Genomic DNA, 144,179 nt, shown 5'->3' with positions numbered 1-144,179 from the left:
CGAGCAGTGATAGGGTTGACCAATAAATAAGCCTGTTACATTGCTACGAACATAGAATCAAATGCTGGGTTTAGAGTCGACACAAACTTCTACTTTCTAAGGGAATGACTAATTTACATTGACATTTGAATAACCTTATGAAAAATCAAACAAAACACTCAATTTATACAACAGGTGTGTAATTGCCATCATCTAAATCTGCCTAAATCTAAAGAATGCAGAGGCTGGTCTTGGTGGCAAAAATGTACAAATATCACGTCCTATACTATGTCACCAATGCAAGTGTAAACAAATCCTCAAGTGTAATCACTAGGACATTTGTTTGTGTATCTGAGACCTCGGTCTGGTTGTGAAGCGGATTCTCTCTCCGGCCGAGCCGGTTGTGAATGATGAGTCATCCAAAGTAGGCCTTTGATATTCCACATAGCACTCCATTTAAAACTCACTGAGACTTGTGCTGCTGCGAGGTCACACACACACACACACACACACACACACACGTAGACTCACACACAGACAAACCCTCACACTTATCGATCAAAGTTGGAGGTGCAGCCGCTATTTTCATTCATCCGGCGTCTCCCCTGGCTCCTGCTATCGATTCCATTTCACCGGGTGTTTAATTCACAGCCAGAGTATACGCCTGCCACAGCCTCCGCTTCCAACACCACTCTCAATGTTTATCGACCATATAGTACCACTGCGACCGCACTCAGTGCCTGTATTTTCACTGTGGCCGTTTTATTGCCACGCTCATAACCTTTCAATATTCATGCTTTTGTTTTTAATGCCGCGTAGTGAATAACCTTTATCTTCTAAGGGTAATTTTTCAATGAGAATTTACAGTGAATGCACTTTTTGGACCTGAAGAGGATTTCTTCTTGCAAAGTTTGTTCATGTAAAGAAATCCTTGCAAACTCCAGCTGAAGGCTATTGCACACATGTAATACAATTTACAACACAGGAATCGTGACGGCACTCAAAAGGTAAAGCTGTGTGTATATTGATGTGTAAAATGTCCGTGTGCGAGTGTGTGTGTGCGAGTGTGTGTGTGCGTGTGCGTGTGTGTGTGTGTGTGTGTCTGTGTGTGTGTGTGTGAGACAGAGAAAGCTTTGTAAGTCATCCTGAAATCATGTGCAGCTTATTTCCTCCTTATCCTGTATGACTGAGAAGTCTTGTGATTATAGTCGCTTGTTATGGTTCCTCTATCTCTCTCTCTCTCTCTCCTTTTTTTTATTTCCCTGTTACATGGGAAAATAATCTAAAAGAACTACAAGGACAAGGCCTGTAAGTAAAGAGAAACGACAGTATCACTCTCTCGGCAGCTTGTTGCCTTAGAGACCAGCAGAGAGCAAGAGATAAATCTGTGAAATCTTCTGATCATCTCTGTATATATATATATATATATATGTGTGTGTGTGTGTGTGTGTGTGTGTGTGTGTGTGTGTGTGTGTGTGTGTGTGTGTGTGTGTGTGTGTGTGTGTGTGTGTGTGAGTGTGTGTGTCAGACTTTGTCCTACAGGAAGTGGTTGGTCAGCTGCTTCTCTGAGTTGAGGATCTGCAGCTTCATCAGTGAGTACGAACAGAGTTTAGATTCTCAGCAGACGTTTCCTCTGATACACGATATTATTCATATTAATGATGTAAATGCAGTTATTTACTCTACATTTTACTCAACTACCTAAACCTCTGTACATTTACTGTACTTATACTATCTGTACTTGTACTATCTGTACTTATACTATCTGTACTTAAAGCGGACTTAATCAATAGTTTTCTTGTAAAAATGTATGAAGTGACAAAGTGTTGTGTTGTTCAGGTACTCTGTTCACCACCTGTTCAGGTACTCTGTACACTACCTGTTCAGGTACTCTGTTCACTACCTGTTCGGGTACTCTGTACTCTACCTGTTTGGGTACTCTGTACACTACGTGTTCAGGTACTCTGTACACTACCTGCTCAGGTACTCTGTTCTCTACATGTTCAGGTACTCTGTTCACTACCTGTTCAGGTACTCTGTTCACTACCTGCTCAGGTACTCTGTTCTCTACCTGTTCGGGTACTCTGTTCTCTACCTGTTCAGGTACTCTGTAAACTACCTGTTCAGGTACTCTGTTCACTACCTGTTCAGGTACTCTGTTCACTACCTGCTCAGGTACTCTGTTCACTACCTGTTCAGGTACTCTGTTCACTACCTGCTCAGGTACTCTGTTCTCTACCTGTTCGGGTACTCTGTTCTCTACCTGTTCAGGTACTCTGTTCACTACCTGTTCAGGTACTCTGTTCACTACCTGCTCAGGTACTCTGTTCTCTACCTGTTCGGGTACTCTGTACACTACGTGTTCAGGTACTCTGTACACTACCTGCTCAGGTACTCTGTTCTCTACCTGTTCAGGTACTCTGTAAACTACCTGTTCAGGTACTCTGTACTCTACCTGTTCGGGTACTCTGTACACTACGTGTTCAGGTACTCTGTACACTACCTGCTCAGGTACTCTGTTCTCTACCTGTTCAGGTACTCTGTACACTACGTGTTCAGGTACTCTGTACACTACCTGCTCAGGTACTCTGTTCTCTACCTGTTCAGGTACTCTGTAAACTACCTGTTCAGGTACTCTGTACTCTACCTGTTCGGGTACTCTGTACACTACGTGTTCAGGTACTCTGTACACTACCTGCTCAGGTACTCTGTTCTCTACCTGTTCAGGTACTCTGTAAACTACCTGTTCAGGTACTCTGTACTCTACCTGCTCAGGTACTCTGTTCTCTACATGTTCAGGTACTCTGTTCACTACCTGTTCAGGTACTCTGTTCACTACCTGCTCAGGTACTCTGTTCTCTACCTGTTCAGGTACTCTGTTCTCTACCTGTTCAGGTACTCTGTTCTCTACCTGTACATTAAAATGTCATTACAAGTCAATGTATTATCAATAATAATCTGATATCTGATGTTTTCCATAAAACAGCAGGAGATCTTAATCTCAGTTTAAATCTATTGATTGCTCCTCCCACTGCAAACATTCATCATGAAGTCTTCATCACCACCTTCATCATCATCATCATCAATAACATTTACCTCAGTGACGGCTGCACCAGATATTCAGCTCCTCCTCCTCTTCTGTCTCTGAGAAGTCCAGATCTTCAAGCAGAGTTTCTAAAAGGTGAAAAGGTGACTCAAAACTACCTCAACAAGACTCAAAACTACCTCAACGAGACTCTAAACTACCTCAACAAGACTCAAAACTACCTCAACGAGACTCTAAACTACCTCAACAAGGCTCAAAACTACCTCAACGAGACTCAAAACGTTCCTCAACGAGACTCAAAACTACCTCAACGAAACTCAAAACTTCCTCAACGAGACTCACAACTACCTCAACGTAGGGTTGTCACGATACCAAAATGATGGCTTCGATACGATACCTGCCATAAGTATCATGATACCCGATACTTACGAAACGATACCAGAATTCGATACAATACCACAAATACAATACGATACTGGTATATTTATCTATAATAGTAATAAATAAAACATCTGTATGGTTCCCTTTTTTACCAGCTTGTTCCTGCCCAGCTTTTTGAACACTTAACAAATGGCATTAATATTAGTATTAGCCTACAGCAAGATATTAATGAAAACTACATGGTGCCATCATAGCACCCGATCAGTACAGATGAACTCAGCCACTGCTCTGTTTAACCTCTTCGCATCTTTTGAGCCTCTCTCATATTTCCGCTGGCTTTCAAACACAGCTGGAAGGGAACTCTGTCTCTGTGTTGCTGCTGACTCTGCTGGCATCTGTTTGACTGTCTGTGGGAGTGGGTGGATAAACAATGCTTAATTTACTTGCATAGTGAGTTTAATATTCACAGAGAAGTCACATGATGGGGGGGGGGGGGGGGAATTTAAGATGGTCTCTGGTGTCGGATGTGAATGTTCTTGAACTTTCTGTCGACTCGAGGATGGATTAATGAACAGGTCTACGGGACTAATGGGTCAACTACAAAGAGACCAAAGACAACTACAAAGAGTTGTAGGAGACTCTTTCCATGATATCAATGTGAGAGAAGGTCATAAAAACAACACAGCTATCGGGACATGGGGGGGAACTAGCTTGGCGATGATGTGTGGATGCGTTGGTGGACTTTAAGGTTGCTAATTCGAGAAAAGGTTTTTCCCACATTTGTCGCACCAGTACGGTTTCTCTCCAGTGTGAACACGTTGGTGGACAGTAAAGTTACTCTGCGAAGCAAAACCTTTCCCGCATTGGTCACACCAGTATGGTTTCTCTCCGGTGTGAACATGTTGGTGTTTTATGAAGTTTGCTGGGGATGCGAAAGATTTCTCACATTGGTTACAACGGTATGGTTTCTCTCCGGTGTGAATATGCCGGTGGACCTTTAACTCGGATGACTTTGTGAAAGCTTTCCCACATTGGTCACAGATGTGAGGTTTCTCTCCTGTGTGAATGCGTTGATGGAGTTTCAGGCCGCATGAACGATTGAAAGCTTTCCCACACTGGTCACAGCTGTGACGTTTCTCTCCAGTGTAAATACGTTGATGGATTGTTAGCTTACTCTTACACAGGAAAGCTTTCCCACACTGGTCACAGCTGTAAGGTTTCTCTCCAGTGTGAATGCGTTGATGGATTGTTAGCTCACTCTTACACGGGAACCCTTTCCCACATTGGTCACAGATGTGAGGTCCGCTGTCAATCTGTGCAAATCCAGAAATTGTGGAGGATCCTCCCCATTTATATAGCAACAGACAGACAGACATAAGAACACACTTAGTCACTTAATCAAAACTACACCAGCGTTCATTTGTTCTTTCCCCTCTGCTCTTCTCCCTGTACACCAACAGCTGCACCTCCAGTCACCAGTCCGTCAAGCTCCTGAAGTTCGCGGATGACACCACCCTCATTGGACTCATCTCTGGTGGATGAGTCCGCCTACAGGTGGGAGACTGACCATCTGGTGACCTGGTGCGGCCTGAACAACTTGGAGCTCAATGCTCGAAAGACAGTGGAGATGGTTGTGGATGTCCGGAAGAATGCAGCCCCACCTGCCCCTATCACCCTGTGTGACTCCCCCTATCACCCTGTGTGACTCCCCCGTCGACGCGGTGGAGTCCTTCCGCTTCCTGGGCTTCCCATGACCCCATCCCCCAGCCCCCCCTGGGGGATGGGGGGGCTGGGGTCCCCTCCCCACCACAATGACGTCTCTCTCCAGCATGTTTAAAAGACAGAACCCCCGCAAACCAGCCGGCAAGGACTCTGTCTCCCCCCCCACCTGAAGCATTATGCTGATCAGCTGTCTCCAGTGTTCACAGACATCAAACATACCAGCTTCAAGGCCTCCATGGAGACCACCTACCAGCTTCAACACCTCCATGGAGACCACCTACCAGCTTCAACACCTCCACCATCACCCCCGTCCACAAAGAACAAGGATCATAGGACTTCATGACTACAGACCCGTCACCCTGACCTCTGTCCCACCTCAAAACCCTCACCGACTAACCCTAACCCTAACCCGACTTCCTGTTTCCTCACAGGCCACATTATTTAATGTTAATAACTTTACCTGTTGCCTTGGTGACTCTTGGTACCGCCGTCCATCTCAGAGTTTCTTAAACCTGCTTTATGTCCTGATCCTGGTCCTGGTCCTGGTTCTTGTCCTGGTCCTGGTCCTGGTCTCTTGGGTCCAGCAGGTCTCCTCTCTTACTGCTCTCCTGGACTCACGCTGGAATAACTTGTCCATTCAAGTCTCGCGGAGTCTCCGTGTTCCCGCCGTCACTCCCTCTGAACTGACCCTCCGGTAAGCCCCGCCCCCTTAGTTACTGTTGCTACGGCCGGCGGTAAGTTGTGAAACAAAATGGCTGCTTGACTTCAGCTTCTGTGCAGAAACCAAGATGGAGGTCTTTGTTTATCTGACTTTATAACTTTAAGTTGTGAATGTTGTTATTATTTATTATTATTATTATTACTAATATGATGTTATATAAACGTCATCTCCTCTCTGACGGAGCTCTGACTCCTTATATGGTACGAACACGTGACCACGTGACACAGGGGCGTGGTCTGTAAGGCTCTGGGTGTGTGTGTGTGTGTGTGTGTGTGTGTGTGTGTGTGTGTGAGAGTACAGAGAAGGGGGTCGGCTTCTGACACACAGCAGAGGAAAATTCCCACATAACTTCTCTCCCTGCTCGCTCTGCCCTGTGTTTTCTCGAACAAATTGTTACATCAATGCTGAAAATCAGATCCAATTATTACAAATTAGAGAGCGGCACTGTCTTTTTCTCGCGTGCATGCCCCCACTTCTGAATCGATATCCGACAGACACTCTTGCTGAACAATAGATCGTGTCTTCGTCTCACTGGGATGAAAAGAAACCACAGTGTTAAACGAGGCCCAACATGTTATCTTCAGAGGGCGTTAATTAGACAGAGAGTCGGTCTGAGGCAGGAGAGAGGAGGCGGCTGGAGGAGGCAAAAGACTGAAAAAGGTTGAGTAACAGGACAGTAACGTTTTGGTGCAGCATGTGTACAAATCGAGCAAGACCATACTTGAATCTGTGACTGGATTTTAAAAAGCATTTACAAGTAAATCGAAATAGTATGGCCCTAATCTGGCTTCTTCTTTGTGTGATCGCTTTTTATTAGCATAGGAAATCCCTGAACCTACCTAACTAACTATTGAAAATAGTGTGGCAGTGTAGACAACCCCTGGTTTTCCTGTTCTTTACTCTGACAACTAAAAATCCCAAAAGGAAGGAACTTTTAATCTCAATGAAATGATCATTAATATCAAACAAGTCTAGGTACAGTGTCTCATGACCTTTAAAGTGTGTGTTTTCAGTTACAGTATGAAGGTGCTGTTGGCTGGCTGCAGTCACATAACAAGTCAGAGGCCAGTCACCAAGAAAAATAAATCTAGAACTATTACACTGGATTCTGAACTTTTTCTCTCTTTTAGCATATTAGCTGGAGTGACCTGTGACACATGCTGTGAAAAAGACATAATCCTCTTCTAACAGGAATAAATGAATGTTTGTCCACAAGCCTGAAATGTGTTAAAGTTAAACTTAAAATGGTATGTTGCTGTCCGACCAAGCACCTTGAAAAATAATGCACCCCTCATTAATCATGCAGATCCAGCAATATTGTTGTAATTCAGATTGTGCATTAACTGATTGAAAAAGTAAATGGTGTGGGGAATGGTGTGTTAATTGACCACAACTTTAACGGACATCTGACCTAATTAGTTGTGACGCTGCTGGTTGCAAAACCTTTAAATAATCTTGAAACAAAAAAAAAAAAATGTCACTCTGCCAGAGTGATTGAAAACACCTGGGTGTGCAATTTTCAACATAAAATCACATTCAGACAAAGGTCAGTAAAGCTATGGTTTATTCATAAGTGCATGTTGAAAACTGGATTCTCATTATATTCCATATATTATGTACATGTTTGTATATATTTATATATAAATGCATTTATTCCATAATTACAAATATTACAAATATTGAACAGTGGAATTCAGATTTAATATAAAACCATTTAATGGAACAATAGACTATTGTTGCTTCAAGGAGTCGTTCTTTGAAACACACGTTTGGCATAATATTTTGAATGTGTTGCCATGGAAATGAGTGGAAGCCTACCTCCGTGATGAAAAGTGAGGTCATTCTACACACCTTTAAGTGCACTTATAAATACAATATGCAGTGAATACATCTATTGAAGACATTAAATAAAATGGTTTAGAAAAGGCACTTTAATTATCAATATAATCCGCTATACATTACTGAGCTGGCAGATGAGGTAAGACAAGAAAAGACAGTGCCATAAAAATGACCAAACAAAATGAAATGAAACCAAATCAGAAGAAACCATAGCGAATAATACAGCTGTAGTGTTATCAGGACTGAGATTGAATTTCAATATCTGGAGGAAAACGATAGATAAATGTGCTTTCCGCCTGTTTATTCGACCAGAATGACGTGTGAAAAACTAGGGAGGGCTGAGGAGAGAGAAACAAGCAGAGACAAACTCAGACACAGAGTGGGGCAAGAGAAGGAGGGAGAGAGATAACAACTAGAGATTACCTCTATGGACCCTTTTACAGATATACTGTGATTTGCTGCAATCTTTTTGTGCATGTGTTCATTAACTGTGTCAAGACTTGAAGTCGTCCAGAAGGTGACTTTGCCTTTGACAAGCGCACACAGCTGCAGCCATCTCTATTCCTCTCTTTCTGTCTTCATTTCTTGAGCCAGCTGCCTGTCTGTCATCCTCTAAGCACCCATCCCCCAACCCCCCCATCCGAGCTACAAGACTGGGAAAGAGTTGGCACCAGTAAATGCTTCCTAAAAACAAAAAAACAGCCAAAGCACTTCTCCCTCAGTCTCCTGCTCACAGACAAACTCAACGTTGTGTGTAATGAGATACAAAAGGACATCCAGCTGTCGAGGGCTGTTACTGGGACCTGAAGCAGGAGGAGCATGTCCCGCCTTTGTCGTTCTCTAACCGGGGGGTGATGGTGTCCGGGACTTCTGATTGGAGCATGTCATTCTCACTGGCAATGATGTGTTTCACCAAGCAGTTAGCCGCTTCATCGATGTTGATGTTTTCCTGAACGAGAGGAAAAAGTAGAAGGAACAAATAGAAGGAGAGATGGTGGGCAAGAAAAGAGAGGAGGAGGCAAGAGAAATTGATAAATGCAAACATTTTTATAAAAGGAATAAAACAAGTGCTGCTAAAAAAAACAACCTGTGCGAGCAGGTGAGTGAACCGAATGGACCGTGACTAGACTGAGTGGACGGATGAGGCACCAGCCAGCAGCCATGTTGTGAGAAGGTACTTTTACATAAATATCTTCCCTGCTGCTGCCAGTGGTCTCTGTAGTTCAGGCAGTGACAAATGACAATACAACCTCATCCCTCATTTACATACGAACACAATGCGATGAGTGATCAAACAAGTAGAGTACAATGTGTTGAATCTCAACAACAATAGCATGAATAGTTAGGTATTTCTGATGTATGTCGACATGTAACAATCTTAATGCCTTTGCAGACAATAATATGAACACAACACGATTACACTCTCACAGTAGCAAAGACGCTACTGTCAAATAAAAATATTAATATGTTAAATCTACGCAGGCACTTGCAAACTGGAGAGATACATATTCAAACCCAAATTGAACATAATGATTCATTAATCAGCAATCTGCAGCTCACAAATATAAAGCATGAGGTGCTGAATAATGTGAAAGAGTGTGTTTTCTGCCACAGCTGAGTAGCTTTGATTTGATGTTATCTTGACAGAATGAAAGTGGTGTAAACTAAATACAGTTGATGGAACGTTTTAAATAAACAGTGCAACAACAGTATGATTTTTGTCTGACATAAATAAATGCCTGAAGTGCAGCTCATTCTATTCTACTCTCCATATTGTAAATTTAAATTAGGTACAACTTTACACAGTCATTTTGCATTTTTTTCCCCATGTTTGTTATTTTTCATTCTGCCATTATGAAAGGTTATTTTTGGTGAATTTTGCCTTAATTGGGTACAGACAGGAAGCAGGGTGCAGAGGAGGACATGAATTGCAACAACGGGTCTGGAACCAGTTGCAATTATATAATTACAAAATGTGGCTACCAGGATAATCATTTATGAAGTCATTACAGTATGTGATGCAGTAGCAGTAGAAATACTGAATATTCAAAGGATCTAACATTGTGCTCAGTAGGATGTGACCTCCTGCGGTCTGCAGCAGCTCCCTGTGCCATGTCGTGATCTATCATACTTACTGTTAGATCTGCTACAAAAGATTCTTCCAAAGCAAAATATAACACAACAAAAACACCTGCTCTGCACTCTGCCAACTTCACTCAATTCCCTGTGCATTATTGTGCATGCAGAACATGTGCAGGCGTACAGACTCTATACACTCATTCAGCTAAAAAAAAATTAACTTTTCTTGGGCAAGATGCATGTCGTGAAATATTTATGGTCTACTGCTATTTATATTTATGATTACAAATAGGATGACTTGGCAGGTTTTTATGAAAACAAACACAAAACAAAATGCCTGTACGGGCTTCAGACTCTACAGTTAACACTGCAACCAGTAGAATCTTTCACATTCCAGCTCACACTCTGTGACCATCTACAACTTGAACAAATGTCACATGACTGGTGGCGGTGCTTTTAAGTAAAGCCTCTCAATTCAAACCTAGAATTACCATGTATGCCTCCACCAATGAGTCATGTTGCAGTTTACATCCGTGTCTGTGTGTGAGCATTTGCGTGAAATTCATGATTCATAAAAAGCATATGAATTCATAAGTTGTGGCCAAAAACACGTTTTGACCAATTCTATTAATTTCAACCTTAAGTGCAGGAGGATGTTTGTGCCAAATTTAAAGAAATTCGCTCAAGGTGTTTCCAAACATCCAGAGAATGGGACTTAAAGAAACAAAACAAAACAAGAGTAAGTCAATTCATACTTTTATATACAGCACTGTAATTGAGAGTGTTTCCACGTTGGTCAAATTTGACTGCACTGTTTGTACAGTACATACAAATTCAGTACTGTAACAGTTTGTGAGTGAGTGTGTGTGTGTGTGTGTGCGCACGTCTCGGTCTATTTTCCTCCCTTAACACCCAGCTGTGAGATTCCTTCTCTTCATTAGCTGCTATCAGAGCTTGTGTTGGTGTCTCGGTGACTTAGTGTGTGGGTGGGTGAATCCTCAGCTCATCTCACCATCAGGATTCACTCACCACATTATTTCATTCCTGTCTGCATCAATAAGTAATTATACTGCACTATAGTTTATCAAAGTTTTTAAGTTTAAGAGTTTCATATTTGTGTTTCATAATGTATAATTTCTGTGTACTTTTTTGCTCAGTAAAATAATTGTAAAAGTTACAGCAACAAGCTTACATAAATACTTTGTAACATTGAGTGTAGTGAAATGTGTTTTTTAACTAATCTTGTAAAAACAAGCCTCCTGTTAAAGGATTTCTTCACATCCTGAATGTGCCTCTGTGGTAGCGTCCCCACAGGGTGATCGGGTGCTGGGTCTGATATAGTCAAGCTGGTAGGGAGTCAGATGCTTCTCAAGGACATTTGAACAGGAAGGACACGCCTGCTTGAGCCTAAGAGCTCCTGTTGAAAGCTACTCTGTCTATCCACAGCACCACAATGCTATCGCTATGTCACTGCTTTGTATTTATATGTGTGTGTCCCATCTTTCTCACCTTAGCGGACGTCTCGTACCATCCCACAAAGCCGTTCTCCTGGCAGAACTGCTCCATCTTTATTCCATTATTGGTCAGTACGTCCCGGCCCTCGTCGCATTTATTAGCCAAAAGCACAGTGGCAACAGGTTTCCCATTGGCAAGTGTCAGTTTGGAATCCAAGTCCTCCTTCCATTTGGTGATGGCCTCAAAGGAGGCGGGCCTTGTGACGTCAAACACAATAAAGGCGCCCATGGCCTCGCGGTAGTACACGCGGGTCATGTTGCCAAACCTCTCCTGACCTAGAAAACACACACGGGCAAGGACACAGACGTATAGACACACAAATAAAATGATTAGCATTTTGGTGTAAAGGTGCAGGAACATGTTGTACTTTCTTGAAGCACATCTTGTTATTTTGCACCCCTTTATAGTGGCGATGAGCCACATGCTGGCACCGAAAAAGCTGCAAGTGATGCTGTGTCACCTCAGCAGCAAACAGACACAGAGGCATGAATCATCCGATTAACTCATTTTATCACACTCACGTCTCATGTGTGCTACCGTGCAAGCATTCCCGACATACCTCACCCACTCTCTCAACCACAAACACGTATACACACAAAATGACATGCATGTTTTTACTGGTAAAAGTGCTGCAGAAAGAGAGAGATAAGATGGAGACACGGATAGAGGCATGATTGGAGGAGGAGAGAGGAGTCTTTGGTGTTAGTGTATGTGTGAGTGTGTGTGTGCGTGCTTGCCTGTGAACTGTAGAAATTCCTGAGGATTCGATAAGCTCTGTAGGAATGTTGTACCCACACTGATTTTTCCCATCCATAACGTTTGCTAGAGCACCATCAGTACCAAACATTGTCACACTGTGGACTGAACCTAAAACCTCAGCTGATCCTTCCCAAAGCAGGTTGCATCGTAGTGAAGAAGAAAGGGGTTGATATTCATTTTCATGCTACTGTGATGAGGCCCAAAGGAACATTTGCTGTTCACCTGCTCTCCTGCACAGGTGGATCAGAGCGCGGGGCCAGCTGCACAACAGCTGGGATGAGGTCTCGTTCAAGGACATGCCAGAAGGGCAGAAACTTGTATCAAATATAAATGATGAAAATACTTAAAATATTGGTTTGAAACTCAAGTATGTCTCTCTCAAATTAAATATTAAGGACTAAATATGCAATACTTTAAGTTCGGAAAAAAAATGTTATAAATTTAACAGTTAAAATCTCTACACCCACACCCAGTGTGTGGGTGTAGAGACTGAATGCTGATTGGTGCATAGGTTTACATGACCGTTTACATGACCGCACCTTTTTGAAACTGAGTCTTTCCAACCTCAAACTGAAAGAAGGAACACAGAAATGTATCCTGTAAAATTACCAAAACTGGTTAATTTAACAGTAACTAAGTGGCAGAAAAGTGTGTGCCAGTAAGAAGCTGAATAGAGGGGTAGGTATTGAAGGCCTTTAAGGTTATCTAATGTCAGGATTGTCAATGGCTTCTGCAGCCACTGACTTCCACAGCTCAACATGTATATCGATGTGATTTCAAAAAGGCTGAACAATGTATAAAGCCGCTCTAATAAGCCCTAAACCAGCTTCACATCTTCATGCTATGTCTGTGCAACTATAGCCACGTCACTCTGTCAGCCCTGGACATAGAACAGTTGATGCTATCATTTGTCTTAGGAAATGCACGTGATTTATTGCATCCGCAAACTTCAGCGCATCATCAAATCCCCAAACAAGCCAACGGCAGTGCTGGGTAAAGTAAGATGCCAGGTGCAAACTTCTTTCAGGACATTTAATGTACATATTTGCTTTGAAACCAGTGTGTTTAGTTGACATAATCTTGTCCTTTCTATGATCCTAGCTAAATGGAGAAGCCATATGATAATATAATGGACGGACTATGCCGAACTAAGATGAACAATTCAGGCGTTCCCACCTCTTGGCTTCCATTACTTTAGGGCGAGTACGTAGGGAGCACATACAGTACCGACCTATAGCAGTTTTCACAGAGGGAGACACTCATCCTTAGCTCACAATAAAAGCTTTTCTGTATACAAGAGCTTGGGCCTCAAATCTCCCTCACATGAGTTTGAGACACATGACTGCTTGTGCTTACTGGAGAGGGCGCACAGGAGGGGAGAGAGCAGCAGGTCAGAGGATTCTTCTAAACCTCAGCCGACACTCACGTGAGATGAGACTGCTGTGGCCTTTAGGTTTGTTTGGCTTCATTATGTCTGTGTTCCCCCAAAGACAATCAAAGCATTTAAATACTGAGATTAGAACTTCTCCTTTTCACAGAAGATATTCTCTACTTTATCGAAAGGACTGCTCTGCTCTCCAGGTCTGGGTGGGTCATATCTGAACCCCAATAAATACAAACATACATAGTACAAAAAAAAACGAATCAAAATATTTACGAAGAAGATTGAGTGAAGAAAGTCACTTCTTCTTCAGCAGATTGCAGAGAAGAAGTGAGTGGCCACTGGGGGCGCAGCAGATTTACTGTTATGTATTGAATACATGTAAATATGTACGTATGAACGAATGAATTCATGAGTTAACCAAGTTATTAAGACAACTTATTTGCTACCACGACACAGCCCCATAGAATGAAACAGATTTAACTTTGTTTTGTGCATGAAAGGTCTCAAATATCGTGTAAATGAATATCAATAAAATATATAATAATATTCATGATGCTATATGTGATTTAGGCACCATGGTTAGAGAAAGTTTCATAACTTCTCTAGATTTCTTTTTTTGTGTGTGTGTGTGTGTGTGTGTGTGTGTAATTAAAGAGAAGCATGTAAATGCAGAAATGTAGTTGCCAAATGATTTGAAGTGAGTAATGCCAACAGGTCAGCTGGTACACATGAGTGAGGAATATTAACCCTGGATAACTCCAACTGTGCCGACATGGTCTCATGCTCCTTCCCTGCATGCTTGTCATTTTATCACTAACCTCAAACCATCGGTGGATCTAAAATACACATTTTCTTTACAATATAGTAATCAAGTTTCCATCCTCCATATTTGACTTGAAGCAACTTGTTGCCTTTCCTGAATAAAAACATCTCTATTTTTCACTTGAGCAGCCAACCTCTGATAAATATTTCATATTGTTTGGAAAGTTTTGTCTCTTATCTAAAATGGCATTCATTGAGGATGGAAAAGGTGATTTTCATAACCACCACTTTATGTAATTGTTTAGCAGATTAATTCAATCAAGTGACGTTCAGAAAAGGGGAAAAAACAATTATAAACATTTCCCTCAGGACTATAGCTGGTCACAATGAATTTCAAAATGTAGCCTTAAGCTAATTTCACTAAAGAGACTATTTACCATCGACCGAGTGGATTTATTAAACTGCCAATATAATCTGTCTACCAAAGTGTATTCCATTTTCAGCTTCATCTAAAAAACAAACCAAAATAAAGGTTTTTGAAAAAATATTGACAAATACACCATGATCCATGTATTATCGAGCAGTAAGTCATATATAAAAATATATATTTTAAAGATATTAAATAAGCTGTTATTCATTCGTGCGTAAAAGTTGGACTGTACCTGCAATGTCCCACAGCTGTAGGCGCACCGTCTCCTGGTCCCAGTTGAGGACTTTCAGTGCGAAGTCCACCCCGATGGTGGCTCGGTAGTTGGGGCTGAAGTTGTGATGGACATACCGCTTGATGATGCTGGTCTTGCCGACCCCGAGGTCCCCTATCACAAGAATCTTATAGAGATGCTCCTTATTGTAGTTGTTCTGCATGGCGACCGAGGAGGGCGAGAGCTGAGCATGAATCCACCGTAATGGAGAGGGCCGGGGGATGACAGGAGAGAAGCAGCACAGGACAGCGCGGAGAGGACCGACGAGAGTTGGGAAAGAGTCGAGTGGCGGAGAGAAGGGGGAGGTGAGGTACGCCCTGGTTCAGAGGGGGAAGTGGAGCAGAGACGTCTAGACCTTGTGACGCACGCGGGGGAGCTGCCTGGGAGTATTTTAAAACATCCAAACCGGAGGGGATAAGCTCTTTTAGTATTAAGTAAGCAGTGGAAGACCTTTTTAGATTAAAATACAGTAGCATTTAATGGAAATGCTCAAGCAAAAGTGCCTCAAAAATGTACTTAATTATAGTTGAATAAACGTCCTTAGTTACTTTCCATCAGTGGAAGTCAGAAAATTAAACATTCACCCACTTGAAAGAGGGTTGTGCCAGTAAATCAAGCCCACAACAAGTTTGCCTTCAGGATCTTCTGCCAGATAAGTTGTTTTTAATTCAAACCATGATCTTTCCTAAACCTAACCGAGTTAGTTTGTTACCTAAAACCTCAGATTTCTGTTAAAGCCCTGAAGGCAGGTTCCTCCCGTTTGAGTAAATCACCCATTTGTTTGAATCATTCCTTCGACCCCTTATGCAGTCGAGTTATACCGGTTCACTTTCTTGTAACCTCGTTTTGTTTTTGTGCGTATAGTCGAGTCTTTGCTTGAGCAAAACAAAAACCCAGATGACCCACCTTAACCAGAGATAACCGCCATCCCAGAAAGACCGATTTAAATTTGTGTTCCATCTTTTTCACACACATCTTGAAATGCTTTCATTCGGTTGAAAAGAATAAGAGGCGCTACAGTGAGTTTCATCCCTTTATTGATTAAGAATTCCCTTTAAAAGCTCCACAGGGAGCGTCATACAAAGTGCTTCACAGAAAAACATGGCAGTCACGGTTTCAATTTGATGCAAAGACAGAATATATTACAACTCCCTGCTGTTGCTTCCCTGAGACAAAGAACCAAGGCCCTGCCCCCGGCACAAACACGTCACATTCTGTACGGATGCATTTTGATCCAGAATTTGAGTCGGCAGCTACAGCGTGAATTCAAATCATTCATAGGCAGCTAATCAGTGATTGTTGAAATCCAGAAACAGTTCAAAATGTAAGCAACATTGTAGGCCGACATGCTGAATGCATGTCATCAAAAGAGCAACCCATTCCTCTCCTCCTCGGTTTACAGCCTCTACAGTTTGGGGATGGGGCTGGCTGTGACGGCGATGCTCTCGATGGCACACTCGTCGCTGCCCCGGCGGATTCGGAAATAGCCGTCCTCGCCCCAGCCTGCGCTCCAGCTGTTCTTGACAATCCAGTACTTCTGTCCGGTCTTGTGGCAGCGGCCGTAGCCCACCAACAGCACGGCATGGTTGGTCAGCTCGAAGGGATTGAAGGAGTCTGCGAGGCCTGTGTGGTGGTAGATGCCCTCCTTATAGTGCATGAAGTCGGGGTAGACCTGAGGAAGGACAGGGATGCGTTACTTTGAATTTATCACATCGAATGCAAGCTGTACCCATGAAGCAGGAGGGTCTTAAACTCTAAACTGCATCGAGAGAGCAACAACCTCAATTGTTGCGTGAACACAGACTGTAAAGGGATAGCAGGTAGGAAACCAGTGAGCAGCTGTTGTACCTCAAAGGCCACTCCCATCGGTCCATTCTTGACCAGTTCCAACATCATGGCATTCTCACTGCAGCCGCCATAAAATCCACCGACGTAGCTGTATTCCGCGGCGTACATGCGGCCGCAGTTTTGAGGAACGCCGCACGGAGAGTCCTTAGCAGTGTACGGAAAGCACGACTCGTCCACAATGCCGAAATCCTGTACATACTTGCCAATCAGGTAAGGGAAGCCACCGTCGCAACCTTAAAGACGAGAGATGACGGTTAAATCTGGTTTATTCAACAGGTCGGAAATCGTTATCATTAAACGAAATAAAAGGATTTGAGGTTTTCTGGACTTTCTAACGAGGTGAAATTGTGTTCCAAGATGGAAAAACTAACTGATATGGTCTGGAAACAAGATTTTACCTTGAGAGTATTCAGAACAGGAGACCACTTGTTGGGGGCTGAGGATGGGAGTCTCGCTGTTGTTGGTGAGGATTCGAACCCGAGCTTCCAACATTCCCATAGAGGCAAAGGAGTAGCAGCTTCCACACGACGCTGAAATAAAACAGAGTTACAACTAGAACCTTGAGAAGCTGTACAAGTCAACTGTTCTAGATTGCATATTCTGTCCTCATGCATGTAAATTAAATTGACAGAACATTGGAAGCAATTTCAATAGAAGGCAATGCTGCAACACCACTACATAATTACCATAATGTCAACTCTGACATTGTCAAGCAAAGCTATCTTCAGATACTGTAGGTGCACCTGCACATGCAATCTGCTTCAACACCCCTGAAATAAAACCCTGATTAATCATGAAGCACATTTGTTCAATACTACATTACATCCGTTGATTTAATGTAAAGTGGAGAGGTAAAGTTCCTGCCCCAGTACACTCATCTGCATTAGTTGTAATGCATAATAATGAGCAAGGCACAGAGACACTGGTTACCATTAATAGTGTGAGGCACCAGGTTCTTAATAAAATGCTCTGCGGAAACAAATTAGGTCAGAGAAGAGAGGCGGTGGTTTAATGTAGTAATGATTCAAGTCAGGGTGACAGAACAGTTTTCATTTGGGTCCAAAACTTAACATCTCCTAAGAGCAATATGGTGCTACAACTATTTAAATTAAAGATCTGTGCTAGTGGGAACACTTTGCCGTCTTATAATGTAGGATTTAATCAGTTTCAGAGATAAGAAGTTTGTCATGTTGGACCCACAGCTCACTTAAGTCAGAGCTCTCTCTCTCTCAGGACGTCTGCAACCAACAGGGACTCTTAAAGGGAAGATGCAGATGTAACTGGCTTGGTAGGAAATAGTCACACCCAATTTTTTCTGACTGAAAACACTGAAGCAAAAATAAACCCTGCAGCACTGCACAGTGGCTTAGAGGGCTTCCATTGAAACTCTGCAGCCCTCTCCAGATCCTTAAACCCAGCCCTACAGAGGCCCTCTCAGACACTCAAACTACTCAGCACGCATAATCTCTCCACTCACACTCTCTCTCTCTCTCTCGCTCTCTCTCGCTCGCTCACACACACACACACAGGGCTGTGCAGAGACACAGGAGGAGAACAGGAAGGAGAACCGGGCCTGCCAAGAAGGAAGCAACGTAGCCGGCGCGCTGCTGTTCAGTGTCTGCCCTTACAGACTCCTCCTGCAAGTCCTTTGAATCATATTGTTTAAATATCTAATACCATGTGTGCACAGGACCGCAATCAAACGTCACCTTGGTTTCGCACAGGGCTGACGAAGTTAACGCCGTTAACGTTCCTCCAATCCCAGTGCTCAGGTAGCGCAGATGCCACCTTGACGTCGTAAGCCTTCACAGGCATTGGGCGAACACGCCTAAAGTAAAAAAAATAAAATAAATCACATTTGAATCACAAGGGAATTTTCTGTAAGACATTTTGCAATGACAATTTACAGAAAACCTAATACTATAGAAATAAATTGCATGTAGCTCCACCTTAAGTAAGGTAGATCCGTTTGCGCAAGTACCATTTGAAGGTTTTAACTGCCGAGAGAAGTTCAAGCAGATGTCGATTGTGCTGGCCTCCCTTCTCTTGTTGGTTCAAGTATGTGTTGATTTTGCACAGATTGATTGATGGTGCAAAAGGTAGCCAACAGACTTTGGTAATGCACCAATAGGCTGGAGGCCAAACGCCGTAAAAGCCAGAAGAAGAGGACTTTGGAGCCGGTCACACACACATTTCACTAGAAACTTACGGATGCCGTTTATAAAAGCAGTTTCATAAACCTTCTAACCTAATGAACAGGACAGAGCCGAGCAGGACACATGGAGAAAATGTATTTAGGAGCACAAACGACTCATTTCTGTGCATTCATACGTTTTAAAGTGAGAGACTCCTGCACCTCGTTTTTGGTAGTTTCACATTATTTCCAGTTTGTATTGTTCCAACCAGCGTTTAACGTTCCGTTTTAATTTGAATACGTTTAAAAATACTTTGGCAAAATATACAATGATACGTTCATGCCAATAAAGCCATTTAAATTGAAGAGTATGGGAAATAAGTAAATACTCACACAGGGATACGGGAGGTGGGGCCTCCTGATCGGTAGTGCAGCTCCTGCAGAGTGTACGTCTCGTGCTCTGGGTAGGGAGAAGCCTTCCAGGACTTCTGAACAGAGTTGATGGCCTCAATGAAGTCCATGTTGTGTTTGTACAGCTGGTGGAGCAGCCTGGAGGGTGAATGAGGACATGCGTGAGGTTGCTTTTTAATTAAAAAAAAATAAAAAATAAAAAAGGGGGGCTCGTCTGCCACACAAACGGAAGTAAAGGGTTTGTGTCGACTTTAAGACACTCTTGCATACTCTAAAAGAGTGAGTTCTTCTCATTATGCAAATACTAGTTTAATCAATGTTTAGGAGGAAGCTGGGTGAAAGTTGAAAAGACTAAATATTTGATTACTTTTATGATGCAAATGCATTTAAAAAAATATATTAAAATTGTAAATAAAAATGTGACCGTTTTGGTGGGTCGCTCAGACAACACCGTGGATACAAATAATTAAATCAATAAATTAAATCACTCTGGTGCCGAGAGAAAAGAGGTTTTGTTCAGATATACTTTATGGTTTAAATTACAATAAACTGTAACTTGACTATAACCTGGTTTAAAGCGAACTGGAACCAAAGAGAGAGAAGAAGCTTTATGTTGCTATAAACTCAGTTATTTTTGTCACGCCTGTTCACCAATGATTGTGCTTCAAACATCAGATTTCTCAGCCGTCAGGCCATTTGCAAAGATTACCGCGGGTGAGTGAGGCTAACTCCGTTCACATCAGAGGATGGAGGGAGGAAATGAAAGTGTAGATTAAATCAGAAGTCAAAACTGCACAGTACACTGAAAGCACGGATCATCAACACCGCCTGCACCCAGAGTCGGCGAACAAACAGTCTCTCTCCGCCCCCACCCCCCCCATGTACCACTGATGTCTCGCTTGTTAGCTTGCGTTTGTCCACTTTACAGGAGCCATCATCATGTACGTACCTGCTGCTGAAGAATGGTTTGTAATCTATTCGGGGTGGTACCGATTTCACTTTCTTCCCCACGAAACAGGCCCAGTTGCGTCCCAGGACATCATGGACCCACCCTGGCAGGGTCTGGTCACAGAGGCTGGTCACCTTACGGCCATCGTCGGTGTACTGAGAGTGTAGTGAGGCAATCAGATGAGGGCTTGTAATCCAATACAATTTAGCCAAGTAGTTTTATGCAAATACAAAAACACTCAGGATTAATCAAAGCAATCGAGTATTCCATATAAAGCTAGATATTTCCAGTACATTATTCAGACAATCATTGGCTTATAAATGTGAAGTCTCTCCTTTCTTGTCATATTGCTACATTAAGATGAATCAAGTTTAGGAAATAGGGAAGTTGAACTAGACGTGGATGAACCACAACATGGGATAGAAGACAGACAGGCTCTGACTCTTCCCCTTGTCTCAGTGTCATGTGAGCGACGTAAAATAACACATGACTGAAAGACTAAACTTGAGTATAGCCGCAGTCAAATGGGGCATTATTCCCACTCATTTTAGCCTGGCCTAGGTGACCTGCAGATATGCAAGTATGGGATATGAACTAGCCTGCTGAAAACTTTTTCACCCACCCAGCAAATGTGTAGTTTATGCAGGATTACCATGACTAAATACTGAAATCATGCCTCATTTAAACTAAATCGTGTACATGCCCGTCATACCTTGAAGAAGGCGAACCACTTGTACCCATTAAGGACCACTTCAAAGCCCTGGTTGTAGATGAGGGTGAAGAAGCCGGTGTTGCCCAGCTCATCTGTGGCTACAGACAGCTTCTCCAGGTTCACAGTCAGCGAGCTCTCGCCTGTAGCTGAGGAGGAACACAAAATGTACACGAGTTCACCTGCAGGGACTAATTCAACCTGTAGATTCAAGTTCCAATCATCAGGCCTCAACGATGTGGGAGTAGTGAGGCCTAATGAAAGCATCACTCCTTGTTTAATAAAAACATTAATTTAATGTCAAAGTTGATGCAGATTCGTACAGGATATGAAGGGTTGGGATTATTTTACATTCATTGTATTGTAATGTAAGAGAGAGCTCGCTTATTGCTAGTTTTCATCTGCAGGTCACACTTAAAACACATTGTTACCACCACCAGCAGTAAATACTCTAACACACACACACACACTATGTCAGCAACAAGAGTATTAAAAACTGGTAACGTTAATTAAAAGAAAGACAAATTAGTTCACAATGCAGGTGGTTCAAACCAAACTTCGTCACAAAAAGGAGGAAGCGATGATTGAATCGCCCTAAAGAAGTCACCTGATTTCCAAAATTGCGAAACTACTTCTTCCATCACGTCTAACGAGTCCTAACAGAGTGACTTGTTTAATGGGGTTTTTTTTTTACCTTCAGCGGAGCAGTTGATGGACTTGTCGCGGCCTCCTTTGGACACCTGAAACACCCATGTCCCCTGCAGGTCCTCAAACGTGCAGTTGGCCGGTGTGTCACCCACAGACCCTTCAACCCAAAGCAGGAACACGCACACGAGCACTCCGTTCAGCCTCATCGTCACACACACACAGCTCAGCTTAAACACACAAAGTAACTGCTACCAGATCGTCGTCTAATTAGAGTTCGACCCTGATTGTTTTTTCCTGCGCCACCTGTCCCACGTGAACTTCTCTGTTACTCCCCACAAGTCCTCTGCCTGCCAATATATGCAAACTTTTTACAAAGATACACAGTTCAACTTCTACGGTCAAGATGAAGCCGTTACGCCCAATAGCACAACGCGCATGCGCACACGTAGCTAGCAATGTAGCCGGCTAGTTAACGTTAAGTTAAAGCTCACATAATGTTGACTACTTTTGGGTATTATCAAGAGTATTTCCAACACATCTGCTTATGTATATTATGTGTACACGTGTATGCTCTTATATATACTTTATCGTGACTTTATCACTCTTCCGGTCTGTCATACAAAGATACGTAGGTTTTCAGCGAACAAGGAACAACGCAGCAGTACTTCTCTCGTCGTTTGACTGCCCTTCGCTTTTTTGGTTTCGTTTTTCCTTGTCATGTGATGACCCAGCAGCTGTGGGCATGCGCAGTAGACGCGAGAAAGAGCTGAGTCAATTTGGCGCTGAGGGGAGTCATCAGGAGAGCACATTCATGTGGGGGAGGCATTGGAAATAAAACAGAAAAACGTAGGTGTTGCTTGTGTGACCTCATCCTATGTAATTAAAAACATATGTGATTAAAAAAATGCTGTTTGTGTGTGGTTGTTTTAGCATTGCTGCTATTTATTTATCATATTTTTAGTTGAAAAGGATTAGCAAAAACTGAAATAAGAAAAATCTTAAAATTACACCATAACTATATCTTTTAATGTTAGAAAAATAAATACATATAAAAAACTAATAGTGTGACTATATTTATCTCGTTTATTTATTGTTACACTAATATGCGTTCTTTAATATCTATGCTTGAGAGTACGTTCTGGGTATGACTTTTGTATCTGTGGTCACATAGTCTACTGTATGCATGTTTTAAAAAAAAAGCACAGCCATTATTATTAATTATTCAGTTTAGGTGTGCCAGTTTCAAGGCCCACTGGCATGGCTAACTCCAGCATCCAAAGTGTGTCAATTCATTAGTATTGGCTGATTGGGCATTTGCAGAATGCTTCACGATGATTGGCTCATTGACAGCTGCGTGGCTATTAACATCAAGTCGTATTCATGCAGGTGTGCAGCGTGGATCTTGATTCTCACTGTTACTTTGATGATCACGCTCATGCCAACGCCGTTTTTTCTGCCACAGCTCCCTCGTCCACCCAAACCTCCTGCTTACTCCAGCTTATCTGCTCTTTTGTATTGTTGATTTAGCTAAAGCGTATTGTTCATGCTTATGGGGGGGATTGGCTCTCTGAACCATAATCCTCAGATTCTTTATAGGAGCTCCCTCAGCACAGCCCTTTCCACCAAACGGTGTTACTGTTTGCTTTAAATTGTCAATTTCTTAATGTGTGTCCGACTGAAATTGCAGTTGTGCGACACTTCACCTGTCAGTAATGAGGCAAAATGATCCGAAATATCAATTCACTGCAAGAGTAATCTACTAAGTGTCTATGGAGACATTAATGAATGAGTAAACCAGATCGTGATTTCGCACAAGTACAAGTTTGTTATCTTAACTATTCATATAACTTCATGATCTACCATTTTATGACTAACACACTCAGCTATATGGTTTGCAGTTTGGTTAAAACGACCTTTATCAGTGATCTGGTCATGTACCAACACTGAAACATCAACAGGGTATATAAATGTGATGCCTTGTGTGATGAGCCAGAAAGACCAAATGACATCACATCAGGAGCGGCAGCAGATTGCCCTACAGAGAGGCTCACCCAGAGGTGATCTGAAGTCGAACCAAAGAAGTGGAACATATTGAGCCCTAAAAGTAACCGCTTCCAATATGGTTAGTGTAAATAGGTCAATAAGGTCTTGTTGATATGTCTTTCTGTCTTTGACTCTGCTGTTCAGCTCTTGTTTGACGCTTTATAATCTTGTTTATAACGTTGTGGTATTCTAATAATCCCTGTAGAGGAATTCTCCTTTCATTTGTTACCTGAGGGAGATTAGAGTCAGCTTGCCTGTTTGCATGTGTGTGTGTGTGTGTGTGTGTGTGTGTGTGTGTGTGTGTGTGTGTGTGCGTGCATGTGTCACTGCATCCTGATAGGTCTGTAGTTAAAGGGGTTAAAGAGCTTTATTTTTTCCGGCGGGTTTTTAAGGGAAGTGCTGGAGGCTTTGATCACCATAGTAACCATGACATAGACTGACTCATCTCCTTGACAGACCATAATAAGTACTCATCTGAAGAAGGGACTGAAGAGGTATTAGTCATGCAGTCTCATTAGTGCCATTACACTGTATTTGTGTGGAAGTGTGTGTATGTGTGCATTAGTTTGCACATGTGCATGTTATGTCTACATGACTGTGTGACTGTGTGTGTGTGTGTGTGTGTGTGTGTGTGGGTGTGTGTGTGTGTGTGTGTGTCTATATGCAATAACGCAAAAGAGAGGAAGAGGGAGACGGAGGGGTGGTGTTGTGAATGTTAACAGCCTGAACCCACTGAGCTGCCTCGAAGAGTGACTCATTGAAACTCGTGTTTCAATCTTGATATTGTTCTCGCTTCCACTGGCAGGAAATTAAAACTCAAGTGACTTTCAGTTCTGCTATAGTGGCTCCCACAGATTTGTTCCCTGCTTGCATGGCTTCCTCACTCTCCCTCTTCATCACACGTCCTCTTCTTCTGTCGTGCCTTTTTGGTTTCTCTCCTCCCCATACTTCCGACTTGTGTTATATAATTTCTTATACCTGTCTCCTTAACACATACGCGCACACACACATGCTCGGGATCTGCGTCACTGTACACACTAACAGACATCATGTGACACAGAGCCTGTCCGTGAACCTGTTTATACGCCTATTCAATTATTTTCTGGATTTTTCTTGACGTCTGCTAATATCTTGTTTTGTCCAAAACAAAGATAATGCGTTTATAAAAGGCAGCAATCGTATTTGGGAAACTTGAACAACAGAATATTCAGTATTTTTGCTTGAAAGACATATTGTTTGAGCTCTAGACTGCATGCAGGTACCTGTGTATTTACAAGTGTACAGTATGTGTGTGATCACCTGTATTTTCCTTCTTTGTATTCTCCGCACAGTCCCTCACTCCCGACCACATAAAAAAGCCCCTTCCTTGAAACGGCAGCAGCCATTGGAGCCTGATCAATCCTGTCTTTTGGTTTAGACTATTTATGCAAATGAAATGCAAACGTCGTATAAATTACAGACATTTATGCAAATGTGATGATACAAGTAATTTATGTAACCGTTTTCTCCGGTCCTCAGCTCAGACTGGTTGAGTCATATATGAAGCCGTTATTAAACACCTGTTGAACATCTGTGACTAAACTGCTTTAATTATTTTTTTAACATGCTGTTTGAAAGCCATTAGACTCCCCATGTCGCTTACCTTAAGACTTTAGCTGTTCAATCATGTTCTAGTTCCACTCGATGGGAGAGAACACATCTTGCTTTTTCTTTGCTTTACCCACATTGATCAGCTGGAAAAACAATGCTTGAGCAGCGTTTCATTAGGTCGGAGGTGTGGGTGGAGCCACTCCATCACAGAGTGGGGTTGGCCACTCGGGCCTTGTGGTGTTAATGTTACATCCTTCACATTTAAATTAAGCCCTCTACGGTCAGTTACCTCAGCCATACGCCAACACCTACACACAACAGAACCGTGCGCTGCAGAAGGAAATATCTTCACCTTCCTCATACTTATGTGTTGAACATGCCCACACATGCATGCTATACACGCAGCAAATATACATGTCCACGCACACACGCGTGCACAGTCTGACTCTCAGTGCTAACCACATGCTACCATGACTCCCCTTACCCACACACTTCTTATAAATAGAGCCCACAGCATGCCATTTACATGGGAACAAATAACACTGATTACAGTAACTTCCGTGGGACGCTGTAAGAGTGTAGAGAAGAAAATTAGGGGATTTAGGAGCACTGGTAAAAAAATCATATCTAACATCCTCAGATATATTTTTAAGGCAACAGAAGGATCTTTACGTTCCTTTTAATATCACGCGCATTCGGGGTGTTATACACTTGAGACATGAAGCATTTACGGATGACCTTTGTGTATGTCCACGTGGCAAATCACTGATTGCGTTTGAAGGAATAGTTCGACATTGAAATGCGCTTCCTTTATCTTGTACCGTTATCGTAATGTTTCAACATCCTTCCACGGCAACCCATGATGCTCTTAGCAGATTATTTATTTCTTCCGGGTTAATTTATTGTCTTTCACTGAATTCTTCTCCAGTTTTCACTTAAGAAAAGTAAGCTTAACGATGCACAACCTCATTCATTCGTCTGGAAACTGGAAAAAGGTTAATATAGCAAGTGTAGAAAGCATTAAATCAATTCACAATTCAATAAAGACAAACACACACACACGAGCATCCCACAGGAGACGACCAAAATGTTGATGCGGTCATACTCGACTAAACCCGTCAATGACTGAGCAGAGCTGATGAATGTGTTTGTGAACATATTACATGTGCTGCCCAAATTGCCTCCATTGTCATAACAAACCAATTTGTACCTGTTTTCCTTTCAAGTGTTCCTCTTTTTTTTGTATTCCTGTCGTTTCCTCACTGCCTTTTCATCCTTTCCATTTATTTGAATAGTAGGTCATTTGCAACAATTTGGAGATTTCATCTCGGAGAGAGCAATTTCTGCCCTGAGAGCTGGAGAAAGAGAAGAATGGTGACAGAGGGAAATAAAAGAGGGTAAAGTGGGGAGACCAAGACATGATAGGGAAAGAGAATGAAAGATGGCAGGGTAATTTCATTGTCTTTGACCTGCATGCCTTCAGTTAAATGAAACGTTTTTGGGGCCTGATTCATAGCGGCGCTGTCACTGGAACACTGAAGGAGATGGAGGAGGAAGCAAATATCACAGGAGCCGTCGAGTTGTGGTCTACCAGCTTCCACTGACTGCGCTCAACATGTAGGTCAGAGACTCACAGACTGTCGAGTTCATTTATTGTGGGCGATAAAACTGGGACTTTGTCCAAATGCTGGATGGAATAAAAACCTATGGAGACTGGAAACGTAAGCCGTGAACATCTTTTCTTTCTCCAGACCGGAACCATGAGGTCTAAAGCTTCAGTTCCGCTGATTGTTTTCTAACTTTTGAACAGTGATTTCTGCAACAATTATTCATGTTTATGTAATTGAATGATGCTGTGTGAAAAGACTGCATGGATCCATGCATGCATCATTGTTGCAGGATATCTGCTAATATTTTTTATACATGTATTATGCATTCTCTGTTCAATAGCTTATATTATTATCTGTCATGTGAAGTTAAAAACACGGGAGTGAACAGAGTTTTGAAGTTTATAAAGATGAGTTAGACAACAAAAATCCTCACTATGTTTACTACTTAATTGCACTGTAAGCCATGTTAATGTTGCAGTTAATTAATTAATATTCTAAAATAATGTTTGATACATATACAGTATTTGTACATAGATTGGTTTAGTTTTGATCAATATAGAGATTAACTGACAAAATGTTTTTGACCAAAGACTAAAAGTGACCATAGTCAAAGATTGGTTGGCTGCATGTTCTGTATGTTGTATCTTAGTACACAAGGTTTGCATTTAAATTGACTTTTTTTTATTAAATAATGACTAAAACGATAGCAAAGAAAAGGAGGCCAATCATAGTTATCATTTTTTTAATAATGATTTCAATAATGATTCAAAGGTACTTTGTAGTACACTTACACAAAGATTTATCAACGGCAAAATATGAATCAAAAAGCAAAACCCCTTCTTTTTCTCCGCCCCACACCATATCCCATCTCCTGTCTGATTCCACAGCACTGCTGCACGGTGGTCACACCGACTGGAGGGTCCCAGTATTGTTACGTCACATCCCAGTAAGAAAAAACATGAAGAGAACCATGTCATCATGAAGAGCTAGTAAGTTAGAACAAATGAATGCCCTGTGACCGCTTTTGTTCCATTTGAAGAAGGCTACTCTCGCTCTTTCCTGGTGCTCAGTGTGTGGGCGTTTGACTGCAGTGAGTCAAACGATGGTGAATTTTATAAATCCACCTGTTAATGCCAAAGTGCTGTGGCAGCACGGTGTTTCTGCAGAGAGGAGAAGTGCTCGACAAAAGATGTAATTCATGTGTTCCCTTTCCCCAACGCAGTTACAAAATCACAGAGTTGCTTCCTGGTATGTGGATGTGCGGCGAGCTGCAGCTGAATGCTCGTCTACATTCTAGTGCTCACTGTTTCTCCTTTTACACAGGCTTCTGGAGGCTTGTGGTTCTCCTCAAATCCCATGAATGCGTCAGCAATCCCAGCCTTGTAATGTTCATATATTGAATATATATGAATATGTTTATGGATAGGTGGTACCCACAATTGTGCCAGAGTTTACGTTTCTGGGGAATTTCATTTGGCTAGTCTTTTAATCTTACAATGTTAAATGTGCTTTTTATTGCTCCAAGACAACTAAAAGAATTAGATAAAACACATCCACAAAGGATATGTGCAAGCAAATCCTTGCTCCGGGCTCTTCCAAAAAAAGCTTCCTACTCCTCATTTCTTGTGTCTTCTCTGATAAACAAAAACACTGTGATATTAAAAACACAGGGAGCGTCTTGTTAACACTGCCCACTCTCCGTTCTCTTTACTGTTCCCAATGGCCACAGAGAGAGAGGTGCCTTCACAGGCCTCGCTGAGGGCCAATTTGGAGTGAGGAGACAAAGATTCATTAATTGGGAGATGAGACGAACTCTGTTTGGCCAGAACTGCTCTTGTTCTCGCTGCCAGGTCTGTTGGGAGCCTCCAAAAAGCCTGCGAACGAGGCCCCAGTGTCAGCGACAAAACAGTGTGGAATGCATTTTGGATCTTAATTACCAGAAACCTTTGCTGGAGTTAAACATCTTATCTCTTTTTGCAATGGCTGAGGCCAGCCTAAAGCTTATTTGTGGGCAAAAGCAGTGATCGAACATAAAATCTGCCTTAAGAAGTTGTCTACACCCCTCCCCCCCCCCCCCCCCACACCCGTCATCAACCTCCACTACGAAGCCACTTTGAAACACTCTGTATCCTCCAGCTAGAGCCACACAGAATATTCTCACATTTCACAGAGCTGAGTGAAAATATTAAATAGAGAATCAAATAATAATAATAATAATACCTTCCATTATAACACAAATATAAAGCGTCATATTACATTCTACAGTTCTGAACATCAGAGAGCAAAACAAAACAACAAAGCGATAAAAAACATGGTTATTAACAGTGACTCACTATTAATGCCCATGCGGGTGGATAAACACAACAGGGCTTCCTCTAAAAGATGATGAATTAAAGCTCTTTGTTACATTTACAAGATTATGGCAATATTTAACAGCTTAAGAAAAACATTTTGAATTTGAAATTCCCACCACAGAAGGTCATGTTTGTGTATCCAGTTTAATCAAATTACCGTCGTGTTTATCCACCCCTGACTAAAAAAATGTAGAAGCACTTGATAAGAAGATGAGAGGAAGTTGGCACAGAGTGGAGAAGCTTATGTTAACAATGTTAAAAATGATAAAAGACCACCTCAGTCCGGGGATACTCTGGAATTCAAGCCCGACTTCGCTGATATTGTTAAATAAATAAATCGTAAACATTTATCATCATTATCATTTCAGTAATAGTCGTTTTCTGCCTGGAGTGAATAAATACTTATAAATGAATTTAGAAAAATAAATTACATTCTACATACTCATTATAGGGAATTCAGCTAATTCCACTTCCCTTTAATTACGTTTACGGTAACCCCATGATCATTTGTCTTTTTATTGATAAACCTGGACTGTAAAGCGATTAAAATACAACGCAGCGTCCTAATTAAAATGCAGATGAGCTGCCTTTTTTGAGAATAAGAGAAATTTGTTTTCGGCTCAGATCATTCAACCTCAGTGTTCCTGAAAAACACAAATGTCATCTCTAAACATTATCATCTCGATCATCTCAAGTGAGCAGTAGGAATGTGAACGTACTTATTGATATCTCTAACACTCTACTGAAAATGTAATCTCATCAGAATTTAAAGCAGGGGGTATTATTGGGGATTTTGTTTGTGTTTGTGTCCACAGCAGTAATCCAAACAAGATGATCTATGAAAAACATAAAAAGCACGCAGCAGAAAACCATGTTCTCTGACTTTTCATTTATTCTTTGATTCCCCATCATGCCCTGCAAGGGTACCGCTGTGTTATGTGGTGTAATAATCACAGCTCAGTTTGGTTTAATTCTCTTCTCAAAAGAAACATGAGTTTAACTAAATATATTTCACAAACCATCAATACACAATACTGTAAATTCTGCAACTTGCCTGCTCTGTATGCAAAACAAAATGCCCTTAAGACACACACAGATCTGCTTAATACGTTATTCCACTTTGCCATTATTCCTGAAGCCCAATAAATACATCTACAAACTCCTCTCTTACTTCTAATCAATATAATACATAATTCAAACCTAATTTCTTATCAGGAATCTCCTTCTCCCGTCTACTATATAATCTACACTGAACTAAAATCATTTCACTCCATTGGCTGAGGAAACAACCGCGTATTTAAACACACATGCTCTTTACTCAGTTATAAAAAGCAACATTCAAATAAGCAGCTTTGGACAAACTTACAAAAATACTGTTGATGGTTTTTAAGACGTCTAGCTGTCAGCCCCGGGGACACAAGGTTCATTAAACCAGCTGCAGCAAAAGTGGATTCATCCAATAAAGAGTGTGCCAATCTCATATATTCTCTTACCCTTTGTTTTCATGAAGCATTTACCCGTAGGGATGTGTATCGTTAGGATGTGATCCATACTGCTCATCGATTTATTTTAATTAGTGTGCAAAAAGAGAAAAACAAAGAACAGAATTAACATAAATGTGGAAGGATTTACTGCTTGGCTGGTTGATCTCAGCCTCAATGTATACAAGAATTTCAATACCCAGCCCCACTCGACACCTCCCAAAGTGTGCGTAAGGCCAACACTTTTCCTTTTCCACACAAGCATCTTGTGATTTACCAATTTCATTCACATTGTTAAAAAGGCAGGGAAACTATTTGTGATATCTACCAAATTACACCCACAAAGGTGTTGATCATGAGGCATTATTGATAACAATTATGTGAGAGCCTTTGACGGTGGACTGACAAAACAAACGTCTCCCAGCCTGCCCTGAAAGCCTATTCAACCGTATGTTTTTGTGGCGTTTACACAGTAAACACAGCTCTGTTTTCATGTTTTCAGCATCAAATCAAACAAATAATCGGGCAGGGCAGTGGGAGAGGCTGCTCAATCACAGCAGTGCCAGTTGGATTGAATAAGCCTCGTCAGTCTCTCTCATCAGTACATCACCAATCTGCCTACAGATTCAAATAGCAATCCAAAACTAAATTATAATGCACCCCGAAGCCAAGGCTCGTTTAAAATGCAGTTTAGCGCGAGAGGGAAACATGATTACGTATATCTGGCTCCGAACCAGGACTGGTTTCATATTTTCATTCACAAAGTATAAAATAAATGACCTTGTGTCTTTTTTTGCTCCGATCAGCAGATGAGCATGTCTGGATTAAAAGCATTTTTGAGCGCAGGGATTATCAATCCAATTCTTTAGAGTGCATTCACGAAAATAACAGCATTTTGGGTAGAAATCATCAGGAGATCATCTTCCTGGCGAGCATAAGATTTTACTCACCACGAGCATCAGCATGTTTCGGCTAGAATATGGGGGGGAAAAAATGTCTTTTGCTGAGCTTTTTCTGATCCTCGAGGTAAAATGTGGAGCAATGTTATTTAGTGCAGAAAAACAAAATGTCTTGTCTGCATTAGCACTGCAGCTCGTTTCTTTCATTTCCATACAGAGACGATCGCCACGTATTCGTCATGGAAAATGTTAGAAAGTTCACCAGGTGTAAAAATCCTCAGACAGCTCAAGAGATTGGATTCAAATGCGAGAGGACCTGAAATTGTACTTTGTCAAAATGCTACATGACAGATTCATCTTTCTCTCCCTGTGAGTTTATGTGGAGCTTACAAGTCAACATCTGCTTTATTTCTTTACCCCAAATATATGAGACCAGGATTCTCCGCTACTTCAACCTGCAAATACCATAATAAGCCTGCTGTACTCTTATGATCTACATCCATTTTAATGACAACTTGATTATTAAAATGAGATGCTGTCACAGAACTGAGCCCTTAAAGCGAATAAGAGAGCATTAGATGTGAACACCGATCCTGTCTTTTTCTGCAGAGGTAGCACACAACTGTCGAGCCTCACCCAGGGGGGGCTGATAACACGCAGCTGAAGTGCTGAAGCAAGCTCCCTGTTACACTCTCAGCATGTTTTTAACGTCGGCGGTGACAGCAACGCACAAAACAACTCCTCCCCGATAACATCTCGGCAATAGCACTGGCTCATTTTCTGACAACAGGTCAGGGCCTCCATTATTCAATTTAGATGAGTAGATGTAGCGGTAATGATGCACAGACAGCACGTTGGAGACAGGAACCAATTATGTCAACAATTAAACAGTTCTCGTTGCATGCTTTTTTTCTGTGTACATTTTCTACCAGGAACGTTAAGATCAGAGACTGAACCGGGGATACATTGCAGAAGAAGTGGGGGGGGGGGGGGGGGGAAGTGGAACTACAAGCCCAAAGTAAGACGATAACACTGCAAAAATAGGGAATCGCACCTTCTTTGTTACTAGAAATTACAAAATGTATCCCTCATGACATAAAGAAAGATGTCAACTTGTCCAGCTGCCATCTTCCTTGCTGAATTGTTCACCAGAAATTACAGCAGGATGAAAAAAAAAAAAAAAATCCAAAACATTGTTTCAGATGTGCACCTTGTATACGTATGGATAATATTGCTTTAACACTGGAAAATATGGAATATTTATATAGAAAATATCCAAAACAATAGAAACAGTTTTACATTTACATTTTGTTACTTTTTTATGAAACCACTTATTTACCCACGAGCTATAAACTAGACCCTCCCCATCCCCTTTGGCACAATAATCATATTAATATTCATTGTTATTATATCGTAGAATTACAAGACATTTGAATAGGAATGGTCACTCACACATTCAGAGTAGTAACACAGTTTCTGTAGTCGTAACACATATTGGTACTGTATGATGTCATAACATAGTTCAAAAACATCTCTTTTTTTTCATTTTTTTTTCACCTTTGTTGATATGTAAATAAATTGACTTTCATCTGAAACAAAACAGAACGGTCTTTGCATGCCCTTGTTATTTACAGAATCCCTTTGTCTGCGTTTCTTCTTGCTGGCTACTGTAGAGCAGAGATACTACACTCACAAGGAGAAATCAGACCATGGACTGCATCTGCATCAGTCAGCAGAAAACATGGAGATCAAGATGGACAATAACACACAGGAAACATAATGAAGTACTGATTTTTGTTGCAATACCAACAGTCCAATTATCTTGAATCGAGTCAGATTAACTAATCCATGTCTTCGCTGGAGATAACATTCCTTGTATAAAATGTCTAAAAACGACTCTTGTTAGTTCTTTGCTATGCTGAGGGCTTTTCCTCTGTGGAGGGAGCTGTCACAAGGCCAGGGCCCCATTTCTCAAAAGCATCTTAGTGAAGGCATTTCACTCTGTTTTTGGCACATGTAAGTACAATATATTCCATTTAAAGGCAAACATTTTAACCAGAATCTTAAATGGTAAAATTAGATATTTCAGGTTTTGCAGTCTTTTGCAAGTTTTGTTCTGTTTACTCATCTGCACAGACATTTATGATTGGAATATTGCATTTGCAATGATATACTACTATTGTTATAATACCTTTTAGATCAAATATGATTACCACTCCTAACATTTTTCCAAATCTAGGAAGTCTGACATTTGGGATTGGTCTCGTGAGGCCAGTTCTTACTTTAAAGCAGCAGATTGACATTTTAGCAGCTCACTGATTGGCTTTCGTGCTGCGAATGAGACGAGAAGATCGACACCACTCTCATTGTCTGTTCGTTCAGTATGAACTTCTTTTGTTGTTCTGCCCACTCTTTGTCTGAAAAGAGTGGAGAAGTTCAAAAAGGTATCTTCACCTGTGCAACAGGTGACCCTGCGATAAACTCTCCCAGCTTGAATCCATCAATCTGTGCCCACTAACATAAGAGATGGTGGTAATGCGGATTAATCCCATTCAAAGCACTGTCTTTGATGAAGCAGACACTTGTGTCCCGCCGACACATTGTACAGAGAACATGTCATGACTGGGATCCAGCTGAGCCTTACATTACGCTTTGTCAAATGTCACACACTAACAATACGCTTTGAGGTCAGATTTCTGCCAATAATCCATCTGAACAAGATTTAACGACTAAGATGTTTGAGGAAAAACATGCTCTGGTCTTGTCAATCCCTACTCCCCCTCTTTCTCGAGTCATGGACAGAGTGGTACAAAAGGTTTTGGTCCCAACTGCTTCAGGAATCATGTAGAAAATATACATTCAAACTTCTGAAGAAAACTAACTGGAAGAGTAGAAAATACTGAAATACTGGCAGGATAAAAGAAAGCAGCGAGAGACAGACAGACTGACAAAAAGAAAGCTATGTAGAGGGGAAAGATTGTGGAGCTGAATAAATGGAAAAGGATGCTTTTGTGAGAAAGTTCTTCAGAGTAACATACAGTCTGGTATGTTAACGCAATGCACTTTTGTCAGAAGCATGACGGATTTCATCACCAAAGAAAAATCCAGAACCTCTCTTATATTTACAGTGTTTTCCCTTACATTGTATTTGTCTGTGTGTGCTCACTCCTATGTGTGTGTATGTGTGTGTGTGTGTATCAGCAAATATATATATATATATACGTATATGTGTGTGCCCTTGATAGCCTTTGTTAAGTCCATACAGGCTTAAGGAGTCTTACCCCAACAATACTCTTCAATGTCATGTTGCCATACATCTCAGTAACTAAGATACAGTAAAAACATACTCACACACACGCACGCATCAAACACACACACACACACAATCTCTAATTAGTTGATAGCCATGTTACCTTAAGGCCACTACCCAAACCTAAATGACACGTAGCTCTAGACCTTCGAGAATGATTTGTGACTTTACAGACACCAAAACATTGCAAAGTCATAGTGGCCCCTTTTTGCAGTTCTTCACGCCCCACTTGAGAGAAACTGCACTAGGATCTCACTGCAAACATGTAAACACAAACACAGCAGACTGTCACAGCTTGATGTCTTCACCGACCAGCCCTCAACGACTCCTTTGCTTCAGGTTTTTACTCCACGTAGGGACGAATGGATTTCATCTTTCCATCCTCCCGTACTCTTCACTCATATTCACCGTGTTGTTTTTGAGCGCTCCCCTTCACATCTGCAATTTCTTTACGCGTCTTCTCTGCCTCACAGTGAGGATGAACTCTGGCTGTAGTTTCCGAGTGTCAGTCTGCTGTACCTTGGCGAAGGGGGAGAGGGGGGAGGATGGGATGGGACTGGGGGGAGACACAGATCTGTCTCTGAGATAACTGAGCCACTACTAGATGCCAGGGAGTCGCGGAAAGGCGAGGGCGGAGTCAAAGCAATAAGCTCCTCTTCCAACTCTCCCCTCCTCAGAGGGGAGTTGTTGAGGCAGGTGATCAGGCCACCTCGCATGGGGGAGAGAGACGGGGAGGTCTGGGCGTGAGGAGGCGGCAGGGGGTAAGGTGAATGAGGGATCGGGTGAACGAGACAGCCACTCCGGCCCCCCATGCTGGACTCGACAGGTGGGAGGGGCTGGACGTCGGCGTAGGTTGTGAGGGTCGGGGCCATCTGGACTTCACGGGGCAGCAGGTACGGGTCGGCGGGGTGAGGAGATGGAGGCGTGTGTTTGTGCGTGTGCGAGTGCGTCGGAGAGGGGTACAGCATCATGCTGTTGAGCTCGCTGATGTTGGCGGTGAAGCGGTTCACCACGCAGCTGATCTGATCCATCAGTGAACTCTGACCCGGTCCCGGGTGATCGTCCACAATAACCAAACGGCCGTCACTCCCCATGACGAGAGAGCCGCTGCTGGCAGGACCGCAACTGCTGCCGCTGCCGCTGCCGCCGCTGCAAATGCTGCTCGGGTAGTTTGGAATACCGGTCATCATCGGGGGCTCCTCCCCGACACCCGCCCCTAGCCTCTGGCTGACCGTACTGATCGGCGAGGGCGTCTGCGGCCGGTATGTGATGGAGTAGCGCTCCTCGGCTTCAGAGAGATCATACAGGGTCTTGTCTGAGTCGGGATGAATGGACAGTGAGGACATGGAGGGAAGGGAGGGCAGAGGGATATGTGGAGGCAGGTCCCCCCCTCCACAGTAACGCTCCTCCGAAGTTTTGGAGAAGGGCTTGATGACCGCAGTCTGATTGTTCTCCTTCCTCTTGATGTGGAAGGACAGCCGTTGCCACAGGTGGTTGCCACGTGAGCCGCTGCGCTCTGTCTGCGCCCAAGACACTGATTTACCGTTGGAGCTGGAGAGCCGGGAGGAAGTGGAAGGAAAAGAGAGAAAAGAAAGAGGGGGTTGTTCATAAAGCATGGAGGTGGATTCACCACCTTCAGTTAATTTGTAGTTTATTGATTTTTTTTTTTGTCAGGAAAAATGTCTGATTAGAGATAAAATGTGAAGGTTCACACGTTTATTCCATTTTCTTCAGCAAAAAGTGAATTTTTTTTAGTTGAATCAGTGTTTAACGTTTTGTTTAGGTTCGGGCGTTAGTTTAACAACAGCATGTCTAAATGACAAAAGGAGCATTGAACATTATATTTTAAACATTTCTTACATTTCTCTTGTCTGGCAACTGAATGTGGGTATTATATGCATACTCAGCAGTAATTACTTTCTTTCAAATAAAATATACAGTTTTTCTTTGATATTCTAGTCAGAGGACTTGTTTTTGTGTCACATCATATGACATCCCAAACATAGATGTGGAATTCCTTACTAACTTAATTAAGTTATATTATTGTCATTAGGAACTTGTAGTTTTTAAATTTTACTTTAATACTTGTTTTCCCAATAAATGTAAATTTAGTGTGTTGTTCATTATTGTTCTTCATTATTCTTAATCGAAAATCTAAAGGCACCTGTTAGTAATTAGTTAGTATTATGAGTGAAAACACTGTCACGATTCAATTTGGATGAAGGTAAAAAATCTTCACTGCAATAAAACCAATCAAGACAAAAACATTACATCAACTGTGGCTGCTCCATTTTAGTCGTTATTTATTATCCTACATGAACAATGACATTTAATAGATACAAACATATTTAATTGGGGCCTTGACTCAACCAAAGATCAATTGGACTACAAAAGGCCTTAAGAGTAATTCCATTACAGTTAACTTCTCCTTCTATTTTTTCCAGACAATATGTACTTCATTTGTCTTTGTCGGGTTCTCTCTTCCTCTCTCTATCTTACAATTTTCTCCACTTTCCTCTGCTTCACATCAGTCACAGCACTGTCCCCTGCCTCCCCCCACTTTCCTTCCTCTCATCCCTTTGTCAGGTTAATTAGTGTGATTAATCTATAGTGGAACTTCTGATTAAACCTCACACGACCGTGGCTGGGGGTGAAAAGAACTCAAATCACCCTGGGGACACACACACACACACACACACACACACACACACACACACACACACACACACACACACACACACACACACACACACACACACACACACACACACACACACACACACACACACACACACAGAGAGATCCATATGCTGCACATCGACTTTCACCTACACAGTGCTGTAATCTACTCATTTGATCCCATAAGAGTCTCTGACAGAAGGCTTTGGAGTAACACATGTTGCACCTACTTAAGGAGTGCTTTACTGATCTTATACACCCAGTTCTAAAGCTGATTTTAATGTCTTCATTAGCGCAAACATTTGGTTCAAACATCAGTCAAATATTTCTTCTTTTTATACTTTTTAATATTTCTTCTTTTCCCCTCCTGGTCTGCTGGTTTCATGTCTGTCTGCGTCTGTTCAGACGACACAATGACAGCATCTCAAAGGCAACAGCTTCCAGCCCTGAACTGAGGAGATAGACAGCCCTGCCAATTACCACCACCCACAGGGGGAGATAGGACCAAAAGAGATGGAGAGGGAAAGAGAGGAATAAAAGGAACCAAGAGGGAAGCGCTCCTGACATTTCTCTTAAGAGCGTGATTGAAATCTTGCTTGCCAAGCGGGGTGAGCTGGAGTAACGTGCTGACAAACGAAAATGTGTTCTTGCCTTTTTCCTCCCTTTTCATTCTGGGCAAGTGGCTGTGCGTCACTCCTTTTGTGTCCTTTGATCGGTTCCCTGTCACAGTGGATGGCTTGTGGGTGGCCATAAGCTGGGTGTGAAAGCTATTATGTCTCTCCTGTCCGCACTATCCCTTTAGCCTTTTCTTCTCTTTTTTTTTTACAATCACCTCTCTGTCCATTCCCTCCATCCTCTTACTGTATTCAGATTTCTCTCTCCCTTTCCTCAGTTCACTTCTCTCCTTCTTTGCCATGTCTCCATTAGGCAATTGTCTGCAGTTCATGTTAGGGTCAGAGGAACAGTCAAGCAGACTCAGGGGAGTTCAGAGAATCATTCTCTCAGAGAGCTCGAACACACACATCATAAATAGTCTCAGAGTGGGGCCATTACAGAAATGGTGCCTTGGACTGTAACTGAGAAGGAACCTGGCATTAACCTGGCCAATGGGCCTCTTGTGTACACACACACACACACACACACACACACACACACACACGTACCTGAGTGTCTCTCCAGTAGAGCCTCTGCGTTTCCACAGGTTAACCAGACTAGAAGAACGGCTGGCGGCTGAGGACGATTTGCCGTCGCCGACGTGCATGCGCACCACTGTGCTAGTGGTAAAGGCACTGCGCACATTACGCTCTGGTTTGGCAAGAATGATGTACACCTGTCATGAAATAAAACATGATATGTGTTAGTTAATATTGCGAAACAGTTCTTAAAAAAAAGAAAAACACTTAATTGAATACTGTATAGAAAAATTAAATACCACTGCATCTGTTTTGGCAATAATTTGTGTACACAAAACTGTCCTTCAATAAATCTTCATTTTAGAGGAGTTATCAAGGCTGTCATGACTCACCGTATTAATGTAAAACACTGATAAAAGACAACTCTCAAAAGAAGCAGCAGCTATTTGTTTCTATTGATTGCAATTCTGCTGTTTAAGCACAAACTTTCTCTTTGAAGCTCCACAGGAATATCTAGCTATTGTAGAATGCTGCCCATACATTACCAATCTAATGACAGGGTTACTGTCAGACTGTCGATAACAAACAAACACTTTGGGGTGCCTTATCATCAAATTTAAGTATTCACACACCAAACCAAATTGTAACATACTACATGCACAACATGAGGACATGAATGATTATGAAAAGGTATGCAGTGAAAAAAAAAAAAAGTTATTCTTTCTTTGTTCTGGGTTGTTTCTTTGCTCTTATAAAAATAATACAAATTGACTTAAAGTTGCTCTGAGGAACGGGAGGAGGAGCGCTCAGTGCTCGACATTTTGGAGGAGAGCTTTACCTCGCTGCTCCAAAATGAAAGTTCTTCGTAGTAACATTAAATACTCAACAACGTGTCATGATGACATAAGAAAACAGCTGTAAAATGAATATATATATATATATATATAAATATCAAATCATTGAATGCTTGTTGAAAGATGTTTATTGTGGTATTAGCTTCAGCCTTACCTTGGGTACGAACATGCAGCACAGCGCCACAGTGGCACTGAGGCTGACACTGAAGCACATGGTGATAATCTTGTAGTTGGAGCCAAAGTAGATGGGTACGAAGGCCAGCCAGATAATACAGGTGGTGTACATGGTAAACGCAATGTACTTAGCCTCATTGAAATTAGCTGGGACGTTGCGAGTCTTTGAGAGAGAGAGAGAGCGAGAGAGAGAGAGAGAGAGAGAGGGGGGGGAGTCAGAGACAAAGTGTAATTAAATTGTCCTACATTTCTTTATTGTTTTTAAATCTTACTGTGGATTTTGCCTTGTATTGGGACAAAACCAAAATAGACACTGCTACTAACCCGCTGCCTTTCCATTACAGTCATAAATCTGACGCTGGCCTCACCATTATGTGTCAGTGAATTGCATTGTTTTTCTCTGCTGCTGTGTTCATCAACAACGCTTTCGTCTCCATTTAGCATTCTACTCTCACACTCCGCAGAAAATGGATGGCTGCAGGCCACCGATAATAAAACACTGACTTTATAATGTGTTTGGTTCAATAGAATTTAATTTACTGTTGTTGGAAGCGGTAGATCACCGAACACAAACAGTGGGTCAATCATTCCTCTCCGCCTGTGTGACTTTTCACATAAATAGCAGCTTGAAGTAAGCACGGAAAACATTGGACAGATGTAGTTAGAGCGAACGTTCCTACAAATAACAACATTTGCCTCCAACAATGTGACCTTGAGATTGTCGATTTGAAGCACTAACTGATGCTTCTATGACTTTGTCATTTAAGTCATTCAGTCAATACTGTATCACAGGAAAAAAAAAATGCCATTTGATTTTGAGGTAGTAATGTACAATAGTTACAAAGACTTCAGCTTGTACCTTGAAGGCATAGAAGGTGCAGCTGAGGATGAGCAGGCCATTATATCCCAATGGAGCCACCACGCCCAGGTTAGTGGTGTTGCAAATGAGGTTGACCTGGCGGATGCTGGGGTAGTCATGGATCACCTGTAGAGACAGAAAATGAAACAGGCAATGATAAAAAAGCTCAATAAAGCATTTGCTTCAGGCACCATAGATTTCTTTGATAAAAGTGTGAATGAGGTGGCCAAGAGTGGCATTGAAATAGATTGGGGAAGCAGTACAAATTATCAAACTAACATTTAAATGTATTACACTGCCAACTTGAGATGTTCAACATTTGAAGTCTGCTGGCAAAGAAAGAGAGCAGGATTGTTTACCTGCTTTGGATAAAGACAACAGTCGAAACAGTATACCTGCTGATCTGCTAATTAATCTACTAATGTATGCGTGAAATGGTTTAAAACGTTAATGAAACAGACTCGTGTAGATTTAAGGCCTCATTATGAGGTAACGTCTTCACATTTATCTCTCTCTTATTTGTCTGTTAACCTAGAGCTGCTCGATTATGGCAAAAATCATAATCACTATTAATTTTGTCAATATTGAGATCATGAATATCCAACACAATACCTCATTGACTTTAGAAACAGCATGCATTTTTTAAACTTTTTTTTTTAGAAAAGACAGGGCGCGCTTGATTTATAACACAAGACAAAACGAGAGCATCATAACATAACGGAACGCGGTATAATAAACTTAACATAACCATTTGAAGACAAAATCGTGATTGAAAAAAAAAAAAAAGTATTAATCACTAAGCTCTATGTTAACCTGTTCTTTCGCCTTTCAACGAGCCACTCTCCCACTCATAATGTAAAACACACACACACACACACACACACACACACACACACAGCTTTCCTTAGGTGGCTCCATGAGGAAGAGAGCCACGATGATGCCCAGCTGCAGCAGTATGAGGAGGAAGGCAATGATGAGCTGAGCGCAGGCAGACATGAAGCGAGGTTTCTTTGTACAGATCTTCTTCTTGCTGCCTGCCAGGATCCGAGCGATGCGGTTTGTCTAGGGTCAGATGGCAAACACTATCAGGACCTTTTAATAAAATATATACAGAACATTACTGTATCTACATTCTGGCCATCTGCTTGCTGCATTTCCAAACTGCCGTCACTGTCTTTATGCAGACATAAGAAACACTTCAAAAGTATTGCACACAGGAGTTGAGATCTAGTGCAATAAGCTCAAGGTCATTTCTTAAGGGGAGGCTATTAGAGTTCAATGCCATTGTTGAATCCTACCTCCCTGTTCCGTCAGCCCTCATTCCCAAAACCCCCTCGGGACAAGGGTAAGAAAGACCTGTGCCAAGCTTCTGATGTTATGGTATCCATATCCCCTTGTTCCAACCATTAAGGAATGGATAGTATTACAATCTGCAGTATCAGGGGAGTATGGCCTAGTTTTATTTCCCTGTTTCTTCCTGATTAGGTCCACAGTTCTGTTCCCTCCGACAGATGTGGCTATTCCCTACAACACCATGGCAGGTTCGCATAGATCTAACGGGGTATTCCAAGTCTGTTTTTCACACTAATATTATCATTATTTCACGAATCCTTAACTCAATCCTTACCTTGGTGACAAGCGCAGAGTAGCTCATGGCAGGTGACAGGCCTATTCCCAGTCGTTGGAGGTAGCAGTGGATGACATGGGGTTTGGTTATGAGGCTGAAGGTACACATGTACCCCAGGCAGATCCCTGCCAGTATTATGTAGCACAGCTCCCTACTGGAAGATTTCACTACTGGGGTATCGCGGAACCTGAACACATTCAAACAAACAATTATGTGCAGAAACGTGTAAGTTAAGACAATCCAGTATTTATCCAAGAATTTAAACACACACCCAAGAAAGCAGTGATTGAGAAAATTGTATAAATCGCAAATTAGGTCTGTATAGTGTTTATCTCTGGCACTGTTTGCATTGTTCTTCTCAGTTTAAATATTTTCTGAGACAGAGGAGAGATTCATTACCTGATGAAGACTGCAGTGACAAAGAATGTGAACATGAGACCGAGGCAGGCAAAGACCACAGCAGCAATGGGTTCAGGGTCTCCCCACCGCAGGTACTCCACTGGGATTGGGTCACAGCCTGGGGATAGAAGTGTGTGGAGATGTGGTTCATGAAACAAAATGAATCAAAGACTTTCAGTTTATGTGTGTGAAGCCCGGTGACTATAGATACTATAGAGTGAGGCTGCCTTTTGCCAAACATCTAACTACATAGTTATCTGTATTCTTTACCTTCTATGTCTTTCATTTTCTTCACGTGACTCTTATAACCTTTGACATCAAGCTTTGACTCACATCTGATGCAGGTTGAGAGTCAGTGTGCAACGCTTGTTCGGCTGACCGACAACCTGCACAGGTCAGGAATCGAGGCGCGCATGTTGGACTCACTAGTGTCCAGATTGCAAAGTCTCAACAATTAACTGATGGACCAGCACTGCCTGCAGTAAAAGCCTGTCTTTTGGTTAAACTCACTAGTAATTAGTGAACGTGTGTGTGTGTGTGTGTGTGTGTGTGTGTGTGGTTGTGTGTACATTTGACTAAACTGAATGAGTATTTAGTAATCATCAATCTGTAATCCATCCATTATCAAAATGAGGATTTCACTTTTTTTCTCACATCTCTCTTTCTAAGTGCCCCGTCGCTCACATCAGACTGCATGCCTTTTGACCTTGCAATGCACACTTCTCTGTTGTCCACACCTTCTTCCTTATCCCTCCATTTGTGTCTCTATTTCTTCCTTTACCCCTGTCATTCAATCTTTGTATCCGTTTCCTGTCCCTCTCTTTTTCTTACATAATGCCTAATCCATCCCTGTGTCTCTCTCTTTTCCCCTTAATATATCCCTTATCTTTATTCATTCTCAACCCTCCCACATTTCTCCCTAATTATCTCCCTCCTTCCATCTCTGTCTTCCTTCTAGGCAAGGAGATAAAGTTTCATTTATTAAAGGGACAGTTCTAATTATGAACCGTCTTACCGCTTGCTCAAATATCTGTCTGGTTGGTCAAGACATATTGTAGCAGCAGGGACGCACGAAGATTCTTTCTTAAACTTTCTGTCCCTATACACATGTTCACTTTAATGTTCACTTACTCTCTCTCCTCCCTTTCTCACACACAAACACACACATGCATGTACATGCAACTATTCTTACAGTATTGCAAATGGCAGAGAGAAGAAGAGTCATTAAAAAAGTATTAAGTAATCTAATGACTTAAGTCTTTAACACGGTCAATAAAGTTGATCAAATCAGTGAAGTGGTTAGGTCTAGGGGGCATAAACAGCAGCCTAATGGCTGGGGAGCCGAGGGGACAGAAACAAACAGAAACCTGCAGGCTTATATCCCTGTAAAGTCATTTCAGTAAAACTGGATACAAATTGAGACACAACACGCTCAACTCCCAATCAAACCTTTAAGACTGGTGCTTAATGTAGATGATAAAAAAGGCGAGTCTAGGAAAGCACTCCAATTTCACTTTTTAACATACATGCTGATGAGGGGCGTCTTGCCCAAAATGTCCGTGTGGCAATATTAAGGTTGAAGTGCTGTCGTAGTTACAACTGGATAAAACTTATGTAAATCATGCTTTTAAAAAGTACGAGGTATTGAACATCATGCAGGGTGTGTAGAGCAGAACAATCTGTCTAATAATCGTATTTAAATAAATACATAAATAAGTTGAAATGGAGCAGCTTCACAACAGATCAGAACCTCTTTTTTCATTTTAGGAATTACTTGTATGTAAATGTAACTGTTAAATATCATGGAGGTAGTTTTTTTTGTCCTACTTAAGCATAGCCCCTCCTTAAGAGACAAGGACGACAGCTACTGTCCTGCCTAACAATGAGGGGTAAGGACCACCCACCCTTGACAGTGTAAGTAGGGAGGAAACTAAGGCCCTTGCTGAGAATTTAGCTCCAATTAATCCTGCCCACGTAAATCTAGATGTTGGGGCCGAAAATCCCAGATCAGTGTTTTTCTCTCATGAGTTGTCTCATAGCAGTTGAAAAGCATTAGATACGTCGGCTTTTTAATACTTAATTAGTTCACGGAACCTGCAGGAAATCGTGTTGTATTTGACCCGAAGCCAAACTAGTGCATTCCGGGAGGGGGACCGTTTGGAGGGTTCAGTCAATATAAAGTTTTGAGGCAAACTCCTTCAAACACTCTCAGACTCAAACTGTGGAACTTTACCGATCAGTGGAGAGGCTAAAATCCCAAAGCTAATCCTCCCTTTTCCTGCTCCTCTCACTCGCCCTGACTGCTGCTTCTGTCACAGCCTCTATTCATCTCCATCTCTCTTTCTGACTCACTCATTCCTTCTCTTTATGTTTCTAAGTTACTTTTCTCTCTCTCTTTTTCCAGCTTTTGCTCGATTGCTATCGCGCAAACTCTCTTATTGCATTTTTCGATGATTTTCACACCCACTGCACCTCTGTCCCTGCCAGATGAGACCATGCTCTATCTCCTCTATTCCCTCTGGCTCTTTATCTCTCCCTCTCTTCATCTTTCTCACTCTCTCTTTTGGCCTGAGGGAGAGAGATCAAAATGTCTGCTGGAGGAACAGGGCAAGCAGTTTGTTTACACCTCATTATTACTGTTCCATATAGCCCCACTAGGGAACACGCAGCACTTATTGTTGATGAAATGAGTCGCATACACGTACTCACACACATGGACATGCGCAGGCAAACACACACAAAGTGATACACTGGTAACCCCAATCACTCTTTTGATTATTTATCTCCCTCTTTTTTTCCACTGTCAACCTCGTCTTTGTCATTTTCTCACCCGTTCGCTGCCTGTTTTATTTTAAGGATGCTTCTCTCTCTCTCCCTCTCTTTCTGGCAGTGAAGCTCAATCTGAATTTTCAGCAGGGCTCAATTCATGTTTTAATCATTGAGCTTGGTGAGGAGCTAGAAAGCGGTATAATGAGCAGCTGTAAGCATAACAAGGCAATATTCAACCGCTTCGAACGCAATGGAGGGGAAATACATTTTCCTTGCAACTGAAGCGCATTTGCATTGAAAGCTGTTCTTGATGCAGAATAATTAAAACATTGGTGACCATGTTGGTCACGAATTAAAAGGGATGAGCGAGAGGGAGGGAATGGGAGGGGAGGGGAGGGAAAGAGGAGGCGAGGGTGAAACGAAGAAATCGTCTCTGTTTCTCTGTAACTGGTGCAGGACTTACTGTATAATATTATGCTGTAACGGTATGCTGTATCAGGGAAAACACAACTATCTCATTCTACTAAACATCCTTTATCCTATGACCCTACACACACATTGTTCATTGCACAGTTTCCTTCAAATAGCATCACTACTGCATTGATATTCCAGGATTTTCCTCAAGGAGCATGGGCAAATACTGTAGAGTTATTCAAGTATTTTCTTATATGTTATTCATAAACATGCCAACACATACATTCAAACATACACAGACTGACCTGTGAGGTCAAAAGTAGGCCAGGAGCCCAGTTCACAGGCTCGGCAGGTGTACTCGTCGAACACAAACTCATTTTCTTTGCAGGGAGTGCACGTCCAGCAGCAGCTCACCTCACCTTTACGGATCACCTGGAAGGGACGGAATGCCAAATGTCTGTCTTTGTGTAGCACATGCATGCACCTCATGTGCACCAGGCACTGTATTACGTGGAGCCTTTTGTTCCACTAATAATCAGAATGACGATGCCTCGTGCACACATCTCACTCAGAATTTATCTGGCCTAAGATACATTTTTAGTTATTGTCTATTCCACATGTGAAAATGTGTCATGTACGGTAAACACTGGATTCACAATATTGCTTGTAATGACCTCTATAACATTTACCTCCCCATGTAACCAGATATTTATTTGTATGAATCCTCTTACCTTAATTTGTCCTTTGTCACAGGGTTCACTGCAGACTGACTTGATCACAGCTTCTTTGCTAGGCCAGATTTCATCATCATCCATCCTCAAGCCTCTGTTGTCCCAGCTGCCAACGTTAACGTAGTCGTAGTAGTCCTTCCCCATCTTTTTGAAGTTCATTATTTCATACCTGTGGATGAAAGGTACATAGTATACATCCAACATATTAACACCCACATAGCCGTGTCATACGACCATTTAACCCAAGAGAAAGTTAATCCGTGACAGCTTTGTTGCGTTACAGTGCGTACCTGCCAGGTGAGTCTCCGTTAGCATCGAATAGGATTCCCTCCCCTGACACGCCTGTGAAGTTGGTTTTCATCAAGAAGTCCAGCAGTGTAGCACCATCTATAGGTCGCATGGCATCACACAGGCCCTTAAAATACATGAACAATCCTGTCATATCCAACAGAAATGTCCTGACCCACAGCCTAACAAACACTGTTTCATCTAAGTTACTTTGGAAATGGTGGTTTATGGCCACCCAAGTTAAAAGTCAAAGAACTGAATGCAATGAACAGTAAAAGTATTCCTTTACTGTCATTAAGCTGAGTATTAACTCTATTGTATTCAAAACATGATTACTGTACAGTGAGTTAGACTAACATAAAGATAAACTTAAAGCAATCACAACACCAGCAGGGATGCTCCACGAAAATTCAAATGTGCAGTGTGGCAGGTATTGTTTTCTATCCCATGACTTTCCATGGCCAATCAGTGCCAAGTTCAATCATCTCATGACAAGTTAGAATTCAACCCGTGTCTGAAATGTTTCATTCCAGTTTACATATCTGCGGGTGACATCTGAAGTCATACCCACAAAGCTACAACTAACATGAGCTGATATCTGGAAGTTAAGCTGCACTGATGTATTCACTCCTGCGTTAGCTAAACTTGTCTCAGTTTCGTACCTTTCAATTCAAATTAGCAAGTACTGTTTACATAGTTCATGCAATCATCCAGGTTCCCATCTTGCACGTTCCCGGTGAGGTTTATGTAGTGTGACAATGAGTCAAAACAGGCCACCATGGAAACAAGGTCAAGTGTAATATGGCAGCAATAGCCAGCTGGTAACGTCCTTTTGTCCCAACATTCCCCCTCTCCACCCCTTCATCTCCTTGTACTAGCATGTCCCTCCATTCATCCATAAGAGCGCTACCTACCTGATAGCCTGGGCAGAGTGCCCGTTGCATGTTATGCAAGCCATATGCCATCGAGTAGATGGCATTAATGACAAACCCCATCTTAGTGTCCTGTGCATACTGCTGCCGAAGCGACTCTCGCTCTGCAGAGGCGGGTGGTTAGTGTCGGGAGGGGGAGGGGGAGGGAGAATTGGGTTGGTGAGGAAGGATGGAAAGAGAAAGGCAGGTATATCAGAGAAACTCTTAATTTCCCTTCTGGTTCTATGAAAAACAGTGTGCTTTCTTTTCCTGACATCAAAGACCACTCTCTTTCCTCTCATTTCTTCTCATCGACCACTTCCCACCTCTACGTCTCATTTCTGTCTCCCTCTTTCTGCGTCCCGTTCATTTGTATTTCATGTCCCATTTCATTAGAACACACGAGACATGACTCCCTTTGATGCAGCTCCCACACACAGTTTTGCCTTTGAATGGCGGGATTGAAACAGAAAGAGAAAGACGGGAGGGGGGGAGGACGAATACAAAGAAATAAAGGGAGGGTGTACTCACAGCCACAAGGGATATCTCCAGATGAACCTGTGTGTATCCATACGATGTGTGTGTGTGTGTGTGTTTTTTCTGTTTTTTCTGTTTTTATGTAATTTGCATTAATAGTGGCCATTATGAAAGCCTGTCAATAAAAATGCAGATTGTTACTGTAGCCTGTTATGCTGAACCAAAACAATGTAGCCTCCCTCTTTCTCTGTACAACAGATGGTCCTGTTCAAAACAGAAGTCCAGTACAGCTGTAACTCGGAAACCCTGTGTTGTCTTTGTCCGTACTCACAACTACAGGTGTTCAAGAAGTAAATTTCAGGTCTTGTCCCAATGGTATGTTTATTTGTGTCTGTACTCACTGCTACAGGTGCGGTTGTATTTGAGGCTCTCCTGCGGGTGACCTTTGAGTCGACAGTGGAAACGATGCTGCCAGAACTCTGGAAACCAGGGGTTCCTGAGGTTGTTTTCAGGGCGAAGTTTAAGGTAGTACTCGTCAAACCACTTCACATCAGCCGACTGGAGCTTGATGGTAATACCACCCGCCGCTTCCCTAACATAGCCATCTGTTACATCATACCGGTCCGCCCATCCATCACTGCACACACAGAAAAACAAGGAAAAGCAAAAAGGTTTAGCACACTGCATCAATTTATCCGTGAGAATGAAAATACCCGCTCCACTGTTTCACAATCAAAACAAAATGTACAGTGTTTCCTCTGAATACGTGGTGGAATCATTTGATCAATTCCCAAATATTTATGCTGATTATGCTGCACAAGCCATTTAGAGAACTTAATTGGACACTAATTTTGGGGGAAAAGATTGAGGTGGGCAAATTGCCATAATTGAAGGTTGAAATAACAGGTTTGTCCTGCTAGAATAAGCCTCCCAGCAGCTAACTCTTACACCTTATCTGGACTCCATTACTGTTTTCAGAGTCTGTGTTTCTATGAGAGAGCCTCCGATATCTAGAAGGAACCCTCTTGCAGGTGTGCTGTCCGTATACCTTTTATAGGGCATGCTCCTATAGGATTTTAATGAGCCTGATTAGCTGTGCGTATACTGTACATGAAAATTATAATGTGCCGAGATGCAAAGATGAGTGGGTCAGCCTCCAGAGCCCATTAGAGTGCTAAGCTTTCTTCACAGAGCGGAATTGTGTGGGTGTGTTTTAGCCATCTTGTGGGGACATAAATCTGTTTACACAGTCACATTGGGAGGACCTGCCTTCCTTTTTGGAAACTAAATGGTGATAAAATGCAAGTCCCCATAACGTAAATCATTACAGTTTAGGGTGAAGAACTGGTTAAAGGTCAGGGTAAGGGTTAGGATTAGGCTGGTAGAGGTTATGGTTAGGGTTAAGATAATTCTCCAGGAAATGAATGTAAGTCAATGTAATGTCCCCAAAGTGTGTGTGTGTGTGTGTGTTTCTGCACGCAGTGAACAGCTGACATGCCTTTTATTGGATGAAATTACATTTTGGGGTTGAGAGATGAAGTGCGAGGGCAACAACATGGCCCCATAACAAATAAACACTATTCCACTCACACACACGCACAGATGAAGACATTTACTTGGCGAGGGCTCCAGTTTCCTTTGAGAAAGGGACAAACGAAGAGAATGAGCAACGGAAACACACGGAAGACGAGCGAGAGACGAGAAGCAGAAATAACAAATCAGGAAGGGAAAAAAAACTAACAGAGGTACAAACAGAATGATTAGCAGAGAGGATATGTGGGAGGGAGCTCTTACATCATTATGGTCAGTGTCCAAAACTCATCATATCGGTGACAAATGGGCATAAACATTACGCACAGACACACACACACACGCGCACAAACACCAGCCGTGTGCTGAGATGAACTAGGTCAAATGGAGTATTTTGGCTGCAGCTCAGCAGCCGTGCCCCGTCAGACACCAGCAAGACGAATATAACTTCCTCACAATACACACACTGACAAACTGTGGAGAGATATATCGCTGTAGTTTGCATAATTTTTTTTGGGGGGGGGGGGGGGGGGGATTTGGGTTTACTGCTCCTCAAGGAAGCACAGATGGCACAGTGAGAGTGTGTGTGTGAGTGTGAGTGTGTGTGTATGAGAGATGAAGAGAAGAAGGAAAAGAGAGAGGCGTCGATGCGAATGACAAATCTTCTCTCCTCCTTTCACCACTACTGCCAACATGGCCCCGAGCAGGACAATGATCCCCGCTTCTTCCAGTGGAAATGCTCATTTCTTCCTTTCTTCCCCTCCGTGCCTCCAGAGGACAAAACTCATTTTCTCCTACAGCAGGCCTTCCAGCCTCATTCTGATTGGAGAATGAAAATGTTTGTGTGAGTGAGTGCGTGTGTGTGTGCGTGTGTGTAAACTGCCTTCTCCGTCTGCCTTCCATCTCTTTTTTTCGTCTTTCTTTTCTGTCGTTCTTCTTGTCACCCTCTGCTTCTAAGCACTGGTCATGTGTGTGTGGGTATATGGAGGGAAAGGTGTGGGGGGGTGAGCAGCGGTTCTGTTGCCAATGTAATAATTCTTTTTAGACATTCCTCTCATATTTATATTTACTTTTTCCCATGGTCGCCCTCTCTTATTAACACCTTCAGCTTTCCCTTGAGCCCCTTTGCTCACCATCCTCTTCTTCCCCATCCTCCCACTTTGTCACATTCCACTGCATCCCTCTGCCAACATGTCCTCTTCTGTTTTTACTGTTTCTTAAGTACACAACACATACACCTATGAAAAGCCTTTTCAACATTTTATTCAGTAGGGCAGACTAGTAGCAATTTAGTTTTCACGAGTCAAAATGTCATTTCGACGAGCTATAATGTTAATTCATGGTATAACCATTTTGACGTGTTTCAAATATATTTTCATACGTAGAAAATGACATTTACTTTCCCAGTCAAAACTGATTTAGATATCTTAAATTGAATTATACATATCAGTAATTCCTTTGTCACTAATAAGAATAACGATTACAGATATCTACAATAGAATTTCTACATGTTGAAAGTACAATATCTGAAGTACAATTCCAGATACCTTAAATTACAAGCTGACATATCAATAATACAATTATAGATAAAGAATTCCATTTATGATATCTTTAATGTCATAACAATTTTAGATATCTCCAATGAACATTGCCACTAGTCAGTAATTAACATTTTGACTGGTGATAATTGAGTTGTAGATATCCTTAATTAGAATTGCGACTAAAAATATGACACTATGGATATGTGGACATGGAGTTATAACACGTCAAAATGTAATTGTAGATATCTGTAATTGAGTTTGAATAGAAGTCAACGGTAAAAGTTGACTAGTTGAAATTAAGATACAGATATCTACAAATAATATTTTCCGCTAGTAATAAATTAATTGTTGATATCTATAATTAATATTTGACTAGTGAGAAACAAATTGTAGATATCTTTAATTGTTTTAATTAAAATTGCTACAGTTCAGATTTACATTATGAATATGTTGGCTTGGCGAATGCTATATCTTTGTTTAACAGTTAATATTTTTTGATATTTACATTATTTGTTAGCTGCATGAGTCTGGCATACTGTGTAAAACATGTTTTTAGTCAAAGTTGAGGGTAGCAGCACTGTAGCCATCATGGCAAAGTCTCTAATATCAACTGGTAATCAAACACAAGACTAACGTTAAGAAATGTAACATCAACACTGCAAGCCAAAGCATTCCTGAGCACAACTTGAAGTAAGTAACATTAGCTACTTGTCATTTATATATAAATCCAAAAATATATTTGTGAATCCCTCTGTGGCCATTCAGTGATATTCAGATTGATCTGACCCCATACACTTACAGCCCGTTACGGGCCGAAAGTACAAAGCAACGGCAACATGTACACAAATACACTCCTAACCACACCTGCATTAACAACCAACTGAAAGTCTAAATATCTCTAGACAATGTGTCTTAACTCTGCTTGTGCTGCTGAGGTTTTAACCTCAAATCGGTGAACTTCGCCATGTTCATCTTCTCACTGTCTCACCAAACAGCTTCACTCGCACTGAATTATACGCTCAGTGATCAAATATCAGAAATTAAAGACACTTCAAAAAATATGCAGTGTTTTATTTCCAAATTTATAATTGGCCCTTCAGGAAGTAAAATGTTTCATTAGCTCTCTCTGAAATAATATTTGCTTTCGTCTCTGTCCAGCACAAATAGCATAAGAAATTTCCCAGTTAGCTCAGTAACTCCCACTCATGTTGGAACAACAGATGTAGCAACAATACATTTTCTTCCGAATCCCAAATATTTATAATTGTTTCTTAACATGTATATCAATAATCATTCGTGTGGTCTCAGGTTTCTTTCCAGGCACTCTTGTGCTTAATTGGACAAAGCATCATAAAATGCCATATTCAAACAGCAATGTGGTGACTTCTGTTTTTGAGAGGCCTCTTATGTTGAATCCTCATGAATGAATTGTCTGAAATAGCTGGATGAAAGTAAGGATCACTGACACAGAACAGCTTTCACTTATAGCAGCCTAAAAAAGATACAAGACCATACATGCACTTTTCTAACACACAGTGACGTCAGTCTTCACCTGCGCCTCTTTGGTATCTCGGTGACGCGTCTCTCTAAGTAGGTGGTGAGGCACAGCAGGGGTCGAATGTTACCGTCTGTCAAACAGCAAACTGCAATCTTGGTGTCTAGGCTGAACGCAATGCTCGAAATAGGTCTTTTGTATAACTGCACCACAAAAAACCTTGACAGTAACTGCACGTGTGGTTAATAAGTGTTTTAAACTCAAACCACCTGTGAGGGGTGGAAAACACGGTGGGCGGTCTTTTTGTATCTCCAAAAACGGTAATTTACCTTCAGTTAACTTGAAGGCATATCACCTGCTCTATACTTATATACTTGTACACAGCATAAAAGATACGAGAGGAGCTGATGTGATTGGCTAGGATTAACACAGCCACTGATAATGTAGGATATGCTGCGGGGATGACGTATGTTTTTGGCCAACCCCGGAAAGTTAGCATGTTGCTGGTTCTCGCGACTAAAAGCCAATGGGACTTTTCTATTGGATATTTGCAGAAAAGAAGCTCTGTGGCAAACACAAGTTCATGATACTTACATGTTTTGTTCAGCAAGATATTCTTCTCATATGAACACTTTTATGATTTTTAAAGGGTGAATGCAATCGCCCCGAAGTAGCATCAACATTAAGCTATAAACAAACTGACATACAGGCTGACCAATCCTGAACCCTATCTGTGATCAATATAACTGTTCTTAATGTCATCCTGGTTCTCCGTCTCTCTTTCTCTCTCTCCGTCTTCACATGTCTAAGAGCTCAAGGCCGTTCCCATGGTTTCCAGCCCACGCTCAACCTGCTGTCTGTACTTTGTGTCTCATTAAAGCAAACCGGATTTTAAGTGTATGCATATGCATATACACGCACACACACATGCACCATCCTCTCTCTCTCATACACACACACACACACACACACACTCATTCACTCACTTTTCTATTCACTATTGAATTAACATTAGATGTCCCGTCTCTACCAATATTGAAAATGCAATTTGCATAATAGTACAGTATGCCAGTGTTGTAGGCCAACGCGCTACCTTAAGCAGAACTTTTACAAACCAATTCTACATACTGTGGCCTGAGGCAATTGCCTTTCCATTCTGTTCATTCAAAGTATAAATAGAAACTGGAACTCATTTGCAAGTGATTATTAATTTGTACTCGGTTCTTTCTTGGTTGTGAACTTCATCTCAAGCCTTAAGTTTTCTAGCAAAGGTTGGCCAGTAGGATTAGGTTACAGGAATACTAAAAACACAAAATGCAACTTGCTAATATATTGTCTAATTCTTTAAAATGTGTAACAGTCAATGGCCTGTGTGAGCAGAGCAAAGTAGAATCAAGGTGCTATGGTGAACCTTAGAGTCGCTCTCTCTCTCTCTGGGAAAACAAGAAAGTTGCATTTAGATACAAAGCAAAGTGGATTCTGACTTTTTTGACAAAATTTAAGGACCAACCCTATTGTTTTTGTGCCGATTCATTATTTTCATTTCCTCAAATGTACTTGTTCTATCATTACAAAAACTCGCAGGATATGTTTCATAATACTGTTGAACTGTTAAATTATTTTGAAATCGAATAATTTCAAACACATGCATGCGCCTAGTCCAATACGACCAATAGTGGGCAACAGCGATGCAAAAGAAGGGGCGTAACCTGGCACAGATTTGGGCATAAATGAGTTTCTTTAATTCAGGGGTCAGAAAGTGAAAAAGGTCTAGACCACTCACAGCTTTCACCTTCTAGCAAGCTTGAACCCCGGGAAAATTGCGGCTATTATTGTTCTTTATTCTTTAATCTTTTATTTTATGGAGACCAAGATCTACATCTAAGACAATGTGATTTGGTTATTCTTATAGAGATTTTATCTACATCTAAGATTTTTAAAAAGTGTGCAATGCCTAAGCAGTAGGTAAATAAGGACATTTTTATTGTAATCACAGAAGACAAAAGAGTAAAGAATGGAAAAGGTCACGGTTAAAAGTATTGGCACAGTATCAAAGTGTGAGCTCTCTATTGGAAATAAAATAAAATCAAGAGCTGTTTCATTACATCCCGTTCCCCACAGCTAAACAGGGCCATCTCTTTAGAGCATTCCATCTGAATTACAGTGAGTAGATAATATTTGATCAGTGAATGAACCACAGTGTTTGGGGATCCACAGATTAAAGCAAATGTTAATTTGTGTTATTGTTTCCCTGTGACCTCAGTTGTGCGGGTTGTGCGGGGCTTTGTTGTGGGAAATGTGATTTTCTACATGGCAAAATATTTTAATCTGATCTGAAGCTGTGCTGCCAATAGGTCACTTTATAAATTAATGTCTAAGTTCAATAATATCATGCCACCTGACCCCAACCAACCCACTCTCTAGCTGCCATGGAAACCTGGCAGAGATTCGAGATGAGCATCTGCTGCTTACAACTATACGTACTGCACACACGCACACACACACACACACACACGCACACACACGCACACACACGCACACACGCACACACACACACACACCAGCAGTCCACCAACCAAACCTGACAACATTAATTAGCTGGACAGACAACACGAGTTGGGAACGGGAACACAGACAGACGGGTACGATCTGAAAGAGAGGAAAAAATGAAAGAAAAAATAAATGTAAGCTCCTCTGCATGTCTGTGAACATCGGCAGCGCAACAGCTGCACATTTACGAGCACAAGCTCTGCTGTCAAAATTCAAACCCAGAAATCAAACAAACAAACAAACAAACAGGTGTTGTCCAAAGGATTCTGTGAATTTCGTTGTTTAATGCAGTAAGAATGTGTCTGTTCATAAGCCCACATGTATGTCGAGGTAGCGCCACAACACGGCAACTGTCGATTTGTGTCAGCACACAAAGTAATCTGCAGTGCACTATTTCCACCAAATAGGAAAATACATGCAAAAACACTGGTTGGGTGTGTTTTTTGCGAATCCTATGGAGCACCATTTGTGGAGAGAGTTCACTAGTTGGGTAAGCATTAGCTCCTCCTGCAATAATGCATGTTAGAGTGTTTGAGGCTCAATGATTAATGGATTTTGGATTTTTCATCACACTGGGGACAGGCCTCCACAGTGTGATGAAAAAGCCCACTGCTATCGGATACTGTGATTTTCAGACTACTTGGCACAACCTTTGTTAAAGTCACACTTTATATTTTTCATTGTCTATTTAGCACGTAGACAAATCACATGAAGGTTTTAGAGTGAGGCTAAATGGATAGTACGCACTCAAGCATTTTTTTTGACAAACTGCAAGAAGTATCATCCAGTCCTCCTCGGCCCTCGTCACCTCATCTATAAACAGCCACAGCCAAACGGAGGTCAAAGTTCAACATGACGACAGCAAAATTCATTAAGCCAAATGTCAGAACTGTCTCGGACACAGTGGCGCTAAACTGTAAATGTGTGTGTGTGTGTGTGTGTGTGTGTGTGTGTGTGTGTGTGTGTGTGTGTGTGTGTGTGTGTGTGTGTTACAGAGAGAGACGGATGCAAGGCCTGTGTCCACGTGTGTAACTGTGTAATTATGTGAGTGATCGGACCACTTTACACGCCCGTCATTCAATAACACGCACACACACACACACGCAGCAGAACAGCCTACGCCTGAGTACCTTGGAAGCAGGTTCACTCCTGCTCATCTATCGATGCCACACTTCATTACCCTCCAGCTCTATTTTTTCTGACAGTCTCACCTCTCATCTTTTTCAGGTGTCTCTTTTCTCCCCAGATCTGGATTCTCTTTGTGTCCCCTCTCACCCCATTTCTTCCACTTCATACTTCTCTCCTTATCTGTTTCTCTCACGGTGATTACCTCATTTTCTCTTGTTGCTGTGCATTCTCTATCCCTCTATCTATCCCTCTGCCTATTTATCACTTCAATCTGTGTCTTTCTTAATAGATCACTGGCTGACCATCTTTAACATAATAGTTTCCGTCTTCAATCGTATTCTTTCTCTCTGTTGCTTATTTGCCATTTATTCTAATATTTAATGTTAATTAATGCGTAATGCTATTATCATGGACAAAATAGACATAATATGGACATTGTCTTGTCTCCTTAGCGTCACAACATTAGTGTGCACAAACATTAGAAATGCCCTCACTTCCTCAACTGTCTATACAGATAGACCACAGAGCTAGACATACACCCTCCTCCTTCTCACATTCACCCACACACACACACGCGCACACACACACACACACACACACACACACACACACACACACACATACACACACACTTTGTCCAGGCTAGTTTAGGCAAACAGGCAAAGTATTTCAAATTGTTCTAAACTGATTTCCCCTGACCATCAGACAACAGATGCTGATTTGATATGTGACATGACAGAAACAAGACTGTCAAGGCAGAGGCGAAACACAGAGACGCTAAAAAGTTACAGATACAGACAAAAATATTCAACATTGACTGGTAGAGAGAAACAAAGCGGCAGAAGAAAAGGGTAGACCATTCACAGCCGAACCTAGATTAATGTTGTCCTCCTTTTCATTATACGCACATAGCAAAAACGTGATGGTGAGATCGCCCATTAGATTCCTTCTCATTCATTCTGGACTGACTCATTGAAGCAAACTATAGCCCAGAGAAGGTCACTCGGAGAGGGAGGGATTACGAGAAAGAAGAAGAAGTGACGAAAGCTAACAAAAAGCTTTTTCCTAATGGAGAAAAATGACAGTTCCATTTGTTTAGCATGCTATCTTCAGCACAGTGTATTGACCTTCAGCGCTTATTCAAACTCACTCCATCACTGTTTGTCAGCGAGAAAAAGTCCTTCTTGGAAAACATGCCAAAAGCAATGGGGGAGAATTGGGGAACAGAAGTTGCTGCAAAAACATCACAACACTGTGGTTCATGACTTTCATGTTAAGTCCACAAGCACATATGATCAAATGGAAAATATCCAATTCAATTTGTTTTCATGAACCAATTCACTTTTGATCACTGTAAGTGTGGAGTGGATAAAGAGGGGTTAGGAGGTCAGATAGAAGTAGTAATTAGCCATGGCTTAGACAAAGACAAAGAGTAGAAAGAGGAATGAGGAAAACAACTACAGTAAATTCCACTTCATTCCTAAGGCACATCTCATCATGTCTGAGACCATGTGTGTATATCTTTTGATCAGTGTTTCCCAAGTGGAAACTGAAGCACAAAACCTCCCATGCACTAGTATACCTACTAAAGTATAATTGGAAACATTTTATCTTGAGCGCAAAACGCCTGCATTGAAGTTCCATTCAAATACAAAGTTTGCACTTCCTTGCAGACTTTGACTTTGTAAATTAATTACTTTTTTGAAACTGAAAACAGAAATCCCAAGCTCATATTTAAAAAAGAAAAAGTGGATGAGTGATCACACAAAAATAATGTCATTGCTAACACCACTCTGCCACAAAAACAGATAAATATATTACGCTAAAGGAGGATTGTGTTGTAGAGTGCGTGAACAGTTACTGTGAAGTGGACCATGGATTTCCATTTTAATATTGGCAGACAGTCTTCATACCTACTGAGTAGACGTGCAGCTTAATTAAATTTAAATTACGACTGACTTTTGTGCTTGATGAATGAGAAACAATTGTCCGTTTGTATTTTCCTTCGACTTACAGCAAAACCCCCCCCCCCCCCCTTCACTCTACAAACTGAGGCACTGAAGAAATGTGAATAAAAGAGAGAAAGCAGTGAAATTAGCAGTAAAGAGGGAGATGACGAGTGAAAATAACTCTCGATGGTAGGGTAGAGAATGAGGAGGGTACAAGGGAAGAAAGATGGATGAGTGCAGAAAACAGACATTTATTCCCCTCCAGCTGGGGTCTTTGTCTGGACGCAGTCAGCTGTGGGAGTAACAACGAAATGTAGAGGATACATTGATTCGTCTAAAAATCTGTTGAATAGTGTGAATGTGTGTGTGAGTATATAAGTGGAAAAAACTGACTTTTGACTTTTTTTATATCTCAATGTTTTGGACTAATACAGGTCACAAAAAAAGGGAAACTGAGCAGTGGGGATGAAGAAGAAATACAAATTAAACAAATGGCAAAAGGAACAAAAGCAGCAAGCGACAGACAATGAAACGCATGAGAGGTTAAAGACAAATAAATCCATATATATATATATAAGGCAGGATTGAGAGAGACAGAGGGTCTGACGATAAAGTGACACAGATATGATCTCTAGGGCGGGAGAGATAAAGTGACTGACAGAGGGAGAGAAGAGAGGATAAAAAAGGAGACGGAACTGTGTTTGGTGGCAAGGTCGAGAAAAAAGAAGAGCTTTAATGTTCGAGGTGAAGAAGTGAGTGAAGCAGTAGAGATGTTTTAATACCACCTTTTCCTCCCCAATACCAATTCTGATACCTCAACTTGCGTATTGGCCGATACTGAGTGCTGATCCGTTATTTAGCCAAACAGGACTGTGCTGCACACTGACTGCTGAATCACTCTCCTCCTGCCGGTTTTTAAGATGGATTTGTTGTTTAAAACAGGGCATTATCAGGGAAAAAATAGGGTCCATGAGAGCGTTTAACCAGTTTGTACATCAGTACCGAACGGGCAGGATGTACAGATCAGGTAGCGAGTGACAGTCGTTGGTATTGTTTCTTTGTACCCTAAATGAGCCGATACATGATATGATAATGTGATATTGGATCGGTGCATATAGACTCGCATACTTTCCGATACCCAATCCAACATTTTAGGCTGTATCGGAAAAATTTCCGATACTGGCAAGGGTATCAGAACAACTCTATATCGCAGTGGAGAAGGAAACACAAGGAAAGAGAGATGGAGGAATGATGTCACGGAGGGAAGGAGATAGAGAGAGACAGAGGTTGTATTTTCCTCCTGGTCTGGCCTCATCACTTTTTATTGCTTCACACATAAAAGTGCCATCTCTCATATTCAGCACAGCGGCCATTGTAACATCACCTGCTGAGGTAATACTCCACCAATGTAACATTACTCTCGCTCCCTGTAACTCTGTCATCCTCTGCTTTTCCAACCCTCCCTCTAACATTTTTCCTTTTCTTCTCAGCAAAGAAACCCGGCAGTTTCTACCATCGAAGACCACTTCGCCACATCCAAGTGGTTTAACTGACTTTCAAAGGCAACGTCCCAGCCAGGGACCAGTCTGTTCGCCATTTCCATTTTAAAACCAGCCAAATGATTAAGCAGTTAAAGGAGATGTTTGGATTTTTTTCATGTCTATCTTAATTCAATACTCCACATGCTAAACCAGCCGAGTGTCCATTTAACATATCTTAATTCGCATTTTGAACTATCGTATTAGAAAAGTCAATGGAAATGGCAAAATCTGAAACAAATTTTTTCCCATCGCTTGAGGTGGTTTTGCCTTCGTTGAGAAACAGTTAAATAGTTTATGGAAACAGATTGCCGAATAAATTCTGGCGTAGCGAACATTTAACATGACTGATCAGCTGTTTCCACTGTCTGCACCATCTCGGATATTCCTGTAACGTGCGAATGCTCGTCTTCGTCTCCGGAAAGCATTAAACATGGGCAATACTGGCTGACGTGAAAAAACAATTCAAACTTGCACAATTGAAACAAAATCTTAAAGACCTCCCTCCATTTCTCTCTTGTAGATGAGTTAGATGGCCACGCCGACTTGTTTTGTTTCTGGTTTGCAACGTCTAGCCTACTTCTCCTGCTCATTTATTTGCTTCAAACCAGTTGATGAAAACGCACCGTATACACGTTTCTATTTGTTTGCAACATTACAAAAGTTGAAGCTTGATTATTGAGTGGAAACATGGCTACTGACAGATTCATTAGTCACTAGACAGGATGTACATCGACCACTGACTCATCTGAACCTTTAACCAACAACCTTTAAAGGTCGTGCTAACGACCTTTAAATAACACAAATAATTGAAAGTTGATTTACATTGCAATATATTATATACACCAATATTCAACTATAAAATTATAACTTTACTACAGTAGAGTTGAAATATGTTTACATTTTAAATTAAGTCAAATCACTGGCGCCATCAACATTTAAGACAATATCTCAAGCCACATATATATGTATATATATATATATATATATATATATGTGGCATTGTGATGTATATATATATATATATATATATATATATGTGGCATTGTGATGTATATATATATATAACACATATATATATATTCAAACACACACACCACACACCCTTCTCTACACACACAGCCATTAATGGACAATCTTGTGTCACCTAATGATGGGTCGGTGGCTTAGAAGAAGCGGCAGTCAGAGCTATTCCCTGCTTTACACGATGGCAATAATTATACTGGATGGGCTGCGCACACACACACACACACACACACACACAAACACACACACACACACACACAGCCAGCTTGTCTGTTTGACAGCAGGGATTAGCAAGGAGAGGTGCAGCTAATGCCCGGTAACGAGGCATCCAGCTTATCGCCCACAGAATCATGTGTGTCAGAGAAAGAGAGTATTCGACGGATCTACAGTAAATTCTGTAGACTTAGTATTCTGGCCCTTAATGGCATTGGTACCACATGTCTCCTCTGAGAGCATGTATGGGCGTTAGCCATTGACACATTATATAAAACAACATGACTAAACTGATAATAAATAACAGCAATAAGCCAAAATGGAAAATATATGGCTGTTCATACGCGTATGGACATAATAATTTACATCCCTGTACACAGTGTACATACACATGGACTGACAAGGTTATCATTAGACAGATGTTTTCACTCTTATGGTAGGTGATGATGTAATCTAATATTGTTTATATTCTGAGCATGAGAGCAAAAAATGCTGATTGTCCTCTGTGTGTCCTAATTAACAACGTTGGCATACTCTGGTCTCCGGCTAGCAGTGTTTTTGCTGTGGCAGCCGGTCTCTGTGGTCAGACCGTGTCCCTCGAGTTTGCGCTCAAGGATTTGTTTTGCTTAGATTCATGAATGTCAGCGATGGATTCGTGATTTCCCACATGAAAGCTTAATGCTGCATTGACGAGAGTCTGTTTCACTTTAGCACCAGCAGCTAAAGAAATTGATGGCACTCTTCTGTTTTTGCAGCAGCAACACATACTGTACTTCCAGGTGTTCTCCGGAGGCAATGTGTTTCAACTCTGAGGATGTTTTGTTGCCTTGCAGCGATTCCTGAGCAAGAGCAGGCATTTGCGACACTCCTTTTGGAGTGAGGAGCTAGGAGTACACTGTCTCCTTAGATTTGGGGAGCGGGAAGCTGTAAATCATCAATGTTTAGGGTTTTTGGAGAAGATTACATTTTATTCATATCTCAAAAGTAATCGGGTCGTTTGCAGTATATATCCAGACATTAACGCAGTTTAATGATTCATGTTCCACTGTTGTTTAACCGCATACCTTTGCCCCTGAGCAATCACCCGTGTCATAGGTGTGTTGCCATGTATGTGAACGTCTCCATCTGAATGGAAACAACCTGCGCCAGCCTTCAATCTGTCGAATTGACCTCAAGGATCTGAGTGCAGAATTCAGACACTCACTCTCACTATAATAAGGGGACACAGATGGAGGCATGGTGTATAGTACACAAGTAAACATCCTAATCTCTCTCTCTCTCTCTCTCGCGCAAACTTTCTCTCCGTCACACACTCTCTCACTCCATCTCTGTCTTTCTATGATGTTCTTGCGCTCTGTCTCCTGTGTTGCTATGGTAACAAGCTGTGCGGGGGCCGTGATGCGGCACACATAACACCCATCTCACTGAGCTCACCGGAAGAGAGGGGAAGCGAGGGAGACGTAGACAAATGCGTGACAGGGTTTTGGTGTATTTGTTCGGTGTATGAGTCCGGGGACGACGTCCTCGACTTCCATATTTAGGTGTCATCCAGTTGAAGAAATTGTGTTGAAACAAACATTTTGATGTTGAATAGCTGTGAACGGTATATAGATGTAATGGTCTGCACAGAATTGAGATGACACCTGCAGTTTTTAAGTTGTAACCTAAGTAATCGATGCTAAACCTGGCCACCACCTGCAGATCGCTGTGTTACAAATAATGACACATCAAAGCCAATCAGACTGTCTGATAGTTTCACAAAGTCACCCAACACAGGCCTAATTGTTAATTATAGAGTAGTAGCTCATTAGTCGACATGTTAAGTATTGCCTGATTACAGTAGGTTACACTGATTAACCTCATCTTGATCACAGTCCATCAAAAACTCAAAGTTGTCAACTTTCTAAATAAAAAGATAAGTAGATACTGTAGAATGAAATCCTAGTAAATATAAAGAGTCGGGCTATAAACTAAAGCTACCACCATAAAGCAACAAATTGCATCTGGTATGAATAGGAGCCTGAACTGCTCAGTGGATCCCTTGGGAACATTAAACGCCCACTGAAGGAGAATCTGTGGCTCATCAGAACACAACAAAGAGGGTGTATACCATTAAGCAAAATGGCCCTAGACTTCTTCCCCACCCTTCTGTAACTGACCTCCTAAGCAGACACCAGAGATAACTCCAGTATATTGGAGATCATTAAACGTATGCAGCCGTAGTACCATCAGTCAGCTCAGTTTCTGATAGGAAAATCAAACCGCCAATCCCCAGATACAGTCACTGACAGCTCTTTCATTGAGTTGCCCAGCAACTTTCTCTAAGGGATTTGAATTGGCAGCCATGGACCTCTGTTTCACTTCGCCCTCTTCTTTCTCGTTTCAAAAGTTTCACCTCATTGTTAAAATCAAAGGTTGAGCCACTCTACAACAGCAGATTACAGACCACATAACTAGAAAAAATGATATGTTATCAGCGCCTACTTATTTTAAAAGAAAAAAAGACCTAAAAGGCCAAAAAGCTTTTGGCCGTAAAGCCCATCATTACTCTCAAAGCACAAAAAAGACAGGTGTTGGAGAATCAGGCCAACGCCATTACATGACCATCTCATCTCGACACTAATATCTGTCTTAAAAGGTACAATTATGTGTTGTATACAATACTGTATGTATTTGTGTGGGCAGAGACTATAACGATTGAACTTCCTGAATGTCTCAAGCTTGTTTTTCTGCCAAAATATCCACCTTTTCAGTTTTTCTCTGTATTTCTCTGTTCATTTGGAAGTGAACAATGAATAGTCAGAAGCCGGAGTAAGTCGGTCCATTTCCTAAATATATTTGTAAGAGTCAGCCAAGGCAACCCATTTTCAGTTAACATTTAATTTAATTTGATGACCCATTTCATGCTGTGACCCATTAACACATTAGGCAACTGAACAAATTGCCTGATGTGATGAATGGATGGAAGCATCTGTTTTACGTTGCCCGTCAGGAAGAGCCCACTTCTTAAAAATCTGTGTAATAGACAAAGGAGAACAGTTAATGAAATTCTGAGAATTGGTTGCATTATTTCGCTCAGCCTGTGTCATCAATCCCATTTGTTCAATTGCTCCCTTTTTTTCTGTGATGTGCATACAAAAGCAGAACAACAATTTCAAAACAGGGCGTCTGACAAAACACTCAGCAGCTTAAATTTTTCCGTATTCACATCTTTTCTTTCACTAGGGATCCGCGGTTTCTCAGAGGCATCACAGTTCATATTTCTCTGAATTACCTTTGCCTGGTTTAGAGTCAGAGCTAAATTAAGGCCAATTCATTTCCTGTCCAGGCACTTTAGGAGATGGCAGGGCAATTCTTCACACACAGCCTTTCAAATGTGTGATGGACGACAAGCAAGTATGTTTCGAAGAGGAGGGAAGGAGGCTGAAAAGGTGCTGCAGATTATGGAAATAAAGTAGGGGGAGGCAGAAAGTCAAGTGTGGAAATGGAACGGAGGGACGAAAGAGCACAGACAGCAACCACAGAGGTTATTTGTGTCTCGATGAAATTCATTTATATCCGTCAACGTGACACCAGGGCAAGAAAAAATACAGTTCAATGAATGTGCAGGACATAAGCAGTTCTCAAAAATGAAACAAAGAGGGAACCCTTTAGATTCCTGTGTGGATTACTATAACGGCGACTATTAAAAGGATTATTTTTGGTGTGTGTGCGAGTATGCTGAGCCACTAGGCTGACGTAACGGTCGGTTTAATCTCACAGCGTAAATCTCTGAAATTGAGCAGCGAAATGACGAACTGAGAGCTCACAACAGACCAACCACGCAAACAACACAATTTGTTGTGTCAAAAAACAGATTCATAAACATGCTAATTCAAAAAAAGGACACAAATATATATAATAAGTCTGGTTAACCTTCTTTCCACCTCACTTTGCTACTATCGCTCTCTCTCTCTCTGTCTCTTATGTCTGCCGGTCTGACTCCACCTCCGAGCCTCTCTAATTCCCAGCACTTTCCCCATCGGAGTGCTGAGAGGATAAGGCCATTCCCTCAGAGAGCAATAAGAGGATGAATATGTGTTTGCAGGTGTGTTTGTCTGTCAGCCCATGCCTAAGTGTGTCTAAATATGCGCACATGCATTTTTGCATGCTGCAAATGTGGGTAAGTCAACTGGATACAGGTGTGTGTGTGTGTGTGTGTGTGTAAGTGTGTGTGTCTATATGCCCACAGGTCTGCCCTACATATAGAAAACATCTTAATTCCCTGTCAAGAGAATCTGAGAGTTGGAATACCCATTAGAAATTCCTGTGTATTCTTCTTTTGTTCTTGAATCCTCATCCTGCAAAGCGATCACCAGCAGTCATTGATCAGCCGCTCTCGTTCAGTGGGAACAGAGAGAAGGAAAGATGAAGGGGATGTGCAGCAGCAGAACTGCTTAATGATTTGATTTTTGGGAACAAAATATGACTAGTATGGAACCAGAAAGGATTGCAATCACCAGTTTCTATTTTTACTTTATTTTACTTTATTCCTTAAATATGCTGTTCAACAAGAAATACTTTGAACCGTGAAAGCAGCACCTTTGAAATGTCACATTTGTGTGACTTTAAAGATGTCCTTTAATCTGTTGCTTTACCGAATCGAATGAAATGTATGTATGTCGATTGTTGTGTATGTTGCACTTTAATGTGTTGTGATTTGTATGGCTGATACCTTGTTATCTGCATCAAACAACAGTTCACATCGTTTTTAGCCTCCCTGCATTGGCTTCCAGATAACTCCATGATTGTTTGTTTTGTGTTATTATGTTGTTAATATTTGTAAAGCACTTTGTAACCCTGTTTTGAAATATATTTTAATCATTATTATTCATCATTATTATAACTTTTATACCTTGTAATGATGCACGGGTTGACCAGGTTCAGGCTGCACATACAGTATTAGAAAGTATCACAGGTTTGGGCAACAGATCAAAAAGTGACAAAGCAGCGTTCCAACTAAATTATCAATAACTTACAAAAACATTGCATGCATAGTCTACCTTCTCTTAACCTCTCTCTCTTACAGGGTTGGCTGGGTGCGGGTAATAAAAAAGACTGACCATCGCATCATTATTACCTTGGCAAGATCTCAATGGGACTTCCTCGTAAAATAAAGGTAAAATACAATGATAAATAATAAAAACAGGAAAGTTGTTGTCCTGGATATCGCCTTAAGTCTTCCCACTCAATTCTAATAAACATTCATGAGCAAACAAGTTAAACAGAGACTAGAAAGGAAACAATGTTTTTCATGGTTTCCTTTCTGGTCGAAGGAAAGAAGAAGCAGGAAGAGAGAAAAAAGTAAAGTGTCAAAAAGACAGAGAGAGAAGGAGACAGAGGGGCCAACGAAAAAAACCAAGAAAGAGAAGGAATAAAATGTGAGTTGAATAAAAAAATCTTTGATATTGTATAGTTTCGGTTGAGCAGCGTTTTGATCAGCTGTCTCAGAGGACTTCACCCGAACTGACAGCTGAAAATGAAAGTCAAGGTAGAGTTTCGTTTAAAATGTGTTGGGTTTAAAATGTGAAGACATAAACCTGCCGAGTTCTTTGATATGTGGTTGACACTTATGACACCTAGTAAGAAGAGATCCAAGGAACTTTGCCTTCGGAAAAGGGCTTGATGTTGTACAACAAAAGAATGTCAATAACAATGACAAAAACACATGTCACATCCAATGAAAGTTGATGGCCCCTTATCTGACACATTACCAAACATGTGCATATTTGTCAAATAACTACAGAGTTTTGAGTGTTTCATTTCATAAGTAAAGCCAATGCGCAAGTGGTTAAAACTTTCATTCTTTCTAATGGCCATCAGTGGCCGACTCCTCTGGTTGCAGAAGAAGTACGATTGTATGTAAGTCGATAAGAACATTGTGAACATGAGTTTATGGTCTCAATCGCTAGTTTCAAGTCTTCTTCAATACAGCATGATGTTCATTTAGTAAATGATGGTCCATTTTGACTAAAATAGACGATAAAGCAGGGTATATTTTAGGGCGTGGCTACCTTGTGATTGACAGGTTGCTACCACAGCGTTGTGCTTTTAGTTCATGGAAGTTAATTGTAACATTTTGGTTGCCTAAATATGTCTTATCTAGCATTCAGCTGTACTTAGCTCTACCCTCTTGTGTCACTTCTGGTTGCAAAAAACAAAATGACTACCACCAAAAGCCAAGATAGCAACGGCCAAATGCCAAACTTAAGGTTTTAAAACAGCAATCCACAAACCAACTGTTGCTCCAGAAGTAGGAAATCAAAGTCATTCCAAATGCGTAATGACACAAACAATAAAATATCAAGATATACTTGACAGTATGTCACGATTAGGATGAGAAATAGAGTCAAGAAAATGCAGTCCGTGTGTGCATGCATGCATGTGTGTGTGTGTGTTGAAATGTCTCCCGCAGTGGACCTCCAGAGAGAAGCCATGAAGCCACAGACCATGTATTGATCTCACAACCTTTACAGATCGCACCGTAGGAAGTTCACTCACTCACCAAACTTAGTCACTCATTTACACACACACACACACACCTGCCTACACGCACAGTGTCTCACATTTGTATTTCTAAGATGCACAAACTCATAAACACTGACGTTGTATAATCACACACACACATTCACACACAAGTTCTAATACAAATGCTAAACTAATTTCCATCTCCATCCATCATCCTTTCCTACATATCCCCCTGTGTTTAATTACAAGCCATCTTTTAATGCAAAGCTATAAAAAAAAAAAAAGTGCAGATTTAATTTCCATCGTTCGCCAATTAAATGACACTAAACAGCTCCTGTTTTAATCAAGGGTGAATTAACATGATACTGGAATACAGACTGGAATAGACCGTGTTGCTGTGTGCATGTACAGTATGTGTGAGCGTGTGTATCAGGACCTCCGTGTGTTAATGTGTGTCTGTGTAAATGTGTGTTTGCAAGGACAGATACATCCCAAACCCGGCAGTGATGCGTAAATTACACTCCTACTGTGAGCGATTTGCTTTTCATGTCTGACACAAAATCTTTTATTACCATGCTATTTGAAGGCCACACACACACACACACACACACACACACTATACCGGTCTTCTCCACTCTGCCCTGAAGTGCTAATCTCTCCTCTCTTCAACCATCTTCTCCCTTCTTTCCATTTCCTCGCCTTTCTGCATCTCTCCTTCCCCCTCCACAAGGAGGTGCGGCCTTAACGGACAGCTGTGGTGTGAAGTGGGACACGGCGGGGATCTGACCTCTGTTAAACGAGCGGTACGGGGTCTCAGTTCGCACACATCACACTCTTACACTCTTGACAAATATCAAGCAGCTGGATTTAGAGAGGGGCAAAGTGACGGTGTGAGAGACGATGAGATTAAGTCACAGCTGAGAGGAAAGAAAAGGAACAAAGTGATAAGTTAATAATGAGACGAGACATTTGAGGGAGTTATGAGAGATGAGAGGGCAGTGGGGTCGTAGAACATCAGCACAGAAGTCTTCAGGCATTGATCTGAATCTTTACTGAAATGGCCATTAGCATTATCAATTAGCCTTTCTTCTGACAGCGATGATTAGTTAATGTCACTCTCCGTACGACTGTTAGCTCCACAGAAAAACCTCCTGACAGTAACACACACATATGCAGATGCACATAGCCATTCATATAAACGCATGCGCATGCGCCACATATCGCCCCAGCTGCTATGCTGGATTCATCCAAATATGGTAGGGGATATTTCCATGGCAACAGCAGGCAGAAGGGGTGCAGACTTGTGCTGGATGATCAGCTTTTTGACTTTTTGATTCAAACTATTCTCTTTCAATTCATTCAACAGTATAGTCGTTTCTTTAGCACAGTCTGAATATCGGCCTCGTATGAAAACACAGAGAATCCAGCAGTGGTAACATTCTGGGCATGGAAATGTAACTACACTGCTTGAATTGTAAGGTCGCAAATTACATGGATTGTTTTTTTTAATCTATTATATAGTTATAGAATTAGTATTTGCACTGTTTAACTAATGTTTTGGCTGATTTTTAATCAACTCGGGTCTCCCCATTAAGGACACGCAGAGCACAGAAAATGTTTTCCTAAAAATCTGTTGCTGCGAAACAGCTGCAAATGAGAAAATCCTGCCATTTATAAATGGTGACGTGGACACACAGTAACAGGTAAACAGGAGACAGTGCTTGGGAGAGAAACATATTTCAAACTGAAATGTCTGACCATAAAATACATAGATGTTGTTGCTGTGAAGTCAACCATAGAAGTCATAGCGATTATCACTGGCTGCCCTGCATGGCATGGGTGGAAATTTATTGCAAGGAGGGACAGTGTATTTTGTGTAAGCGTGTGTGTACAAGAAGGTAAATACCATTTTAAACGTCTGATGCCTGACCCATTGAGCCATACATCTACTGTAGATTGTTTATTTGTCTGGTACAGTGTATAAAACAACACAAACACACACAATCTGCAATCTTTCTGTAATAAGTAATTTACAGGCCCTGCCAAACATGCAATATCACAAAAAACGGTGTTTGGACTAATTCAATATGTATTTCGGGTGGTGGATCGTATGTATGGCTGCAAAATATGGAAGAAGGAAGTGCAATTTTACAAGTGGGGGCTGAAACAGATTCGTTTAAGTGGCATTGATAAGATATTATTTGAATTTGAGAAAGGAGATGATGTTTCGCTTAAAGACGGATAAAAGAGGTTATTTAGCTGATTTAGGGGAAATCTATTGACATGAGGCCATTTGAATTTGTGCCCATAAGTGTGTGTGTACGTGTAGCTGTGTAAGTGGTGGTGGGGGGGGGTTGTGTGTCCCATGTGGCTTGATATTTATCTCAGCCTAGCTATTCATTAATGGGTCTGTAGCCTGCTGGCACAATGAGGAATTATAGGACAGAAGCAATCAATACACCCAGGCTCCAAATCCAGACTGTGTCTCATAGCTTCCTTGTGATGTGGTAGTTAGCCCCGGGACCTGATGCGGGTCTTTTTATATTATTAGTACAGTAAAAAACTAGATATACTAAAACAAGAAACACAGTGAAACTGAGCATCTGCTGAAGCTTTTTAAATTGAAACAATTGAAACTTTAAACTTTCATGTAAATAGCCGGCAATGGGAGTATTCCTGATGTCATTCTAAGGTCTCCACTGCACTTTCAGCGAGTGAACATTCAGGGCCAAAGTTGTGCGGTTTGAAGTCGTCATCACTCATGAATGACAAAATTGCACTAAGCCTGTAAAAAATACATTGAGTGAACAAACATTAATTTATCAGTTAATTATAAGTGCAATGTCACTACAATGTTTATTCCGAAATTTCAAAATGACAAATAGTGCAGATACTTTATCGAGAGGGAGCCAAGCCTAGAAGGGGCACAGAGTTGGATTCAGTAGGAAGAGTTTAAGGTTGAAAAATCGGGAAGTTGCTATCAATGTCTACAATAATGTTACTGATCATTAAACGTATCAGGAGCAGGGTACCAAAGCCGTGTCACAGAGGACCCATTCAGACTAATAGCAGGAGGGGGTTAAGTGTTTATGTATAAAAGTGTTTCTCAAAATGAGTTCCCTATGAGAGGTTCGAGGATTAAGGTCAAAGAAAAGTGACAGTGACTTGCTAACAGCCCATCTCAACAACACAAATGTAATCTGGACATCTTGTAGTAGTCTACTCTATTAATGACCATGCTAATCTGTCCTTGGTATCTGAATAATCTTCGGTGTGCTCTTGTGGTAACGTAATTATCCTGGTGTTAAACGGGTGTCTGCCCAACTGGGCTAATCAGAAGTTCCTTGCACAGACCTCCAGTGAGCACGGAACCCACCCGTGACCATCTCCAATTTACAACTACAGTCCGTTTATGATACTGACGCTAACAAAGGCTGATATTCAATTAACTGACCTAATCAAGACAGACTGGCCAGAGATGGAGGACTACAAGATATACTGTACTGCAAAAAATCTATTTTAACAAGCCCTTAGGTTCCATATTCAGCCATAGAAAACTGCTTTCTTTACACAAGGGGAAAGAGAAATGGTGTGAGAGCTTGAGTTAATTTAAATACTTTTTCACTTAGATAAAGGAATTTTAATTTGACAATGATCATTGATTGTGAAATGAGGGGGACTGTTCAACTGGTTTCTAGATGGTGTTGCATAATTTAAGGAAACTGTTGGCATTAATTTGGCAACAGGTTATGTAAGCTAAATGTCCAGGATAATGACTCAGATTTAATATCAAATAACACTTTCTTTGGTTGGTTGTTAGAATAAACAGCAAATTGCTGTGCTGAATTACAGAGCCAAACTTTCTTTTGCATCCATTATTCACATTTATTCATCCAAGAATGTTTTGGCTTTTGTCTTGCTAATTGGTCCAATTCCCTATGATATGCAGTCATGGCCACTGCACATTTTACTGGGGAGAAGTTAAACAGCCATGCTCTTTGCCAGCTGCTTCTTTTTTACCTGACAGCAATGAGCTTCACCAAAACAGTGTAAGACAATCCCGCTATACCCCTGATCCCACTCTCTTTCATGCAGGTGCTCTGAATAACCAATAGAAGAAACAATGACAACCCAGCAACAAGGATGAGAACCCTCAACAGTTTCCAACCAGCCAAAACCCCAAACTAGGTATATTGGAAAAAGTCTCTCTTGTGCTGTGTTCACACAGCAGCAAAACAGTCGGCTTGTTCAAGCGCTCGTTGAAGTAGTAATGTCGTTAAAAAAGCACTGGGAACTGGCTAACAGCATTCTATAGATGGAGCTGAATAGGGTGAAACAAAAACATATGATTGGTTGAGTCTCCAAAGCATTGGAACGCTGAAAAAAAGTTGAAAGCAGTTCAACTTTTAATTGAAGCACCATGAGAGTTACAGCGATCTCTGCGAAGAAACAAAGCCCAGGTTTCTGCAGCCATCTCATTTTGACTGAGAATTAAAGTGATATAGGAAAAAACATTTTTATCCACATATTCACATTTGAGAGCTTCCATTATATTTCTGCTGCTGACCAGTGGGAGGTAAGGTGTTTTGCTCAAAGGCACATTCACAGTAACTGTTACAGGAGGGGAGAAGGGCCAGTTTTGTAGCTCTGGGCCACCATTTAAAACAGATGTGTTGAACTGATTCGTGATCTTTCTCTCTCTCCTTCCACTGTCATCTATAATGGCAAGAAAAACACAACCACCAGGAGTACGGTTTAGTACTTTACCTCGCTCTCAGCAGGATGACGACGATGATGACGGAGATGAAGATGATGATGAGTAAGATGAAGGTGGTGATGACATGACCATCGTGGTGGCGATGACAACAAAAAATGATGCCGTCTACAATTTAGTTACGCAGCGCAGATCACTGCGGGAAGAGTAGAATAGAATTGAATAGAATTACATTTGCGGCATTATAATGGTAAAAACATGAGAATGGGTCCAATCTATTCAGTCTATTTTGTTCTCTGCATATTGGCTGGCAAAGGTGCTAAAATAAATTTCCATCTTATGTTTATTACACAGTTGGCATGGCAACTAAAGGGCTTCGAAGAAATTTTCTATACACACATGCACACAAACACACATATACACATATATATATATATACACATGCACAGATGTAGATAAAAACAACCCTATTTGGAAGGTTACTTTTGCAAGTGAAATGTAGGAGGAAGTCATCTAAGCGAGAACAAAGCTTAATGTGAAAACCACCGCCGAAATTCAGCGCGTCTGTCCATGTGCGTTATTGTGAATGTGTAAAGGACAACAATGTCTCCTGCTGTACGGTTTGGCTGTACAGTCTATTTGGGTATTTACCACCATTCAATAGGCTCTCTATGTTTGTGACACAAAGACTACTGATCCACCGTTTTTCAGAGGCAAGTTTTTCTACCAACAAGTCCCAGAGGTCCCTTGGTTCAAAATGAACTGGACAGATTAATGTCTTTGAAAAGGAGTTTTTAAAACAAAGTAGACTCAAACAAGAGTTTACCCGTCTATATATATATTTACCTGTTGTTCAGTGGTAATGTCAAGCCCTGGCTACAAAAGTATACATTATCTAGCACACTTCTGTAACAGAAGCAGGCCATCTCCACTGAATTAATGACCTCATCCACTATATAAAAACATTAATGCACATTTATGAAATAAAAAAAACTAGAAACTAAACTGATTACAAAAGAAGAAATGTCTGAATCTGTCTAACTCGGTTCAGCTAATTACATTGATCTATTTAGGATTATCAGTCATTTACTTAATTAATACAAAATAAAACAATATGTTACTAAATCAGCAAATAAGACTTGCCAGTTTTTCAGTTGGGCAATATTTGGGGCTCAATCAGTCACCTTCACCTGAAGACGTGTGCAGAATAATTACAAAATGTGGGAAAATGCAACCAGCACTGCAGGTCAAAGACCCGGTTGAAGTTACTTTGCAGTTTCATAATCACCAGCTGGATGCACACTTCATGCACAGAACTTGGTTGAAATTAGTAGTGTATATTTACCAGCTGAGCTCTTCTTATTGTAATGTTAATATCTCCGTGTTTATATTCATCAATGGATCTCGTAAGAGGGTTATTTCAGAGAAGAGTGCGGAGCCACAGCTTTGCCTCTCCATCTGCCCTCAAAAACATCCAGTGGCTGAAATCCCACCGTTTAAATATAGCTGCCTGACTATATCACATGGAAAACATATTTTCTTCCCAACTTTCCAAAAACTGAAAAAGACTCAAAGAGTAAACAGAGGAAATCAAGGATCCATTGATGCATCTCAATCATATTAATAATTTCCTGGGGGAACCCCTGTAATGTATATCCCCTGTTTAAGGAAAGTAAGACTTTGTAGCTCCACTGACCTGCCGATGAGCAGGAACTCTCCGACCAGCCCCTGGCGTCTCATGGCCATGAGGATGTTGCGGACGGTCATGCCTTCACAGAAACACGCCACCACCCTGGCTTTAGGCAGGTGGCCCCTCAGTCTCTCCAGCAGCCGATCAAAGCTCTGCTCTCCAGCATTGCTCCAGATTTTACCTGAGATTAAAAAAAACATGTCGGACAAATACAAACATGGTCTGTGACGGATGTGATGCGTTCTGATCTCTGTTGCGTCATGTGTTGTGAAGTGCTGAGTGTCTTTTGGGGTTTCTTTGTCACAGTGTTTCTATTTTATTGTGCTCAAGTGTCAGACACCCGATAGAACAACAGGCCGATCTTTATTGTTAAATACACGGTTTGTCTTCTTGTTTAGTAGATAAGTCTATAAGCTGTGAGGGCAGGTAAATGTATTTTAACTGCTGACACCATGGTGTACTTGTTTGACAAAAAGTAAAATACTAACGAACCCTTCCGCCAACTGTACACCCACAAACATTCAATGCAGTTTCTAACTTGACTACAACCTTCTGTAGCGTTTGGTATTAAAATTGATTAACAGTGGTTGTCTTGACCCGAGTACCTTACCAGAGTGGGCGATACAGATGCCCTCCTTGGCTGCCATGTCCTTGAATGCTTCCATCCCACTTTCACCATAGTTGCCTGGAAAACCATAAAAAAAAGGGAAGGGTGAGGAAGATTTAAAGAATTCAGTTTTGTTTTAGAATTACTCAGAAAACAGTTTTACAGCAGAGGAACATAGATGGATGTGCGTAAAGATACGTAGATGTAAAGATAGACAAATGGATAAAGGGGCAACCTGTAGCCAATGAGCATTATTGATTCCATTAAAGGAACAAATGAACATGGATGGATGTGTAGATGGATAGAGACATACGTATATACATGCATGCATATGCATAGGAATGACATAATGACAACAAACACAATTGATTTAATTCAGGTTTCGACTGACTTGTGCAAACCGAAAGAGGACATGTGCAATCGTAAGTAGTCTAATTCTCCCTAATAGCCAATATTTGTTGGGTGGAAAAAATGACAGTTAAAGACCTGATCCCTTCTGATTTTCAAAAACATGCCAAAAACATGCCCACTGCAGTAAACTGCCTGCTACTTCTCTTCTCATGAAAGCTCAAATTGATGTCAGAGAAAGCATCTCCCCACTGTGGCACCCGTTTCTTTGCCAGAGAAAGTGGGTGACCTGGAATTTATGCTAATGAATGGTTGTAAACACTGGCAAAGAATATGATAGGATTCCCCTCTTTAATTTCTCTTCCTCTCCCTTTGATCTCTTCCCCTACTCTGTGATGACGGAAGAAAACATCTAAATGATCTCTTCCTCAACCTTCTTTTTTGTTTTTTTAAACCAGTGTTTCGGTTTTCTCACTCAATGACGTTGTTACATGTTCTAATGTTTCCTCCTTTTTACGGAGTATTGTATATTATCAACGATAGAATGCAGTCTAATTTGGCATTATTGATCTATGCTCTACTTAAATTGATGAGGCTAAATGAAGAGGTCAAAGGAGAAGAAGTGATAGAAATAGAGTGAGGGAAGGATAGACGGGGAATCATGGCACGAAAGGAAGGTACACAGAGAGAAAAAGGGGAAAGAGAGGGAGAGGAAATGTACACAGAAAGTGTCAGACATCCCACAATCCCTGACCGCTACTACATCTCAGTGTGTGTGTGTGTGTGTGTGTGTGTGTGTGTGTGTGTGTGTAGTCAGGCCAATGATGAGTGTGGTGGAGCGAAGTGTAAAGTCCTGTAATTAGTGTCTCAGTGAGAGGAATGGGAGACAGATGGTACAGACCGTCCTTCCCCTGCACACATTGACACACTCACACACACTCGTGCACACACGCACACATTCCTACTGTTACCATCATCAAAATCGATAAAGCTTGTAACCTACTTCACTCTGGTCTCAAAAGGGATTTATGTGCGAGACATCTCTCTCTCTCACACTCTCTCTCACACATGCACACTCGGTAAGCCTATCATGTGTCTCTTTATCACTCCAGTTCTGCCTCTCAATGTCTCTAACACACATGTCCTCCATGCTACTTTATAATACTAGCACACTCTCACACAGAAATACTAAAGCTGTCCCATCCCTACCAAATAAAAAAAGCCACCCACAGACACACATTCATCAGTTCATCATCACTGTGGACCAAACAGAATAGGGAGTCAGTCTGTCCGCTCTTCCTCACTACTGAACCCCAAATAAACCTCATATGACCTCATATGTCATGCATGTCACTATGTATGTCATCTACGTCACTAATCATCAAATGGCTTCATCGGCTTTGACATGGACTGTGAATAAATACAGTATACATGCAAAGCAGAGTGAAAATGAACACAGAGTCTGACAACCCCTTCAATTCCAGCTCTCTACGTTCAGTACAGCAGTTGATACCTGCAACTCCTGCTTACTTCAATTCACCGTGACCACTTTCTCCCTATTGCCTTAAATCGTGCCCTTCATTCATTAACACTATAGTCATGTAGCTCCGCGGTGACCGTCACATTTTGGAGGCAAACACCTCACATACAGTGCATGTAGTGACTCGCTTTGTTTCATCACCTCCGTCTGACAGAGACAACTGGGACATCCAGCACTGAGATTGCACATTCACAACGTCAATCTGTTTTCTTTTTAACCCTTTAACCCCTTTGTGCTTTAGTCCCTTTTCCCCTCTTGCTGGTTTCCTCTACAAAGCTGTGTCTATATAATCCCTGTATCTAAATCTATAATTTCAATGATAAACATAAAAAAGAACAAAAACAGCATAAAGTACTTTTTTTTCAGAAATACATGAAAGATTAAAAAAAAGAAAAAAGATCCTTTCTCGCTCCTCTCATGTATGCCCCTCTGCCCTCTTCTTCTTTGATCTCTCCATCTCAACTTGTTATGCATCTGATATCTTGCAATAAATTACAACATGCAATCAAATGCAAAGCTGAAGAGTCTTCTGCTTGCCCTTCGTGGAGCTCCCTCTCCTCCTCCTCTAGCTACTTGCTTCATCTGTCCCCGCTTTCTGGTAGCAGTAAATCAGGCAGTACATTTTAAGACACAGAGACAGGTGCTTCTGTGTCTTTTCTCCCGATGTTTCCACCCCTCCACTCTCCTTCTCGCCCTTCCTCCATCCTTCTCAATTACCACCCTCAACCACTTGTCACTCTTATCAGGTCTATTACATGCAATTAAATGTTCTCTCCCTTTCCCCGCTCTCCCTTCCTTGTCCGTTTCTTCTTTCCAACACTCATTCACTCTGGTCACGGCTTCACCCAGAGAAAAACAACATGCACTAAAAAACGTAAACATGATGAAGTAAAGGGTATCCTCCTGCCCTCTCAGCCGCCTCCTGACAATCCCTCTCCTTTTCGTGTCCTCTCCAAGGTCTCCTCCATCCTCCTCACCATTGCACTCACCACCGCATATCACATCTGGAGTGTCTCCAACAATGTGCAGCTATGTCACAAACGCAGTAATACCCCAGGGCAGATGCTCACTGACACTCGCACTGTGTCAAACACAGAGTTAAACAAGATTACAGAATTACACGGCTAATGGAACACGCACGTAAACACAAATACATAACAGCATGCGTCAGCACACATGCTGACTCAGACTCACGCTCTGTACAATGTATTTGTTTTTGCATCAGTCTACATTATTGAGGAAGTATGAAGTAAATGTAAAGGTGGTGACAGACATGCTATTCCTTGTAATGTTGCCACTTAATTTAGGAGTGCAGCTAACAATTATTTCCCTTATTGATTAATCTGTCAACTATTTTCTCGATTAATCGGTCAATCGTTTGGTCTAAAAAACGTCAATGCGTCAATGCCCATCACAGTTTCCTAAAGCCCAAACGATTGTCTTCAAATGACTTGTTTATTTCGCACGAGTCTATCCCGCCAAAATATTCAGGATACAATTATGTTGAACACAGAGAAGCAGAAAATCTCATACTCAGCGGTAAAAAACAGCGGTTGTATATTTTTTTTCAATCATTTCAGATGAAATGTGCATGTGTGTTATCACATTATTTTGCAATGGAAGTAGCTCCAGGCTACAGACAGGATGCACAGCAGTTTTTTTTTTAACCATAACAAACTATACTTGCACCATGCCTTTATCCTACTGAGCAAACTCTGGAGCTAGAATACAGAGAAACAAACAAGTACACACAATCAGTGCACACTATTTGCACTGATGCATGCATGTGCTCCTATACACGGCGCAGGTAATTACATATGGTTTAGTAAACTATTTCCCAGCACACATATCCTCCGGTAAAGCCTTTTAAAATGGGGTTTAAAATGGCAACAGCTCAGACATTTTTCTCTCTTTATGACCTTACTAACATCTGTGCCAATCGGAAATCTCTATTTAAAACTCCCTCAGGACTGGCACACCATCTATCTTTCTTAACAGAAGCCATTAAATGGATTCCCAGAACATGAGTTCTGCAATCGCAGCCTGAGTCAATTTGAGTAGATATAGTCCTCTGACCCAGGCTCATTAAAACACAAAGTTCTTGTTATATGGGGACCCAACAGAAACTGGCCCATGACCCACTTTGAATCTTCACCCTGAGGCTACACTGCCAGAGACAACAATAAATATGTGAGCATTTTCAGTCGCCATTCATTATACCTCACACTGCCCTCCCCAAACCTTCCCAGTTTCATCTTCCTCAATCCTGTGCAGCCGATGGCAGTTAAAAAGAAACAGGGCATGTCATGCTACAGAGACAGAGAGAGAGAGAGAGGGATGATGGGAAAGGAAACAGAGAAAACTGAGCAGGTGGAGATGAGTAAAAGGACAGAAGGGGAGCGAGAGTGAAGAGAAGGTTGGCATCTTAATTTATTGAGAGATTGATCAATTTTGGTTGGAGCGTGCTTGGGTGACACATGTCAATAAAACCGCTTCAGCCAAATTGAATTAAACTGAACATAGGGCACCGAGAGGGAGGCAGAGAGAAAGAGCGACACAGTGGTGGACGATCATGATTCTCTTCAAGGAAATACTAAATGAAGATTGAAACCCAATTGCAACCAAGTGTGTGAATTATTATTAGTTTGTTTTATGATCAGACAACAGACCGCGACCAATATTGGACAGAATATCCGTACGAGCCATAATGGTGGTGGAATGAAAGTGGATGGTGGTGGATTAAAGAAGAAAGTGCTGACAAAGGACAATGTGCAACACCTCCCTTCCCCTTCACAGCGCCGAGTGAAGCAGTTGAGCACCTTCAGCTACAGGCTGGTCTCCCCAAGGTGCTCTACAAAGACTTTATTCCAGGAACTGTTAGACTTTAGAGCTTCTCCTCTGTCTATTAAAGCATAGGCGTCAGCGTTTCTGCTTAAACTCCCAAAGACATCAGCTCAGTCAAAATTCATATATGTAGTATTTGTTGTTACGCCTGTTCACATATGTTTGACGCAATTGACCTTTCAATTCCCTTGATGCTGTTTTCAAGTCTTGAATCACATTTTATGTCATCTGAGTTGCTATATGAACTGCACATTGACTATCCGTCAATCTATCTTTTGTGTCCGATTAGTCTGACGATACCAAACCAGGCCGAAGAGACTTCTTCGCTTTACAAATGGAACAGGAACTGAAGTAAAATCCACACGTTACATTCAGAAATTCAGACACGTATGACACATACTATTTACCAACGAGAAAGCACTACTCACGGTATTGCCCCCTCCAATCATATTATTTCATTATGTCGATGTAATTACTGTGCTGATATTACATGTATTATTCAGTTTCTTGCATATCGGTTTCTTTTGTCTGTAGCCTCCAGATGCAAAATGTTGATGCAGATAATTGATGAGCCCCCCCCCCCCCCCCTCAATCTGCACACCCTCTCATATCTATCCCAAGTACTTGGTCTTCTGTGGTTTTCTGGCGTCATTATCATTGCGTGCTTTTCCCAATTCTCTTCATCCCTTGTCCCTCACCCACCCCCCCCCCCCCCCCCCATTTGTCTTCTTCAGCTTTTCCTCAATAAACCCTTTATTTCCTCCCTCTCTTTCTCTCTCCCCCCCCCCCCCTCTCTCTCTCTCTACCTCTCTCTCTCCCTCTCTCTCTCCCCCCCTCTCTATCTCTCCACCTCTCTCTCTCTCCCCCTCTCTCTCTCTCTCCCTCTCGAAAAGGCAGCAGTCAACCTTGAGGACCAGTTCCAAGGTGAAACCCGCATGTCTGATGAAATACAAAGACTGAATACTTCCCTGACAAACGCACACAATTGCGCACACAACCACTAGCACTCTCTCTCAAACACAAATGCCTTTCCACATAAAACGCTGCCTGTCTTGCAGCTAAGATTAATAGCAGCACACCAGCTCACCACTCACACACACACACACACACACACACACGGAGATCTCATAGGAAGGTAAAAATAAATGTCACACACAAGACACATGTTATTTCTGACACCATATTGTGAGCGACATGCAGGGTTTGTCTGTCGCCCATCATTGACATAAACAAATGTGGACAGATTAGTAAAAGTGTCTAAACATCTGCAAATAAATCCCTTTGCATTTTCAATTGGAATAATTAGAGTTAATGATAATACAATTAGGCGAGGTTTAATTAGCATCAATCAAAGTTGTTACTAGGGTTTAGTCCGTTATATTACCAATCTCTCTCCTTATATACTGTATGCATATATACCTGCATACGCTGTGTGTGTATAACACCAAGGTTGACAAATACAAACACTTACCCTTCATAGCTCAACTCAAATACTGCTGTAATGCCCTCAGGCAATGCCAGAGGCCAGGATCTAGAGCCCTCGATGTGTGTGTGTGTGTGTGTGTGTGTGTGTGCGTGTGTGTGTGTGTGTGTGTGTGTGTGTGTGTGTGGTTCAACAAGCCTTCTCTCAGTGGAGCCATGAACACACACGTTGTCACTGCATTATCCTCCAGTTCATGTGCATAGCTGTCACACATCTCCCACAAGTTAACCGACTGACACAACTCACTACCACCTTCAGAGTGAGTGAGTGAGTGAATAGGTAAGTTTGTACAGTGCATCTCCTTGCCTGTACCAAAAACATATAATTCAGACAATTACAATTTATTATATGTCTGTAGCACACAATGTGTGTGTGTGTGTGTGTGTGTGTGTGTGTGTGTGTGTGTGTGTGTGTGTGTGTGTGTGTGTCCATGTCTGAGCTTAGGAGACGAGTTTAAAAGTCAGAGACGGAGTGTGTGGGTGGTTGTACCTTCAGTGTGTATAGCAGACACGTAGCTCCAGTTGTATCTCTTGACAATGTCCACCATAGCTCTTGCCTGCTGGGCATCCGAAGGCACCACCCGCATAAAGTACTTATAAAGGCTCTGAAACAATGGAGATAAAAATCAATGAGTGGCAGAGTTATACGGGAGCATCTAGAACATTCAGTTAAGTAAACGTTTAATTTAATTAAAGTCACATTAAAGTAGCAGAAATACATTCTCTCTCCAGTTCCTAAGCCTACTTCTGTACAACTTCAATGGCCTAGATATTTGTCTACAGGTACACGGGCTCACCTTATCGCTGAGGTCCATACTGGTGGCAGAGTAGGCAATCTGTGGTATGTTGAACAGCTGTAGAAGGTTCTGGACCTGGATGGCTACCGAGCTTGACCCTGGTCCAATTAAACCCACGATGGGTTTCTTCCCCCGCATCGGAGTAGCAGAGGGGTCTGCACACTTCATCGTGGGACCTCCACCTCCTCCGCCTCCTCCACCTCCTCCTCCTCCCCAGGACGCTCTTTCAGCCCACTCCTCAGCCTCGTCAGAGGAGACGAGCGAATCCCGTATGAACTCGATGCTCTGTTCCAGAGCCACAGCTGAGTGCCAGCAGGAGTCCCGGATCTCGCAGCCCAGGGAGATGTTGGGAAGGATGTGTGGGTCGGTGTTGATGCGGTCCAGTGTGTACATCATGGCCTCGACCCTCTGGATGCCATACTGTTCTCGCACCGCGCCACACTTGCGTTCATGTACCTGTGCAGACAGGGTGGCAGAAGAAATCAAGTGAAATTGAAGTGGCCTTTAGATAACAATGTTGTCTAAATTGTGTCATTACTGATGATGACATTCATTATTCAGACACATTTTTATTGTTTTAGCAGCCTGTATGAACAGTAAGACACATTTAAAAACTTGGGCTTTAACACATGTCTGCTTCACTGCTGGGCTAATGTTGGATTTATATTCTCATGGCCATTTGCAACTATTAAAAGTTAGATGGAAAAAAAGCTTAAATGTCAAATAGGTTCCTGGGGAAGCAAGTGGTTCATGAACTCCTATGGAGGTACCTGTTGTACAAATTGAATATGTTGTTAATAAGCAGAGCAGCGTTATAACTCTCTGTCCAATAGATCGCAAATTTGCCCAAAAATGATCTCCAATAATTATTCTGAGCATAATTGTATCCATCTTCTGCTTCGTTCAAATCCAGGCAGGATTACAGATTTACACAAAATCTACAGTCACAAAAACAGATTGACTATAACTATGACACACAAACCATTCTGCAGACAGGGCAGGAGCTTACCTTGTCAGCGGGAGGCTGATGATGGACGGAGAACAACGCTCCGATGATGATGTCACCAGCTATGTGTGTCACAACTCGCCGTTCGGACTGGGCGGAGTCAGCGTCATAAGATCCCACCCAAATGGACAGAACTAGCAGCAGACAAAAAATCATCTTGGTCCGTTGAGGTAACAAAGGAGAAGCGGATCTCAAATTCGTCATAGAGCCGTCACAGGAAACTACTTGTCCGAGAAACACTTTTCCTGGCCATGGCAAAAGCTTGTGGCACAGAGGAGTTGTTCGGAATGGATGACAACAATGTATTCCTTTCTTCTGACTTGTCGTTCTCTCCCTCGGATTTCAAGGTGGGACCATCACGGCGACAGTGGAGACAGGTGCAGCAGTGCAACCTGGGAAATTCAAAAGAAAATCTGGGCTAAGTCTCATTGGCTGAAAGAACTTCAGGCTCCCCCAGTTACACAGTAACAGGTGACAGACAGACATGTTCACATAAAGCTGTGAGCAGAAAACACTGTTAGCATTTGAACATCTTAGTAGCACGCTGCGGCACACAGGCTTGTTTGTAGTTTACTAGTTGATCCATTTACTTCTTTAATAATCACAGCCCGTAGACAGTCATTGCTTAAGCTTGACAGACTTTTTCACACATGTAGAGAAAACTATGTAAACTAAAGCCTGACATGCTCACATCATTTTCTCTCACCTTACGGAGGTTGAAGTTTAATTGAAATGGGGATGCAAACTGTGCAAATAAAATCAACACAATGACCATTACAGTGAGCAACATAACGAGCTGTTACTGTTGGTTCCTAATGAAGCTTAATATGATGACCAGAGAATCGTCTCTAGACTCTGGCCCAGCTTTACGGCCCTGCCCTTTTATTCCTGGTGCGCAGCTCTAAATCACTGTGATCTGAGCGGAGTCACCATCGTCACCACTGTGTCAACATAATATCAACAACATAACCGCAGCGGCGTATCACACTTCACATGCTGCTGTGAGGAATATTTGGTTGTCCCACAAGTTTTATACAGCACTCACTTGAGACACCAACAAAGTCACATAAAACGACTGGCAGCCACATTTATTTCTTTAATCTATTATTCTTATGGTCCCTTGAAGATTGAAAAGCCACGATGAGCACCAAATAAAAACTCCATGTCATTCCTCAAGTGTCTGCCCCTTGACGCTAACCGAATTAAAACTTGGCATGTTACATCTTAAGCTCCTGCTGCTGTAATGGCATTACTTTCGCTTTTGGGTGTTCTCTGCAAATTGGAGCCCCAGTTGTTGTTATCATTACCGTATAAATTGTTTTGGATACTGAAACGAAGATTTGGGCAAAAACTGTGCATTCAGGGGTATTTTGTATTCCTTTCGTTCTAGGACAGAAAGGAGATCATTGCAAGTTCCTCGTTATAAATTATAGAAGATTTATGAAGGTTATGAAGCAGTGAAGAAACCCTTTTGCATGGTTCAAACAGACGTACAGGACACATAGCTACAAGAAATAAACCAAGCATAAGTGTAAAATAGGGGAGGGGGGAGGCATCAGTTTCCTGGGCAAGTCTTATAATTTGCTTCACCTCAGAGCAACACAAATACTTAACTGCAATGGAGAATTTTAATTGACCGTAAACAGCAGGGGAGCTGGGACAGTTTAGACAGCAAACGATGGCATCCACTGCTTATGCAAAACAGGATCAAGGTCGTGACAGGGATGTTGGTGGTTAGCTGAGCGGGGAAAGGGTGGAGGGAGAGAAATGAAGGTGGAGTGTAGTGAATTTCATAGAAATAGAGGATGAGAGGGGCACGGAGGAAGGAGAAGGAAACGGAGCGCATTAGATGAAAAGACTGAATGAGGGGAAGATGGGAGAGGGAGAGGTGGGGGGGGGGGGGGGGGGAGAAAGAGAAGGCAGAAGTGCATGGAGAAAGAGGGAGAGGACGAGAGATAGAGCCAGAGAGGGAGATAATAAGAAAGGAAACAGAAGAAGAAGGAGACAGTGATAAAAAAAAAAGAGGCATCAAGGGACAGAGAGTCTCGCTGAACGTAATTAACATGACAGTGTCAGGATGGCAACAGGGCTAACTGCTGCTCCAATAATGAACAATTCAAACAAAACTCTGCTCTCTCTATCTCTCACACACACACACACACACACACACTCCGTCTCTACCAATGACGCAATCGTCGCTCTGTCTCCCATTCTCCATATCTACTGGCACATTAATGTAAAAATGTGATGGTTTTTAAACTCTCCTCACTTAAGATTACACTGATAACGCAGCTACGACACATTCCCACTCACCAAAATCCTTTCACCGCCCGTTTCTCTCTCTCTCTCCCTATAAGACAAGACACCGTTTCATTTGCAGTCCTCCCGTATGCCTCTCTCACACACTCGGTCACATACATGCTGTGTCTCTCTGTCACGCTCCCCCTCTGTGTGTGTCTCTCTCTTGTTGCGTAGGCCTAACTGTAGCTGAAAAGGAAAAGAAAATCAAATCCTCATTGCCTAAACAAACATCTTGCACACGCCATTAGGCATTTGTATCTCTAGTTCTATCCAAACTACGCACGAGGGGCATTATAAAACCTTCCAAATCAACTTCTACACAGACATAAACAGACAACACAGGCAGAGACTAAACATGCTCCCTCCTTCTCTCTGTCTTGCTTCAATTCACCGAGTTTCATTAGTGCTGCTAGTGCTGACACACTGTTTTATGTGTTGTTGTGGAAGCCTTTAATTTACTATAGACAGAGACAGTAACAATTAGAATTTATCTGAGAGAATCCATTTTCCACAAACACATTTATTTCCTCTTTCTTTCCCTGTATGACGCACAGTCATTTGTGTTTGTCATTAAGCAGCGTCTGGAGTTTTCAGAATAGATCGCCGTTGCTCTTTTCGTCATGTGAACAGCTTGACTTTGACTGTAAAAGAAACTTTTTTTTTCTGCATATTTTGACAGGCTGAATGAGGAACATTAAAGTAAGACAAATGTAAATCATTCTCGGACACAGTGCAAATATGCACCATGATACCATATCGTAGTGTTTCCGAAACTATTCTCTGGCAACTAAAATGGGTCACACTGCTTTTTCGGTTTTGTACACAATTTCAGGAAGCTGCAGTTTCAAGCTGCAGAGCTTCAGTTATTCACTGGGAAGGCTTTTGCTGAGTGGGCATGTGACAATGTGTCTCTCCATATGCCTCTTGTTCCCGAGTGGACAGGAGGTACTATTTTTTGCACCTGAGCCTCGGGAAACAAGGGGTTTTTTTCAGCATGTTTAAAGTTCAAAGGTTTCCTTTCGATCATCAACCACTGCCTTGTTTTCCGGAATTCTCTAAGTGCCACTAGGAGCTGTTCCTGGCTCCCAGGCCACATCGCTGAGGCTAGGAGACGCCAACACTCACAACAATCAGATGTCTGTCCCTTGTGTATTTTCCTCTCACTGCTACAGCCAATTTCCTCAGTCATTCTATCTCAAGTCTTATTAAATAGAAAAGATATGATACACAATGACCTTATCGGACAGTAAAGGGTAGGATGTCACACAGCATCAGAATCTCTCTAATTCAGTATGTGATAAAGACAATATGTCACCGTAAACGTGCTGCTGATAACGGTTGACTCTATGGGATTATATAGTCTCAATAATCCATGCATGCATGTATACGTCATCAGAGGGTGCCAACACATTAATAACGACTTCACCTGCTGCAGTGGCACAGACAAGGTGTGACACAGCTGCGACTGCTTTACTCTCCCAAACGAGCTCTGACCTTAAATCACTTCTAATGTTCCATCACTTGCAGCCTCCTTTTTCTGCGACCTCGTTATACTTTGATTTTTATTTATTTTGTTGTTCTACTGTGGTTTAGTTGATGCTACAGCGTCCCAAATACATGAATTCATTGACTGCTGTGGTCTTTTTTTGTATAAGTAATCACTGACATACACGAACAGCGTCTGCTCGGACTGCCTCTCTCTCCAAGGAGAAATCAAAATCCAGAGACGACAACAACAATGACTGGCGCAGCGCTGTGCATCAGGCAACCCGCAATGGGAGATCAGAGTCCGTCATTTGCACCGAATTAAACACACACACACACACACACACACACACACACACACACACACGATTTTCTTTTTCTTTTTACAAGCGAATGGTGCAAAGCATGACAGAGACACCGTCTGAAATGGACATAGCCACAGCATGCACAGATGAAAACCCGGTTTGTGATCCCTCTCCTTCTTATTGGCATGACTGTATCTCCTACAGCCTATCAGTGCAACTGGCTGCTCTTTTCTTTTAATAACTAGGTTACACCGTTACAGGACATAACCTTATAATGTAAATCAAGGATAACTAGTCCAGATCTTAATGCAGGTGAGTCCCTTTACAAATACTGCAAGAACAATAGGTAGAACAATAAGTGCGACAAAATCACTCTGAGCAGAATATTAAGTAGGGTAGAGAGGATAAGTCTGAATAAAACACGGTGGTCTGTCATTAAGGCTATATATTCCTGTAACATCCTACTGCAAACCTTACCTTATATGAATCTATGTCTCTCCGGCGCCACTGCTACGGTCCCGCTTGATAATTAGGTTGCAAGTTATATTACCACAGAGGAACGACGCTGCCGATAACGTGTAGCCCAATGTCAACTGTCACACACACCGGAGCGGTCCCGATTGCTGTGCAGCCTCCGAGCTCCCTACGTTTTCCAGTCACGCACACCTGAGCCTGTCTCCAAACACCTCTCTCCTTCATCCCGCCCCCTTTTCCTCTCCACAGCCCCTCACCCCGCATGCCCTCCGCTCATCGCTCTCTCTCTCTGTCTTTCCACACATACACCCCCCCCCCCCCCCCCCCCCCCCCCGTCTCATCCCACCTCTCTGCTAGTTTTACCCTCTTATTTCCCCTCTCATCCATCCCTTTCCAACTCTCGATATTTATTAATTTATCCTCCAGTCAAGTGTGCCCTAATTTTCCCTCAAATAAATTTCACTAAAATAACCCATCTTTTCATTAAGTTAGCCTCCTCTCTTTTCCTTTGTACATCCTTTTGGTCTCTCAGTTTGGATTCTGAACATTTCTTTCACATCATCCATCTTGCCTTATCCTCCTGTCCTTCATCTCATGTCTTCCAGAAGAAAAACCAGAAGAAAACCTTTGCTTATGAGACTGTTCAAGCTAGCAGATGGTTTGCAGACCACTAATTAAAAGAGAGCAGTTGTCAGAGAACGGGCCTGTTGTGTGTCTAAAGTTGATTGTCTTGCCTTTAGCTTAGCATGTTCTTACCTCAATACCATAAACAATGGAGCGAAGATGTTTTTAAAACGTATTTATGTCACCAATACAAATGTGCTAAGCTAATAATGTTAAGCTAGTGTTACTCTACTTTATGATTTTACACATTTAACTGTTAGCTTAAATTCTTCCGCAGACGTTAGCCTAGCCTAGCAGACTTTAGCTAACGTTACGTTGAAAAAGTCAGTTTCCCCAACAATGTGTGATTCCACCTTTTCCCAAACTCCACTTTTCTCCCATTGAACGTCAACAAGTCGTCAACCATTAAAACAACGCCGTGAAGGAGACACGGTTTTATTTAATGGGGGCACAGAATTCGACGTAACACCTGTTACCAGACTCGAGCGCGATTCAGCCAATCAGAGCTGAGTTCCGGGGTTCTGTTTCGTTCTCTCCTCTTCGGTTTAATTCTAACAAATTAAAATGCGATTTAATGGCGTGAATATACAGCACTTTAAGTAGCCTATTGCCAACGGGTGTTGTAGAAGGTTCACATTGTCTTAAGTAGGATTTATTAAGTCGCGCCAGCAAAGGGAACAACAGACATAAACCCGTATGTGGTCAAACCGCGCATATTGATTTATTTGATATAGTGTCTTCTTCTCTCTATCTCTCGGCACACGTTTGTTTTGTCATTTCCCTTTATCCCACTCTGTCTATCTAGCGCCCTCTTGGTCCCTCTGCCGATACTTAATTAACAATAACAATAATAATACTTTATTTGTATAGCGCTTTAAAAAGGTACTCAACGGCACCTTACATACATAACAGAAACAATAAAAGCAACAACAATATAAACAAAAGAGATGATATAACAGCAAGGACCGACACAAAAACGTACGTATATCGTCACAGGTTAAAAGCAGATTTAAATAGATGAGTTAAATAATAGCCTACTGTATCCATGGTTCTTCTTATAGCCTAATTAGTAGCACGAGGTGGACTGTCTGTCTCCCCATCTGATCAAATAGACATCAGAGGTGACACTGTGCGCTGGGACAACGATTGGAGGAGATCGATAACATTTGAAGTTTCATAGCCGTCACGGGAGTAAAGAGCAATTAACCTATGCTGTGGGCTTACAGCTTCGCCTGGCGTCCGCTTAAAATACCCACAGAGATCAAATCATTAAAGATAAAAAAAATAAATCAATACAAATCTAATGGAAACATCCTGCTTTCCTGCAAACGTCTCCACTCAAATATGTCACTGACTGACTGCCACTGCCAGCAACCACGGTCTATCCAGGTTTTGCACGGAAATAGTTGTTCCATGTCCCCTGTTTTTAATGGCACGTTTAATCTAACTGTGGGCTTTTCAATTTGAGTTGTTTTATTGTTTTTACTTAAATTGAATCAATGATTAAAAAAACAAAAAGACAAATGAACAGGCTATCTTATCGAAACCTCTCTTTCGTTTTCACGCTTTCCTCAACTCTTTGTTTGGAAATGTGTCTTGGCATCAAATGGGCTAAACAATATTCCCTTTTAAAAATAAGATAAAAACGACAGTAGCTCCCATGTCACTGACGTTACATAAAGCTTGCAGTAGAAGGAAGGAATTATAGGAGATTAAAAAATATCAGATGTCGCCATCGGCTCCAAGTGAGTATCCTATAGACACCTTTTCACACCGGGAATATTAAAGAAGTGATTGTTTGTCATGTTTTGTGCATCCTCTTGTTGCAGCCACTTTGACATGCATCCCCATACATGAACTTGACTGCTGTATAGAGAAATAAATGCATGAGAAATTGTCTTTACTCGGTCACGCCACTGCCCCGCGAATGGAAAAGCAAATGAAGTTACATACCTTTGCTTGCAGGACAGGTGAATGCCCCTAGAGAAACACAGCATCCCTCACGCATCCATCAGCGCATCATGCTGTCGGTAGGTAATCTACTTTTTCACTATGGCAACAAATGAACCCCCTGTCCTCTCTCTCTCCGCCTCCAATGAGGATGCTCCGATAGCGTCACAGGTCATCATCTCTCTCTCTCTCTCTCGCTCTCTCCCTCTCTCTCTCTCTCTCTCTCTTTTTCCCTCTGCCTCGATATCACACCTACCTCCAAGATACCATCTGGAGATACAGGCCTACCGATTGAGAGTAGCCCGGGAGAAAGAATGAGAGATCGAGGGAGAGACAGGGAGAGGGGGAGATAGAAAGGGCTTTAGAGAGCTTGGCTTTGACAAGCCTTGGATTAATTTCCCAGCCAAATGCATTTGGGATTAGCAGACCATTAAAAGAGCATAGATATAGGCTACACACACACACACACAACTACATAAATTCCCACACTGTTTTTCTCACACACACACACACACACACACACACACATGCAGGCTGGACGAGGCTTTAGCTGATGCAGTGATAGCCTTACTAACCCTGACCTTTCTCTCTCTCTGTGTGTGTGTGTGTGTGTGTGTGTGTGTGTGTGTGTGTGTGTGTGTGTGTGTGTGTGTGTGTGTGTGTGTGTGTGTGTGTGTGTGTGTGTGTGTGTGTGAGCTCGAGCTGGAGTCAAGAGCTGGATCCTCCGAAGGCCAGCCTGTACCTGACCTTCCTCCTCAGACTGCTATAATCCCACTGAGACTAAAGCTGTTGATGATTCCAGCAGCTGTCTTAAGATCACAAAGTCACACATTCAATCAAGCAGCTCACAAAGTGGACATCTGGCAAGTTAAATGACAATACGTGAGATGTTACAGTACGAGTTGTGATGTTTTGGTTTCCCATGGAAAAGTAGTAATGTCTTTGGTATTGGTCAATCAGTATGACTATGTCCATAGTGTCCACTTCTGTCATTAACATCACCACCAGGCTGCTAACTGATTTCCAATATTTACTCATTTTGATCGATCTGGATTATGCGTTTACCGACGATGCGATGCATCAATAATTGACTTGATTGATGCATCGTGTGATGTATTCGATGTTAGAATGCAGACTTTTGGAGGATCTTTGGAGATTGAACAATGCATAGAGACTCCGACACAGTTCCTGTCTGCTGTCGCTCTACAACATGTCTTTGATTTTTTAAATAGAAATGTTTAAAACGGATGAAATCTGGGGTCCCATTTCCATGGCAACCGTTCACTGCTGTAGTAAAACAAGCAGCCAATGAAGTCAATGTCTCTCTCTCTCTCTCCCTCCCTCTCTCACACTCTCTCTCTCTCTCTCTCTGTTTCTCTCTCTCTCTTTCTTTCTCTCACTCTCTCTCTCTCTCTGTTTCTCTCTCTCTCTCTCACTCTCTCTCTGTCTCTCTCTCTCTCTTATCTCTCTCTCTCTTTCGCTCTCTCACACACACACACACACACACACACACACACACACACACAGACACACACAAATTCAACTCTTCATCATGATTGATGCAAATTTGTATCAATAAGCAAATTACTATTGAAACACGTGACCGAGCAGAGTGTGTTGCAACATGAAGAACTTGATTGAAAGGTATGATAGATGAAAATCATCCCGTTACCACACTGCATGTGCGTAATCTGACACTGACACTGTTGAGCAGAGTGTGTGGGCAACAGTGGAGTGCATCACACGGCGACAGGTCCCCGGGTTAGAGGAAAATTAGATTACAGTGACGCAACCAGGACACCCTGACACACCTGCACTGTGTTTGTGTGTGTGTGTGTGTGTGTGTGTGTGTGTGTGTGTGACTGGTGTGTAGAACAGCACATGCATCTAAACATCCATAGGGTAAAATTCACTTTTTACCACACTCCTCCGCAAATCACAAGCACAACAGAGTCAGTGTCACAGTCGACAAATCAATTATTCAATGGCATTTCAAAATAACAGTGGATACCCATGGTTGCCATAGACACATAGCTGATTTACAGGGTTGTCACTTGTCCGTGATATTCCTACTCTAACTAGGACAAACAGAGAAAAAAATAATGGCAACAGAGAAACAAGGACGTCAGTTATGAAGCATTCAGTCTCGTGTAATGTGATTCCTGCTTCATTGAACAAGTAAATATTGGGGTATTAATGTCACTTTTAAGTGAACTAAACAATACGATTGTGACATGTGGCAAACATCAATTTCTAATAAGCCTCATCATCTTGATTGTGTTGCTCTTGTCATCATCAGGTACTTACACTCACTAGATATTATTCATGACTTACATTACGGCCTTCTTAAAAGGTTTAATACGTCTCAAATAGATTTTGAAAATCGTTCCCACTAGGTTAGAACAATGTCACAATATCAACAATGTTCGTGTCAGTCGACAGTTTGACACAAAAGGCAGATCTGTCCACCTACTTCAACATTATGCAACTCCTCTCTGCAACAATGTTGAAACGCCCTGTAACCAGGTGAAAAAGTCTCACCTCATTGGCAGATTTATACCTAAGTATAAAGTTATTGTGAGAACAGAATGACGTGAATCTCTCTCAAAAGAGAAGCCCATTGGAACAAGTGGCTTTAGCATGTTGTATAATCTATAACACTGTGTTTATTGTTTATTTATAACATTTTAAGAGGAGAAATGCGAATTCAACGCACTTTTAAAAAGAGCAAGTGTCCTCAGATCCGCTGGCAGGCTGTTCCAGAGTCTGGGTGCATACAAACTAAGAGCAGCCTCGGTGTCGATTGTTAACTGTCAGCACAGGTTGACAGGCTGTCATGGTGTCTCTGAGTACCAGGACTCCCTGATAACAGGGACGGCACACAAACTGGGGAAGCTGCAGTATGTGAATTTCACCTTGCAGTCCCAGTGAAAAGGGAGCCACCCATAAAACAGAAGAAAAATCTATTTTAGGGCTGCAACTAATAATTATTATTGATGATACCTTAATTCATTGGTTTTAACTAGTTTTGTTGACAGAATATCGAAAAATACTCATCGCAATATTTCCAGAACTCACAGTGATGGATGTTGATTTGTCCGATCAGAAGTTGGAAACCCCAAAAGATATTCAGTTTACTGTCAAGGAAAACAAAACAAAAGAAGAGAACATATTCACACTTGAGAGGCTGGAACCAGTGAAATTTGAGATTTTCTGTCCATCAAAGAATTGATTAATCTAATTTCTAGATCTAACTATCTGCCTCACTTTCTGTCCAGGTGCAAATGAGGAGCAGGGTCACAGGTCAGTAGCTCATACACTCTGACCATCTTTGATTCTGAGCCACAAACACATTCATTTCCTCCAATACACACAATACGCAAGTTATGTCTCCCCTTGTAGTAGAAACCAGTAAGATTTATCTTCCTGTGCAGGGCTGCGGGGTGGATTTTGATATGAATAGAAAAAAGTCACATAAGCATAGGAAACACCACCAGCTGGTCAGCTCACCAGTGTGCTCCCTTCCCTCCTGTCTAATTACAATTGATGAGGAGGAACCTAAAACCCTGCTGTGACAGCCAGTCGCCTTGTGGCTGTTCCTGTTTCAGGCAATAAACGGGTCATGCTGCCCTCCTGTGTCTGGTTGGGACAAAATAATAAGATAATTATGAGAAAGCTTTACTTCATGTCAAGTGGTTGTTGAAATATTCTGGAGTTCGTGGTGTGAACTGCTGTAACCTGAGAGCTTTAAAGAAGGTGCAATTCTCAGTAAGTTCAAAGAAAAAGCTCTCTCTCTCTCTCACCCACACACACACACATGCACTGTCTGCTCACTTTTCAGAGCAGCCCTGCAGACAGGTTTATCCTGTGATGATCATTCATGTGCGTACTACTGCGTTCCTGCAGCGGGATAAGCTGCACCCCGTGCCTGGCAACGGCAGCATGTGACCGGCTTGTGATCCCGAGGTTTGTGCGGATGACTTTGTGCCCTGGGCCCGACTGTAAACGTCTATAGTCTGCGGAATCACAGGGAGCCAGTGCACACTGAGGAAGAAAAAAACTCACTGACTGTCTGTCTTCCTCTTAGCCTCCACATATTATAGATTCTTGTGTTATGCGGGTGGTTGTCACGCTATGGTGAGGACACCGTCAAAGAGACCCTTATTTTGTAATAGGCTACATGTAATTAAATGTTTCTTAAAGCATGCACAACTTGTGAACTCATGAATCAAGTCAATGATGGGATCATAAGATGTACACACAAGTTACAACCATGTTGGATTGCAGTTTTTAGTGTTTCTTTTGTTGTCCATATTGTTTATTGTACAGCTCTGCTTCGACTGATATCACCCCTTTGCAGATGCTTTTTGAAGCTTTGTTATTTACACTTAGCTCTGGTGCCATAGAATAACTTTTATTGTGAAATATTATATATTAATATTATATTGAGTGTTGTAAATACTTGGTAATCTGGCTCACTTTTAAGACCCACATGGAACACCTGACAAACAAACCGAATATTGGATTTTGTACAGTAACAAATCATGCTTCTCATTTGCTGTCTGTTCTCATACAAATACAGAACGTAAACTGTCACAAGATATTTTTTACATTAGCTGTACATGCTCCTCACAAATGGAATGAGCTCCAAAAACGTTTAACTTTTATATGTTTCATATGGCCTCACATAACTAAATCCAAATGGAAATATTGTTTTTGTCTTTATTTAAAAAATAACTAAGTGCAACCTGAATGATGGCTTAAGATATCAGTGATATAATATGTGTGCTGCCCAGACTAATATATACCTTATTTCTCATGCAACACACCAAATAGAGCAGAACCACTGACCACACTGATCAGCACTCCTTCAACCAGAGGAGAAACTGAGTTTGGCTTGACGGAACACCTGCAGAAGCTCACTTCTGATGTCACTGTGGTAGATTCCTATTAATATATTGTCAGTTTATTTTCCAATTCTCACTTTTTCTGCTTCAACCTCACATCAACTTCACACTTGATCATGCATAAACTCTGGCCCGGTCTTTGCCAAGGGTAGAAACCACATGAGTTTCTGCCTGAGGTGGATCAGGGGCCAACTGGTCTCAAGACAAAATGTAAGAGGAATCAAGAATATTATCCTGAGCATGTGATGGTGTAAGTGCACATTCTTGAGTATGAGTGTGTGGTGTGTGTGTGTGTGTGTGTGTGCTTGACAGAGTGCGTGAGATCACAATGAGATCACACACTTTGCCAGAGGACGGCCCCTAAAACAGCTCAATGAGTGGCAAGAGAACAGGTCTTTTGGTGTAAGAGAGCGGAGGAAAGAGGTTCGGTGGAGGGTTAGATTGTAGCATAGAGGGGTAGCAAGTTTCAAAAGTTAGTAAGTTAGTAATTGGTTGCTTGTATACATACAGGTACCCTGAAGAGTGTGTATTTTTCTCTAGAAGCCATCTCTAAATCAAATTTGGTTGTGTGAAATCTGGCTCGTACTGACTAGCAGTAACTTTACGGCGGTGAAGCTACTTCTCTGTGCCACAGTTGCGTCTAACCTTGCCAGCTGAAGTCTGTGAGGACATCAGGTCCTGTTGTGTCCACCTTTGCAGCAGGAGTTTACGCTGTCTGACTTTCACCATGAGGAGCTTGTATGTATCTGTCGTTCTGCTGCAGCTCATTGGGACTTCTTTATGCCAATTCCCTCGCCCGTGTGCCAACTCAGAGGGACTCCGGACCAAAGAGTGTTGCCCGGTGTGGGACGGTGACGGCTCAGCCTGCGGGGCCCTGTCAGGCCGTGGTTTTTGCACTGAGGTGGAGGTCTCAGAAGAGCCCCATGGGCCACAGTACCCACACAGTGGGATCGATGACAGAGAGCGCTGGCCTTTGGCTTTCTTCAACCGGACGTGTCGCTGTGCTGGAAACTATGGAGGTGTTAACTGTGGTGAATGCAGGTTTGGTTACTGGGGTTCAAACTGTGCTGAGTACAGGGAGTCAGTGCGCAGGAACATCCTGACCATGTCACCTGCTGAGCAACAGAAGTTCATCTCTTATCTGAACCTGGCAAAGAACACCATCAGCCGTGACTATGTGATCTCAACGGCAACAAGAGCAGAGATGGGTGAAAATGGTGAGAACCCCATGTTCTCTGACATCAACAGCTATGACCTGTTTGTCTGGATACACTACTATGTGTCCCGGGACGCCTTCTTGGGAGGGCCAGGGAACGTATGGAGAGACATCGACTTTGCCCATGAATCTGCAGCATTTCTGCCGTGGCACCGAGTCTACCTGCTCCACTGGGAGAATGAGATAAGGAAGCTGACGGGAGATTTCAACTTCACCATCCCATACTGGGACTGGAGGGATGCCCAGTCCTGTGAGGTGTGCACCGATGCTCTGATGGGCGGACGCAGCCCCCTCAATCCTAACCTCATCAGCCCTGCTTCTGTCTTCTCCTCGTGGAAGGTAAGAAAACGTCTCCCTCTGACTCTCAGTGAGTGTGTCTGTGAGCACAAACTGTACGGATAACTATGTGTAGATATATGAGCCAATCTTTCTTATCCATTATTAAGAGACTAAAAATGCCTTTCCCCACTAAACAAACAAAGGCTTTTTATATTTCAATTTCATTCAGCAGATCTGTTGTTCTAAAGCTGGTTTAGCCTCTTAATCAAAAGAAATGAATGAAATGTTTTGAAACACATTTTTTTTAAAGAATTCATCCTTAAATGGTCCAGTCAGCATAAAAGATCAGAGTGAAAATCCCACTTCAGAGGCTTTGTATTCACATCCCAGAAAATGTATCTTCGACTTTATTCTGAGTTATTCAGATAAATCCGTTTGAAACTTTGTGTGTGGAGCTCTTTAACCACAGTGTGTGTGTGTGTGTGTGTGTGTGTGTGTGTGTGTGTGTGTGTGTGTGTGTGTGTGTGTGTGTGTGTGTGTTTGTGTGTACGTGTAGGTGATCTGCACCCAGCCAGAGGAGTACAACAACCGAGAGGCGTTGTGTAACGCCACCGGGGAGGGTCCACTGTTGCGGAACCCTGGGAACCATGATACCAACCGCACGGTGAGACTCCCCACAACAGCTGATGTGGACTTCACTGTGGGCCTCACACAGTACGAGACGGGACCCATGGACCGATTTGCCAATATGAGCTTTAGAAACGTCATAGAGGGTAGGAGTGGTTGAAACACACACACACACACACACACACACACACACACACTTTAGTATTAATGTACTTCCATGCTTAACCATCGAACCTGAACCTAATCAACGGTCTAATCTGTCTAATGAGTTTTAAAGAGAAGCAAGCACAAATACAGACACACACACTTAAACCTATAAATGGTGAGACACCAGATGCTCAAAATCCATCCTACTAAAATTATAATTATAATTATTTATAATTACTAATTCAATGTTCTGTTAATAAAACACTGTTTTATTTTTGCAATACCTTGTTGCTTGAGACTAATAGTAACCGTAAAGCATTTTCCAAGAGCATCTCTCAAAAATAGTCAATTCCACCTAAATGACTGCTGCAGTCACGGCCTTCAGCTAGTATCAAAAGGACACAAAGAGCACTTTAAACACAAGTGAGTACTTTTCTTCCCTCCTGCAGGTTTTGCCAGCCCAACGTCAGGTATGGCAATGACAGGCCAGAGCACCATGCACAACGCCTTGCATGTCTTCATGAACGGCTCCATGTCCTCAGTGCAGGGTTCAGCCAACGACCCCATATTCCTGCTGCACCATGCTTTCATTGACAGGTAGGATGAAGCACACAAGCATGTCTACTGATGGCACACAGGACAAAGAGAGCACACAGTGTGTTTACACAAAATCTCTTCATCATCTGGTCAATTGTTTCTATTCACTGCAGTGAATAACCACATCTGTTTGTGATGATGAATAAACATTCATGTGTTAGAAAGGAGAAAGAGGGAGGGGTTACAGGAGGCAGAAACAAAAACAGAAAAGTAATACAATGAAAAAAGAGAGATGGGAGTCTTGCACATAATCAGGTCGGTTTATGTATAAATGTCTTATAAAGTTGATAAAAAATACTTACTTAAAATACAGATTTTTTTTATTAATATTTTTACAGAAAGATATTGACAAGACACTCATGTATACAAACATAAAACACAAAATACATAAATTCTAATACCTTTTAAAAAATGCGTATGAAAAGTATTTTATTAAGGAAATCAACATATTTGAGAATATTTAAAGATCTCCACCTCTCCCATTTAATATTATTCGCTTTATCCTTTTTCTTCCTCTACGTCCTACTTCCTTGATACGAACATTATATGATTTCTTGATTCCTTTTACTATCTTTATGATAACAATCTTTACCCACAGTTCCCTTCCTCCCTCGATTTATCCCGTTTATCTCTCCGTTCCTTCCTTCTCTTCTCCAGCATCTATGAGCGCTGGCTCAGAGCCCACCAGCCTGTCCGGACCAACTACCCACAAGCCAATGCTCCCATTGGCCACAATGATCGTTACTACATGGTGCCCTTCCTGCCTCTCCACAGAAACGGAGACTACTTCCTGTCCGACAAGGCTCTAGGATTTGAGTATGCTTACCTGTTGGACCCGGGTCAGTACAAAATAACAAACAAGCTCAGTTAAAGATTGTTTCTACTTTTTCTTCTATATATGTATATAAAAAATATATACATACATATATGTGTGTATGTATGTGTGTGTGTTTGTGTGTGTGTGTATGTTTTGGAGTATGATACAATTACAGCATAACATAAATATTGCAGAGTACTACTGCAAATTTAAACAAGTTAACTGTATATATTTTAAGAATATTTTATTTTTCATCATATATCATATTTTAATATATCATTTTATGTAAGTGTATCAACTGTATTGTGACCTTAAGACAAGTTTCTCAAAGGGGACAATGACGGAAGTGTACAACACACCAAACCAGGTCATTTGGCTGCTGACAGGTCTACGTTGTATTGAAAGGTTCTTTGTTTGTTGGTGAACAAAGGTATAGCTTTCAGAAATACACTGGACTGATTTAACCACAATACACTTGTGTATTTATGTGATTTATAACGAGAGGCAGCAACATGCATCGATTACCATGGGCACAGAAAGTGTGCAAAATTATGTTAAAGGAATATTGTGAAGGACTCACTGAATGAACTATGTCTGATTGTGGCAACAACATTTATAATTCAATAATTCAAGCTGTATTGGTTCCAGAGACGCGTAGCAGATATATTGATATCTTTCACCGCTAGATGGCGATTGAGAGCGCAAAATAGAAAATAATTTATGGTTATGCATAGTTTTCATTAAGCTTTCTCATAATTTTGGTTATGTAATTCATAAGTCATTCACTAAAAAATAGCCAGTTTTCCAAATATTTGCAACTAAGGTTTCATAATTTCTTCTGCATTCTTTTTGAAGATGTCATGTATAAAAAAGAAAGATTAACATCATATCTCCACTACAGGCCAGAGGTTTGTTCAGGAGTTCCTGACGCCTTACCTCGAGCAGGCCCAGCAGATCTGGCAGTGGCTCCTGGGAGCCGGGATCCTCGGGGCGTTGATCGCCGCAATCGTCGCCGCACTGCTAATTGTTGCAAGAAGGAAGTGGAAGCGTAACCAGAGGAGGAAGAGGGCGACGAGCTACGGAGAGAGACAGCCATTACTGAACAGCAGCTCAGAGGAAGGCTCGTCTTCATATCAGACTACTCTGTAACACACAGATACTGTACATACAGCTGAATGAACTGTTTGGAACACTCAGTGTTTTCATGTAGCAAATGCATGAGACGAATCCTGGTACAAGATCAAATTTGCTATTGATTTCCCAAAATAAATCTATTTAAATTGTAAAGGTATCGAGCAGATGTGTTGTCTTTGAGATTTTTACTGCTGAGACTTTGGCCCCCAAATTCAGTGGAGGTGAAGTGAATTTCATTGTGGTGATTATGGCATTTAAAAAAACATTTCCCCCCCCCCCCCCCCACCAGTGTATTTGGGTAGTGACTGAAGACATCACGGTATAGCTACTTATCAATAGAGGTGAATGGGAAATCTTTTGGGGGAGATTTAGGTGAACTGACCCTTTAAGGTTTGAGACAATATAAATGGAGATTATGCAGAAGGAGCAGGGACCCAACATCAGGAAGATATCGCTAATAGTTTACACATTCAGCAGATACATATCAGGAATACAGATAAGGAATCATTTTGAGTGACACACACACACACAATCAAAAACAAAGCCATTAAGTGTTCATTAATACAATGCAACACACATGTTAGTGTTCAAATGAAAATGTGAAGATGTATACACTGCAGTACAGTATTGTCTTGTGATTATTTGTACTGTGACTTTGAGTACATTTACTGTCTATTTACACAAACTACTCGGCAGTCAATGACAGCAGCAGTGGTGTGGATATTCTTCCCTTTTTCTTGACTTTCCTCACTGACACGAAACACAGAACATCCTGATACATAATTAAAATGAATTCATAGTGTAACTGTTATTCTGTGTACAAGCCACACACTGTAGGCAAATACTATACGTCTACTATAGGTAGAGTCAAATAAACTGCATTGGAGTTAGCTCAAGGAAAAGTTAGTAGGAAATTAATAATTTTAGATAATCTCAGGTCTGCAGTACTGTAGCTGTAGTGACTGCCCGGGTTTATTTGCCCCCTAATACTCTTCATCAGTAAAAATGCCTTGTCGTAACTGAGAGCCAAACTGCCTTTCAAGATGTATTATAAACATCAAGATTGCTCAGAAAAAGAGTCTGTGAGAATCTAGAGTATACGTATTATGTACCCCTCGGTTATGAATTTGTATAGGCAAGAATGAACAAGTATAACCATCCACAGATTTACCTCATTTTATACAGTTCATCATATACAGTGTAAGTGTCTTTGAGTGCAAAACGGTTTTACAGAAGTGAAATCACCGACCAAATTTCCAACACACTCTCTTGTGTGTTAGCGATGGTGCTAAAGGACCACAGTGTGCCAAGAGGACTGTGATCTTCCACAAGCAAAGACAATGTAGGTGGCATCATGCAAACAAAGATGAATCATGAGTTTGTACATGCTGCATTCAAATCAGACAAATAAGATCCAGTTTTTCTCTGTGATTGTTTTGTCATCTCTTGGTTATGCGCCTGTTTGTTAGCAGTTTGTATATTGAGTACCAATGTTTAATTCATGGCTACTTCACATTCTCACTGATGTAGTTGCTTTTGGTTGTCGTGTCAACTTCATATCTTATTGCTAATTTGAACAAAAAACGACTCAGTTTCACAATAGTAGAGGTAGCTCAGTAAGCAGATTACAGAACTAAACTAGGTGTAGTTCATGCCACTAAACACTCAAAGTTGTTTGACAAAATGACATTGTTTCTTGAGTATATGCTTGTGAATATGAATTATATATTTGTGATAATAACGTACATTTTTCCAGGATTGGAAAAAAAATAATATTTCCCACTTACATCAATATATAATGATTAGAAAATCTCCTGTATGTCAGGCTTTGGGTTGCTCTTAAAAAAGAGGACAATTCTGAAAAGAGACGTACTGTGCAACATGTAAATATATTCAAATTTCAAATGCTAAATAAATGGTTATTAAGCACAATTTAGGAGAATACCGTTGTTTCAGTCACAAAAACAGAAATATCAAGATGTTGATTGTTTGCAAACACCTGCTGTTTTCAGTTTTGGCACATTTCCTTTTAAATAATAGTTGACTCTGAAACATAAACTACTACAAATGTGCTGTCAAACTTACAAATAGATTGTTATCAACTCACCAGTATCCTCCTCTTTCATGATTACAGTAACTGCTTGCCTTTCTGGAGATATGTATACAATAAGGACAAGACACTTACTTTGTTGAGAAATTGCCAAAGCCCCGCAGAAGTGTTTTTTCACATAACATAAAATAACTTTAAAAAATATAAATAAATTGTAAAAACAACGAACTAAGAATACTGGCTTGAGGTGTAGTGTAGGTTTGCTTTGTATGAAGACAGGTCTTTGATGCACATACATGAACAGCGAACAGATGAACAACAACATTTTAAAAAAGACCAAATCAAGTGTCCGTTTTGGTTCCACCCCTTTCCTCTAATAGGAGCCAATCACCGCATGATCCAATGAGTGACGGTCTCACACACCAATCAAATACTTCAGACACAGGAAGTGTTCTCAGCGGGGGGGAGTCTAAAGATGCTGTCTACAAAGCCTGATTCCACGAGTGGGACATACAGATGCTTTTTGGTCGGTAGAGCTCGTTTGGTGTCAAGTAAAGATGAAATGATGTTTGGCTGACACGAAAATAGTGCGTGATGTTTCAGCCCTGGTGCACTTTAAGATGAATACCCTCTTGTTTGTATTGTTATGTTGTTGTGTTTGTGGTCGGCGAATTGCAGGTTATGTCAGATGTTTTTCTTTCTCACAGTACACGCCAGCATGAGAAAACAAATTTACTACACAGAGGGGTGTGTCGGGGAAAAGATGAAATCCAACAGCAACTTCAGCAACACAGAGCATCCTGAGTGGAGAATCCGAGCAGTGGGCTGGTCTCTTCAGTTTTTCTCAGAGGTTGAGATGCTGAAGCTGAAGGTTTTAGAGCCGTCAGTTGGGGGTCGGTCTGGTTTGTAGAGAGGAACAGGGACTAAAGCTGCATGGTAAGGTCTTGTCCTGCTGGGCCTTTTTGTGACCATGGGCGGAGATGCATATGAGATAATAATACAGTCCATGAATATTCAAGTTCTTGTGGCCAGTTTCATATTATGTCAATGTTTTTCAGTGAGGTTGAAGTGTAGGACCAGCTCTGATGTTCGATTAGCTGAAGGACTCCTTGTTGAATTCAAAGGTTGTTCCAGAGGATCGGGCTGAGTTACACAGTTTGTGGAGAGTCCTGGAGATTCCCTTTGGTCCACAGCAGAAAACCCCGACTCGCTTACTGAAACCACAGAGAGATAGAGATAGCGAGAGAGAGACAGAGAGAGAGAGAGAGAGAGAGAGAGAGAGAGACAGAGAGAGAGAGAGAGAGAGATACAGATGATTCATCCAATCACCTGCCACATATTCTTTTTGAAAGTGCCTTTTCTTACAGTTTTCAATGACGGCTTTACAAATGTGTCTGTGTAACAAACTATCTGGCGGGTCAGGTTAGGACATTCACACTCTACTCACTGCTTATTGGTCTTCCCAATCTCATCAAACAGTAACTTCCACCTGGGTCGACCAACCAGAAGCCTCGAGGTGAGTGGACGGTACTTCTCCTCAGACATGCTCTGGAGAATACGGTAGATAACAAAAACATCCCAGTGTTACCCGATTGGTTTGGTCATTTTAGGGCAGCGGAAAACAAGCTGCCAACACAACACTGACATATTATCTCTTTTTAAGTTGATTATGTTTTTAAGCAAATGTAAATCCAGCAGTAACTCAGGAACATTGTCCTTCATGATACATTTAATATCTTCCTAACTAGGGACATCTAAACAATGCAGCAGCAGATTGATGACACATAAAATCTTATTTTTATCAGAAAAGCACTGTTGACATCTATAGCTTTAAAGATCCCACACTGTCATGATAAGTAAAAATAATGAGCTGCATGGGTTGCTTGCGTATCAGCCAAGTACGCTACTGATAGAAGATCAAAATCATTTCAATCTCCCTTATAGATCCATCAGACACCAGGTCCATTACATGTATCTGAGCTCCTGTATGTTGCAAAGTATTATTTTTATTATATTATTACTTTATGTATTGTGTAGATGGCAGAAGACGGTGTTGACAATGTTGTTTTACTTTCCATTAATAGGTAACTATGTTTACATCTAAAGCACAATATACATCTACAATATAAAGAGGAGACAGAAGCAAAAGCCTGCTGGTTCAGTTTGCGTGTGAGAGACTGACAGCCCAGTAAACTGTATCTCAAGACATTTCTATAGGACATGGGTGTGAGAAAAAAGGTCAGGCAAAGTATTATCATCTTTTTGTGGTCAGCCAGTTAATCCCCTTGGCCAATCCTTTTTCACAGAGCAGCTCTGATGCGGGTCAGGATCTTTCTGTGCAGGTGTAAGGCAACACACAATAGTGTTATATGATTTCCTGCCTTTACTGCGGCCTATCTTACACACTAAGCAGACTAAGAGCAGGAACCCTCCTGAATCAGGAGCACCAAACATAAACATGGATGAAAGCACTACATGGGTTGTTTGCGCCTAATTCACAAGCCTCAGATTGACGGACTGGTTCTGTGGCTCCTCGTAAACTTGCTCAGGGGGCAGCGTGCTGTGGAAAAGGGTGTTCTCCCCGTCGAGGAATTGAACCCCGGTCTCCCGCATATGACAGGTGGGGATATTCACTACTATACTAACAAAGAGAAAATAATACGTGGTCACATGACCAAACAAAAATAGCAAGTGGAGCTTGTGAGTCAAACAAACCTGAATTAGGGTTCTACATAATCCACGTACATGTCTGACATTTTGAATAGATCCTGAAGAGTTTGGCTTGAGCTCAATGACGTATCATTTAATAAACACTCGGTAGCTGCTGATATAAAATATGGCCAAACAATTGATACAATCAATGATGTTCTCATAACAGGTCATGTTTTATTGCTCTGTCTTTATTGAGGCCTCCAATTCATGGTCTCTAATAGCAGTTTGCCACAGCAAGGAAAGGTGGGACGTTTGAAACAAATGGTTTGCGATAGACGTGATTGTGCTAAAACAATCTGAAACAATAAATATTGTGTAGTTCAGAGAGAGCAACAGACAGCAACAGACAGACAGTGAACTGCTGTAGCTTCTCTCTCTGTCTGTCATACACTGCCCTCTAGTGGGTTCAATCATTAAAGACTGACCAGCAATGGATTAATAAAAATAGATAACGGGCAATGAAATGTGTGTGTGTGTGTGTGTGTGTGTGTGTGCGTGTGTGTGTGTGTGTGTGTGTGTGTGTGTGTGTGTGTGTGTGTGTGTCACACCTACCTGCAGGTTGTCTGTCTGACTGACGTAAAGTTTCAGATTAAAGTAGTCCGGTTTGTTTTCCTGCCAAAGCTAAAAGGCAAACACAGGCACGGAAACTGCAGTGTTTTAGTGGTTCTGTGATGCATCATGTCTCATTCAACACATTGATATTTGGGATAAAATATATAACACATAAGAAACATATATTCCTTTGGTTTCTGATAGAGGAGAGGTAAAGTCACAACCAGCCACAAGATGGCGTGAAATACAACAAACAACAGTCTGTTACTCAATATCACTATAAAAACCTGAAGTTGTTCATTTATATTCTTTATAAAATATATTATCTGTTCTGCTGACTGTTTCAGTAGAAGTAAGGAAGTTATTTGCCACAAACAAATAATTGACAGTAAACTCTGAGTTGGAGTTGGGCAGAGATCGATACTTTAGGAGTGTTTTTTATTTGATCAATCCATATTTCTATATAAACTTTTACTGTTATGAGTCAAAGTAACGACTCCCCTGCTAATCTGCAGCCTTTTACGCTTTTTAACCTCTGACCTTTCCCTTCACCTTAAAACCCAGAAAACTTTCTTTGACCTGAGGAAGAGCAAGCATAGGAGCAAACACACACACACACACACACACACACACACACACACACACACACACACACACACAGGAATGGAACGTTGCTAGTCCCGGATGTCTGTATCAAATAGATTATCTTTGCTGGTAAACTGGCTTAATTCACAGTAAAAGCAGAGCATGTGCAGACATTTTGAGGTGATTTAGTTGTTTTTTTAAAAGCCAAATAACTACAAAAGTCCTTTGTGAAAGTGAATCTTTTGACACAATGTTGACATTTAAGCACACAAAATTACCAAACTTGATCGTGAACCACAGTTTAGCTCCCACACGTTTTAATCATTATAGTTTGGAGGCTACAGTCTAGCTTGTTAGACTTTGTCCTGACCTTGTGATGAAGAGCACACAGGAGTTCAGCAAACCAGTAGAAGGACTGGAGCTCCCTGCAGACCCACACAAAGTACAACCTCTGCAACCTGAAACCCGTCCAGCCGTCACTGAGGGGTAGAGCAGGGAGGAGGGAAGAGAGAGAAAGAAACAAATTAACGCTTGCTCCAATTGTTCATTTATCAGTTTGTCTGTTTGTTTGTTTTCAATAACTCACAGTAGAGCGTGCAGGACGCAGGCGAACGGCGTGACTCCTATTCCACCCGCAACACAAACACTGACGTCGTAGTTGAACACTTCCTCTGATGGACTTCCAAAGGGACCATCAATGTAAAGCCTGAACGCACAGTGGGGACAAAAACACAAACACACATTTGCAGATAAACATCCTGCATTTGAAATCAGACAGTCTGGGTGCAGCTTGTCTGACCCCACAAACACACACACACACACGTCATCTCTACAACAGCTGCTCAAACACTTGTGTCATCGACATACATGTACACACACACACACTCTAAATGGACAGATATAAAAATACCAAGCATGGTCAAACACAAAAAAAGATCTGCATTCAGAAATATACCCAAATCTGCTCAGATAACACGAGACATGAAACTCAAAACTGAGCCCAGGAAATGGCTGGTATTGCTGCAGCCGCCGTTACACACCCAGACACCCACCACAGCGCCAAGTGAAGCTTGGCTCAACGTTACTGTCACATAATCACAAGCGCTGTGCTCAGTAACACTAAGAACTTTCTATTCACTTTCTATTCAAAAATACACAAATAAACGTTAACATTAAACTGGTTTCAATACTGCAGATATTGCACATTTTCCCAAATGTCTACCTGTTGTTTTTGCTTGGAAACAAAATAAAAGCATATTGGAGTAGTTCAGTGTTAAGTAATATCACTTGTACAAATTTGACTCAATTCATTGAAATGAATTTAGGGTTAGTGGCACTTTATTAAAATTAAATAAGCACAATATGCATTCTACACTAGTTGAACTACACCAGTTAAATGGAAATCAACCCTAACCCTTCTTCTGACCATAAGTGGGTAACGTCACACACCTCTGCCCAGTTTACAGAGGGGGGCAAACTCATCTCTATCTATCTATCTATATCTCTCTCTCTCTCTCTCTCTCTCTCTCTCTCTCTAACACAGACCAGGAAGAGCACAGGGTCAGAGGTCTGGAGGTCAAAACCTCTGACCCCTCTGTGATTCTGAGCCTTCATGAGAAATCATGTCAGCCACATCACACACACACGCACACACACAAACGTACTTTGGGTATCTCCTTTGTTGCACCATGGGAAGGATCTCCAGGTCCATCCTTGGTTCAGGAAGTAACAGCTGTGTGAACCGCTCTGAGGAGAGGAGAGGTTTTGTATTTCTCATTACTTCACCCACTGATCTAACTCTCTAAGAATGGACATGGTCATAAAGAGTATCATGCAAACATGATAGGTGTCTCTACAATCCAACTCAATGCTTTCCAGTGTTTCCTTACAACTTGTGTTCATGGAAGATTAAGGGGCAAACACAAACAGACCCACTTCCTTTCCTGTGTTCTGAAAACGTGTGTGTGTGTGTGTGTGTGTATGTGTACAGTAGCAAGTGGAAACGTGTATATGTCGTAAAGGCCATATACACTGGCCTTTCCTCCAGAAGTGATCACCTCTGAGTCCGCTGCATACCAATGCAGCTGATGCAGTCAAATAAAAAAGTGCAAGATATAGGTTAGTGTTTTTTTTGTCATTGACTTTTCCTTTTCTCTGACATGCTGCATGTGTGTGTAAAGTACTTGGGCCTTGAACACAGCAAAAAGGTTTTAAAGTCAAAAACATCCCAAATCTTTCCAGCTCTTTAACTGAAATTTTACAAGCTCTGTAAATGTTAATTAACTGTGTAATGTGAGTGTGTGTGTGTGTGTGTGTGTGTATGTGTGTGTGTAGGTGTGTGTGTGTGTGTGAGCACACGCATGGCGAATACAGTTTTCCAACCAGACAATAAAACTGGGTGAAACATACACAAATAGTAAGACAGAGACAAAGAGAAATAGAAAGATGTTTCTATGTGTGTGATAGTTTTTCAGAAATGCTTCCTCCCCAGAGAGAAGGGACAAAAGGACTTACATCCTGTCAACTCTGGTAGGGAACAGAAAATGTGTGTGTGTGCCTATTTTTCTGTGTGTTACTGCACATATTGTCCTATGTAAGCATCCCAATGTGTCCTTGTGTGTGTGTGTGTTTTTATTTTATTATACTATATTCATCCAGACTACCCTCTCTACCCAGTGAGCCACGGTCGCCCCAAATTAATGTGTGTGTGTGTGTGTGTGTGTGTGTGTGTGTGTGTGTGTGTGTGTGTGTGTGTGTGTGTGTGTGTGTGTGTGTGTGCATGTGTGTAACCACCAGTCCAGTCTCCCACGACTCGAAGATGGATGCCAAAAGTTTCCTTGTTCTCTGTGGGACACTGCGAGGAGTTAGCAAGCAGACAGTTAGTCACAACAACAAAAAACTACACACGTATACAAGTACACACACTCTCAGTTGTTGGAGAGTACAAGGAAACACTAACATACATGAGCAAATAACACAAAGACACGGGCATCCACACACACACAACCCAGTGGACATCCACAGTACACAGCTAAAACTCTTTTCAATAAATGTAACAATGCATACACACACACACACACACACACACACACACACACACACATGGACACACACACAGACACACTAAGCCTTCCTGTTGGCAGACTAGCCTCAGGGGTCTGTCTGCTCTCTGTCAGTGTGATTCCCTGCCTTCCTCCTCAAAGCTCCATAACACATCAGGCATAGGCATGCACACGCTGATGTGTGTGTGTGTGTGTGTGTGTGTGTGTGTGTGTGTGTGCGTGTGTGTGTGTGTGTGTGTGTGTGTGTGTGTGTGTGTGTGTGTGTGTGTGTGTGTGTGTGTATGCGTGTGTGTGTCCATTCCTGAATGCTGAGTTGCTGACTAAACAGAAAGTTGTTTGTTTGTCTTCTGCTTTTGTCTCATACAATCTGGACTAAATGTGAAAACACTAACAAATAACGTGGAGCAGGATATTACTGGGCGACCCAGCTGTCATTCAAGTGCCAGCCAGCAGCAGAGGAGGGCGGGACGTTGGGAGAGACAAAGAACTGGATGTTCTTTGCCGGGGGGAAGAAAGTTTAAGAAACTGTAGAAACATATGTGTGTGTGAGTATATAGACGTGTGTGTGTGTGTGTGTTTGCATTGTGTCATGAGTGAGGAATGTGCTACATAAAGTCTTACCGTTGTGAGCGTGAAGGGATGGTTCTCGAATGAAGAGACACCTGGACAGTTAAGAACAACATACTGAGAAAGAGAGGGGAGGGATGGAGAGACAGCAGGACGACACAGAGAGAGAAAGGGGGAGAGGATTAGAAAGGGAGCACATGGAGAGAAACAAAGGGGGAGAGAAACAAAGGTGGAGTCACATCAGAAAGAATAAGATGATGAACCTCTGAGGAATTTATATTCACCTCCAAAACATCCTACGATTAAATAAATAGTAAAGTGATGAATACAACTGAGATGTACCAAAAACAAAATGTTTGGACATGTCATGTCCTCTCACCTGTCCGGGACGAGCTTTGAAGTTCTTCTTAAGCATGCGCAACTCGATGACGTCACAAGGGTGCCGGATGACCGTCACGATGGTAACAGGGTCGCTGCTGCGGATGTAGCGGTAGAAACGCTCGGCACAGTAAAGACAGAGAGGACCGGACACCCAAAGCCATGTCTACAAACAGACAGAGAGACACGCAGACAAGTTGAAAAGCACAGTTCAGATATCGCCACATTCAGAGCTCTCAGCAGGTACTTTAGGGAGTCATAGTTACAGTAACATGACCAATAAACCTGACGGTCATAGCTACAATAGTAAACAAGTAGTTTTCTCTGTCAGCATTTTTCTTAAATACTTCTATGTAATGGGCTACAAATTAAGGTTCAGCTGGTCCAAACTTTTATCAGCGCTCTAATGACGCAGTAAAGTTTCAACCAATCATATATTTTTGTTTAACCCTGTTCCGTTCCATCTAAAATATGCTGTTAGCCAGATCCCAGTGCTATTTAACGACATAACTTAATCAACTACGCTTGACCAACACTTCAACGGCGACTCGCTGGGCTGTTTTGTTGCTTTTGAAGCTTGTAGTTTAAACATAGCATTAGTTTTAAATTCGGATTTCAAATAGATGTATAGCCAGAGCTATCTCCACATGGCTGTGACAGCGTTGGTTCAGTGTTGGTTCAGCGAACCAATCACAAACGTTGTGGGTGCCGCTAAGCACAGGATGCAGTGACTGATCCCTAGCCGATTGCAGCCATTTTGCCACCGATTTATACCCACTTAAGTAGTTCTCTTTGCCAAGTGAACGCATCGTAAATGTAAAAAAATCCTACTTAACATACAAAAGGAGGCTGACTAAAACAGTTTTCCCACTAGGCTGGTCGATCATTACGATCTGTGATATGAAAAGAGTTAGTCCTGGAAGCTTTGGGAATCTTATGTTGTATCTATGTGTTGTATTCTCCCGACTTGTTTCACGAAGAACACAAGCGGGCTCTGAATCCAAAAGAAAGTATATTCATGAGAACACGTGCAAAATCCTTTGGACCCTTCTATCACCGTGTGTGGTGTTTCTGTTTCTTTTTCTTGGCACTTCCCTGTCGCAGACTAATTGCTCACAACTCCAGTAAACCCTGCAGAGCACAATCGGGTTTAAGGGGGATTTTATGGAACTAGCTCGTTGCTTAACGACCGTGTGCAAACATATAATCACACACTCAGGAAGAAACACACACAAACACAGGCCTTGATGTAGAAAGAGGATGCCTGCCCCTCCCGTACAGCACTGCACCTCTAATAAACAGGACCAACTCCCTCCAACACCTCCCAAATACTCAACACAACACGTACACACCCTCTACAAAACAGAAACATACTTAAGAGGTACGAACACGTGCGCAACCACACACACACACACACACACAGACCTGGGGGTAGTGTGGCTGGAAGTGAGCCTCCTCTCCGCATCTCATCTCTTCATCCTCACCCTGCTCCAGCTCCTCGCCCTGCTGCTCTGCGCTGCTCTGATTGGCTCTGAGGCAGCCTGGAGGGTGGGCCTCGACGTTGGTCTGATACTTCAGAGCTCCTCTGACACAAAAGAAAAGTCACATAGTTTGGTTATTTTAGAGTAACATTTAGGATTTCTGAGGTGTGGTTATAGAAAAAGAACATTAAGTAAATATGAATGTTCACATTATCCAAAAGGAGCATTTTGATCTCCTTTTAAATGCCACATTCAGACCTCCTGATATAATGAAATACAGACTAACTCGTGCAGTTGGCAATAATATGTTGGAATGGCAATACCAATCATTCAAAATGTCTAAGGCATGCAGATCATGTGTAGTAGAAACTCTCCTGTAAAGTAAGTGTGATTGTGTTTGTATGTTTTTGTGTGTTCAGCCTGAAACAAGAAATTGCCAGCGAGGAAATATCAAAAACAAATACTGCCGTTTCACATAGGCTTCAACGTATAGATACAGGCTGTCATTAAAAAATCAACCACACTAAATACAAGACAAATACAACACAAAAACACTGCAAAAAGAGAGCAGTCATGTGCAAGCAAACCCTGTTTCTACAGTTGAGGTTAAGTAAAGTAATTCCTGCACACTGATTTCCCATGAAAAACTTCGCTTTACTTTTGTCAGAGCAAGAAATGAAATGGCGTTTCAGTCAGAGTCTGAAGTTGCTGATGGAAATGTCTCCAGCTGTCTCCAATATTTGCTGACTTTCATATTTGAAGATAAGTCTTATCTTTTCCTCTGGAGGAAGTGGTTGAGAGGGAGACAAACTGTACTAACAGTGCAGAAAAACTCACCGATCATGCAGAGACAAACTCACATACACGGACACACACGTAGATAGCTACGCCTCTAGACCTACCCGACCATGTGCACCATAAGGATGATGTAGAAGACAATGAAGAGGTTGTGTGTGTACCAGAAGATCTCATAGTTGGACAACCTGGGGGAAGAAAAGGCAAAATAGCAACATGTGTAATTATTTTCAAATTAACTCTTACCTCTATGTCACACCTAGGATGTTTTATAAGAGATTAAATGACTCAAAATCGATGTAAATGAGGAATAATAACATTGTAACATGATATAAGGGAACAAGAGAATGAGAGAAACAAAAAGAGCACAGACAACAAAAGAAGAAAGCGAGGTCAGAGTTTGTTCAGGACCAGACTCCCGGCTCAGAGCCTGAGTAAGCAGGACATCAGAGGTCAATATTAAAGGGGTCATTACACACAACGACCCCCCCCCCCCAAATAAACACTGCAAATAAACACTGCAAATCAAACCCTGTATTGATCCTCTTTTACTGCCACTTCTTTCATGTTTGTTTTCTTTGCACACGTTTCAGTACAGAGACACCACGAGGACTGAGCAGCTTGGTTCAATTTAAATCAAAATGTATGTTCAACCCTGTTATGTGATGAGGAGTTGCAAAAATTAATTAAAACTGCCCTTATATTTACTGTGATCTTGGGTTCGAGTCCAATTTTTCATAGATTGGGGCTGACCACAAAACAATAGATTTAAATCATTTTCCAGCAACCAAAGTTAAATTAATTAAAAAGGTTAGATAAACGCAGAAAAAAACAACTTTAGGCATTATTGATTTATTCTTTTATTTTTCTCATTTAAAAAAAAATTACATTTTGATTGAAGAGATGCATTATAAACTATTAGAGGTTTAAAGGTATTAAACTAAAGTTATTTTATGTCAATTTTCATTATATTTTACTATATACATACTAATGTGTGTTCATATCACTGGATCATTGTGACTCATATTCTTCTGGTGCACGGCGGCCTTCATCCCACCTCTCCAGACAACAACTCTTATCTAAAGCCTTGAGTGGTCTGGAAAAGCCTCTGTTCAATTACTGAAGGACAACTGCAACAACTGCACACACACACACACACACACACACACACACACACTTCAGGTCTCACAAACCAGCATGGGCTGCTCATGTGTGACCCACTCTGACCTGAGTAATGACAGAGCTGTGAGTGGAGCACTTAGCTAGGGTTTGCTCCGTAACAGACGTCTGTTAGCATGTCTCTTTATGGTTTCCATCCTATATTCTTCGCTCTCTCTCACAAGTTAAACTCAAACAGAAAGAAAAAGAGAAGAAATGAAAGACCTGACACAAAGACATACACACAGCGGCAGAGACACATTTGCGTAAGCACAGAAACCAAAGGCTCCAATATGGCTCCCATTCATTCCAATGAAAGTTGCTCACGCAGCGAACAAATCCAAAAAAGCTTTTCTCTCACACATGCATTGAGAAGACAAATAAAACGTGATCTTTAGGCTTAAGGAAGCTTTTACAGATGGTGGTGTGGTTGACCTACCGTACGCAGTAGGAGGAGGATGTGAACATCAGGAAGAGGATGAGAACCAAGAGGACGCCTGTGACTCCTGGGACTAATGAGAATCAGCCAATTAGAGAGCAGAGACAAAGTCAAACTAACATCCCAGGACACATACACGTGAGACACATGTAAAGGGAGAAGTCTGCTAACTTAGATATTTCCTCATAATTTAACTTTAATTTAATAGCAAGCAAGCAATTCTGTTTTTTTCTACAATAACTTATTTTACCCACTTAAACAGCAAAGATACAGAGAGGAGAAAGACAGGACTAAACGCAGCAGGACCTCCTCTCCTCTTGGCATAAAGCCACACTAATCTGCAACACATTTACCACCTACCCTGCTTCACCAGAACAAAAAGAAAAAACATACCAGCATGCACATGCAGACACACATCTTTTGTCTTTACGCAACACTGTATAAGAAAGATTAGTTCCTCTTACTTGTGGTCAAAATGATCAGCTTGGGGTCCTGAGAAGGAAACACAAACAATAAAGAATTGCTCACTTTATGTTTGGTCAGTTGTGCAGAGGTGAGGTGCAGGATTGATATTTCCCTCTCAAGCTCCTTATTTTTATTCTTCAAACAACTACTTTCATCAAATTTCATGTGCACAACTGAGTGAAACACCATGAATGCGTTTGGGCCTGAGGGTCAAGGTAAGATAGGGGGGTTAGACATGTCGTTGTGATGGTTATAGTTAGAGGGCCATGGGATGCATCAACTCAATGAGGGTCCTCACAAGTATAAAGTGCAAATCTGCATGTGTTCGTGTCTCACCTCTCCTTTGTAGCGAGCCAAATTGAGAGCAGGAAAGTCCTCTGAGTAGCTTACACTGAAGTTGACAACATTCACCAGGTGGGCCGACACGTGTACAACTACAGAAGAAGAGAGAAAGGGTTACACACTGCTGATTTAAAACACACATTTTTGTGCACAGACACCAACAGAACAGCTCCTCTGCTTCAAACGCACACACATTTAATTATAAAGGTCAAAATGAACTGCTAGTGGACACTTGTACAAACATCTCTTTGTCTATTCAGCAGAAAGTCAGCAAAACATTCTTCCTGACTCACTGGCACACTCACACACACACACACAATCCAACACACACACTCACACAAACACACCTCCCTGACATCATAGGCTAACCATGCAGCCGTTCGACAGCTGATGGAATTAGAGGGCGTAATCATGAGACACAAGGGTCCTTTTTTCTCACTCACATCCTTTCTCACTCCCACTACTCCCCCACACTCCCCCCCTCTCTTTCCTCTCTGTGTCTACGTCTCCCTCCTGCTGTCTCTCCGTCTTCATTGTCATTTGTTGTCTCAGAGCTGTGGAACTCTGATATTAGAACATGAGAGCTTTGTGTGTGTGTGTGTGTGTGTGTGTGTGTGAGGTGTTGATGAGTTGAGGAAGTGAATGGTAATGATGAAATAACGACTTAAGCTAATAGATGATGCAATTGTGAAGAACAGATGCCAGATCGTTCTATTGGCTCTAATGACGGAAATGCTGTTTGGTCGGTCCACCGCTTTGCTCCAGCCTGAAATATCTCAACGTTTGCAATGAAATTTGGCACAGAGGACGAATCCCAATTATTTTGGGTGGATTGGCACAAAGTGTTCCTCATCATCGGGTCACAAGATAAAATAAGATGGTGAACATTGTGAACAGTTAACCTGCTAAACATCAGCATGTTCACATTGTCATTATTAGCATGTTAGCAACAAGACATGCACATTTACCATGCAGACATCATATACTATGATAGACTAGATTGAGTTGCATCCTGTGTAGGATCTAGTATTACTGGAGTTTGACCCACACTAGAAACTAAAGTCATGCTATCTGCTGCTTTGATTTTGACCGTGCATTTTTTATCTGTCTCTTTCGATTCCCCTAAATGTAAATAAACTAAATACTAAATCGCTGAAGAATCCCTTTGAAATCAATTCTGTCTTCCTCTACATGCTGTCTGGTGGAGGAGTTGTTGGACATTGTAATTCAGAAGTCCCTGTTGAAATTTTAGAGGCTTTGAAAATCAGTTTTGTCTCTACAAGCCACATCCCAAAAACTCATCAGCCACTGTCACGATGTTACTGGTCAATAGATCTTTATAGCAGCAACAGGATCTCTACACAATGACTGGATCACTGTGAGGAAAAGCACACAGCATGGGGTTATATATATATATATATATATCGGTGGCTAGTGCTGACTTAGGTCGTCTCTTTCGTGAGAACAAGAGAGTCACGTGTTACTGTACAGATATGAAAGAATCAGAGGAGGAAGCCTGTAAAGCAGAGAGCCAGCGGACACACGGCTGCTAGAAGCTCCCATGATGTCAGGAGAGGAGACTCACAAGAGAAACAACACAGACACACACACACACACACACACACACACACACACACACATAACTAGACAGCAAAAACACATGATAGCTGAAGGGACATCACAGCTGGTACGCCGGGAATGCTGAGGCAGCCTGGGTCCATTTATCCACACTTCACACACACACACACACACATACTGACACACACACTGTGATACATGAAGAAATATGTGCTGTGGTGATTAGTTTTTACCGGAGAAGATGCATATGGAAACACCACACGCCACATGAAAGGTCTTGCTCTTGTCCAGCAGTCTGCGAGTCTCTCTGCTCGATACCTACAGGAGCATATGGTGTCATAACACAGACAATAGCATTATCTTTTTGGCTGGGATTCAAGGGAAATACAACGCGCACAACTCAATTTCAACTTATCCTTTTCCCCTTACTGCATTTACTTTACAAATAATGCACCAAAAGTATAACCGTTTTCTTGCATTTTTACATACAAATCCTTCAACTTTACGTCTTTCAAAAGATAAACTTGGTGTAGCCGCCCACTTTTCTAACTCAATGAACCCATTCTTCCGATCCCTCTTTCCTCACTCCATCCCCACCTCTTTCTTACCGTGTGTGTTCCTCGGACAAAGGTGAGCAGGGAGCGACACATGGGCAACAGCACCAAGCTGCAGTTCAGGTTCAGCAGGGACGCAGACGCCCTGCTGATGCACAGCCCTAGCTGGGAAAGACAGAAAGAGACACACACACACACACACTGTTAGTCAGGTTGTTGAAATGGGGCCTGATGCAGCCTGATAAGGCTTTGGCGGATTAAGATACACACTTTTGAGCTGTTCCTATTCAGATTTGGACTATTCAAAGTGCACACTGAGGGTTTGAGGCATGACTTCCACGCCACACAGGGTTATTGAAAACCGTCTTTGTCCTTCTCAGTGTGAAGGCTAATAATCGTTTTCCTTTATCCGTCTCTCTTCTGAGGCTTTGCCTTTAATTAAACAGAACACTAATTTAGTTTTTGATTGGGATTATGACACACAAAGACTAACTGTTTAAATGAGAATTCATGATATCCTTATAAAAATCGATATCGACAGAGTTTAATCAATTTTAAATGATAACCAATAAGAAATAAAACAACATTTTATACGTCAAAAGTAAGTTTTATATCAAAAGATTAGTTCATTATCGTTTCTGCATCCAACACAAGCAACTCTGTGCAAAGACAGATGCATGAAAGTTTGCGTAATTCCTTGTTTTCCTGCTCCAATAAACCAGGGATTTTAAAGTCGGACACTGCGCGCCTGTTGTTTGATTTTGTTCCCAGAGCAAATAAAAGGCACAATTAACCGTTCCGTAATGCAATGTACTGATGGATGTACAGACAACTGTCAGTGAAGAAAACCTAGTTGTAGGGATCTTTTTTTCTATGCCGATTCATGAACATTTATATGACACTATAATGACAATCCATGGAAGTTTTTAAGTCACACTGAATCCAAAAATATGTGTGTCAGAATTGACTTGAGTTGTGACTCCGAGAAGAAATAGCTAAAGTACTTTAATTGCCTCCATGAGCTGTGTGTCACAGCCACTGCTGCTGCTGCAGCAACTGCCAAATCAGTGGGCCGCACTGCAGTAACTCACCTCCGGTTGTAATTAAAACACCAGCATTCCTGTGCCTTTCACCTCCCAGAGTATCTTTTTTATTTTGTCGCTCTTTCTTGTAGTTTCTCTACTTCATGTACCTGCAAGCCTCGTGGCCACTTGTGTCAGGTGTGTGTCGGAAGGCACTTGTTCTCAAAGGCTTCTCCTTGATCTAATGTGGCGTAAACTGCACCTCATTTGTAGGTCCCTCTGTGCGAAAGCATCTGCCAAATGAATAACTGGTAATTATGCATTTCTACTACATCTCAGAACATCTGAGCGGACACGGCACCTGACCAGTTTACCTGAAGAGACATGGGAGCGATGTCCGCCATCTGTCTTTACAAATCTCAAGCTTACAGCTCAATAATCACAGATGTTTTCACGCGGAAACACTGGATGTGCTTTGGTGTCGACTAAACTCAGCACATTTGAACCCTGTTCTTGGCAGCCTCTTTCGTGCACCGCTGGTGCCGTCTCTTCCGATTACCCCGAAGTAAGTTGAATTTCATGGCCGTTAACCAAGATGCTTGACATATCATCATCTTTTAAGTTGCTTATGACTATTTACTATTTACTTTCCGTAGTTACAGCTACGAGCGGTGTATGAGAACAACCTGGACTGAAACAGATAGAGGTGCAAGGCATACTTTAAGGTATCTGAAATATAAGAATGGAGCACACAAACACGTCAGAGTGAGAATCTACATATAGCGAGTCGAGGTCGACACTTAAAAGTCTGATACCTTTACCCTTTAAAAACCTCCCAAGCACATTCACTCAACACAGCTTTCCATACAAAAGCTGACGGCAAAACCACAAGCAGGATATCTGATATCCTGCTGTCTGTAGATCCCAAACTACCAAAATACACACACACACACACACACACGAACACTGAACCATACAGGTGAATGTGAGAAGATGCTTTTTGAAGATAAATCTAAATTCCCTTCAGCTGCATTAAAGCTTCAAAATACATCTCAATCTTGCATGTGCACACATAGACACACACGCGCGCACACACACGCACACACACGCACACACACGTAAACTTAAGCCCTCCGGCAAGGCATTCAGTCAAAGCCTAGCGGCGTGCCCATACTTGCCCCTTTCTCCCCGGTGCCTCCCACTGTACAGGCAGAGCATGAATAGCTCACACATGCTGTTTCTTTTATTCCATACTGCACACAACTCTCTTGCAATCAATTTTTATATCGCACTTTCTTCACTGACTGAATACGAACACATGTCTTGACAATTAGGGAGCAAATAGCTGGTGGACAGCAACAGGCAGCGTCTGAGCTTAGAAAGTCTCAGGTGATTGGACAGTCAGTGGCATTTGTGTGATTTTCTCAGGAGGTGAGGAACATTTTCTCTGGCACAAAAACACACACGCACACACACACGCACTAACATGAACTTGTGACAACAATTACACCAACGCTCACATGAGTCAGTGCGCATCAAAATTGAATTTCTGATTCTGTGTGAGCTTGTGCGAGTGTGTGCCCAAACTCGTGTCACTATTGGACCGGCACAGACTGGCCGACCTCTAAACACACACAAACACACAGAGTTGTGGCTAATTGCATGTGACAGTCGACCATCCATCACAAAACTTGCTCCTGTGATATAAATAGCAGTCTCTGAAGCCAGGAGCAGCATGTTTCTTCAAAAACAAAGATTTAGTCCCTTTACTTACGAAAAACTGTCTGATAGCTGCCATCTAGGAAGTCACAGGAAGTGTCACATGACCAATTTGGGGGCCAATTTAGTTTATATTTAATATTTATTCTCCCTGAGTGTCACTGTTGAGGCTGCAATTATTAAGACTTTTCTTTTGCCTTCATTTGACAGTTCGAAGGCTGGAATCTAACTGGCGGTAATGTAGCATGCGCTGCATTCACACGGCTACGAAGGCGCTCCACTGAAATATAGCTTTTAAAGAAGCTCGATGTTGATTTTCCTCCATCTGAACTAATAAAACATAGTAACTACATAGGAAAAGGGGGGGTGATTTCAGACCCAGCGTTGGTCTTTTTCACAGCAAACATTTTGACTGATCATGAGTGAGAAAAGCTCAGGTGTTACTAATAACATTAACGATGTCAGTGTGACCTTCAGCCAGCACGTACACAACCGGGACCCTGAATTCAGCCATCCTTTATTTTATTGTTTACACCTGTGCTTCTCCGACTGTGACGAGTCAAATGTCTGTATTGGGGGAATAAGTAAACAACATGAACTTAATATTTCATACCTCAAACCAAATCCTTTGTTCTGTACATATTAGTTATTTAACGGTCCACGTAGTATTGTTTGAACCTTTTCACAAATATACAGTAAAGAGCTTAACTTGCAGGTAAAGACAGCATTTCTTGTCTATCTCCAAAGATTGTCAGTTTACTGATCCAAAAAGCTTTGACAGAATCTGAAAAACTTTAATAACTTTGATATCTAAAACGTTTAGCTCCTCAACACCTCTGACAGCACAGGTTACAAACCTGTAGTTTGAAGTTTGGTGGTAGGACAGACTTTTTGTTTAAATTAGGATTAAAGATATTCATTTTAAAAGGTATTGGGTATTGAGCATTGATAATAAATGCAGTGTGCAGTATGTAAATGTGTCGAGTCTCACCCCGAGCATCTTGTAGAGGTAGTGATACTGCTGTCCAGTGAAGTACAGCAGGAAGGTCTTCAGGAAGAGCCAGGTGTTCGCCCCTAGCCACAGTATCTACACACACACACACACACACACACACACACACACACACACACACACACACAGCACAGAATGGACAGTATAGTCTAAGATACATCCTTGTTTTCATCACCAAGACATAGAAACACACATTTACATGTACATTTTATGTTTCAGGATTTACATTTGATCTTTAACAAAAAAAGAAAACCATGGCATATAATGGTTGTAGTAGGCTGTATGGATACAGCACATAAGATACAATAAACTCACTTAAGAGCATTGGCAAACTGACTGAGAGTCCATTCATTAAGTGCCTCCTCAGGATGGAAGTTGGTAGAAGTTTTAGCTGCGGGCAAAACAAACAGTCTCCTCTAATGAGTGGAGCACGAACAGATGTAAAACACAACAGACAAAAGTTTCCCCACCAGGACAAAGTGCTTTCCTCCCTCGTTGGCGACCCAGCTCCGCAACGACACAGTCATGATGCCTTCACTGGCTCAGCAGCTGCCGCGAACTTTTCCACCAACACCTCGGTGTGTGTGTGTGTGTGTGTGTGTGGCTGAGAAGGTAAAGGCTCGTCCTCCCTTGCAGCTCAGCGTCCGTCTGACTGCCTGTGTTTGCAGCGTCCACAGACCGGCCGGTGTGCGCTCTGCCCCCCCCCCCCCTGCACTCCCTCGCTGCGCCGCTGTCTATCTGCTCGGAGCCCCCCCCCCCCCCCACCCACACACACACACACACACACACACACACACAAGTCTCAGCGGTGAGGAGGTCCGTCTGAAGCACATATCTTACCCCTCATCTCGTTTCAGTGTGCAGGCCTGCACGCTCGGTGAGCTGCGTCGTTAAAACATCTTGAATAGAAGTGACTTTGTTGGTTCACTTTATTCGTCCCGAACAATAAACATCACGCCACACTGCGCCTGTCTGTCACTAGAGGGCGCCATAGTCTTAATTAAGAACAAACAAATTTGGGGTAATGAGGTTGTGAACAATCCCATTGACAGGTAAGACCAATGATTACTTATTTCAGGTGTTATTAACATCTAATTAATTAACACTTGGAATTGTAGACAGCATGATTTATAAATGACTTATTCACTTATAGGGAGAGCATTTATTAACAGATTACCAATATTTGTTTCAACAAACTGAAAAGGAATATATCTGCCAAAGGGATTTTCACAATCTGCTGATCACAAATGTGTTCTTATTAATGTCTTATAATTGATCCATAGAGCATCCCTGAATGATTTATTAATCATAATAAACCCATTCATTACACCGTATTAACCCTTTATTGATTGCCTCATTGTGATCTCAAAGTGGCAAAAGCAATATAATCAATGCTTCAGAGGTGGTAATGCTTATTTCTGACCAATGTGTTAATCTCTGATATCGCTATATAGTTTATAGATTTGTAGATTAATTGTCAGATTTTTGGGAGAAATTAGCAACATGACTGCAAGTGTAAGTACCTTGCAAGTGCACCAAGAAGCCTACATCGAGCCATCTCTGTGGGCTGTCGGCGCCATCCTGTGTCTTAAGAAAGAAATGCAGCTGAAGCTGTGATGAGAGGAGATTTGTATGGGACCAGAGATTTACAAACTGATGTACACGCTGGAGGGAAAAAAACATGGAAATATAATAAGTATGTGGACACCTGCACCCACAACAGGCAACATTAAGGGAAACCTCAAAGCTACAGCATGCAACTATATTTTACACAATTATATAGCAAATATCAAAGTTTATCCTTGTCCTTAGTAATTGACAAGACAATCTCACTTTAGTCTGTTCAGCAGCTGTTTTTGATCACGCTTTTGTCATTTAGAGTACAAAGATAACAACCCAAACATAACAAACTGGGTTTCTTCCTGCTGACACGTGTTGTGATAGCTCCAGCCACCACATATTTTCTGATAGCTCCATCCATCACATGTTTTCTGATAGCTCCATCCATCACATGTTTTTTTATGTTCCAGAAGTGTGAAGCCCTGAGCATCTGTGTTCAAACCCCACAAAAGACAAAATATCCTCTGAATATCGTCAAATAGTAAAGGTGTATGTTGTTGTTGTGGAAATATTTTAAATAAATGTACATGTAACTCTTGTGAACTTACAAAGAAACGTTATCTTTTCACAAAACATTTATCTGACATTTCTAAATTGGTTTATTTCTCAATATAGTAAAACTTTACTTGCCTGAAAAAAATGCTTCCTAAATCAAGCAGAAGAGTCCGTCATACTCTGTTATGCCCAAATACACACATACACTTTCAATCACACAGCTGGCATGAGCCTAAACACCACAGAACATTAATCTGCTGTTACATTTTATAATTTAATCATTACCCTACGTCGTGCTCATTTGATCATGTAACTGTAAATAAACTCGGTCGCAGGTTTCAGGAGAACTTATGTACCCAAACAACACATTTCAAATTAAATCAAAATCCAACTCCCCATACCAGCTCACGGTTGCAGGCTTAATGAAAGTTTTCTCTCCAGAAACACAGCGTGTGGAGGATGAGGGAGAGCTGTGGTCTGTGTCCTCCCCACATTCCTGAGGGCAGAGAGCCTCCCCCCCCCGGCTTCACGCTCCAGCCCACCGCATGAAAGAGCCGTCCTCCACCCCACACAGACCAGGAGGGGTCGAGCACAACCACGGCCCGCGTGTCTTTTAGTGTGGGAAAATATTTCTGATTATCTACAGTAATATATACACCAGTGCTTTAAGTTTGAAGTAAATGAATGAGTCCATTTTGACTAGTCAGAAGGTTGACTTTCTAAGTTTCAACGTGAAATGTTTTACTCAGTATCTCATCATTTTGACTTAGTGAGTCCAAATAGTTAATGTGAGTGTTTCTACTATATTGTGTCTAACTTTGATGCTTGTCTTTTGTTGGTAGAAAAGGGATTCCACGGATATGCGATGAGTCTAATTTGTTTCTTTCGTATATGAATAAAAGCTTCTGCAGCTTGTGTTAATATGCTACGATTTTCTATTTTTCCTCTGTGATCTTCTTTTTTTCAGCTATATTTTAGTGCCAGTTAAAACATGTCAACTTCCACAGACCTTTGAGGTAATTGCAATACGAGACGGCTCACTTATTAGGAAAAACCAACATAAAGTGTGTTATTAAGATGTTGATCCATCATGAGTCTTCTTTACTGTAAGACGCCTCTTCTATATGAGCTGAGTCTGCAGATTCAGTATCAGTCTGTAGAAACTCATTCTTGACTCCTTTCTGCACTGAATTATTACTTTTACAGCTTATTGTTGGCTGGATTCTCGATTCTTGGCCATCTTGTCTCGTGTTGAGTATTACTGAGTCAGCACATAAATGGCCAGGGTGCAAAAGACAGTCATCAGTCGACTGGCCAAACATACCACTAATGACCGGCTCCCTGTTTGTATTCGACTGCAACTTGTCACTCAATGCCTCTGTCTTTGCCAGACACAGAAAGTCACCTACCCCACTCCCTCCCTCCCTCCCTCTCTTTGTCTCCCTCTCTCGCTCTCCCATGCCTCCACTGTGCACTACTTAAACAAATTACTCTCTATCTCTATCACTATCTCTGCGAGCCTGCTCTGCAGAGTCAGCGGTGTCGGTGCGTGGAAGCCTCTGGGACGTACTGCTTAACAATGAGGAAGGAGTCCAGGTTAATGCGGTGGATCAAGTGGAGTGTGATTGTGACGGGTTTGTTGTTGCTGGGCTTCATCATAGGTAAGACATGATAACACAACAGAAACTTACACTGGGCAGTAAGTTTCAATCTGCAAGTGATATCTACTGTGCTCTGTGTGTTTGCTGATAATGAATGAAAGTCCATTATTTAACAATGAAAAGAACGGGGGGGAAGTTGACCATGACAAGTGTATAAATGGAAGTAAAGGCAGTTGCTGAAATAGCATAAATTGATACACATGATGAAGATTTGTTTTCTTAGTAAATGTCTTCTCAAGAATCATTATCATCAACTATCAAATCTACTTGGTGCTATTTTTGTTGAGTCTTGAAGGTATGTTGTTGTTGTGTGAGCTTTTAGTTTGTCACTACTCTGACACATTTCACGTCTGCCCGCTCACTGCAGGCTAACACATGCTGTCCATAACCACAACTCCATTTAACATATCATTTCAAACACAATGCAAAGCAACTGGGCAGCGAGTAACACTTAGAAATCCTGCATGTTTCCCCCTTTCTCCCACTGTAATTTGATCTTTTTATCAAATCATAAAGTCACACGGTGGTCACAGTAACCGTCTGCACGGTGTTTGTTTGTACGTGTGCTGTAGGCTGGGTTGCAAAGCCAACACATCCAAACACTTCAAACAAAAGTACTTCCAGCAAATATCTGAAGGAGTTACTGGAGGGAATGAAGCCGGACCAGATCAGACAACACCTCAGGTAAACTGCACGACGAACACGCTTAACCTGTCATGTCCATCAGCACAAGTGAACCAAATGACAAACACAGTAGTCTTCTTTTAAAAGAGATTTTGACAGGAAAGAAAATGTACTTTAACTCTCATGGAGGAGTTCCTGTCCACCGACTTTTAGCCGTACAGGGATGCATTCTAAAGACTGCAGTGATCCCCTAATGTTTCATGTTACAACTCCACCAACAGGCCAAACGTTTTACTTGCACACGTGGAAGATTTTTTTGTTGAACAAAAGTACTCAGACTAATAGCCTACACATAGTTGTCTGGGGCGGCCAAAAGGCAAATTGAATTTGGGGCTTTCCTGGATAAAATAATTTACACTTCACTGTTACTTAAAATGTTACTTACTGTGACATGTCAAAGCAAGAAAAGCACAGGTTTATATCATCAAATGAATGGTGGCTGGATTCCATGTAGCTGCTTCAGCTTCAGGTTCCTGGAATTGTGCACGCTGGCTCACTGTCACACTGTCATGACTTACTGGGACACTTCAATACAAAGGACAGAGCCAGTCAAAGTCAAATTAATCGTTGTTAGAAAGGCTTTTTAGATATATGCATCATGCTGTGTTCAAGTGAAGTCAGACAACAAGAACAACAGCTTTGCATGCATTGGAGGCTCTCACTTTCCCCCGCCATTCTAAAGACAACATTTTTCATTCTGTAAGCGACTGCTAGCCCCGCGACTAACTGTTTACATCCTCTCCACAGGAAATTTACACGACTCCCCCACCTGGCTGGTACAGAGCAAAATCTGAGATACGCAGAGCAGATCAGGAAAGAGTGGCTGGAGTTTGGACTGGACACGGTGGAGATGGTGCCCTATGACGTGCTGTTGTCCTATCCCAACAAATCACAGCCGAATTACATCTCGATAGTTGATGAGTTTGGCAGTGAGGTACTGCACAGAACACGGACACATCCAGTCAAATGCACTCAAGCTGAGAAAGATCAATACATTAAAAAAAACAATGACAAGAAAGCAAAGCATGTTTTGCCCACATGTAATCATTACATCACACCTCTGTGCTTGTTTCTGGTGTATTATTGTAATCACAGCTACCACTTACATTATTTAAAAATGACCATTTGCATGCCTGGTGTTCTCAGAGAGAAACTAATTTAAAAGAATGCTTTTGTGTAATGATTGCCAAACTTATTGTGATACTATCCCATTCCACCACTTGAAGCTCTCTGATGAAATACTCCATTCTCCACACTCAACCCCCTGCTGATCATAAGTTCAAAGGGATTGTGATTTTTCTCACGCACATGAACAACAACACTAATTCAGTCCAACTACTTCTCAGGCCGTTTGGGGGAGATAACAAAGTTGCAGCGTGCAGGTGGAGCTCATACAGACACACGAGAAATACAGCCACATACTGCTGCATTCTGCTCCTGCTCCACCTCAACACAACACTGCAAGACAGCTCATTCAAGTCCAAGGTCCTTTTATAGCCTTGTGGCGAGATAAATCTCTCTGTATGTGTCTTATGAGTACAGATAATGATACGGCACAGAGGCAAACAGGAGAAAACAGACCAGGGTGTACTACACGGCCATACTGCAGCATGCTGCTAAGATCCATTCAGGACACGCAGTCATGATTAACATTTTAGTTTACGACTGGACCATATATCAATAATATATCAGATCTAAATCGTGATATGAGACGAGATATTGGATGATTTTGGATGATGTTCTATGGCATAAGTGTTTTCCCTGTTTTAAAGGCTGCATTACACTGAAGTGATGTCATTTTCTGAACTTACCAGACTGCTGTGTTATGTTATCCACTTAGTCATTATATTCACATTACTGATGATTATTTATGCAAAAGCACCACTGGTCAACCCAACAATATCCTTGCGACATCACGGTATTTGGGAAAAAAATTGGTGAAATTTGATTTTCAAATCCTTACATTTGACAAGATGGACACATGATGTTTTGCATTTTTGCATGAAAATTACTATCATCATTTTTTATAAATTGTATTAAGATATCAATCGGCTAATTAATTGATCATCTAATAGTGAAATAGCAATAGTTGAATCCGTGACAAAAAAATCTTGATTTGTAAAGTAGCTAGTACAGCTTTCAGTTGTATTGCAGTAAAATACCTTTACTTTGTACTCAAGTGCAGTACTTGAGTAAATGTAGATACTTTCCCCCTCTGCCTAATTCCCAGAGAGTTGAGAGTGGATACATTACACATTGTAAAGCATTTACTAAATATAATAAAGGGCCATTTCATCTTTCTTTCACAGGTTTTCAACACTTCCTTGGCTGAGCCAGTTCCAGAGGGTTATGAAGATGTTTCTAACATTGTGCCTCCATACAGTGCCTTCTCTGCCAAAGGACAACCCGAGGTACACGCATACATACAAACAACATAATCATACTGACCGGAGTGTTAAAAGTAAAAGTAAAGTTAGTAAAAGTAAAGTTAACGAGGATTTTAAACATTACCTCACCTGATATCTGATAACCTAAGATGTCTCTTCCCTCTGTCTCTCTCCAGGGGGATTTGGTGTATGTGAACTATGGTCGAACAGAAGACTTTTTCCAGTTACAGAAGGAGATGAACATCAGTGTTACTGGGAAGATTGTCATTGTCCGATATGGAAAAATATTCAGAGGCAATAAGGTAAGAAAAGCCTTGGTCTTGGTTCTACATGAAACCGCCAGTTAAAGGATTTCTGTCATTCACTGAGTATTGTAATTTAAAGGACTACACCTGTGGTTAAATGTAATGGAAGATATCATTTAAAAAGCAGCTGAATACAGTTAGGCATTTCATTCATTTGTGCACATCTTTTAATATTTTAAGCAATTCGTCAATGTCAAACCAATCACCCGTATTTTGTGATCCACACAGACAAAAAAAAGGACGGCAATAAATAACATTTTCCGTCTCTGTCTGTCTTGCTCCACCAGGTGAAAAACGCCATGTTAGCTGGAGCAAAGGGGATCATTATGTTCTCCGACCCAGCAGATTACTGTGCTGCTGGAGTCCAGGTAGAGTATTCTGCACCAGAGCATTTTTACGTTGTGTGGATTATGAAACTGTGTGTGTGTGTTAACAGCCTTTGTTGATGTAGTAGAGGTTACATGTGTTTTGGACAATATTGACATCATAAACCTTTAAACAAGCCTTGATCAGAACACCTGGTGATGGTATCAAACTGGTGCGTAAAGTAGGGGGCCCCTTCCACACTTGCTCCCTCCCTCCCAGCACCCTCAACCTTGGCCTTCGTATTGATCTCAACACCTGTAAAGTTTTGTGACTGCAACTTGCACGGTTGTGGCGCTATCATGGTGACAAAATAGGTCCAAACCACCTCTGTGGTAGTTCCTGCTACAGGCTCCAGGGCCACATTTAGCTAGAAACACAAAGATGATGATTACATGATGAAAACAACACCAGAGTCGCTGTTGCGGCTTGTAACAAACAACAACTACAAATTTATGAACCAGATCATGACTGGAAACAGTTGTAGATTATATTAGATATTATAATCTCTGTACATATTTGAATCCAGGATACAAATGCAATCTGTGGATTCAAATAAAGCTTTTTAATTATTTATGTATGTGTGTGTGTGTGTGTGTGTGTGTGTGTGTGTGTGTGTGTGCGTGTGTGTGTGTGTGTGTGTGTGTGTAGTCCTACCCTGTTGGCTGGAACCTACCCGGCGGAGGAGCTCAGAGAGGAAATGTTCTCAACCTGAATGGAGCAGGAGACCCACTCACACCCGGGTACCCCGCTAAGGGTGTGTATCTCTGCGTGCTTATACATGTGAGCCTGTATGAGGGTTAACATGTGTGTGAGTTTATTTAACATAGTATTGTCTTCTCTCTTTCAGAATATACCTACAGATTGAGCCTTGAGGACGGAGTGGGTCTTCCCAAGATTCCTGTACATCCAATTGGCTACCATGATGCATTTCACCTGCTGAAGTAAAAATATTTATCTTTTCTTCTCGACACAAATTTCCAAAATTCAATCATTCAATCATTCAGAGCAGTGCTATTTGGAAAAAGCCTACAGCTACGCTAGCGGCTCTGTGAAGCTGACGCCAACATGCTAACGTGCACACGATGACAAGGATAGGATGCAGATGATCAGGTAGCGTTCACCATAGTTTAGCCTGTTAGCATGCTAACATTTGGTAAATAATGTCACAAGTTTTGAAGGTGAAAACTGACCTGATGGTGGTGCTGGATGAAAAGCTATTACAATTCAATCGGTGGGGGACATGAATGTATTGGTGGCAATCTAACCAATAATTGTTGAGTTATTTCAGTCTGGACCACATCGGGCCTTGAAAACATCTTGATTTGAATCTCGAATTTAGTGCAAGAAACTACCATTTTAATAGGGGTCCTTAAATACATTGGGCTGTTGATTTGTATTTTTTTCAGGAACATGGGAGGACAGATTCCACCCAACAACTGGAAAGGAACTCTTGATGTCTCCTACAGGATTGGTCCAGGCTTTACGGATGACTTCAAGAGCCAGTAAGTGTCTACATTCAGCTTTTATGTCCAGTTCAACAATGATTACTTGTGTCCACTTCACCTTGTTTTAAACTACTTTTTTCACAGTAAAACTCTCCACACCAGTTGATGGTCTCTCCTCTCCTGTTTCACTGCTGTCTGTTTAAAATGTCTCTCCACTTTTGTTGCTCTTTGTCTCTTTCTCAGCTTTAATGACCCAGTGGCAAGTAGCCAACTGGCATACAATGGAGGCACTTGTACTTCCTGTGTGTGAGAAACATACTGAGCACATCCACACACAAACAAGCTGCACAAATTAAGGATGTAGAACAGCCCCTGTGTCTTTTTGTACATTAGAACTGTGGTGAACGTTTTGTGGATTTCTGAAGCAACAATCCCCAAATCAACAAATATAATAAACTGTCTGTTATTTTCTTACTTTGCCTTAATTATTTTTCTGTAGAAGTGAATTTTGAGCACCAAACACTTCCTAAAGAACCATTCTCTGCCTTCCTCTTCTCTATTCTACTTTGTCAATCTGTGTCTGTCATTGCTTGAGATGAACACAATGAACAGGCTGATGCCAAGAAAAATGCCATTCTTTTGTGAATGTTTTCAAATTCTGTTCACGTTAGTCATTTCCTGTCAAAAGGAACTCTATTGATCAGTTCCTCTGTTGTCTCTTTGTTTGTCGCTGTATCTTTTTCTCTCCTGTGTGAATCCCCTCTCCCTTAATAACCTGTCTGTCTCAGGAAGGTGCGTATGAACATCCACACTAACAACCAGATAACCCGGATCTACAACGTCATTGGCAGGATTAGAGGAGCTCTGGAGCCAGGTACAGTACCACAATCCAACCGGCTCTAATCCTTCATTAAAGCTTTCAGCAACATTGAACACATAACCAACACATGTGTGTAACACTAATAATGACAGTCTGGACACTAATACTGAGATAATCATAATAAAAGGATATAAAAGGATGATGAGCTAATTTAAAGGCCTTTGGTCAGAAAATGTTGCAATTTTATTTTATTTAAAGAAACATTCAGAAAAGCTAAACTTGCGTGGCTCAATCTATTTTATACGCTGCAGCTTCGAACAAAATGAAATACAATGTATCAGTCTTTTTGAGTTTTTGAGGTGACAGAATGGGGTATTTGGTAGCATTTCAAAGAAAGAACAAATCGTGTGTTCAATACAGATTTAAAGACTAACGGTGTAAAGTTTGAACGGTAATTCTCATAATGTGTGCTGTTGTCTCTGTGTGTGTGTGTGTGTGTGTGTGTGTGTGTAGACAGGTATGTAATTCTGGGAGGGCACCGGGATGCCTGGGTGTTTGGAGGGATTGATCCCATGTCTGGTGCTGCCGTGGTCCACGAAGCAGTCAGGAGCTTTGGCTTGCTGCTTAGTAAAGGTACGTCTCTACAGGTGTTGATTGTGAATAATGGTGTCAATAGTCACTCAGTACTCAGTTAGTGTGTGTGTAGTTTCATCTCTGTTTATGTCCACTCCAGGACATTGTCAGATTTTTTTTTTCTGCAAGGGTTGTACAGGTACCAGCATGCATGCGCTGGTCTGGTGTCCTTACAATGCCACTAAATCAAGGAGGTGTGTATGTGTGTGTGTGTGTGTGTGTGTGTGTGTGTGTGTGTGTGTGTGTGTGTGTGTGTGTGTGTGTGTGTGTGTGTGTGTGTGTGTGTGTGTGTGTGTGTGTGTGTGTGTGTGTGTGTGTGTGTGTGTGTGTGTGTATGTATCTATGTAGGCTGGAGGCCTAGGAGGACTTTGATATTTGCCAGCTGGGATGCAGAGGAGTTTGGACTGCAGGGATCTACAGAATGGGCAGAGGTACACATAAACCGACCCATACACCCTTACAACACATGCACACACACACACACACACACACACACACACTGACCACACCCTTCTCTACAGGATAACGCCAAGCTGCTGCAGGAGAGAGCTGTGGCCTACGTCAACGCCGACTCTGCCATTGAGGGTGAGTGCGTATGAGTGCAGAGCTCAATATTCTCAATAAATAGTTAGTTTGGATGTAACACGACTGGGTGGATGTATATCTTTTTGAATTCCAGGCATGTACACGCTGAGGGTTGACTGCACTCCATCGCTACACACTTTGGTGTACGACCTCACTAAGCAGGTGAGCAGACATATACACACAAAAATAATGGTGCAATTTGAAATTGATTTGAGCAAATTAATTTGTTATTTTACTCTCAATCTTAAGCTGTCTTCCTATCTTTTCCTCCCTGTCTTTCTCTCTGTCTTGCCTCTTTCTCTTTCTTTCTCTGTTTGCGTGTAGATAGCCAGTCCAGAAGAAGGAGAGGAGGGAGTTTCTCTGTATGAGAGTTGGCACAAGAGGGACAACTGGACAGATGACCGTGATGCACCCAGGTACAAAGTCAGAGCCAGCGTGTACACAAACTAACAACAGAACCAACAATAAAAGACAAACGGGTCAAGGAAAACTAAAATTCAGCAGCCACGAGAACAACGCTGCAATCAGAAGTTAGTAGAAGACAAGACAACAAGATGATTACTAATTCTTCAATGCAACTGTTTGAGAAATATTGCAGTTTTGATGCACTATGCAATGATGTAAAGGGACTATTGAAAAGCTTTAACTCCACTATCTCGTGCCTCTGTGTGGCATTGTGTTTAAAACAAGTTTTGAATGTAACGTTTGTTAGCCAATCAGTCAAATGATCCAGAAATGAATGAAACAAATCACAAAATCAGTCTGTCCTCCACTCTGGTGTTCTGTAGGATCAGTAAACTCGGGTCGGGCAGTGATTTTGAGGCCTATTTCATCCGTCTGGGAATTGCTGCAGCCAGAGCCAGATACACCAAGAACAAGGTGAGACACGCTGCACTCACAGAATGATCATTGTTATACTATATTGCTGTGTATGCTAAATAATATCTTAGTGTGTCTGTTCGTATTGTGAGCATACAACGCGGTGCATTTTATCAGTTTTAATGTTTATGATACTTGTGAAACTTAGAATACTATAATTAAAGTGATTTCTGTGTAATTTAAGGGTTGAGTTAACGTTAGAGCACAAGGAGATTGAGTATATCTCTATAGTAACGGTTACTGTAAGCCTCTGTGTTGTCAGTGTAACTCATTGAAATGTCCTCTGTGCATTTAGAAAACAGAGCGGTACAGCAGCTATCCAGTCTATCACAGTGTGTATGAAACCTTTGAGATAGTGGAGAAGTTTTACGACCCCACCTTCAAGAGGCTTCGGGCGGTGGCCCAGGTGAGAGGTGGGCTTGTCTTCCAATTGGCCGATTCCCAGCTGCTCCCTCTCGACGTCAACCAGTATGCAGACTCACTGGTGAAGTACGCACAGAGCATCGCACAGCTGGCACAGAGGCACCCAGAGGAGATGAAGATGTACGAGGTGTCGTTTGGTGAGTTGATTTTGGTCACTGTGTGCTCGGACTATGGTAATTATATATCAAGTTTAACTGAAGTTGAAATGTTTGAATGATAAAGCCAACCCGCTGACTTTTAACAATAATAATTCAATAATTGTTTTCCTATATTTTCAGATTCATTGTTTTCAGCTGCGGAAAACTTCAGCGTTGCAGCCAGGGACTTCCATGAGCGCCTGCAGACTCTCAACAGAGCAGAGTACGAGTGTAACAATAACATTTCATATGTTTTAGGTGTCCAAACAAATGCTGAAATATGTCGGTGTGTATTCTCTAGTTCATATATGCTTTGAAATGTACACTCAGTGTACTTTTTACTATACACATTTGCAATCTATTGCAATCAAATACAACAGTTCTGATATGTGTAACTTCAGTGATATCAATGAGGTCATCGCTAAAGGTGGTGTCATACTGAATTACATTATATTGAGGGGTGTTTAAAAAAGGTTTGTCCTTCATATTTAAATATGAGGGGAGGTGGTAAAAAAAAAAGTGGCCACTAAATTCAGTCTAGCCAAGTGTGTGTGACCGGCATTTTTCTGTGAACGTGCGCATCAGTCCTCTGCAGGTACGTGTCATGAATGATCAGCTCATGTATCTGGAGAGAGCCTTTATTGACCCACTGGGCTTACCTGGCAGACCCTTCTACAGGTTAGTCTCTCTCACACACACACACACACACACACACACACAACTTGAGTACTATGACCAGTAAATGGCATTGTGCTCTACATTTTACTTTTCATGATATTTAAATATTGATATTACAGTCAGAACCAGACAGCATTGCACGTTTACTCACGTGTGCACAGGCAAGAGACAAGGACGACGCAAATTAAGTTGTTTGACTGCGGGGTGAAAAGGTTCAACTATCCCATCAACATCAAACAAATGTGAGAACTGATTCAACTGACAAAGAACCAGATGAACCTCTACAAAAAACGAAAAGGAAATTTGGGAAGTCTCGGGAGGCAAAGTATCCCGCTATCTTTGTGCTGGACGCAAAGTTTTACTGCAAAGTATTTACAACACCTCCACGAGTGACCCATGTCCACTAGTTCAAGGTAGCACATTCTCAGAACCACAGGGCTGTAAAAGCACTCCCACTCTCTCGCCCACTTTTAATTTAAGCATAGTTGAGCTCTTTTTTATCAGCAGACCTAGTTTTTGCAGCTGACTCAAAGCAGACTGTGGGAAAGACTTGTTTATCATATGAGAGAGGTAGATAAAGCCACACAGGGTATATAGCATTATCTTTAAAACTGCATGTCCCATGATGTGTATCTGTGCTTTGCAGCATTACTCTTCCAAAGTTCACATTTTCTCCTGAATTAAAGCCAAGCTTACATTCCTTTATTCAACCTATGATACATACTCCACAATAAAAAAGCATAGGCTCTCAATTCCTTCTGTTGTCTTCTTCTGACACACATGTTTAAACCCTTTAGATTTGGGTTTCCCTACTTTTCATTGACCTGGTTTCTTTGCTACAGATTACTCTCACTCTGTCTATTTATAAATATTTGCAATTATATCTTAAGTAGTGATTACTAGCTGCAGTGTCTTTATTTGGCCCAAATCAGGTGACTTAAATTTGACTCTATGATTGAAATTCTTGGCTTGACATTGGCTGCAGACCCATCAAAGCAGATTTGTAAGGTTCTGATCTAGACTGGATTGAATCGATATGAACAATCCTGCATAACTGAAACTGATACTGTTGGCGCTTCATGTAAGCCTGTTTGCAGATTTAATAAAAAAAAATTTAAATAGTTCATAATCATGCCTAATACACGTGTAGTGCCTTTACTACTAACACTTTTGAGCTTTTTTTTAAAAACACCAAAATATAGAATCTGTAATACCTCCAGTACATTCCTTAACGTGGCCACGCCCCCTCTTATCTGTTTCAGGCATGTGATTTTTGCTCCCAGCAGCCATAATAAATATGCAGGGGTGTCTTTCCCTGGAATCTATGATGCATTGTTTGACATCAAGAACTCAGCTGATCCGGAGAAGGCCTGGGACGAAGTCAAGCATCAAATCAGCATCGCAGCATTCACCGTTCATGCTGCTGCCATGACATTAACACCACCTGCATGAAGCAGGCACAAACAGTCTAAAGCCATGTGACTGAGCCATCTATTGATAATTATGTTGTATAACGACAGAATGTGAAGAGAGGGAATACAAACACACACACACACACACACACACACACACACACACATACACACACAGATGGACAATCCCTGTCATGTTCCAAGATCGTCCAGAGCTCAGTGACACAGTGAATATCTGGGGGCCATTACCAGAATACAACTTTATCGTTTTTAATGTAAATAAAATAATAATTTATGTTTCAGTATTTTTTTCAGTAATTTTTTTAATAATAGTCTCAGTCTACAAAGGAGCCAAATGAAATAAATCTATTCTTCGTATGTGGGCAAAAAAACAACTGAAATCCTGTACATGTTGGTCTGAGAAAAATCAACGACCCTGTTTTATTTACATCCATGTTGATATTTGTTGGATAAATCGCTTCCCTTCATTTCTTTAAAGGTTCTCTAAACAATATTCACAAGAGCAATGTCCTCATGTGGCAAGTAAGCTGAACAGCTGAAGATGGGCTCTTTTGCTAGCGCACAGCTCTACTTTTAAAAACACAACAGTGGATTTGTTTTGAAGATGTTAGTATTATTTTTTTTTTACTTGTTTTTATTAACATTTAGCAATATACATAATCCACTAAACAGATGTGTCAAACCTGTTGTCTAAGTGCTGCAGCTCTGTTTCTTGTGATTCTTAATATTTTTTTGTTGATTTTTCAATTTCAGGATTAAAGCATTAACTTTATTTAGTGGTTTATGAGGAGAGGCCAGTAAAGACCATACATTTGCCACAGTGGTTTTAGTTTTATACCACCATAGGAGGGTGCAAGAGTCAGAACTTTTCAAACACATGGTGGCTTTAAATCTCCTCTTAAACCGTTCTTTTATCTAAGAACTTGGTTTAACTGTTACTAAAAGGCAAGATGTTCACTTACGCCCCATTAACGGGTTCTTTATCTTCCTCAAACACAACACTGGGCACCTGAAACTACCAGAGACATTCACCAGAGTTATATGGACATGTAAAGGGGTGCATGTGACTAGTGGCCATATAAACATAATGAGCCAGCATGTTTCTCTCAGTTAGCACTACATCATCACTGTGGGAATGAAGAAAATGTATTTAAAGTGACTGAATAACAGTTGAATGAGCCAGTTAAATATTGGGTAACAATTTAAAAAGGTTACAATTAGTTATGTAAAAGTAAAATGTGATAACTATATTCAATGTGTTGAAAGATGTTTTCATGGAAAGTGTCGGGATAGTAAACCTGACAGTTGTTTTGTTATTTCATAATATCCAAATCAGATGCAGATACTATGAACTATCTCACTGCACGTTTCCCTGTGAGCTGTTTTACACTAGGTTCATGGAGAGACACTGCAAAATAAAGGCTATTGCTGCCATCTGATGGTCACTTACAGGAGTGCAGCTTTTGTTGGTTATACTATCAGCGATACATCTTTATTCTCATTTAGTTGAATCATTAAATGATGCTATACACCAATGCTCAATGCCGGTAGATTACATATAAATTCAGTAACATCAGACTACAGTAGAGAATCCAGCCTGCAAAGATACATTTATTTGGGGTTGTCATGTGGGTTTTTCAGGTCCTGCATGGGTGTGGTTGTTTTTTTTTTTTGCATGAAGATGCAGGTTTCCAGTTTTATGAGGAAGGTGGATTGGTGCCCTGGAGCACTGCTGCAGTAACAACTCCTGCCTAGTTCAAATCACCAACTGCACAGTGCAGAGCGCAGTGAACTCTGTCCTGCAAAATCAGACAGGCTTGGAAAAAGTGGTGTGGAGCGGTCCATCTTTGGCGGCGTCAGCATCCCCTGGAAGTGGATTTTAAGTGGAACAGCAGCTTGGACAACCCCTTAAACAACCACTGTGGAAAGATCATCCTGATATAAGATGAATTCAGATTGCTGGACAGCGACTGCCATGAGGAGCTACCTTTTATCTGCCATGGAAAACTTGTTTAACATCCTCTCTGGCATGAAATTGTTATCAAATTCGTGTATTTTTAAAATTTTAGGTTTAAATGAAAGGCCTTGCCATAAATAGGTCACCACTGGGGACCAATGTGTGAAAACTGTTTGTGTTTTCCAGGTTAACAGCAGAGTGTTCTAAATAAAGACTAGATGGGGATCTGGAAACTACAAGGGTCATTTACACTATTACTTTAGATAATTACTTTCATTGAATATTTTTGGGCTACTGATTTTTGCATCCTCTTTCAAATAACTGACTGATGTGCTTTTCTTCCATGTAAAACCAATTTTGTAAGTAATGTAATGTAGGTTCATCGTTATCATTTATCCAATAAAAAACACATTATCTCACCCATTTCTCTCCATATTTTGGTTTATACATGCTTAATAATAATGATGCCAAGTGCCAACAACTTGTGTACACACACACACACACACACACACACGCACACACGCACACACGCACACACGCACACACACACACACACACACACACACACACACACTGCTGAGCAGCCAGCTTGATGAGTTTACCTTTGTGTTTTAGCACGATTGTATGAAGTGTATTATTAAGTATACAACTTTGAGCACTGTGCTTGTATAACGTTACCTCGCCGCTTGTTTTTGAGTTTGGATGAAGTCTGTTTTTAATCGACGCTTTACAGCATTCGTTGTATTCATCAATCAAACACTACAGAGTATTACTACTACTGAGTGCATTGTTCTAGTTACCTCTGTGTCAGGTGTTATAAAACAAATACACACAAATGCAAAAAGATTCAGAACCACATCGTTTGTATTGACGCAGATAAGGTAGAGAGAATAATCAATTAAAAAAATTCAGCGAGTACAAAAAGCATATATGGACACATAAGCAGACACGTGCACACACACTGTGATTTAAAGCTGAACCTATTTAAAGTTACTACAAGGAACTTTGGAGTGGTTTTGAAACGGTCTCAGATTAGTACTGCTGCCTCTCCATGACCTTCATAAGTAAACAAGACCATCAGCGAGAATATTGGCTATTTCTATAAAGTTATTCTTAATGCTCGTCATCGGGTCTGATTCCCCTGCAAAGCCAGACCCGCTGCAAGGAAGAGAGGCACATTTTAAAACTCGCATACACACCTCTCAGTGACAAGATGTGAAATCTGAGGGTCCTCCGTCAATCTAAATAATAGTGGTGTGTTGGCACTAATGGTTAAATGTTGGATATGAACAGATCAGGCACATTGGTTTCATGTCACAATGTAGTATGAGGGTTACTGTGAACGTCTTCAAGTGTCATCACATCTTCTGCTCAGTTTACATTTCAACAACTCTCTAAACAGCACACGTCTTCTTTTGTCTCTCCGATCTGTTTGGTGGACGAGAACCCAGACCAACGTATCTGAATAAAACATTCACAGCTGGATAAATTAAAATCCAGAATGCCTTTTGATTAGTGCTCATTGTAAGACATAATTAAGTATTGCATAAGCTCCGCTGTACTAGAATGCATAGAAAAACAGTTGAATGTGTCTGGTGCAGCAGGAACATTACCGACACAGAAAGCCAAGGTCTATTGTTATCAAAGCTTAAATGACACAGACTGGAACATGTCACCGTTGAGTGTTTTGAGCGTCACGCTTTAATCACTTATGGATTCAAGGTTTAAATAACGGAGCTGTAGCGGTGCCCTTCTTTCCTCCATCATATCCTTAAAGTGACTCTGATTATCACGATGCGATCTAACCCCGACTCACTCATCCTTCTGGGTCATTTCTCTAAGGCACTCCTTTAAGTTCTCCACGCGGTTTTCTTCAGCAGTCAGTATTGTCTGTTCAAGCAGCCGCTGCACGTCATCCAGTCCGGCCACCTTCGGCGCGCGGTGGCTGTAGAGACACCCCCGCATTAGACTGTCGTGACAGTCCGGATTGAGCATGCCGCACAGGAAGCGCAGGAACATGTCGTAGTGGCCCGGCGGGGAGGCGAGGGTCCGCGCCAAGGCACACTGGACCAGACCCACTGCGGATTTGGTCTGGTCCTTGGATGCGAAGAGCTTGGGCTTGTGCAACAACGTCGTGTCCAGAACGTTCTTGCAGTCTGAGCGGAACATTGTGAAGACGTACAGAGCGGCAATGAACTCCTGGAGGAGAGAAGACGGGGGGAGATTTTTAGGGTGAATCTTTAGCGGTGTCCTGGTGGCCGAAGGGCCGGTGTCTAGTAGGTAGCGGCAGCAGCATGATTTTTCTAATGTTTTTTAACATTTTCATCTTTTTTTTAAGTTCTTATCTTGAGTCCCTGTTTTAATTGTTACATTATCTGTTATTATCTGCAGCGTAAAAAGAAAGGTACAACAGAATATTGAGACTTGAGTACCGTGAGATGGAAAGAGTTTTACCTGAAAGCTGAAGTGCAGGAAGCAGTACGTCCTCTTCCTGTCTGAGGCTGCACTGGGGAGCTCAGTGCAGAGGCCGGAGAACACCGTCACATCCGTCACCTTCATACCGAACTCCTTCACGTCCTCTTCAAAGAACACGCCGGTGTTCCTCTCCAGCATCTTTAAGGCCATCTTGCCGATCTTATTGAGCTGGTTGTTTTCATCAGGGCCCCATTTCTGAGTGCAGAGAGAACATCGAAATGATGAAGTATGACGTTAAATTTGCTTCTTGACAAATTACTCTTTTGTTATTTTTGAACAATTCAGTCTTTCAAGCTCCATTTTTGATTTTGTTGATACTATATCATCAGGTGTTCAAAGCTTGGCGTAATTGTTGAGGCAGAAGTTATAATACAGTCTGAAAATGATAAGCTTCATAAATATATATATTTTAGGTCAATTGCATCAGACTCCATGATGTGGAATCCCGCTAAACTATTAGTTAGTCCGCTCGTAAAAAGTAAATTACAAAATATTAATTGTATTCTATTACCAAATAAAATAAAATGAAAGGTTGATAAAGAAAATGTGTGGCACCATAACTTTTTTTACCGTTTTACTTTCATCCTTAAAAAGAATATTTTATGGGATAGTCACCGGGAACTACGACGTAACTTATACAATCAAAGACACCGACAAACTTCGTTACCAGATCATTCTCCGGCAGTCCGTAGTAGTACTCCATGTTGCGATTGGTCTGGAAAATCAGAATGCTGCCATGGAAGGGCGTCAGCCTGGGGGGGTGAACTCCATAGTTCCGGTATTTGTAGCAGCGCTCGAACACCGTGGCCACCATCCAGCAAACTAACGGGTGTCGAGCTAGTATGCGGAGCGATGGGAGGCGCTTGTAATGTGCCACGATATTACTCGTTAGCTCTGCATTGCAGAAGCGGATGCTCAGGAATTCATCTACCTTCTCGTCACTGGAGGAAAGAGGGACAAAAACAAAAAGACACAACTGGACTGAAACAGAGAAGTTATTCAATTATATTAGTGAACATAATCAAACATTAACAGGATGGTATATACACTAAACACAATGCTAAAAACAGCAGAAAATACAATAAAAAAAGTAAATTAAGACACACACACACACACACACACACCTAAAGCTCTGTAATTCTGTGACAACGTCTATGTATTGAGATGGTATTTGTGAGACAGCGGCCTGTCTCCCCAGGATCCAGACGCGGGCGCCACGAAGCACAGTACCCCGGATGATATTTACTATCAGGACGTCAGGATGTGCTTGGGTGTAGTTGTCGTTTATCACAGGAGCATTCTGTGGAGAAAGACACATATACAAATCTATCAGTTTCTGGTACGGGTGCGCCGATCAGGATTTTTGGGGCAGATCACAGATCGGTGGAAGTAGAATCGGCCAATCCAATCACGGCCGATTATCGGTGGCCGATCAATCGGAGCACTCTTGTTTGATTTGTTAGATTAGGAACAAATAAGTAGACTTTGAAACATGCCTGGATTGCTCACTAGACCATTGCTTATTTTTAAAAACTGCCAATTGATAGCAAGAGATTCGTTATATTGTTAATTGTAGTTATAATTCAGGCTCTAGATTTCTTTTACTGTCACAAATGTGAATGGGTCTCAGGTGTATGTGTGCAGATGGGATACCTGCCAGTCCAGCGAGGCTTGGTAACAATCAAATGAGTCCATTATGATGAGAAATTTACAGTCCTCCTCCTCCAGGTGTTTCAAGTCTTTGCACTCAGGATTATGGTATTGTATCAGTTCCACGACGGACGACTTCTGTGAAAGAGGAAGCTCTTTTTTCCGCAGGAGCCAGAAGGTTCGGAATGAAAGTTTGATGACAAACTGCAGATCCTGAGAAAAACATGGACAGGAAAATGGTGTCAGTCACACAAATAAATAGTCAAAAAAACAAAAACGTAACTTTTGTTGTTTGATTCACCTTATTGGCCTTTAGTTCTGCCCAATCCAGGGAGACTCTCCCGACAGAGACGGTCAGACCGATTCCTGGAATCCCAGTGGTCACCACCGTCCTCACCGGCTTGCCGTCACCCGTCTTTAGTCGGAACAGATTGTTCAAGCCCACGAAGGTGTCGGCAGTGGGGACCTGGAGAGTCGAAGGACTCATGGGACTCCTCCCATACTCGTGGGAGGGGTCAACTCCTCCGTAACCACGGGTGGTAACGTGGGGCTCGACGTAGATGTTATCGAGGAGATTCTGCCTTCCGGCTCGAACGACCCCCTCGCGGATGATTTGGTGTTTTTCTATCAAATACTGCTTCAGGCGATAACGGATCAGCGCTGGCGGTGGAGAGAGAGAAAGATGAAAGTTCCAAAAAAAAAACGACATGTGGTCTGGCATCTGGATCTCCCACTGGAAGAACAATCTAGCTGCAACACCACCTCTCTGCCTAGTTATAATAGTCTCATCAAACCAATACTAGACGGTGTGTTGAGATCAAACCAGAGTTTACTTGCCTCTCTTGCAGCTATTCCTCAGTTCCTCTGCCTCTGGTTTCTTGGCGATATTTTCTAGGGTATTTATTGTATGCAACAGGGAACGATCCTGGCCTGCAGAACAGAATTACAATAAAACAAAAATAAAAACAGTGAGGAATCACTAACGGCACATTGGTCCCTGTGTACTTATCATTATAAAACACATTTTACCGTTAATGACACAATAATTATTCCAGCTGCTAGATTTCCCGTTTACAGTTGTCTTACAGCTAAACTCTACTTCTTCTTAAACAATCTAGCTCACAAAGCGTTCCCTTCACAGCTTCACACTGTTTGTACTACAGCGGTGTTTTCTTACCAAGCATCTCCAGGCTCCTGTCCACAAAATCAAGAAGGTCTCCCTCCATCACCTGTGGCAGGGACATCTTTGGTTCCCACTGGTAAAACGACACCTTAAATTTGAGTAAGTCGTCACTGGTGAGCCCCGTCAAAACATTCTGGATGCTCTGTAGACAGAGAGAAGGGTGTAAAAACACACGTTAACATGTTGATGGGGGCACCTTTTGGGTCATATCAAGTAGATGTCACAATTACATTATTGTTGTGTTATTAGGATGTATCACAATCAAAGAAACAACTAAGTTGAAATGCATCATCAGGTCAAACAAAGTCCTGAGAACAGAGCAAAAAACAACGACTTCTGTTAAGAAAGGAGAATATTATATTATATATTAGGCATCACACCAACCTTGAATATGTGGGGCAGGTCCTGCTCTGGGTGCAGTCTACCTGGCTGGCCGTTCTCATCCTGCATTTCGTCTTCCGGTTCAACAGGCTCAGGTGGTTCTGGGGAATTAGCTATCAAAATTTCATCTGCATCCTCCTCCTCATCGTCGGGTTCTGAGAAATCCCCCAGCTCAGAAGACCTGACAGACACACCAGGAAGAACGGTTAAGAAAGAGCACTGCAAATATCCTCCAAGGATCACCATGATGCTTTGTCACATTTTGATTTTGTGTGTGTGTGTGTGTGTGTGTGTCCACCTGGTGTCAATGACCACAGCTCCCGGTGGTCTGGTCTGCTGCGTGGTCATGGTATAGAGGGTCTCTGGAGACGCTGAGCGAATCATCTGCAACCTGGCAAAAAGATGAGGGACAACAGCCCCCTTGGTGAGACCAGGTTATCTGTGGTACAACGGCCAACCACAAAAACATCTGGTTGATGCTTAAATATTAAACGAAGAGACACAGTACCCTGTCCCGTCATGAACAGTCGATGCAGGTAGCGCCACTGGAAACGGGAAAGAGAAGGAGACCTTGTCAGCCTCTTCCATTTTTTCCTCCTCCTCCATCACATCATCGTCACTCTTCATTGAACCATAGCTGGAGGGAGGCCTCTTCATCTTCTCCTCCTTCTCCTCATCTTCCTCTGAATTCTCCTGCGTAAAAATCCTGAGGGGAAGAAAAGCGGGTGTTCAAATGTGAGGTATGTGACAGTTTTTTTTAATTAGTTTGACAGGTTATTAATTGCCAACTGGGCTACATGTCAAAAATAATACATATGGACAATATGAAAAGTCAGGTCAATCAAAGACCAAGTAGTTGAACAAGATGTGACACATTTGGGCCATACATGACAGTTGAACGCACGTGGGTGTGATAAACCTAACGTCAACCGACGGAAGTAACTTTGCTTGTGAAACGTCTCCTTAAAGTGACAGAGAATTAAAGATGGCAGGTGAACGCCTCTCCTGCTGCCAAAGAGCTGTGCGACAACACCCACCTTTCCACTTCAGTGTCCGGGTCCATCTCTCCGGCAGCAATACACTCAAACACACGAGCTGTAGAATGGATTTATGTAAATCCTACGTGTCGCAATAACTTTAACGTGCGTTACATCCAAAAGACGTTAATCCAACGTGCGAACGCTACTGTAAAATAAAGGTTGTCGGTTATGCTAACGTTTATACTTAAGATAACATGCTTATGAATAAATGGCCGCGTTAGAAATTAACATTTACCAGCAAATAATGAATATAAATAAAATAATCTATAAACTGTAAGGCTATATGAGCCAGCCGTCGGTTTTTAAGTTATTTCCTCTTCGTTGTCAGCTCCAACTTTCGGTTCCTGCTCGTTTTGTGTTCCGCCAATAACAGTATGACTTCCGGCCCACTTCAAAATAAAAGCATTATCTCGACAAACGTCAATCCACAAGCAGTCGGCACAAGAATGCATCACATGACTCATCCTGGCACATTCTTCACGCAAACATGGTCTAATGTGTGCATATACATGAAATATATACTCAAACTATACTGTGTGATGGGAGCATTTTTGTCAAAGAATCCTTGCCGATTGCTAAGGCACAAACGAAATACTCAGTTTTGCATGTACTTTATCTTCATGTCATAATGTAGTTGTCCAATTTATAAGTAGAAAAACCTTTAGGCGCTCAAGGTTAGCCAAATTGTACATTGTAGGTGAATTGACACAATTACTTCACTTCAAAATCCCCCTTTACTTTCGATGCATATAGCAGACATCAAATTACTTACACACCAAACTAATCATTGTACAATATTAAAAGTTCCATCATACTGCATGGCCTATTCTACAAGGTACGACGGTGAAATATGCATGCTAGAACTACAAAACAAAATATTTTCCTTTTATTCTGAAGGTGTTAATGCGCATAGC

General features: G+C 41.6%; 7 protein-coding genes and 1 pseudogene across 7 annotated transcripts; 2 read left to right on the top strand and 6 right to left on the bottom strand.

Moving 5' to 3' along the window:
- Positions 1-4,112: 4,112 nt before the first annotated feature.
- On the bottom strand, positions 4,113-5,430 carry LOC142959317 (uncharacterized; annotated as a pseudogene).
- Positions 5,431-7,908: 2,478 nt separating this feature from the next.
- Positions 7,909-15,051, bottom strand: rab38a (RAB38a, member RAS oncogene family). Its single transcript, XM_076100638.1, has 3 exons — positions 14,850-15,051; positions 11,277-11,557; positions 7,909-8,637 (listed from the first exon to the last, which is right to left on the bottom strand). The coding sequence occupies exons 1-3, from the start codon at positions 15,049-15,051 to the stop codon at positions 8,482-8,484; spliced, it is 639 nt and encodes a 212-aa protein (XP_075956753.1). The 3' UTR covers positions 7,909-8,481.
- Positions 15,052-15,908: 857 nt separating this feature from the next.
- Positions 15,909-21,974, bottom strand: ctsc (cathepsin C). Its single transcript, XM_076100280.1, has 8 exons — positions 21,634-21,974; positions 20,943-21,088; positions 20,231-20,385; positions 19,264-19,419; positions 18,446-18,564; positions 17,135-17,266; positions 16,737-16,969; positions 15,909-16,560 (listed from the first exon to the last, which is right to left on the bottom strand). The coding sequence occupies exons 1-8, from the start codon at positions 21,791-21,793 to the stop codon at positions 16,294-16,296; spliced, it is 1,368 nt and encodes a 455-aa protein (XP_075956395.1). The 5' UTR covers positions 21,794-21,974; the 3' UTR covers positions 15,909-16,293.
- A 13,367-nt stretch (positions 21,975-35,341) lies between these two features.
- grm5b (glutamate receptor, metabotropic 5b) lies at positions 35,342-82,850 on the bottom strand. The gene is made up of 17 exons (XM_076100206.1): positions 82,698-82,850; positions 81,689-82,144; positions 81,382-81,496; positions 74,681-74,755; positions 74,077-74,251; positions 48,591-48,826; positions 47,716-47,837; positions 46,804-46,928; positions 46,514-46,682; positions 46,088-46,214; positions 42,600-42,717; positions 42,201-42,387; positions 41,468-41,635; positions 40,574-40,699; positions 39,695-39,877; positions 38,717-38,883; positions 35,342-36,425 (listed from the first exon to the last, which is right to left on the bottom strand). The coding sequence occupies exons 1-17, from the start codon at positions 82,848-82,850 to the stop codon at positions 35,342-35,344; spliced, it is 3,786 nt and encodes a 1,261-aa protein (XP_075956321.1).
- Positions 82,851-95,467: 12,617 nt separating this feature from the next.
- On the top strand, positions 95,468-99,572 carry tyr (tyrosinase). The gene is made up of 5 exons (XM_076100376.1): positions 95,468-96,295; positions 96,792-97,008; positions 97,459-97,606; positions 98,264-98,445; positions 99,325-99,572. Exons 1-5 carry the CDS (start codon positions 95,468-95,470, stop codon positions 99,570-99,572), a joined length of 1,623 nt encoding a protein of 540 aa, XP_075956491.1.
- A 1,178-nt stretch (positions 99,573-100,750) lies between these two features.
- nox4 (NADPH oxidase 4) lies at positions 100,751-120,622 on the bottom strand. The gene is made up of 18 exons (XM_076100279.1): positions 120,499-120,622; positions 120,008-120,103; positions 116,330-116,440; positions 115,955-116,039; positions 114,138-114,235; positions 113,801-113,828; positions 113,337-113,409; positions 111,847-111,927; positions 110,889-111,048; positions 109,465-109,629; positions 109,140-109,202; positions 108,250-108,310; positions 107,121-107,202; positions 106,043-106,162; positions 105,827-105,935; positions 104,872-104,940; positions 103,055-103,155; positions 100,751-102,821 (listed from the first exon to the last, which is right to left on the bottom strand). The coding sequence occupies exons 1-18, from the start codon at positions 120,553-120,555 to the stop codon at positions 102,701-102,703; spliced, it is 1,680 nt and encodes a 559-aa protein (XP_075956394.1). The 5' UTR covers positions 120,556-120,622; the 3' UTR covers positions 100,751-102,700.
- Positions 120,623-123,722: 3,100 nt separating this feature from the next.
- Positions 123,723-134,598, top strand: naalad2 (N-acetylated alpha-linked acidic dipeptidase 2). Its single transcript, XM_076100278.1, has 20 exons — positions 123,723-123,804; positions 124,377-124,488; positions 125,236-125,422; positions 126,798-126,899; positions 127,052-127,177; positions 127,468-127,548; positions 128,195-128,300; positions 128,394-128,487; positions 128,953-129,048; positions 129,780-129,865; positions 130,325-130,444; positions 130,793-130,875; positions 130,966-131,029; positions 131,124-131,191; positions 131,354-131,445; positions 131,818-131,908; positions 132,204-132,468; positions 132,610-132,691; positions 133,054-133,146; positions 134,409-134,598. Exons 1-20 carry the CDS (start codon positions 123,723-123,725, stop codon positions 134,596-134,598), a joined length of 2,220 nt encoding a protein of 739 aa, XP_075956393.1.
- A 2,784-nt stretch (positions 134,599-137,382) lies between these two features.
- On the bottom strand, positions 137,383-143,624 carry nlrc3l (NLR family, CARD domain containing 3-like). Its single transcript, XM_076100268.1, has 12 exons — positions 143,263-143,624; positions 142,734-142,931; positions 142,524-142,616; positions 142,229-142,406; positions 141,839-141,986; positions 141,499-141,591; positions 140,963-141,321; positions 140,665-140,874; positions 140,136-140,311; positions 139,679-139,952; positions 138,991-139,206; positions 137,383-138,735 (listed from the first exon to the last, which is right to left on the bottom strand). The coding sequence occupies exons 1-12, from the start codon at positions 143,286-143,288 to the stop codon at positions 138,349-138,351; spliced, it is 2,358 nt and encodes a 785-aa protein (XP_075956383.1). The 5' UTR covers positions 143,289-143,624; the 3' UTR covers positions 137,383-138,348.
- Positions 143,625-144,179: the final 555 nt, after the last annotated feature.

Source organism: Anarhichas minor, unplaced genomic scaffold (assembly GCF_050575085.1).
Source record: "Anarhichas minor isolate MPS153535 unplaced genomic scaffold, ASM5057508v1 ptg000026l, whole genome shotgun sequence".
NCBI lineage: Eukaryota > Metazoa > Chordata > Actinopteri > Perciformes > Anarhichadidae > Anarhichas > Anarhichas minor.
Note: the sequence above shows the minus strand (reverse complement) of the source record. Positions and strands in the feature narration are given on the sequence as shown.

Bases quoted from the DNA above. Each gene is read 5' to 3' on its own strand.
- ctsc (XM_076100280.1), bottom strand. From the start codon at position 21,793: ATGAGGCTGAACGGAGTGCTCGTGTGCGTGTTCCTGCTTTGGGTTGAA. The intron at 20,386-20,942 runs GTATGACGGGCA...CTACACTCTCAG, and splicing joins AGTGGTTCGCCTTCTTCAAG to TACACCGACGATGGCCGTAA. The intron at 16,561-16,736 runs GTACAACAGCTG...GTCCTTCCTCAG, and splicing joins CGATGGGAGTGGCCTTTGAG to GTCTACCCCGACTTCATGCA.
- grm5b (XM_076100206.1), bottom strand. From the start codon at position 82,850: ATGATTTTTTGTCTGCTGCTAGTTCTGTCCATTTGGGTGGGATCTTAT. The intron at 81,497-81,688 runs GTGAGCCCGTGT...CCATTGTTTCAG, and splicing joins GTATGGACCTCAGCGATAAG to AGCCTTTATAAGTACTTTAT. The intron at 46,215-46,513 runs GTAAGAGGATTC...CGTCCCTTCCAG, and splicing joins GTGACAAAGGACAAATTAAG to GTGATCCGTAAAGGTGAGGT.
- rab38a (XM_076100638.1), bottom strand. From the start codon at position 15,051: ATGCAGAACAACTACAATAAGGAGCATCTCTATAAGATTCTTGTGATA. The intron at 11,558-14,849 runs GTACAGTCCAAC...TGTGTTTTCTAG, and splicing joins ACAGCTGTGGGACATTGCAG to GTCAGGAGAGGTTTGGCAAC. The intron at 8,638-11,276 runs GTGAGAAAGATG...CCTCTCGTTCAG, and splicing joins GGTACGAGACGTCCGCTAAG to GAAAACATCAACATCGATGA.
- tyr (XM_076100376.1), top strand. From the start codon at position 95,468: ATGAGGAGCTTGTATGTATCTGTCGTTCTGCTGCAGCTCATTGGGACT. The intron at 97,009-97,458 runs GTAGGAGTGGTT...TCCCTCCTGCAG, and splicing joins CTTTAGAAACGTCATAGAGG to GTTTTGCCAGCCCAACGTCA. The intron at 97,607-98,263 runs GTAGGATGAAGC...TCTCTTCTCCAG, and splicing joins CACCATGCTTTCATTGACAG to CATCTATGAGCGCTGGCTCA.
- nox4 (XM_076100279.1), bottom strand. From the start codon at position 120,555: ATGACTGTGTCGTTGCGGAGCTGGGTCGCCAACGAGGGAGGAAAGCAC. The intron at 116,441-120,007 runs GTGAGACTCGAC...TGTCTTTCCCAG, and splicing joins ACCTCTACAAGATGCTCGGG to CTAGGGCTGTGCATCAGCAG. The intron at 104,941-105,826 runs GTCAGGACAAAG...TTTGCCTTTTAG, and splicing joins TGTGTGCTCTTCATCACAAG to CTTTGGCAGGAAAACAAACC.
- nlrc3l (XM_076100268.1), bottom strand. From the start codon at position 143,288: ATGGACCCGGACACTGAAGTGGAAAG. The intron at 141,987-142,228 runs GTTGGTGTGATG...CTCTGTCTACAG, and splicing joins ACCTGCCCCACATATTCAAG to AGCATCCAGAATGTTTTGAC. The intron at 141,592-141,838 runs GTAAGAAAACAC...TCTGTTCTGCAG, and splicing joins CAGGAGCCTGGAGATGCTTG to GCCAGGATCGTTCCCTGTTG.
- naalad2 (XM_076100278.1), top strand. From the start codon at position 123,723: ATGAGGAAGGAGTCCAGGTTAATGCGGTGGATCAAGTGGAGTGTGATT. The intron at 127,178-127,467 runs GTAAGAAAAGCC...TTGCTCCACCAG, and splicing joins AAATATTCAGAGGCAATAAG to GTGAAAAACGCCATGTTAGC. The intron at 131,192-131,353 runs GTGAGCAGACAT...GTTTGCGTGTAG, and splicing joins TGTACGACCTCACTAAGCAG to ATAGCCAGTCCAGAAGAAGG.